The 127,492-nt window shown below is 41.3% G+C and overlaps 6 protein-coding genes and 1 long non-coding RNA gene across 7 annotated transcripts; 2 read left to right on the top strand and 5 right to left on the bottom strand.

Moving 5' to 3' along the window:
- Positions 1-48,687: 48,687 nt before the first annotated feature.
- Positions 48,688-80,169, bottom strand: LOC137191123 (forkhead box protein O6-like). The gene is made up of 2 exons (XM_067600959.1): positions 78,684-80,169; positions 48,688-52,864 (listed from the first exon to the last, which is right to left on the bottom strand). The coding sequence occupies exons 1-2, from the start codon at positions 79,170-79,172 to the stop codon at positions 51,134-51,136; spliced, it is 2,220 nt and encodes a 739-aa protein (XP_067457060.1). The 5' UTR covers positions 79,173-80,169; the 3' UTR covers positions 48,688-51,133.
- Positions 80,170-86,564: 6,395 nt separating this feature from the next.
- On the bottom strand, positions 86,565-89,462 carry med18 (mediator of RNA polymerase II transcription, subunit 18 homolog (yeast)). Its single transcript, XM_067600958.1, has 3 exons — positions 89,090-89,462; positions 88,828-88,914; positions 86,565-87,261 (listed from the first exon to the last, which is right to left on the bottom strand). Exons 2-3 carry the CDS (start codon positions 88,898-88,900, stop codon positions 86,705-86,707), a joined length of 630 nt encoding a protein of 209 aa, XP_067457059.1. The 5' UTR covers positions 88,901-88,914; positions 89,090-89,462; the 3' UTR covers positions 86,565-86,704.
- Positions 89,463-89,489: 27 nt separating this feature from the next.
- On the bottom strand, positions 89,490-95,076 carry LOC137191122 (uncharacterized). Its single transcript, XR_010930358.1, has 7 exons — positions 93,141-95,076; positions 92,698-92,997; positions 92,309-92,587; positions 92,007-92,231; positions 91,807-91,923; positions 91,600-91,640; positions 89,490-91,513 (listed from the first exon to the last, which is right to left on the bottom strand). It is a non-coding gene; the product is annotated as an uncharacterized lncRNA (long non-coding RNA).
- Positions 95,077-95,202: 126 nt separating this feature from the next.
- Positions 95,203-105,611, top strand: cyp4t8 (cytochrome P450, family 4, subfamily T, polypeptide 8). Its single transcript, XM_067600955.1, has 12 exons — positions 95,203-95,519; positions 96,007-96,151; positions 96,294-96,338; positions 96,431-96,558; positions 96,767-96,891; positions 97,029-97,183; positions 97,353-97,459; positions 99,563-99,753; positions 99,849-99,982; positions 100,619-100,683; positions 101,110-101,192; positions 103,797-105,611. The coding sequence occupies exons 1-12, from the start codon at positions 95,328-95,330 to the stop codon at positions 103,972-103,974; spliced, it is 1,548 nt and encodes a 515-aa protein (XP_067457056.1). The 5' UTR covers positions 95,203-95,327; the 3' UTR covers positions 103,975-105,611.
- On the bottom strand, positions 104,864-110,198 carry ppp1r8b (protein phosphatase 1, regulatory subunit 8b). Its single transcript, XM_067600957.1, has 7 exons — positions 110,092-110,198; positions 109,503-109,563; positions 109,016-109,169; positions 108,243-108,460; positions 107,728-107,872; positions 107,376-107,440; positions 104,864-107,074 (listed from the first exon to the last, which is right to left on the bottom strand). The coding sequence occupies exons 1-7, from the start codon at positions 110,142-110,144 to the stop codon at positions 106,721-106,723; spliced, it is 1,050 nt and encodes a 349-aa protein (XP_067457058.1). The 5' UTR covers positions 110,145-110,198; the 3' UTR covers positions 104,864-106,720.
- A 2,181-nt stretch (positions 110,199-112,379) lies between these two features.
- On the top strand, positions 112,380-118,430 carry themis2 (thymocyte selection associated family member 2). Its single transcript, XM_067600953.1, has 6 exons — positions 112,380-112,555; positions 113,437-113,577; positions 113,662-114,087; positions 114,729-115,942; positions 116,144-116,258; positions 116,820-118,430. Exons 1-6 carry the CDS (start codon positions 112,453-112,455, stop codon positions 116,930-116,932), a joined length of 2,112 nt encoding a protein of 703 aa, XP_067457054.1. The 5' UTR covers positions 112,380-112,452; the 3' UTR covers positions 116,933-118,430.
- A 5-nt stretch (positions 118,431-118,435) lies between these two features.
- rpa2 (replication protein A2) lies at positions 118,436-126,122 on the bottom strand. Its single transcript, XM_067600954.1, has 9 exons — positions 125,963-126,122; positions 125,646-125,740; positions 124,786-124,887; positions 123,845-123,958; positions 123,013-123,087; positions 122,718-122,834; positions 120,324-120,461; positions 119,720-119,814; positions 118,436-118,967 (listed from the first exon to the last, which is right to left on the bottom strand). The coding sequence occupies exons 1-9, from the start codon at positions 125,973-125,975 to the stop codon at positions 118,880-118,882; spliced, it is 837 nt and encodes a 278-aa protein (XP_067457055.1). The 5' UTR covers positions 125,976-126,122; the 3' UTR covers positions 118,436-118,879.
- Between the last annotated feature and the right edge of the window lie 1,370 nt (positions 126,123-127,492).

Here is a 127,492-nt window from a genome sequence, read left to right as displayed (position 1 = left end):
TCACTGCATGGAGACACATAAAAAGGCATCCAAGTGTGTATGACCCAGGGCTAGTAGGAATATGTGTAAAATTATTGCATGTTTAAATTTTCTTTTATTTCTCTTTTTTTTCCTTTTTTTCTCATTTGTTCTGTTTCATTTAATTTGTCATTCTTTTTACATTTCTTTTACACAACAACATAAGCTGGACTACACAAGGAAGGCCCTCTCACTCACTCTCTCTCTCTGTTTTTCTCTCTCCTCTCTCCCTCTGTAGAATACTTTACAGGCCCAAACCACCCTGCGGTTAAAGAAAAAAGAAAAAAAAAAAAAAACACACTGGGTGCAAAATGATCCCAGCCCTGTAAAATTAGAAAAGGGGAGGAAGAAAAATGAGCGCACCCAATGTAGCATGTGAACTAATGATGGGTTGGTGGGGTGGTGTTGGTTTCGGCGGAGGAGGCCGGCGATACCATGTGATGCAATCATCACCTTTCGTCCAGTGTATGGTTAAAGTGGGCCGCGCCCCGGCAGTTTGCGGTGTGCCCACAGGGTCATGCCGGGGCACGTGTGTGGGTGCTCAGCCGATGGAGGCAGGATGGGGCTGGAACAGGGTGGAGAGGAGTCAGGAGGATGATAAGGAGAAGAAGAATAAGGGGGGTGGAGGGTGGAGGATTGATTGAGGTGAGTGTGAGTGTGGGTGAGACAAGGAGAGCTGAGAAAGAGACGGACTGACAGATGAAACGAGGGAGGAAATGGAAGGAGCCGATATGCACATAAACACACGTGTCTGGACACACACACATGCACACACACTCACAACCACTCCAAGTCACCCTATTATTATCATTATGCAAGTGTGACTGCAAATGGTCCCCCTGAGCAACAACAGGACTGAGCAATGAGCCCATAAACAGATATGTGTAGCAGTGTTGGCATTTTTGATGAGGCAGCAGCAGCACACACGCATTCACACACATATACACGCACACACACACACACACACACACACACACACACACACACACACTCCTCTTTCCCTTCGACCTCTGCTCTCCGAGGGAAGGCAGTGCTAGCACACAGCCTGCCGTGGGGACTGAGCGACAGTGTGCCCAGCTGCATGCCAACTGCGCCCGCGGGCTGCCCTAACCCCAAGGGAGCAAACAGCCTCTATGCTCTCTATATCACTATCTCTCCCTTTCCTTCTCTTGTCCTCCCTCTCAGCCTCTCTCTGTCCCTCTCCATCACCCAATCGTTAATCCTTACTCTTTCTCCTGCTGCTCTGTCTCTCTTCCCCCCCCCCCCTCTCCATCCTTCTTTCTGTCTCACTCTTGCTGCCAGTCCTAGAGAGTGACTGACAAGCTGTGAATTGCTCTGAGGCTATACCCAGATAAAAGGCAAGGAATGCACATAAGTACACACACACGCGCACACACACACACACACTTCACTGGGAATCACATCTACTGTCACATAGATAGACACAAGTCCTGCCATTCCCATGTTGGTGAGAGCAATACACAATCTCTTTGTCCAGTCCCCCCCACCCCCCCACCTGATGCCAGTGTGCTCGGTCACTCACTGTAATGGTACCCAGCATCAATCTGTGTGTGTGTGTGTGTGTGCATGTGTGTGTGTGTGGAGGGGGGAAGGGGAGAGCGTGGGTGTGAGACTGAGCCAGAAACAGACAGGGAAAAAGAGAGGGACAGATTGAGAAAGAGAGTGTGCATGTGTGCATGATGTGCATATGTGCATTTGTGTGTGTGTGTGAGAGGAAGAGATATTGCGTCTCACAGTGTGTGGTGTCAGGTCTGGCTGTGTGAGCTGACACTGATTACAGTCTTCACAGCTCACTCCCATCACAGGGAACTATAGCCATGGCCAAAGCCCTATATTTCAAAAAGTTGCAACACTGTGCAGGATCCAGAATTGCTTTCGTGCCTCCAGCAGCTCGGCCGTCGGCTTCCCAGAACGAAATTTAGAAGCCATACCGTCCAACTGCTCGGTATAAAAATAGAAAGGAAAAAAAAAGAACGTGTTCAGACCTAATGACCTATCTGAATTACACGATATAATGACAGAGCCTTAATTTCACTACATTTTGGTGCCATTTCTAAAGAGATGTATTTGACAGTCCACTAAAAAATTTCCATCACTTAGGGCTGGATATTTTACCTAAATACTTTTCTGGTACTGAACAAAATGTATCCGTAGAATTGATTCAGTATCATATTTACTTATGTTTTGTTTAATAGTTCCTCATTTAAATTTACAATTTGCCAAATTTAGACTTAGACATTGAACATTTGAGGACTTTTCTTAAATGAAAAAAGGAGTATTGAAGAAAAACACGTCCTTATTTCTAGGTATAAAAAGGTTTTGGTATTGTATTAATAACATTTCAAACAGCACCCAACCTTACCTCCACGCTAATCTTATAAAATGGCCTATACTGTACATATGGTTAGTGTGTATTTATGTATATAGCTGGAGCACTACTACAAAAACCACCCATCCCAACAGTTTTCTATGCAAAACAGTTCTGGCCTGCTCTTGTTGAGACACATGCTCCTGTCTTTTGTGCCAAATGATAGGCCATAGTGCGGAGTGTATAATTATTGTAACAAGCCTTCTCTCTACACACCAATGACAAGGAAGCATTGAGAAAAACAAACAGTGACACTGATGACTGATGCCTACTCTTAGATGCTCACATTTAAAGGCTATCAAACCATGAGACTCCTTTCTCTGTGTGGACCATTTCTTTTTCTTTTTTTTTTCTCCTTTCTTTTCATGTGCTCTCTCTTTTCAGTGTCATTGACTGCTTTATGCCAGATATAAAAAGCAATGCATGGCCAACGAAGTGCATAATGGGCAGATTTGACTAACGTGTCAGTGCAGAGGAGTGAAAAAGAGGAGGCAGCGAGGGAGGGGGAGGCACAGCGAGAGGGGGCAGAGGGAGGGGGAGGAGGAAGCGTGAGGCAGGTGAGAGAATGCGGGAGATAGACAGATTGAAGGGGATGAAAAAGGAGAAAAAAGGAGGGGATGAGAGACAGTTAGAAGCAGAGGGGTGGTGACCTGTGCCCCATCCTACAACAGAGGTAGTCGCCCTGGCATCTGCAGACACAGCGGGCATCAGCTGACATGCTACATGACTCGCAGGCTGTGACTGAAGTAGATTGGACCAGCACATTCATGCTGAGTCGTGGTGGAGAGACTCCGCTGTCAGATAAAGTGACTCTCTGTCAAATGAAAACAGATGATAAACTGAGTGGACATCCAGTCTGAATCAGTCTGTATCACGACTGAAGCAACTATAAGCCAAATCCAGGCAGCCGCTGCGGTGAATTGGGACCGACTTTGAGTTAAAACCTGCGCAGGCTCCACTCAAGATCGAACAGAACAAGTATTGAGAGTCCAACCATGCATCACCCTCTCAACCTCACTCACCAAGATTCGATTGAAGCTGACGTGACCGACGCTGCGGACCCCATTGAGAATCTTCGCTCTGAGCCTAATTCTCCACTCTGTCATGTGAATCACGTACACCATGAGCATAGTTGACTCCAGCTGATGTGTGCTGACATGTAAGTGCCCATAGTGCGAATGTTAAATCCGGCACCGTGCTTCCTTCATCCATGTGTAAACTCCATGCTGTGTATGTGTATAGTGCATTAATGCCTACTGGAGATGATGCAACAGAGGTCAAGCGTTGTCCATAGCTAACTACTGGCCTCCGTATAATGTAATGAATGCATTAGTTACATCATCATGTCAGAGTCTTCATAATGTCTCCAAAAGATCAACATACTGTAAACGCCGTAGGCTTACATTACAGTTTATGTCAAGATGTTATAGCAGCGTATGCTAGAAATAACTGATTCTAAATTTATATGGTCATTTGGCATTGACTGCCATCACAGATCATCTTTTATTACATCCTCCTATCGCCTGCTTAAGAAATATTTGTGAAGGCTCAGTATAGTAAAAGCTGACAGGCTTCGCAAAAGTGTCATAAAAGATTTTAATTTCCTACTTCTACAGGTGAAAATATACTCATTCAGGAAAAAAAAGGACAATGAATCATCCTCCGAGTCAAAAGGTGTCTTGAGGGTGGGGAAAGAAGTTGGTCATAATAGTGTAGGGCTAAATATAAAGAGGAAGTAGTCACTGAGACAAGAGATCAATAAAAAGGCTGAAGAACATAAGATATTGCATTTACAGGTAACACACAGGTAGCTGCATCTCCCAGTGTGTGTTTAATACCAAATGCAAGAGTTGAACTCAAGGTAAAGGAAGTGTTGGATCATATCTGTCTTGCAAGGAACTTGGAGCTCCTCCTATTTTCTCACTTTTGCACACCTGCTGCAGAAAGTGGCGTTGACTGTCTAATTGCCAGTTTGAGTGCCATGAAAACTTTTTACACTTTTTCCCACTTTCAGACTGTCTGAAGAGCATGTATGATGGAATGAAGTATGTGCAAAGTCTTGTCAAATGATGCATGCATATAAAAGCCAACACCTATGCTATTAGCCGGGTATATCTGATGACATCTGAGATCAGGTGAACGGGATAATATCCTGAATGATTACATTTTGTTCTTTTATGGATGAATTTATTTAGTCAAACACCAGTGTTCAATACTGCTGCAACATCACAATTTTCCAAATTCTAGCTTGTGTTGATGTGTCATCATCATGGATTGGCCTATACGATAAAAATAATACATCTGAATTTGTAAACCGAGCGGCATTCCCCTTTCACTGCTGATAAACCGTTGTGGTCTTGATTGGCTCCAGATGTTGGCTTTTTTAGCCTTGTTGTCGTTTTCATTGGGTGGCCACTGCACTGCATGAACACATAGTGGAAGAATACTGGTTTGTGGGCAGACAGACGCAGGTGTATGCTGTAGTGGTGCAGTCCTGGTCCCCACCCCCCAGCCCTCTGCTGTTTAATGACTGTGGTACAGCCCTCCACTGTGGCTTTGCCCCACCCCTCCTGCCTTTCTGAGCTTTTGAAATGTGCCAGCCAGATGTTCGGGGCTTACACCTGTAGGAGACACAGTCTTTGACATGGTCTCTGTGGATCTGTGCTGAACACACACACACACACACACACACACACACACACACACACACACACACACACACTCATACACACGCACACACATAAAAGCACATATGCATGGATGTGCACATGAATCCAGATGTACATACGTCCATGTGCCCAGCAGAAGTGCGTGCTCACAGATATGCCAACAGATGGATCGGCAGACACGAGCCAACATGTAGACATACAGGCAGACAGAATCACTCACACGCACAGCTCCATCTTTAACCCCTCATTTATCACTGTTCACTCACCCACAGCTTGGTTTCAACGTGAATTTCTGGTGGGGTAGCGGGGCATCCAGTTTATGTCACCCTGGTGCTATACACCTCTCTCCCACGTCTCACCCTCCATCCACCTCCTTTACTCTTTCGATATTGTGTGCCATTACGCTTCAGCGTTTTGTAACTGGAGACTGTCTGTCTGGCTGGTGTAAGCTAATGGAGAAGAGCAAGTGTATGGAGAGGCTATAAGAGAGACAGTCTTCCTTCCTCGCATGCTGCTGTCAGAAAGCATACGGGCCTGATTAACGACAACAGCCACAATAGCTCTTTATGCATTCTCTCCTCACTGCTGGCCTGCTGCCAACTCACCCTCGGGGAAGGAGAGGTATACACGGTGTTGAGAGATTGTGTGCGTGTGTGACAGAGAGAGTGAGAGAGAAAGAGAGAGGAAGGTGAGGTATGTAATATGTTCTGATTTGGGGTGAGTGTGTGTGTGTGTGAAAGGTAGGTGCAAGGGGGAGCATCCAAAAAGTGCTAAGGAGAACAACCAGATGCTAAATCCAATTCACAACTCTCCGAATCGCCAATCCTTTCTTGTGAAATAAAATAAAAAAATAAAGAGGTACTTATAGAGGCTTTTTTACATCCATAATATCTATAAAACAACTCGCATAATGACCTAAATGTAACCCTTGTTCTAAACATTAAAACTAGTCAGGACTGTTGTATCAAATATAATTGGGAGTTGGATGAAAATAGCCCTAAAACTTTATATCTATTTTAGGTTGTGTTTTGGGTCTATAGTCTCAGCAGATGCTGAGTACTTGTGGGTGAGTGTTTGCGTGTGTGCGCGTGCATGTGTGTGCATGTGCAACTGTGTGTGTGTGGCTAGCTAGCAGCTATCTCCCCTCGCTCCTAACACAGAAAGGTTGAGAAGAGCCATCTTTCATCTCCTCTGCATCATCACAGCGTCTGCATTATTAATGGCCCTGATTACTGTAATCAAAAATTCTTATTTATTTGGAGGAGTCGGTGGAAGGGGAGGAGGCAGCGAGGCCTGGGCTTCTCTCTCCAGACAAAAAACCTTTGGTCTCCAGCTTTAATTTTTCAGAAATAGAGATGCCGCAGTGCCCTATCTTCCCCAAGTTCGGAGCTAAGCTAGTTAGGCGCACATAAACATGCAAATACTGAGGCACAGACGTTCAAACTTTTTCTTTCTCAGTCTTTGAGCATCACATACACTCATGTACACATACTCACAGTTGCTTGCACTCATGCACTCAAATGCACGCACACACATACGTAGAAGTAACTGTCAATAAGAGCATCTTAACGAAGACAATCATCTAGACCTCCAGACAGACAAAGAAATAAAAAGCAGAACGCACTCATCCCTGCCTTTCATCTGGTTTTTGAGCTTCTTTTCCACCTCCTTCAATAAAGTATGTCTGTCTCCTTGCCTTCCTTATTCTCCTCCTCCTCCCTTGCTTCCTCCACCATCCACTCCACCCTGTCTAATCTTTCCAGGCACTGCCATTTGCATGCAAATAGTCCATTACCCAGTGGCAGGGAGACACAGCCAGGAGCTCACTACTAGGTAATCAAGGACAAAAGAAGTGCAGGAGAAATGTGAGAAAAGAAGGGGAGAAAAGAGAGAAAGACAGAGTGGAGTGAGAGAGTGCAGTGAAAGATCACAGGTGAATTAACATTGAGAAAGAAAAGGCACAAAGCGACTTGGCAGAATGAAGGGAAGAAAGAAGGAGTAGTGAGGCAAGGAGAGGAGAAATTCTGTGAAACTGGCAGAGAGGTGACGTGTTTGAAGCGGTGATTGGAGGGAAGAATCTTTGTAATGTACAAGTTACAAGTTAAGTTGAAGACTGGAATGAGCGGAGTGCAGCTTTGAGTGTAAGAAGGATCAAAGAACACTTTATTGAAGCTTGTCAGGCTGTCAATCTACTGGAGGTTTATGAAATAAAAGAGTGTTACCCAGAAGTACGCATGCAAGGGAAAAGGTTTCTCCCTGCATGTTTTGTCTGCATTTTAAAGAACAGCTTGCAACAAATAGCTTGTCACTGGGGCACTGACCATAAAAGGGCACATTTGTAGCATTTGAAAGAGGTACATTTCAAAAGAATTAAAGGCATACCTTGACATTTTGAATATATTTGGTTATTTTTTTTCGTCAGTAGATATTTGTCACATTGAGGAACATTCGTTCCGCAGTTTTTGTAAATACTCTTCACATTGTTAGCATTCCTCACAACAATTCCTGCTTTAACGGTGTGTTTTGAGGACTGTGAAGGAAAAAAGGAGAAATATTTTTTTCCACATTGTGACAAGTGGTGAAGAAAATGGCAATTTAAAATGCAAATGTCAAATACTGTCGGTGCATCTCTTTAAAGAACAAATCTGTCACTTGAGGTGCCTCTAATCCTGTCTCTATAAACTATATACTGGACCAATAAACTGCATACAATAAGGACTTCAGTACGGGGATACAAGTAGTGCTGAAATGATTAGTCAATTAATCGATTAGTTGAACAACAGAAAATCAATTGACAACAATTTTGATAATTGATTAATTCTTTGTTATTTGTTGTTCTTGTGTCATTAATCAAGTGAACATACCAAACATTCACTGGTTTCTTTGTTTTAAATGTGTTTTTCTCTGGTTCATGGAATTGTAAATTGATTATTTATCTTTCTTGGACTGTGAGTCAGACAAAACAAGCAATTTGAGGATGCCGTCTTGGGTTCTGGGAAACTGTGATGGCTGTTTCTCACAATTTTGTGACATTTTATAGACTAAATGACTAAACTATTGATCAGCAAGGCTAAATGCTAACGTCAGCATGCCAACATGTTCACAATGGCAATTCTATCAAGCAGGTATAATTTTTATCATGTTCACCATCTTATTTTAGTGTGTTAGCATGCCAGTTCGTACTAATTAACACTAAACACAATGTACAGCTGAGGATGATGGGTATTGCAAGTATTTGGTATACGTACCAAATTTTGTGCCAATCCGTTGCATAGATGTTGAGATTTCCCCAGATAAGTTGGTAATGCTTGATGAAAAGACAAGGGATCACCAAAGTCAATAGGATACATCCACTGAGAAGCAGATATGTCAAAAATTTCCTGGCGATCCACTCAATGGTTGTTTAGGTATTTCAGTCTGCACCAAAGTGGTGGGCCGACAGATCAACATTGCCATCCATTGATCCACACCACAAGCGTAGCTAAAAATCCATGTATTCACATGGTCCAGTGTCTCAAATGTGAGGAATTGCTGCTTTTCTTTTGTTTTTATCACTGTAAATTGAGTGTCATTCAGTCTTGGACTGTTAGTCTGACAAAACAAGCAATCTGAGGACAATCTTGGGTTCTAAGAAATTGTAGTGGCCAAGTTTGTAACATTTTATAGACTACATGACTGGACTATTAATCAAAAAATATAACTGGCAGATTAATCGATATTGAAAATAATTGGGTAGTTGCAGCTCTATATACAAGGCAACATTTTAATTCCCATTAAAACACATTATTCTACATTAATACAAGACGTTTTCCCACCAAACAGCTCCTTCTGAGTGGTGACCAACTATTACTTAGCATTGCAGACAGAAAATAAGATTGCGATGATGATAATCCCAGTGAAATAATTAAAAAGTTGTGGATTTCACTCTGCTGTCCATCCTTCTGCATAACCTGCATAACCTTCTACGCAACCTCTCGAGGTGCTTGTTCCACTTTCAAATGTGAGTATCAACCAAAACCTTGTCTCACATTCAGTGCATCCCTCCTTCTCTCTCTTCCCAATGATAGATGCTTGAGGAAGCTAAACTTCTTCTTATGGGAGAAGAAGAAGTGCATGAACGTCAAAGGAAATGAGCCCCCCACCGCCGCCACCACCTACAACCCCTTCCTGTCCTACCCCCCCTCCCGCCTCCACTCTGCGAAGCGGTTGATTGCGGCCCGTTTGATGTCCTAAACGCGGCGTGCTAAGATTTGCTCTCTGTTCCTCGCCGAGCCCGTTTGAAGCTCTGCATGAGCGACACACATTTTCAACGTTACACTCTGCTAAAACGGGCAATTATTTTTTTTCCCCCCTTTTTTTTTTATGTTCGGCTTTGGAATCGCAGCGCATAAGGAGGTGGAGAGAGAGACAGGGAGCGATGACTTGCACCCACACATTCCTCTAACTAAGATGTAAATATGCATGGTGCAAAGACCTTTCTTCCAAGACAGGCGCTTTACTGTTTCCTAAACTTTTTTTTCTTTTTTCTGTCACAAGCATTACTGAAATTACACCTCCTGTAGATATCACCAGCATGCACCTATTAAGACCCATATATTACTGTCAGTAGTGCTTGGTTGAACCTGCCTCAACCACTTCTCAGCATCTCTAAGCACTTTCATAAGCCTCCTCTGTCGGTCGTGGGAATATAAAAGAGTCCTCCGTGATACAAGTTGCTGTAAAGGGGTTTATTCATTGTACGAAGCACTACTGAAGCCGCCTCAGGCTTGCTTCTGTCTACACCCACTACAGGAGCTCCAAGACAGTGGCTTGGAAAAAAACGCTCTAGCCTTGGACCTGCTCCTCACCCACCCACTCATCTCTATGTGAAGCAAGGTCACCACTTATGTAGGTTTATCATTTTACAGACTTGCATTTGACACACAGTTGATCCACTGCTACAGAGCTCTCTCAGACCGTGATATCTGCTTGGTTTCAGGTTTGGCTTGGTGCGCCGTGGCACACTGGTAACATGTGCAAACACATACACACACTCATACGTACACATCCAAGCGTACATACACAATGAGACACACTCTTCTCTCAGAGCTTGGCCTGTGCCCAGCGTTGCACTCCCCTTTTATGACCCTTGCTTTATGGTTTATTTAAAAAGTAACAGTCCCTTTATAGGTCATTAAAGCAGAAATAAAAGACAGCAGACAGCCTGCAGTGGGGAGAGGAGCGAGCAGACGCCAGCCAGATTGGCTTGAAACACACACATATCTACACACGCGCACACACACACGCACAAATTCAAGCAATGCAAGGGTGCATCCAAGGCTAAGGGTTGTGACCCTCCTGGTGAGAGTTGGTGGCTGCACATCATCATTTTACACATCATTACCCTGGTCGAATATTGTGCCATGAGTGTAGGGACAAACAAACCCATGTACTGTATAAATGTACACATACAGCCGTACATAGAGAAATTATTTGCACTTTTTTTGGGATAGATGAATAAATAGGATAATACATACAAATGCACACCGAATGCAAACATGCAAATACACACATATATCCAGAGGCTGCTCACAGCAGACATGCAATTTTATCATTTTGGGCTCTCACTCACTCTCCTCTCCTTTCTATTTGATTCTCTCTCCCTCCCTCTCTCTGCCTCCCCCTCTCTCTCTCTCACACACACACACACACACACTCACCCTCTTCTCATTCACACACACTTTGACCTGTGCGTGGTGGCAAAATGGGCATGATTAACTGTACAGAAATGTCAGCCGAGAATAATGGCTGAAATGTAATTACTGAACGAATGTGGTCCACCGAGAGACGAGCAAGACAGAGAGGAAAGGAGAGGAGAGACAAATAAAACATTACTGTATCCATTGAGTGTATTGATGATGATGTGTGCGTGTTTCTTAGTCAGAAAAATACAATACATGAGAAAATTTTGGGGAAAATGTTTGCATCATTCAGGAATAAATACATTTATGTGAGCATAAATAAAAACAGCAACATTTAAAATGTGTTTTTATTTGCACACACACACACGCACACACACACACAGAGACTGGTGTTCTGTGTGCTTTCAAACAAGCATGCACATATGTTCAAATGACTTATGGTAAACTGCTCCATACATCCAATCAACTAAATGATTGATTGTGACTCTACAGTGCCATTAGAATTACATGTATGTCTCTCTGGCATCGTTAATCTTAATGCATATCTTCAGTGAAATACATATATAATAAAGAGATTTGCTACTTAAATTATGAACTACAGTGCATTTATGACAACAAGAGGCATGAATAAGTGTGTTCGTATGTTATGTGTTAGTTCTGCTTCAGAAATCTTTGTGACTATAAATACATCTTTATCTCGTTTAGTGTAATGTCCTTGGACTGATGTGTGAAGAATGGTGGTGTGTATACTTGTGTAATTGTGTATGAGACGAAGACAGGGGAAGAAACAGTGACAGTGAGTGGGTGTGTTACATGTTACATGCTGTACAGCATGTCTACATTTGTGATAAAGAGAGAGAAAGACAGAAATAGGTTCACGTTAGAGAGGATTTATTAGAGTTTTGTTTGTGGAGCTCCAGACTGCGACTGAGACTGAGTCATTTTTTAGAGACAGGGCTCCTCATGAAAAAAGTGTTAGTCTGGAGCCCTGGCATACATTGATGTGTAATGTGTGAGATTTGTGGTGTGTGTGTGTGTGTGTCATCACATGCGCATATGGGCCATTTTGAAATCGTTTGCTTTCAGGAACAGGGTTGCAGCAGCCCTTTTCCCTCCTTCTCGCTTTCTATCAGATCATCTCTCTCTCATCTAAGCGACCATAGAGAGAGAAAGAGAGAGAGCGAGAGAGAGAGAGAGAGAGAGGGCACAGAGAGCGAGGTCATAGTCTTATTAGTGATAATGAGAGAGAGCCACTCTGCCAATTTACATCCGTAATCTGATATTAGCTCCTGCCACCCGCACTAAGGGAGCACATACGCACACAGATGTAGACAGGCGTGCGCACATTTGCAGGCAGACACAGAAGCACACACACACTCACAAATTTGAAATTAGTTATTCATATTCATGAAAAAGAGCATAACTGCTTTTGGGTGAAAACTATGGCGGCTCCTACGGACAAAGGAAATACGCTCTGAATCCAGAAATATCGGAACGCATACAAGACAGAGAGTAGTGGCTAAGACATGTTAGTAATGCTAACTAACTAGCTAGTTCTCATCACCTCACATATTCTATTTATGCTTGTACTTTCACTCTTGTGTGTGGTTTAGTATTTGGAACAGATTTGAGGTGCATTTTCTTTACTTTACATTTGTGATTTCATTCCCTCATGCTTTCTGTCCTTTTGCCCCATCATAGACTGCAAATCTACCAATGGTTTTAAGTAAATAAGCCTTGTTTTTAGCTTGATTCGTTCAACTGAAAATATGAAAATCACCAAAATTAGGATGCACACATTCATGAAAAACATCACATGCACAGTAACGTCATGCAAAATATCACACACACACACACACAAACTCATCACAACATATAGATCAACCTCTGCATCTGTTTCTATATCAAGAGACTAATGGTTCCAGGAAATGGACGGATGAATGAAAAGCAAGATACTCTCGGGCAAACACTGAAGAACTTGGTTGAGCAGGATAAGTCCTGGCAACATGTTCATGAATATTCCATCCACACCGGAAAAGCAAATCTCAATCACTCGCAATCCCTTGTGTTTCAATTAGATCCAAACCACCCAGAATCAGCTAATTGTCATAAGCACTTAAGCATGTATGGCAGGATCCCTACCATCAATCCACGGGCTAGAATATGTATTATAACTATGAGGGTGACAGAGCATTATGCAAGCTAGAGGGGGAATCTTTTAGCTGTAACATCACACACTTTAGCATACTGTCATGTATAGCAACCCTCTGAAATCACTTGCCTCCACTACAGGCTGTGGTTCTACATACCCACATCATTTCAATAGAACTTTTATCATCCAGTAATGCCTAGCAGCCTGGTTAAGAGTGCCATATGGATCTAGAAGCTACACTGCACAGCATTATCGACATCTTGCTCAAATCAAATCTACTCATTTCCTGAGCCTTAAAAGCTTATTTTACTTAATGCAAATCAAGTAGAATTATGATGTCACATAACTGTCACATAACTGTGCAGGTATCCATAGTATGTTATCCAACATACTGTCACTTGTTTGTAGTTCTTCAAATAAGTGCAAATGAAGCAACAAATATACAATTCAATTATGACTCAGTAAAGACTAAATCAGTTTTATTGAAGAAAGGTATCGGGGCAAGTCCACGGCTTTTAAATGCAGATAGCAAGCAATTAACACCCAGTATGCGTAATGTATGTAAGAGCTGCTTGCCATTTTAATGCTTGGTTGATGTTGTTAAAATTATATGTAGCCATTTCACAATATTTTAAAGGAAAATGTATTCTGGTGTCTGATTTGTTTTTTAATGTATTCATTTTTAACAGCAGTCAGTGTGGGAGATATAATGTTATGGAATCAAACACATTTTTATTCATACATGTGTAAATGGTTCTGTTTTAAGTTCAATAGATTTGTGGATATCAGGCACCTTAATATGTTTCTGCTTGCATGTTACTTGAACGAGGAAGCCTGTAGGCCCATCAGTTTGGTGCCTCTGGTGTGATAAAAACTTAATTGCCCTGAAGAATCCAAAATCCTTGACTTCCAAGTGAGCTGCTCAACAACAAAGAATTTTACAATCTGACTTTCAAAGATGTCATCTTGGAATCTTTTTAAATATAAAAGTTGTTTGTTGATCCGAAAGCATCTGCGGTGTGAGAATTCTCTATTCCTCTGAGAATGTGATGGTATCTGTACGTCTTCTGCACAAGGGTGTGTTAGCAATAACTAACTCCAAAAAGGACAAAGGAGTGAGTGATGGCTTTTACTATGTTGTCACAAACAGGAGTTGCCTTGGTATATTTTTAAGAGCACATTTTTTTTCCATCAACCCTGCCCTCGACTAGTCCTTTTGTACCTTGTGTAGGGTTTTTTTTGTTAATATTATGTACAGTACTTATATGATTAATTTGCTTTTTTGCACTATTCAATCTCCAGTCTTCAAAACTTAACCTACGTTTCCACAATTGTCTTTATTTCCTCGATCCTGTTTCAAGCTTTTTTTTTTTTTTTTTGTCTTTATTCGATAACGAGCAGCTGAGAAGCGACAGGAAACAAGAGGAAAGAAAAAGGGATAATGACATGCAAAAAGGTCCCCAGCTGCAATCGAACTGGGGGCATTGCAATCACAGTGTATGGTATACGTCTTAACCACTAGGCGACTACAACTCCCCAAGAAATATGAGCTTTTTAAGTGATGCTGCCATGGAGTGCAATGGATGCGTTTTTATTCTCCTGACTTAAGAAAACCCTTTCATCCAAAAGAGCTCATATCTTGGAAGTATTCCAACCTCCCGTCAGCTTTCATCTCATTACATTTATTTTGGACCATATGTAAATATGATATATGTGGATAAAGATGTCTTAGTCATCCGTCAGCATGCTGAGTCAGAGTCTGGCTCCAAATTTGGATATCCATCATGTAAGAGAGAAAAACACATTAATTGGATTTAAAACAAATATGGGAGAGTTTGAGGGATGGTACGTAACTTATAGACTCTTGCTTGACAAAAAAGCAACAACCGGCTGAACTTTTGTTGTTTTAATTGCATACAAAAACTTCAAGCAGGGATTTTTTTCTCTGACATGGATGTTACATTTTCGAATAGAAATCTCAGAAACCTTATGGCCTTCAGCTTTCCCTCTTATTGGTTATAATATGACCTCAAAATCTGTCTTAATCTACCACTCTCCTTTCTGCAGCTTCCTTTTAGCATTAACCTTAGCTGCATTAACCTTACTTAGCGCCTAAACCTTCTTACTTTCCAGTAAGACAGTGTGGAGAAAAATGCAGGCAGCCTGAGTATTCTGCCGGTATGTGCACTGCATTTTCTGTTTGACTGAGAGTGACTTCTACTTCTCCCTTTCAATATTGCGTATGCCGTCTCCCCTGCACACTGCCAATGTACTGTACCACACACTCTTTCTCACCAATTACCTGCCTGTATCTCTCCGTCTGTGTTGTGTGATTGAGAGAGGGTGTGAGAGGAAGAGAAAGTGAGGATGTGTCTATATGCGTGTGTGTTTATTTGTGTGTGCAAGCAGCATACCTGCATATGGGAGTGCGTGTGTGTGTATGTGTGTGTGTGTGTGTGTGTGTGTGTGTGCAAGAATGTGTGTCCGCGTCTCATTCTTCTGCCTCTGTTTCCCCTCCGGATCTCATGTATAATTTATGGAACCTCTCATGAATATGCTAATTAGCCGGCGTGCAGGGAGAGGTGAGAGGGCTTCCCCTGTTCTATTCTTACATTCGTCTGATGAGAGAGAGGGAAAGAGAGAGGGATGAAAAACAGAGAGAGAGAGAGAGGGAGATGGGGGAGAAACTGGGAAAGTGTGTGTTACTGCAGTACAGGAAAGGGAATAAGTGAAAAAAGGGGAAAAGACGAAGGGCAGGGAAGGAAAACGCTCGAAGGAGAGAGTGTGGAAATACATTTATGAAATCCTGGGCGTTCGACAAATAAGCATTGTGGCAATATGGACGGTGGTGAGCCCATGTTGTGCTATATTGTGTTGGAGACAAATGAATCACCCATGCTGAGGGGACGTGGAGAGGCGAGATTGGAAGAGGTAGTGAGAGAAATGGGTAGATGAGAGGGAAAAAAAGGGAGAAATAGTTGTCATTGTTCCATCAGCATTTCAGTCGTGTTTTTGAAAGGCTAGACAGGCAGGCAAATAGGACCGTTATTCCAGTTTCAATTGCTTCTCCCATAAATAGATGATAGGTGCCAAGTTTCTGAAAAACACCCTTCTAGTTCTAGACAAAGGCAAAGGAGGGTGACGCAAGCTCCTAGCACTAATCAGATAAATTGCAGTGGGAAAGGGGTAGAAGGTAGAGAGATTAATCCAATAGCTAACAAACTAGCAAACTAAACATCAAACGCTTCATCTTCAAAGTTGCGTAACATGAAAAACCTTTTAAACCACATCAAAACCTTCACAGACAGCTGAGGGAAGATCTCACTCTCCTCTCTTCTCTCTCTCTTTCTCTTGAACTCTCTGTCAGTCTATCTGCCACCCTCTCTCTTTCTCTCTCCCTCTTTTTGTCTCACACTCTCAGCCTCTCGCTCTCTCTCTCACCCCTGTGTTTCCTTCTCTTCTTCTTCTCTCTCTTCTACTATCTGCCCTCTGGAGTTCAATCATGAGGAGTGAGTCTCATGTGAAATAGTGCGTAACATGCAACGATTGCATGTGTGTTTGTACATGCATGCCAGTGTGTGCGCAATGTTTGCATGAATGCGTACAGTTAGCGGATGTATGTGTATGTGTCTTTGAGGGAGTTCATGAGTGTGTGTTTGCATGTGTGTGTATGTGTGTGTGTGTTGTCTTTCCTCCTGGCACCCTCTGGGTAGAGAGAGCATTCCAGCGGGCAGCTGATGATTCAGCATCTGTCGCCCTGCTTATGTAAGAGAGCAGACACAGCCTGGATGGCTGACTGACTTGATGAATGGATGAGTTACTGACTGACTGACTGACTGACTCAGTGAACAAACTGCCTGATTTACTAACTCACAGACTGACTTAACAAACTGCCTGATTTACTATCTCACAGACTGACTTAACAAACTGACTGACATGACTGACTGATTACTGGAACAGGAACAGACCTTAACTTCACACAAAGACTAAACACCCCACTTCTAACAACCTACTTCCAACCAACAAACTACAGTACAACCAACCTCCAACCAACATACTGATTTTTTTGGTCTTTAAAGGCAGAAAGGATCTCATATTGAACAAGAAAGTAAGTAAAGATTGGAAAATAAGTTGACTTAGGGTGTTTTCAAACCTATGGATTGTTTGCTCTGGTCTGAATCAGTGGATGGGTTGGCAAACTTGTTGTGTTTTCCCCTTGGTTCAGTTTCTTTTCACACATGAAAAAATGAAAGCTAAGTGAGAATGAATGAATGAGCGATAATGTAACCACACAAAGAAGGTCCTAAAGAAGGTGCCAAAATATCAAGGAGGCAACATACTTTGTCACTACTCCAGGATGGACCTTGATTCATTATCCGGCCAGCTGCTAGCAACTGTTGTTTTCGCTCATCCTCTGTTCCCACCATAGACCAACCAACCCAGAATTCATTTGAGACCACACTGAGACCACTTCCTTTAAATCCAATATGGTTGTTGAGGTTGACAACCAAGTACAATTGCTGTGTTCAGATCTGCCCAAACGAATCATATCAAGGGGAAAAACGAACCAGAGTCCAATTCAACCAGACTAAGCAATGCAGGCCTGAAAACACCCTTAAAGTCCAAAATCCAGCATGAACAGCCACCCATCAACAATTTGCACTGACCGAGACTTGGACGGTAAAGCTGTGCAGAGAGCAGCCAGAGGAGAACTTCACAAGCTGCAGGTGAACTTCAGGTGACACTGCACGGAAATCCGATGATCTGAAAACCATCTCCCTAATGGCAGACACAGCATTATTTTACAATTTGCTTCTGGCCAGTTTTTTTTTTTTAAATTGAACTTAAAAAACCATTGCATGATGTCCGAATTCTGGTCTTGAAATAAAAACATTTAAAATAATCTTAATGCGAACAACAGGCAGAAACTGGATCAAAATTGAAACAGTGAATGTCCTTAAATGCCACACTGTATTTTATTATATCTAACTGTTAACCTAAATTGGCTTCAGACTGGAATGGACCAACTTTGTACAACTAGTCTTTTCGGTTTAACTGACTATCTAACTGACTCACCGGTTTTACGACTTGCTGACCAACTAGTTAGTCATTCTCCTGACATGATATTTGGCTAACTGACTCACCTGGCTAACTGGCTGGCTGACTGAAGTTGGAGTCAAACTGGAGCAGGTTAGATGACTGATAGGTATGCTGGCTGCCTGTATGGCTGGATGCCTGACGGAAAAGCTGGATGTCTGATTAAACGTCTGACTGGCTTGCTGCCTGGCTGGCTGGAGTCAGACGAGCAAGAGAGTGAGAGAGAGAGAGAGGGAGAGAGAGAGAAAAGAGGACGGGAGCACAGAGGCAAACCAGAGTTCATTACAGTAAACTTGGAGAGGCAGTGGTGACAGGCTGAGAGAGAGTGCAGAGACGGGGAGAAATTGAGAGTGACATGAATACTCTGAGCCTCCATGCAAATAGATGCAGTTACCTAGATGGCCTGCTCCTTATATAGACACAATGGAATAGAATCACAAACACATACACGCACACACACAATGGAGAGTAGCTGTAAAACACACATAGAGACACACACAAAGACTTTCACAACACAGGTGCACATGTACACTGTGTGTAAAGCTTGTTTCTCCAGCTGAAGGTTGTTGGTGGCCGGGAGTACAGAGGACAAACTGGACAGAGGTGGAGGGTATGGCAGTTCGCATGCATGCATGTGTTTGTATAAGAGACTGAGAAGACAGAAAGATCCACAAGAAATGAAGGAAAATGAAAAGCAGGGTTGGTGTTCAGCAGTGTGACCTTCAGTGTCGGGCTGTGGGGAGGATCAACCTCAGGGAGACAGGGGCGGCTTGGCAAAGTCACTCCTACACAGGGCTCACTGGCAGACGGGGTCAGGCCAAACAAGCACACACCCACAGGAACAGCTCACACCCAAAGCCAGCCTGTAGCAGACACTCAGCCAATAGATATGAGGTGCAATAACACCCAATGTGAGTGGGTTCCTCTCATGGTTTTAAAAAGAGAATACACCTTTAACAACACATGCACACATGTACACATTGAGCTCTCTAATTCACACATCTCACTTTAGTGGCCACAGACAGAGGGAGGAGGAGGACTGGAAGGAGAAGAGGAGGAGGAGGGAGTTACAGCGGTAGCAAGAGAGAAAGAGAGAGAGAGAGAGAGAGAGAGAAAGCGCAAGAGAGGTGTCGCCTCTTCTCACTGATCCCTTATGCTAAGAGGGATTTGCATACATTTTTAATCAAAGCAAATTAGATCATAACCAAATTAAATCACGCTTTCCAGCCGCCCCGTTCTCTGTCTGCCTCCTGTTCCATCCACCCACCTATTCCTCATCATTTAATTATAGTCACTAATAAGTATGGTTAGACAAAAAAAAAAAAAACCTCTGCAAAGATATGGAGCTAATTGTCAAAAAATATATGTTGAGTGTGTTGTTGTGGTTCTTAAATGTTATCCATCAATCTTGTAAGAATGTGAACATGGTGGAAACTGGATTTAAACATACAGTAGGTAAAACTAACTTTACATTGGCTGCAGGTTTACGTGGGTCTTGACAGCATTCGGTGGCTTTGCTACTGTTACTGTCAAACATGTACTGACAAATACATAGCAATAAATCAAATGAAAACACATACACACAGACAAGAAAACATGCACGATGGCTGACAAAACAGTCACCCACCATAGAAACTAGACACCTCCTCCTACATTCCTCTCCACACTCTATGCTGCTAAACAGATTGGTATCGGCCCCCATCGCTAGCTATTGCCCATTACACAATGACTTCCTACTGTTGTCCGATAACTCAATCACAACACTATTATAGGCAATCATCATGAGGTCCACCTCTTCACTGGCCCAAACATATTTTGTCACAAACACAATTTGTCACGATTTCATCCCTGGCGAACAATAAATCCTGTATGTCCTCGCACACAAATTAAATTGCACGTGCATGTGCCAATACACACATGTACACCTGCACATGCCCACCAATACACCCACACGTACACAAATGTGCATATTTAAGAGTATTCTGCCTCTTTCTTTCTCTGTCACACACATGCACACCGGCACACAAAGGTGCCTGCAGGCCTATTTGTGATGCAGACTCCCATGTCCCAGTAAATGATATTAAAAGTCATATCATGAATAAATCAGCAGGCAGGGTCCTAACGTCTCCTCTATGACACATTCACATACAGTAGACAGTAGAGGGAGAGGGCGAGAGAGAGGGGACAAAGATGCCATCACGTAGAGCACACACAGGAACACACACACACACTGAATGAACTTGCACAGTAAACACACACACGCATGCATGTATGCATGCACCCCTGCACAAATTTTATGCATGAAAAGTGTCCATACTTCTGTATTAGCTTGTGATAGCACATTCTTTTGAATTTCCCCCTCAATTTTGCAGTTATATATTTTTTTATTTCAAATTTAATAACTTACATATTTCCTACAGTACATGTACAACAATCTTATAGAACTTTGACTAATTAAGGGGAAATTTGATACATTACCATTTTATTGACAGGTTTCATTTGAAATGTGATTAATGTAACAGTCATTAAAACAGGTAACCCACTGAGACTAATCATTTCTTTTTCAAGGCAAAAACATAGACCGCAAATTAACAAAGTACAACAACATGCAAAACAAAAAATACAATTTAAGCTGCATGAAAGAGAGCAATTTAAAATGTTGTATGTACTTGTTGCACTTGGCGGTAGTCCAGTATGAAATAGGTTCATATGAGACAAGCCTATTTAAATCTTCAGTTAACAAAGGAAGGTCGGCTCTTTGTTGAGCTTGCCATATGATTCTTCAACTCAGGTTAAACTCACCTGGAGAGCAGATCCTGCTGCTTTGAGCCATTAGCCTGGATGAAGCAGAGCTCATGGAGGCACTTTTGGCACATTTCAGTTCTGACCTGAGGGTGAAATATGAGAACCAAATCCTGAGGCTACAAACAGTAATTTCCACAGTATATTTAAAAGAGCACAAACACGTAGGAGGCCTTGTAGATTAAAAAAGCATGCTTAAATTGAAGAATTTTAGATCTGAGCATACACAGAAAGCACTGACTTTAATGCTTAAAGGTGTGTGATTAGCAAGATGGGGGTTTTTCTCTTAACATCTAGAAGCAGTTGTAAAAAAACTACAGAGACAAAATGCGGCTCTATGTCATAGAAATGTTTAGTACACATTTTACAAAATTTTAGACTTGCATGTATCCGTGTCTTCACTGATTATAATCTGACTGTGGTGAGGTGGTGCCACGAGCAATTTGCTAGCATGCTAGAGGCCAACTAGCATGCCTCACATTCAAAGTTAAAGCAACAGTGAGCCTATTATATTCTGTTCTCTGTATAGTCTGATAAACAGCTAAAAAGACAAATGAGAGTAGTGTTGGATGTTTAGGATTTGATGAATGTGAAGCTGTGTTGCATCAACAATTAAAGTTAGCTAGTTTGCTTTTGTATGTAACGCTAGCTATATCAAAATCTACCTACCTGTCAACAAATATTATGCCAACTTTGCATACATGTTCAAGTTCAAGTTCAAGAAGTTGACTTGTACTTTTGGTTTTTGGACAAAGCAAACCAGTTGCACAACACATGGTGGGTAGTTCAGGAGGGCCTGCGAGTATGGAGTATTCCCAGCAAATACACAGTCAGGCCCACTCTGCCTTTAACAGATTGAAATTTGAAGTAGCTTGACAAATTAGTTGATTAATCAATTAGTCTATTGAGAGAAACTATTTTAGATTTTTCAAACACGAATGCCAAACATCGCCCATAGTTCCAGCTTCATAAAAGTGAACATTTGCTGCTGTTCTTTGTTGTAAGTGATCATAAACTAAATATCTTTGGGTTTTGGACTGTTGATCAGACAAATCAAGCCATTTGAAGAACATCACCTTCAGCATCAATAATGAAGATAATTGAATCAAAGCTTGGACATATTGTAATATGCAAGTCAGTCTCAGACACTTTGCAGCTCATATACAGAAAGGATCATGGAGGTGTTAAAGTCCAGATGAAACGGCATTTCGACAGTATCTAACTTCCATATCGTGACGTATTTCCCAGTGAAACAGGATAGACAGGTGGGACATAACGTTGGGAGGAATTTGATTTGAACGTTGAAAAGTTGAAGCTTGATTGATGGGTGGATGTCATCATATTATTGGTTGAAACTGGTTGGTTCAAGCCTATGTAAGCACACATCATATTTTGTTTTACAGGAGGAAAACATGTTTGGATTTTGATATAAGAATACAAATAAATTGATTTTTTTTTTGTATTTTTTTGGCATATATTGTTAAATATATGCACAATATGACCAGGGGTGTGATCTAAAAGGGTTAAAAAGGCATTTTCTATTTCATCTTGACTTAAAGAGCCATGAGGACATTAGGAGGTTGAGAATGTTTGTATAAATTAAGATAATTCACTAGCATTAAAAAAAATGGTGACCAAGTTATTTTTAGCTGCATAAGAAAACCATGACTTGTTCCTAAAATAGTTCTGATTTCATCTTTAATTTCAGCAGGTGCTGAATATGAAGGCTGTTGAAAGAACAAAGAAATGCATTCCTCTGTTATAATTACTAAATACTTTTAAGATTTAGTAGATGCAGTTGCAGGTTGTTTGTATTAACCATAAGTTAATCAGCTTTTGTGGACAATTAGGTAGATTTTGCAGGAAAAAGAGGTTTTTAAGACAATTCAGAATTTGCTGTGCAGCCCGTTGCAAGGCTTGTGGGTCTAGTTCATCAGAACATATTGTGTATTGTGGAAAGTTCAGACACCTCATACTCCCCTTGTATGCAATATGTTGCTTCATGTGCTATATGGTCCTATTTCCATGCCCCTAAGTGCATCCAGTGTGTGCAACAGGGGTCAAACGATGAGCATCTGAACACTTCTCTAACTCTGGCATTTTGTTGCTGCATAGCACTTGATCATTCATCATTCAATCAATTGTTATTTAGGTTACTTTCATTCATTAATTTGTTTTACTCACACCTTTGGTTTCAACTTGTGCCTTATATTTTCTTTCTTTAGAAAATGCTGTTTGTTTATTCCATCAGTATCATAATGTGTTGTGAAAGTACAACTCATTCTAGGTCAATTTCTATGTGTTAACAGTTCGAGAATCTTGCAGCAAATATCTGAGAGGTAAGAGCTAAGGAATGTTTGTATGTGTGTGTGTGTGTGTGTGTGTGTGTGTTGGGGGGGGGACTCAAAGAGAGGGGAGTTGGCTGATGGGCAAAGGCATGCTGCCTGCAGGTTCAATCTGCCCGCGAGTCAGGCATCAAACTTTCACATCCATACATCAATAATTCAGTGCCCTGCATTGTCAGAGTGTTAGCATGCCACAGTGGCAGACGACAAACCTGGGTGAGGAGGCAGAAGGAGATTGGAGGACAGGAGAGGGAGGAAGAAAGAAGTAAAGAACCAGTGAAGAAAGATGATTTGAGAGATGGAGGAAGAGACTGTGGCCCATATGAAAGAAGATAAAAGGGAGGTGGGAGGGCTAAGAGAGGGGTCTGGGGTCTACAGAGTGGAGCAAAGTGGAGGGCTCTTAGAGTGGCTTTTTGTAAGTATACAGAACTTAATTTTGGTGGTAAGAAATCATAGCTGCAACTATGTCCTACTCAAATTTACCAAAATGTAAATTACACAAATATTTGGATATGTATTATTTTACGTCATTCATCATAACATTTTATTTCATTGGTTTGACTGACTGGTTTTATTCATTATTCCACGGTCTATGTCTTAAGAACATGGGGAGCATGATTCATATAATATACAGTATGTGAGAAGTATGATCTGTCCTGGTAGATTCAAAACATTAGTGTTACATACAGTATGTGAGGTCAGTCCACAAACAGTCAAATGTTCCGCATCATAAACTGACTTAGCTGACTTAGTTTTAATTTTAATCTGACATTGGATCGATTTATTTTAAATACATTGCTACATGAAATGATCCCTTTCATGTACTGATACCCTGTCTGAAGTCCAGAAAACTGGGTTACATGTATACATGGCTGAGAACTTGTCATTGTCCAGGAAAATCATGTTTCTCTAATCCCCTACACCGATTCTGGAAAACGGTTTTCTCATTTATATGGGGCTTAAGGAAGGGTGGGAATCTGTCATGAGGGTAGCATGAACCTCTGTGTAACACCCCAGCAGTGAGGCTCCTTAGCTGCAGGTGAAAAGAATTAGATCTCTGTTTACATGTTGGCTGTTTGAACCTTTAGGTGTAAATAACAACATTTAATAAAGGCTGCGTTCCATTTTTCCAGGGCCTTGATAGCATCAAACAGGCCTTTTTCGCAGCTGACATTTTGACTTGTCATAGTAGGAAACGCACAGGTGTCACTAATAACATTAACAATGACTTTGGCCCTGTTTACACCTGGTATTAACTTCTGACGTACTTAACAGCGTTACTTAACAGCGTTAAGTACGTCTGTTTACACCTGACATTAACATGCGTCATCTTGAGTAACCACTTGTGATCGGTTCTCACTTGCCCGCTCTATATGCAAATAAACACGAACATCATTTCCGTTCGCAAAGACCAAATTCGTTCGTTATTAACCGCGAGAGAACCGGATTGTCGAGAGAGAGAGAGTGAGAGAGAGAGAGAGAGAGAGAGAGAGAGAGAGAGAGAGAGAGTTATATGCAGTGACCTCTCCATTGAGAGACGCTGTGCGCATTTACGCACGTGACACAGCAGCATAACTTCATTGATTATTTAAATCTCCGACACGCCGACAGCAGCGGTCAGGATCTAATGTTAATAATGTTTTGTTTTCTTCTACACATCCAATAGGTCAGCTGTTACACACACAGTCCAGGTTCATACTGTCTGTGGTAAAGCAGCCGCCATCCTGATAAATCCTGAGCTCATCATATCGAGCAGCACAGCAAAACTAAAAACTGTCGTTATCAACTTGACAGGAAAGAAGAAACCATCCAGCAACATTTAGCTTCTGACAAGCGAAAAACAAGCTAGTTTCTGGTTTTGGTTAAATTACTATCCTAACTGTCGATTTGAAGAGTGAAACCGGTTAGGGGAACGGGAAAAACAGGAAAAAACGGGAGGTGGATTACGTTTTTTAATTCACATGTTTTGTTCATCCTGTTATCAAACAAGTTGAATAGCTAAGGGCCCGGAGGCAGCAATGTAATTCCCTGCCAAGTCTGCCGGAAAATAGAGAACGTTGGTTGAGTATAGGCGGTCCTTCAATGTGGTCCAGGACTCATTGCGTTTACATTGCCAAATGAATGTGATCACATGCGGCCCAGACCACCTCCGAATGTGGTCTGAGTGATCGGATCTCAATCCGTCCTCAATGCGTCTTGGGTGCGTTTACACCTGTAGCCTATATAGAGCTGTCCACTTGTGATCGGATCGCCCGAGAGGGATGTTAATACCAGGTGTAAACAGGGCCTTTGTTCTATATAAGGATACGTTCACACTGCAAGCCTTAGTCCTCAATTCAGATTTATTGCCCAGATCCATTTTTTTTGTTTGGCTGTTTACAGTATTCTTTAAATGTGGCCAATATCCATGGCTGTGGGAAAATGATTTTAGTTAGGGGTTCAGGGGCGCTGACTATTTACACCCCCCACCCCCCAAACTTTTTTTGAGTTTATTGAATACCTGCAGCGATCCGCCTGCAGCAGAAACGATAAGTGCATCTCCCCATCAAGAGGGTCGCTGTGCGCATTTATGCACGAGGCACAGCAGCAACGTAACTTCATTGATTATTTAAATCTCCAGACATGGTAATTAATGTTCGGTGTTTTTCTACACATTGCAAAAGGGTCAGCTGTTACACATACAAAGTTCAAGTTCATGTAGCAAAATTGTTTGGAGTAAAGCAGCCGTCCTCCTGATAAATCCAGAGCTCCATCAACGCTGTCTAAAACTTTCATTTCAGCAGCTAAAAGTTTCATTCTGTTTCCCCTGGAGAGTTTCCTCTGTCTTGTCAAGTTTATAACTACAGTTTTTAGTTTTGTTGCTTAAACGTCCCACGATATTTGCTGCAGTGATATTACTGCCCGCACAGAAATGTTTAGGCTACAATTACTGAAAGCAGCCTCTAATCTTTAAAGTAAATCGTTAAAGAAAACACTCACATCAATTCAACACACAAGAAAGAAATCACCTGGAAAGCTTGCGCAGGTCAACATAATTTAAAAAGCAATAAAACCTACAGGGACCAGTAGAAGTGGAGCATAATGTCCACAGTAGGGATGTGCAGAGAGCCAAGTCTTTGTATTTGTGTCTATATTTGTTGAGGCAGCAAAATTATTCATATTTGTATTTGAATAAAAGTGGAAATAGGAGTAAAAATCCAGTTTTTGTTTTTAATATTCTTTTAATTTTATGATATTAAAGTATCTTTTGAGTGAGGTTGCCACACCAGGTTTCGAATTTGAGTCTCACAGATCATAGACGACTGCTCTGATTACAAGCTAAAACAAAGTGCATCGCAAATGTGTAGACAGACCCCTACTTATTTATACATCCATAACACACAGACAGCACAGCGTGTTACATCTTGGTAAGAACGTCATAGGTGATTCTTTCTTTGCAGTTTTCATTAATTGCCTATTTTTTGACAACCTAACTTTGTGGAAAGGAGATGGGGAACAACAGGTTATGGAGAGTCCCTTGAAAGCATTTTGCTTGTGTCAGTAGCTCAGCTTTACCTCTGGGGAACACCCCCAACTCCAGGAGTGATGTCCACATTAGGAAATGTGCATCATGTAGCAGGTGGATGTGACTCCCCTCATTGAGACCTGCTGATAGATGCAACAGCAGAGCAGAGGAGAGAGACTGAGATAACGATGTAACCGATGTGACCTGCACTGGTATTTGACATGTTTTTTTTTCTTCCCGAAAAAATATTTGTAAAAATTAATGTTCATAAAAAATCAACTATTTGTGCTTTGCCGAATAACATTTGTATTCGGGCCCACCCCTAGTCCACAGTTAGCAGCTGCTTTGCATTCAGAGTCTGTCAGGCTACCGGAGACTATTCTAACCAGCATGAGTCAACCGGGTCCATGAGCTGCATGTCTTATACCCAGTTCTTTCCCCCACTATATTTATGCACAGGGTCTATTTGTGCTGGACCAGCTCAACATAACAGAAAAAAATCAAATTTTGCAACAACACAAATGGGCCTATAGGTTGCCAGTCACCTGGAGGTGGGGGTACTGCACCTTGGGGCACCCTTACTTCCCATGGCCATACCAGATTCCAGTGTGAACTGGTCACAGTCATGAATTGACCCACATGTGCAAAAGAAAAAGAAAAAAGATGTCACACGCAGCACGCTGTCATACAGAAGTGAACATGGAGGCCACTGAAGTCAGCGTTTACCGTTTTATTTATAAGTTGATGTGCAGTGGAAGCCAGTGAATTTGTGAGCAGAAGTGTCACCCCAGATACTCATGAGGTCTAACACCTCACTGTCCCTCCACTGACTACCTCCGTCATAGCTGTCTTCCATGTTTGTGGTCACCGGAGCGACTCCCGCCAGTGCAGAATTATGACGAATGACGATCTAGAGTGATGTAAAAATCGCATGAATTCCAATATGACTGTTCAGACTAGTGTTGCATTGTGAAAAATCAGACCTGTATCTGATTTAGCACCACATATGAAGGTGGTCCAAATCAGAAAATAGAAGATCAGATTCCATGTGATTTGTGTTGTTCACACTGTTATGAAAAAACAGATCTGAATCACATATGAGCAAAAAAAAAAAAAAAAAAAAATCAGATTTTGGCTACTTTTGCTTGCAGTCTGAACGTAGCCTGAGTGTCCCAGTAAGCCAAGCTGACAGTGAGCCAGCATGCACAATATCATGACCCTGAAACTGGAGCACCTAAATACAATCCAGCCATCCTTACTTTCATTATTAACACTCTTTTTCCACTGACACATGTCACAATGACCAACAATTTCTCTCTGCAATTGTTTGGTCTGCATTAAGCTCCAATTGGTAACATTCACAACTGTTCAATTAAGTGAGTGATAGCACAAGGGTGCATTTGTATGGAATTTCAAAAAAAAAAATCAAGACATTATTAAAGTGCAAAATACTACACCAACACCAACACTTAATGTGTCGTGTTTACCCGCTGATAATAGTATTAAAAGCAACAGTATATCCAGATCTCAAGTATCCAGAGGAGAATAAGGTTAATTAACTAGCCTAGTAACTGTATGGTAGCTTGGCAGATGGAGTCGCTCAAGATAATTAGCTGATTTGATAAATTTTGTCTAATCATCCCCACTCTGCCACTGTGTTAAAGCAGATTCTATAAACACAATATATTCTCAGTGCCTTCCACCCTGAGTAGTTCAAAATAAATATGGTGAAAAGGTTAATAAGATATTCACCTGTGTAAGATTTGATACATCATATAAAGAGATAAAGAAAAATATTTTGGACAATAAGGGAAAAATGAACAGCGCATTGGAATATTTGAATTTAATCTATTCTACTCTTCTCATGCCTACATGGAGAATTCATAACATAAATACAAGAAAAAGGAAAGGTGACAAGGACAGACAACAGGCAAGAGAAATAGATACAGAGACAAAGAAGAGTAAATAAAAAGTTAATGGACACTAAGAAAGTACATTCACAGCAAGTACTCTCCTTTGTCCTTCTTTTGCTTTCTCACTCCTTCTCCCATGCCCTTATTGTATCCTGTAGCTTACTTCATTGATTTTTCTCACACTCACCTGTAAAGAAAAGTATAGCTGATTTGGACTCTCACAAATTATAATGTGACATTTGGTGGAAAATACATTGCAGATGCCGATGAAGGAGATAATGAGATTTAAAGGGGTTTAACACTGCTGGAGTGGGCCAGAATGGCTTTCCACCGCTCTTCAATTGACTGCATGGCTGACCCCGATGTCAGCTTATGTCACTTATCATCTTGAAAAGGGCAAATTGAGCAAGAGTATTCCATCGAAACTAAGATATCCCATTTTCAGACAGAATGAGCTCCCTCTCTGAGCTACACCCACTATTGTTCCTTGGAGTGACGCCAGGCTTTTCAGCTGATCATGCACAAATACACATGTACTCTCACAGTCAAGTGCATCTGCACACGAGAGCACACACACACACACACACACACACACACACACACACACACACACACACACACACACACACACACACACACACACACGCACAAAACGTGCACTCACGCAGAGGCACAATTTCCCACTTGTGTGTGAGCCAGCCATTGGAGAGAGCAGGGAGACGACTGACAACCAAGGCAAACTGCTGAGGGTAAGCAACATTCTCCAGGAACACTCGAAAGCTGGGACAGGAGGGAATGTACAGTGTGTGTATGTGTGTGTGTGTTTTGCCAGATAAATACAGATTTTCAGAATTCTAATAATTAATTTTACTCTTTTCAGATAAATGTTTAAAGATCCCCTCCAGACAAGTTTTATGACATACAAAAATATTCTGCTCTGAATAATAATTTGTGTCTAATATGTTTTTTCCATCCAAAAAAAAAAAAGTTCAGCTACCTTTTTAAAATCCTTTCTGTGACCTCTCTTACTTCTCCCTTATTGAAAAATCCAGAATCTATGAATATGCAAATATTTTTCATTTCAAAAGTTTAACTGCTGGATACAAGATGTCTCCTACTTTACTGAAAAGTCTGTTATCAGCATATGTGCAGTGGAGGCTTCAAGTTTCCACATCACACTTGTGTAAGTTGCCCACTTGACCACAATTGGCTCCAAGCTAGTTGTGATGTCACAAATTATGCTCACAGGCAATCAATCAATCAATAACTTTATTTATCCCCAGTGGGGCAATTGGTTATGCAGCAGTGGGATTCACACATTTAGCACACATGAAACACAGGGGCACATAAGTACAACACACAGACCAAAAAATATAAATGCACAGTAAAAATACTCAGCCAATTAAAAAGATAAAAAAACCAATAAGTTAAAACATATGCAAATGAATACCTTTCCCTCCTAGAGTTTAGGAGGGAGATGGCAGAGGGTTTAAAGGAGTGTTTGTATCTGCTGGTTTTAGCTAGTGGAAGTCTGAGGAGGGTACCAGATGGCAGAAACTGAAACTGTTGATGGAAAGGATGGAAACAATCAGACAGGGTGGATTCTGCTTTCTTATATAACAGTTTGTTGTAAAGATCCTGCCGAGTTTCCTGTGCAGTGCCAGTTATTTTGCTGCAGACATTAACTGCCTTATTGAGTACATTTTGGGTTTTACTTTGAGAGATTGATACCAGCAGATAAAGGAGAAAGTGAGCACACACTCCATAAAAGACCGATAAAACATTGTGATCAGGGTCCTTTCAACCTGGAAAGTTTCCTGAGACAAAAGAGACGCTGCTGGCTTCTCTTGTACACCATGTCAGTTTTATTCTCAAATGTCAGTTTATTGGCTAGTATAATTCCCAAATACTTGTAGGACTCCACTATTTCCATCCTCTGGCCATCAATCACTATACTGACAGGAGAAGGGTGAGAACATCTAAAATGACTACACATATCCTTAGTCTTGGACACATTCAGCACTAACAACGATTCATGACACCAATTTGATAGTCAACAACAGGACCATGGGAAATTCCCTTGCTGTTTAGCAGGCTCACTATGACTGCATCATCATCAGCAAACTTCAAGATGTGATGGTTTTCACACATGCTACGGCAGTCATTAGTATACAATACAGTATGTACAATAGAGGAAAGAGGAGGCATCCCGGGAGAGAGCCAGTGGATGTTACAGACAGCTCGGAGAAGTGATTTACTCTCACTCTTTGCATCTTGCACGTGAGGAAGTCTAGAAACAATATTGCCGTCCAAGCCAAACTTGTCTGTGAGCTTCTAGACTAGCAGAGGTGGCTGTATGGTGTTGAAGGCTGATGAAAAGTCCAAAAACGATAATCTTGCATGCTTGTTAGAGCTGTTGAAGTGCTCACACCTTTAATTCATATTTAAGGTGAGCACAGAGAAACTTTCCCCCTTCAGCAGGTGAATGTGAAAACAGCTTTCTAGTCTCAAACTCTGCAAACTCATTCTGCAAACATCCAACTGAAATAAAATAAACACATTTTTGAATGGAAGGGGACTTTAAATCAATCTGTAATATAAGATTATATCAAATTAATGTCAAAATAGCTGCTTCATTTGAATTAAATTCAATTTACTGAACAGAACGTATTTGATCTGAATGTAAGTTGACTGAAGGGGAATTAAGTGGAAAAATATAATGCAAGTGAGACCACAACATGACTAAAGACAAAAGTGAGAATGGAGAGAGACTAAGGGATTGAAAGAGAAAGAAAAAGAGTCGATATATAAGGTCATGATTCCCCAGTAAATGTGGTCTTGGTGTGGATCCCCTAAAAATAACCACAGTGGCTTTCATCTGTCCTCTACCCTTGGCCTTTAAACATCTCCTCTGCAGCTGCGGGGCAAGTTAGTGACCTCTCTGTCCTTGTGCTCTCTCTAAAGACGAACACACACACATGATAACATGTTCGTATAATTACACTTGTGAAGACCTTCACAGACTAACCTCTAACCTTAACCTCCACCCACTACACTGCACACATAACTGTAAAGCCAAGCACCCACTAGACCACTGACTCCGAACAGGTTTTCTGAATTCACGCATAGAGCCATTGTGGAGCCTCGTTGCTCACCTTACTGTAGAGTGACTGTGATTCCATTTAAGCGCTATACTGCGCTCATGACCTTCGTCATTCTGGTCAAAGGAAAGAAAAATATTCCATATTATAAGATGTCTGACTGGCAGTTCCACTCAAAAATGTATTTTGTTTATTGTTAGTTCAAGTTGATGTTTTTAGTTCAAGAGGATTTTTTTAACAAAGTAATTGAACTTATTTCGGAAAACCACATCAGATATACATTACTATTAAAAGCAGAGTATTTTCTTATGTCTTAAAAAATGTGGGAGGGGATCTTTCAGCTGAGGTTATCTTCATGAGTTGGTTGAAATAACCTCTCCAGCTGGCTTTTTGATGTGACCAGCTGACTCGATTACAAACGAGAATCTTGTAAAGGGGTAAATATAACTACATAAATGATATTGTGCTAAAAGACTGAGGCCAAAGCTGCATGTCCCAGACAAAAAGTCAGCTGCGGTCCGGCAAAAGTTGAGTTCACAAAGGGCTGAAGTCGGTTTGAACGTTGTACTAAACTAGCAGACTATCACCAACATTTTCAACAGAGAGAGCGATGTTTTTGACAATTCTGCATAGTTGTTAGTGACATTTCTTAATACTAATCTTCCAAAAAGATTTTTTTATTTATTATAATAGCTAAAAACCATTCACAGCAACTACAGTATGGTTAATTTATGAATAAGGTTAGGGAAAAGAGGGATGGTTACAGTTAAAAAGCCATGACATTTTGGTCTGTGACAGGAAACAAACACTAGTCTTGAAAGTCAGACTATCCACTGCCCTGAGCTCCACACCCTTTCCTTCTTTCCACCTAACTACAAAAAGGACAATCCATTGGCAATGAATTCTGCACATGCAAAATGATAGATTTGCAACCAAAACAATGTGGTGTATTGGGCTTTATTTGCCGTAGCATGTTTAGGTATGTGGACGGAAGTTGTCGACATTTTCACACAGCCTGGTCTGCCACCCACTAGTCACCTAAATTGGACAACAATGTTGTGAGAATTTTAAGTGCATCCTTCAGGTTTCCGGTTTACTTCTTCTTCTCCCATCGAATTCTTGCCCACCACAACTCCTCACCACCAAGATGCCCTCTCTTATGTGGACAGTGTTAAACAAGGAAACTAAATAAACCTAACTTCAACCTCAATCTAAATCTTGCACCAAAATAGTCCCTAAGTAAAGGGGAATTTTGGTTTTGAAGATTTTTCTCACGTTTCTCTCTCATGATACACTTTAAGTTGTTTTTTCCTTTGCTCATTTCTGTAATACAGTCCTACATATTCACTTGAGCTTCATCCCTCTCTGTACTCTCTCTCTCCGTTTCACACACAAGAAAGCACATTGACCGACTGGGCTGACCAATCGTGTCCATTGGACCATCCCTGATATACCTAGGGTGCAGCGGGGCATGCGCATGCCAACACGGCGTCTGCATGCAATCTTGATCTCGAGTCACTCAAGCAGGCAGACAGAGGACGTGAGGAACAGTGGAGAGGAGAGGGAGAGTGAAAGAGGGGGGGCCACCGCAGAGATCATCTATATTTCATAGACCTCTCAATTAGTGTCAGTGTTCACGGATGGGAGGTTGGGGAGCAGTCCCTGTCTACTTGGCCTGCTCGTCTGCTCATGCTTGGCCTGTACCATCGACCCCCTTACCTTCACCCTCCCCCTCCACCCCCCCTTCTCCCCAATACACAATAGGAGGGCTGATTTAGGTTCACTTCGGGCTCTTCAAACCATAATGAACGCGATGCCGTAGGGGATTCTCGACAGCAGTTTGATCTGATATAATTTCATAAATGTGATAACGGTGTTATTCTAAATGTGAGAACATGGAGAATAAATAAAAATCCCACGGGATGCCACACTCAAGTCAGATGTTAACATTTATCATGGTTTTCATGATGCACAGATGGCAAGGTAGGCATGTCATAAAACATTAAATGGTAGCAAATACTGTACGTGTAAAATTGCATCAAATATAACGATCCCAGATTAGCAACTCTGCCTGTTTACATATATTATTCATTTCAAATCTCATTATCTTCTGACTTGAGTGATGTGTGAATTTATAGCTCAAGGTACAAGAAGCTCCACATTTTTGGATGATAGAGTAGAGAATGGTCAAAATTACCTGGATTAGCACTCTTCCCCCTGTGCCACTATCTTTCTAAGTATATCTCCTGTGTGTCAACATTCCACCTACAGCTTTAGGAGGATAGTTACATAATTTCACTACCGGAGCCAGACAGCTCAGCTCATAGGCTCAATCCTATTAGATTCTATTCGAACATATTATATTATTCTACTGATTATCTGATTTATATTGACTGACAAAAAAAGTGGCAGCTTTAGGCTATAGTCTCATGCCGGCAAGCACAATAATACCTAAATTAATAGCGTTTTGTGCAAATACAATCATGTCTATGTGTCTTTTGAATTAAAGTGGTAACTGTAAGATCACATTTTACTGTAAGAAATAATAAAACTTTGGCTCAGTCAGACCTGAACTCCTCCAGTTAGGTTGGTTTCCACTGAGTTTGTAAACACAACAGGAACAAATATGATGGATTTTTTCTTAACCAAGGGTAGAGAAATTTGGGGTTAAAAAGAAGACCAGTTTTTAAAAAAATCTTTTATATAGAAATAGTTATGTTTAATTATTAGGTTGAGATTTATTACATTTATGCAAAAGCTTGGACATCGTTGAGTCTCAATATTGGGTTAGAGATTTTTCAGTTCAGGGTTTGGGCTGGGTGTAGCTCAGGTTAGAGTAAAGACCTGAAAGTACGTTTGCCATTGGTCATGGGATTTTCGTCATATTCATCCCAGTGGTCTCTTCCCATTGAGATGGGGCATTTCCCTTCTCAAGTTTAAACCTCAAGTAACTGGTTTGTGGTCTGACAGGGCCAAAGATGTGAACAAGAACAGCAAATAGAGAAAAAGTGAGAGAAACTCAAACTAATGGGTGTGTTTATAAATGTTTTGGAGCACAGAGTAACATATAGTATTTATTTCCCTATATATATGACTATATCATCATCTAGGTTTCTCTCTGCTGTCAGTCCACACTGCTGCATTTTGCAATGTCTGCTGGATTTTGTGCCTCTTATGGAAAAGGAGAGCTCCAAGTGATACAAGTGATAGTTTTCAGTATCAAGCTGTCATCATTATATGAATTATCATATCCAATTGATTACTCACCGAGGAGCAGACAGAAATCAGAAATTTGGATAAGGTGTTTATATTTCACAGTATCCTGGATGATCCAGCTAGTATATTTAGGTCTCAAAAAACTGGGAAAAGGATTTATGCAGGTTTCTAAAACCAGGATGTGATGTTTACATGTGCAAACACATAAATGGTATACTCCAAAATTCTGATCATTACTGAGATTTGAGTGTGCATGTTATGTTCAAAATATGGAAAAAGAAATAGATGAAAAAAGAGCACAGAAAGTAGGAGAAGAGCACATTTTCAGTTAAATGTGTATTCACACAAAGGACACATTTGACTTTAAGCATCAGGTTCTATCACTGTAAGCCCTGCTTTTTGCTGTCTACATGAGGAGAAGCCACTGTCGCTTTGCCTCTCCCTCTTTTTCTCCTTCTTAACCCAGCTGGAAGCTCCTGCTGCTAGGTTATAGCTTGTCTGATGCTCCCCTGTGGCTCATTTAACCAGGGAAGGCAGCAGAGGAGAGGAGAGGAGTAAATGAGGGTTTATCAATAGGGCAGACAACTCCAACCAGCCAATGGGAAGTATAACTGAATATAATATTGAAAGAGAGGAAAGGAAAAAGTGCTAGAGCCAGAACAAAGGGTGGAGAGAGGGAGACGACAGTTACATTTACATGCACAAAAAAACATGATGATTGAGAGAAATCAGGTTTTTAAGCTTCAGCAATGTAAACAGACTTATTTAACTGTTCAAGTTTAGTCAGACTTCAGATTTAATCACTTTGAATCCAAGGACACATCGCTATGAGTAATGATGTTTCCTTTTATCCTACTTAACTGCTGCACAAAGATACTTTCCCTGTCTTTCGTACACATGCACAGATGGAAAAATCACTGTTCAAAACCCAGTTGAGCATATGCATGGGCAAGAAATCAGCTTTCTCCAGCAGCAATTTAGCTGTGTCAACTATGTTTGTGAGAGTACTAGGATTTACTCTGTGGCCCAATTGGTGGCCCTGGGGGTTAAAGGTCAAATCTAAAGGCCGATAGTGATTGGTTCCCCTGAGGAAGGTCACAATACACATCTGGCCTGGAGCTCATCCAAGCATTTTCCTTCTCTCTTTCTCCGTCTCTCTCTTTCCACACACTGCAGGGTGACCTTGAGAATGTCTGGTGAATTTCTTGCTTTTTTTGTCCTACCATCCTTCTTTCAACTCACTGAACAATTACTGCTATAGGAATCTCAGGAATAAAGGAATTTCAACTTCTGCTAAGGGAAGAGACCAGCTGCTCTGGAGTATATACAGTATATGTGTGTAGGTGGTGTTAAACCTTAGTTCAGGGCCCCTTCCTCTTTTCTTGATGATCTAGGTAGGTAGCAGAAAGAGCTTCAATGTGCACTTTAGGGTATACCCTTGGCAAGGGTTACCATGGGAATTAGGGAGGAAGGCAAAGGTCAGAGGGCTGTGTATAGGGGTGTGTATTTGTGTGTTTAGGTGCTGCTGATGTAAGCATAAATATATTTGGTCAGGTAAAGGTATATTGAACAGGCTGATTCAGTTTGTTACTACTTGGGTATTATTTTTTATAGTTTTGGCCATCATTCCTATTGGTTATGATACCATTATACGCGGACAAGCTCTGTCAGGCAAGAAGTCAAGAGTCAGACAATCAGATGTAAACATGATTGGTTGTAAACAGGCCAACAGTTTAGCCAGATGGAAGAGAAAATAAGAATGAGCACACCCAAAATGTTGGACACAATCCTTCACTACACAGGAAAACTGTTTTCACTGACAAGATAAGTATGGCAGGTCAAGTTGAAGCAGGAAGCCAGTTTGTAAACTGTGATGGATGTTGTTCCTAATCTGGGGTTGGGAACCCCCAAGGCGACTCAAGAAAAAAACTAAGGGGGCACAAGGTGATTTATGGTACAAAAAAGAAAAACAACCGTAGCAGAACAAAGCACTGTACGGTTGGCCTCCTATTCACCCCAATGACAGCCAGGCATTTGGCCTGAACATTGGGAGCAATTTGGGGTTCAGTGTCTTGCTCAAGGACACTTGGACATGTGGATCAAACCACCAACCCTGCAATTAAATGATAATCTTGTATGTATGACTCTTTCAGAGAATTGAGTACTTGCCTTTTTCTCGTAAAATAGATGATAATTTCACATCTTCAGAGTCCCTATCATTCAAATGAAACAATCTGAGAAGGAAAAGTTGTGCACCAATCATTTCAACACAAAGGCAATATAAGCCACGATTTCAGGTCACAAGTAAACATTTCTTCATTGCAGGTCAAAAAGGTTGGGAACCACTAAAATTGACAATTTGGGTAAAAATTTACTGTTTACCCTTGTTGTCTCTTCCAAACCAAGTTTGCCTAACCTAGGGGTTCGTAAAAACATGTATGATCATTTGAAGGCTTGTTTATTTCCACTTCAACTTTTTTTTTATAACATTGTCACTATGTTTGTCTTGTAACTTGTTGTGTAAAATTGTAATATTACTGATTAGAAGGAAAGCCAAACTACTAAAATAAGCCCCAAGTTTTAATAGACCAAAATTATCCATTAATATCGCACACCTTTTTGGATATTTTCAATTTAACCAAGTCAGTATAGAACCATTTTGTGAAAAGTTTGTGTCTTCAAGTAATTTCTTTGTATTTCTGTACACAAGCACCAACGTGGGCATGCAGATGACATGGGTAGTTCATAAAAGTCACACTGTGGTTTGCGGTTATGGAAGAAAATAATCTGATTTGAGTGAAGGCCATTTGACTTTGCCGCACACCGAAGAGCACATCAGCTGACCCCCGTAAAGCCTAATGGACTGACAGAGCAGATAGCCTAACAGTGACTCATGCAAGTGAAACTGATCTAAGTGCGAATCCATCCCTCATGGCAATGTCACGGTGTAGGCCTACCTTCAGCACTGATTTGAAGCCAAACGCGGCACAGGCAGAAATGAGCCGCTGTGGCTGTGAGGCAACGGGAACACTGATCTGAGAGTAGTCTCAGAGGCCAGCTGAGGAGAGCTGCAGCTCTGGGCTCTGGTGAGTAGTGAGAAATTAATTAAGAGTGAAACAGCAGCAGGAGGGAAGATAGGAGGGAGGGCAGCAGAGGGACTGAAGGAGAGAAGGAGCATGAGAGAGAGAGAAGGAGCCTCTGGGAGTGGGCCTCCTGGAGGATCAAGACTATTATTGCTATTATCATTGTCTAATTTTCCCTCCTCTACTGCTCCCCCTCCTCCCCCTACCCATCTTTCTCATTTGCTCTTTATTCCCTCTCCCAGTTATGCCTCCTTCTCTCCCACCTTTCTTCATCTTTTTCCCTCCTTTCCTCTCTATCCTGGCCCTCAGAGTGAGGACAGGCTGCTAGCCAGCGGGTGCTGTAGAGGAGGGAAAGCAAGCGAGAGCCTAATGAGATGTCTATCGCCTCCGTCTAGACTGGACTGCTCCTCTCAGCACAGAAGCACCACCACCACCACCACCACAATGCACTGTACTACACACTGTACCCTGTCTGCATGCCGACTGCTGCTGGAATAGCGAGAGGCAAGGTTTGTGTGTGTGTGTATCTAGGAGGTGTGTAGAAGCAGTATGTGCTTCTAAAGTGGATGGCATGGGCAATGTGTGTGTGTCTGAGGGGTACACTGGCAGAGCTTGTTGTGAGGAATGATTGTGTGTTTTTGCACTCTTGTTTGTGCATATATATATATATTGTGCACAGACATTTCTGAGTGACAGTGTGTGCTACTGTCAGTGCTATATCTATAATTCGAGTGTGTGAAAAACTGGCCCTTGGGCAGACAATATTATGATGGATGCCCTCACACACACATACACCCTCCTCCACTGTGATTGCCTGTTAGGGCTCTACTCTCACAGGCTGACAAAAAAAAAAAATCTGCCCTCTAAATCCCACCATCATACGCACTCTGTTTGCAGAAGCCCCCTTTTTTATTTCCTGATAGGCAGGCCCATGGCAGAGCTCCACCACAGGGACCTCTACTAACACCAGGGGGACCTCTGTTGTTCTGTTGGGACCTCTCCACCGGCAAAGTCACCAGAAATACTCAGTTACACATGTTTCCCAGCATCCATCTACACTTCCCTCTCCATTGGCCCACTAAGCTGCCTTGATATTTTATAAATAGAAAACATACCGTCACCAATTCCACTAAAGTAGCATAATAAATACCTTTTGTATGTCTATTCTTTTTTGATGCCACGCAATTCTCCACCTTAACAAATCTTTTTTTTTTCTTTAACTGAGTCCTGAAAACCTTATTTTCCTTTAAAAAAGTAAAAGAAATCACAAGTGCAGTAAATATATTTTAACCAAATTTAACCAGTTTCCAAAAGAAATCTGCTTGTTTGGAAAATGTGTTTGAAATGAGTTTCTGTATCAGGAAACAAGAAACAATAAGGCCAGTTGAGTCTTGGATGACTGAAAATTGAATTTAGAGAGTTGATTTGCATTAGAGACAGGTTGAGATATTTTTACTGCACTGGCACAAATTTTCAGTTGTTTTGAAGAAGTAGTTTAACATCTAGAAATGCATGTATTTGTTCTTTTTTCTGAGAGTTAAATGAGAAAATCCATATCAATCTCATGTCAGGGTGTTAAGTATGGAGCTGGAGACAGGGCGTGTTTAACCCATAGCTTAGCATGAACACTGTAAAGAAGGGAAAGCACTCAATCTAGTCGTGTCCAAATTTGTTAAAAAAAATACATCTACCAACACATTCGAAGCTCACTAATCGACATGATGTGTCTCACTTGTTTAACCTGTAAATAACAGAAATGTAAAAGCAACATTTTGTGATTTGAGGGGGTGTTACTGTGTTGGAGCTTGTTTTTCATTAGCACAGGTTTTGGTTTTAGTCTCTATCCAGGCACAATTGTATCACACCTGGTAACTTCACTGTGACGACAAGACTTTGAGAAGCTGTGCACTCAGTTGTTGTTTGTGAATAAATAGTTCTAGCACGAACTCCCCATAAAACCATTTATGAGTTTTACATTTTTGTTTATGTACTAAACAAGAAAAAAATATGCAAGTCAAATAGCTGCAAAGGTGTTGATTCACTGTCTCCAGTCTTGATGCTAATCGAGGCTATTGATTCCAGCTTTGACATTAAAGGCTTTGAAAATATATTCCTTCCAAATAAGGACTGCAGGATGTTGCTTTTCATGCTCTGGAAACAGGCCCCACTACCCCAGACTGAAGGAAACACCATAACTTACTGGAAACACTGACCAGTACACACTTGGGCCAACATTTACTACTTTAGAGAGATTGCACTAACAGGGCAGGTATTATTAATCGCAAATAATATTAAACATACTGAAATATTGTGTGGCAGAACTGTATGTTTGGAGAAAAATCACTGTAAGAGAAGCTCCAAAAGTCCAAGAGTCGAGGAGCCGGGGAGAGCAGCAGGCGAGAGAAGTGTCAATCACAGCTGTCAATCAATGCCCACACGGCAGATATCAAAACCTACTATAAGCAGGGTGGGAAATTAACTTTTTACAATGTGAACATTTTCCAGCCACTGACAGATAAATGTTCAAATTCACCAGCCACTCAATAGTAAACCATTATTTGGTGTCTGAAATCTACTAGCCACTTTCATATTTTACCACCATTTGTCTGGTGACTGGTGCTAATTTCCTACCCTGACTGTAAGCCTTCAAATCTTATTAATGGAGCAATCATTTTCAAAATAACCACCAGCACACTTATTAGAGGGCCCAAATTTAGTGAGTGAGACCATAATGACTGGGTGAAAAACATTATTTACTTAGTATTTCTCGAGAGAAGTTGACACTTCTTGCATGGGAGTCAACTGGAGCCAGGGATTCTTGGAGCCAGCATCTAGAGGCCGTTGGCAGCATTGCACTTTCAGGAATTTCCATGCTGACTTCAGCCTCAAGCCGTGGTAGTTGCCACTTGAGTCCTACTTCAACACAAAAGTTTCTGCCAAAGTCAGAACAGTTTTGGTTCCTTCACACGAGAGAGACACAGGCATGAAATTGATATCGATCCTCTCATCTCACTCTAGGAAAAAGAAAAAAAAAGACACAACCCAACAACCCTACCAAAAAGTCCATTAAGGAGCCACTGAAGGGGCAGCTGTTAGCGGTTAGCCTAGCATGCTACTATGAAGGCAGTCAACTTCACATTGTTTGTCAGCTCAGTTCCCTGTGGGGGTGAGCTGTGAAAAGCTGGAGCTTGTCTCACTGTAGCAGCCTTTCTCTCACTCTCACTCTTTGTCTCTTTACATGGGTTTTATAATCAGAAGCTGTTGTGAGGCATCTCTTATGGTAACCTGCACACACACACACAAACACACGTATACACACACATTTACTTAAGTCACTTTTGGGGTATTTACATAGACTTACATTCATTTCCTGGATACTTACCCTAACTCTAACCATAACCGCTACTTGCCTAAACCTAACCCTTACCCTGACTCAAACTTAACCTAACCTTAACCTTATAACCATTGACCCAAAAATCAGCATTTTACCAATTGGGGATACAGCTTTTATGCCCAGTCGCATAAGCCGTCCTCAATCAACTGGTCTTCAGTCTGGTTTATGTCCCTGAAAGTGACTTAAGTCATACCCACACATACACACATACACTGTTCATTAAAGTGCATTCTGCAGAGGGCAAAGAAATGGAAGGGTAACGAGAGAGAGACAAATGAAAGGAAGCAGAGAGAGAGAGTGAAAGAGAGACAGAGAGCTTGTTAGCAGCCATGCTGAAAGTCTGCTCCAGTTATTCGGTTGAGTGAGAGGCACCGCCTTTTTTTTTTTTAAAGTCTTCCTCACTGTCTCTGTTTCATCCCCACGCCCTCCCTCCTGCTCTCTCCTCTCTGAGCCCCGTTGGTTCCAGGTGACAGGCTTACTGAGGGTCAAGCAAGACTGCACACTGGGTAACTCACCTCGCTCACATGAAAACACACACATTTACTGTCTCTCTATCTCTCTCTTAGACACACATATACACGATGTGCTCACACACTGGGCTTTCGACTGCAGGCCTCATTAACTACACTACAGTTGCCCCTGTTTTAGAGACACTCCTCAGCACGCTGTCTCTCTCTCTCACAGCCACACACACATTTAAGCTTTCTCTCTGTCTCACACACACAGTCAAAAGCACATATATTGTCCTTCAAGCTTTGTATTTCTCTTTGCCCACTTCACATCATTATATCTCTTTATCTGTTGCTCATACAGGCACAAGACCTGTGATCAAAAGGCTTATTGATTTAGTTTATTACAGATTTTTCACCAAAAAACTGTCAATTTTTGCAAAACCAAAAAAAAAAAACATGCATAAAAGGTGGCTGCTGAAGAGAGTGAAACATCACAAAAAACCCAAAGAGACAACAGGTGATGTACTGAACCAGACCAAAAATATGAGTGAATATTAAACCAGCCTTGAGAATCTCAGGAATCTATTTTATGCCTCTAACTGTCAAAATGCACTGAATGAAAACTTACACATCTGGTATGTTCTGTGATTTCTCGTTTTCATAGCTAAACCACATGAGTCTAAGCTGTAGGTGGTTTGTTATACGGCAAACAATCAATCCGAGCAGTAGAGCACATACAAGACTGATCTCATAGGGGACATAATGTAAATATGAACTGCATGTCTGTGTGGTTGCATATACTCATGTGTTTGTTAGCAAATGAGGATACTGTTTAAATTTTCTTCAGGTGGTGATATTTTTACACTTTAGAAAAGTCTATTTTTTTTGGAAATTAATCACTCATTTGGTCAATACTGAATGTAAAGAATACTTATTAATAACACAACCTACATTTCAAATGTCAACTAAAGCTTCTAAACCCACATTATCTTACTCTCCTATGTCATAAGATAAATTATTTTACCTGAATTCAACTCAGCAGTGCACTTTATGTAATTATGAGTAGATGTAGAGTAACTGTCAATAATAATAAGCACATTGAGTATATTTGTGTGTGTGTGTGTGTGTGTGTGTGTGTGTGTGTGTGTGTGTGTGTGTGTGTGTGTGTGTGTATGCCCATATGCCTGCATGATAACCAATGTTTAACGGACCTGAACAAACACAATGGAATGCGGTTTGATGTGTTGTGATATTTCGTTTTTTTCTTGACTTTTACTTGTCATGAACATGTTTTTATTGAGACTTGTTACATGTGTTACATGTCTTATTATACATGTTATGTTTTTGTTGTATGTGTGGACCCCAGGAAAAGTAGCTGCTACCTTAGCGGCAGCTAATGGGGATCCAAATAAAGAATAAGAATGTATCTGTGCCCCTTGGGATCCTGCATGGCCTCTGCACAAACAGCTCTTATCTCTTGCGATCGAGTCTGACGCTCCAAAGCTGCTGCCATCAGCCACAAACTCATTAATTACTCTTTAGTATCAAGCCGTAATTAGAGACACCAATCAGGACTCCCGCTCTGCCACCCCTCTACACCCACCCCTCCAGCCCCTATTAGCACTCCACACCATACTCTGTGTGCTAGTGAGCTAAGTTAGTTGCAACACATCAGCACAACACTGAGATGAGCTCCCCCCATGTGTGAGATTAGGCCAAGTGCAGTTTGATAGAAGCGGGAGAGGAGGGAGGGGTGGGTGAGGCAAGCTGAATGTGTGTTGGGAGAAAAATAAAGGAGGAAGAGAGGAGGGAAAGACAGAGGTAGCAAGGTGAGGGCGGGGAGAGATACAAGAAGGTGAGGCGATGTCGACACTCGGGATGAGCATTAATTTGACATTAATTGTGTCATCACCGCTTTAGGTCACCCCCTCCCCTTGTACACACATTTACCTCTTCTCTTCTCCCACTCCTGATGAGTGGATCAGAGGAGAAGGGAAAAGATCTGATTACATCTGTCTACACTGGAGGAGGGTGAAATGGGGACAAGAGGGAAGAGGCGGGAGGGTGGGGGTTTGGGTTCATTAAGGACAGTGATTGGTGTAATAACGTGCAAAAGATAGCAAGTAGGTCTATCTGTGGACTCGCAGTATCTACATGACACACCCACTTGGTTCGGTGTAAGCATGGGCGGTAAGATGGTTAGGGTTAGGGGTCAGGTTCAGTGTCATGTTATATGATGTTACGGTGACAACATCAAGGAGGAGGGGGTGTGTCATGTAGTAAAGTGGGCGTGACGTGCAGGTCTGCAAGACTGCAGAGGAGAGCAATAGATAGGAGGATTTCCTGGTTGGTCATTTTCTTTTAATCAGGAAGAAGTCGGTAGCCCTGGACAGTGGCGGGATGTCCAACTTGATTATGTAATCTATATATTTTTTAAACATTTTGAGATGAGATGATTTTGTAGAGATTATGTTTGGTTTTTTTTTTCTTTAGAAATAACTATTGACGACATAAGCTTTGAAAGAGCTTTGAATCAAAATTTACAGTTACCTTCATTGTTACTTTTGAGATCTGTTGATTACATTTCACAAAATACACAACATACTTCAAATTACAAAATGTCATGCCAGTAATGTTAGACTAAATTATCTAATAATGTTGGTTTGGTGAGCTTAATCAGATATTTTACCCTTCGTACACATTTCCTTCATGTTAATATATTTCATACCTACATTTACACTAAAGGATAGTGTAAATCTCTTATAGTATAGATCTCTTGGCTCTAAATCTTAGTTTTGAAAGTTATGTTACAGCTTGTGATGCTGCAGTGACCTCCTGTTTACATTGTTGATTATTATTGATTCGATGGGTGCACATTAGTAGCTAAGACATATCTCAGGTTCTAATGGTGCCACCAGATTTATTAAATTGTTATTATGAGAACTTAGGAAAGAAGTTGGTGATGGATTTACAAACAGCTGTTACATCCCAATCCTGGGGCAGATTTCATGAGGTCATATTGCTTCACAGTACATCTCAACCTGAAAGTGACTGTTGGGCATCTCTTGTGACTGATTTTTTTTAATGTATCCACAATTGATCACTGCTCAGAAAGTCCATCCATCCCCCACACCACACCCGCAGAGGTTAGTCAGAGCTGGTAGGTAACCTGGAGAATGTCTTTTTCAGGGACACTCCAGCAATGTGGATGCTTGGGTCTTAAACATTTGCCTTCTGGTTTAAAGCAGTTTTCTGCTCTCTAGGCTACACCTTACACCTTCAGCAGGACAATCTGTATTCTGTGTCCACTATTAATTTTTCTGCACTCCTGCTACATTGCTTCAGTGTATCATAGCTTGATTGGACTGGATGACAGAGAATTCCAATACAAGCCTTCAAGCAAATACAAAGCGTAAAGATATCATTGCACTGCAAAAAACATTAATTCAGAGATCTTTTATTTAGAATGATTAAATCAATTTTTTTCTTATTAAAGATAGATACTGTCATCAAGCTTATCTTTATCTTGGTGAGATAGCCAATCTAATTTTCAGCAACAGCCCACAAGAAATTGCATGGTTGATGCAGTGATATCCCAAAACATCTATTATCAGAAAGCTAGACGTTTTTTTTTTTGCTTATTTCAAGAATCACATCAGTCTTAACATTTCTGAATTGATAAAGTATGGGATTTTCATTTATTTATTTTTTTATTTTGAAATAGTTAAGACACAGTCTGTGATTCAAATACAAACAAAAAGAGTAGTCCAACAACCAAAATTCAAAGCACACGACTGGAAACTGATATCATTCCCAAATTGATTGACAGGTCTTTTAATACATGGACTAACACTAAGCAACAACTGAATCCAAGTTATTAATGTTTGCTGATGCGGTTAAGGTTTGTTTACATCGATGTGATGAAATTTAAGCTATCTGAAGTGATGCAAAGACTCCTCTGCGGTGTAGTTTATAGAGCCTCTCATGCCTTTCATGATTTGAGTTATCGGAATGATATATACAAAAATGTGATACCATTTTCCTTTTGGAACCATTAAGTCTTTAAATTTGGTTCTTCGTTGTAGAACACACACTAATTATTCGTAAATTAAGTTCACCCCAGTTGATTCAAAGAAATGTTTGTATCTGTCAATGAGGCCAATTGTGTTGTTGTCTTACTGTTGCTCAAGGGTCTGTGCACCAGACCCACTGCTTTTAAATCTGGTTTCAGCAAAAAAGACAAAAAAAGAGCACAATTCTAGCTAATCCTCTATTAGTGTATGTCATGAATGATTACTTGATGTCTCTAGATTATAATATCTCCCATAGACACCTGTCTGCCTCCAATACAAATATTGTTGTGATGAGATGTTCCAGATCTGGGCACCACACTGTCTCACAAAGTTTTTCATCAGTCCTCTACTCATTTTTAGTCAATGACATCATTTTAGGTATTACAAATTACTCTCTGGTGTTTGCATTTTCCATTCTAGTTGAATCTTTGATGGTTTAACACCTCACTAAGAAATGCAGTCTCAATCCCTTGATCCTGTCTCTAAAACTGCCCTTTATAACCATGCCTATAGTTCTGATAACTTTACAATTTCAAAATACTTTCAGAGCACAAAGACCACTCTTGGCCTTATTTTAGCAGAACACAAGTGCAGTGTTCATTTTTGAAATTCTTTTAATCTCACTGTGGCCTCCAATCCAACTTGTTGGCTTTAGTTTCTAAAATCCAAACTGTCATTCCCTAATTCAACAGTTTAGCCAGTAGGAGCCCTCTCTCTGTGGTCTATTGGTGTCTCTATGAGCTCTTTTTCCCATGTGGACTTGATGATGTCAGCACCTTTTGGCATCCTGAGGGTAATGAAGACAAGTTAAAAGAGGTGTGCAGTCTGTTTTTTTTCTACTAAAAGATATCATGTAGAATTGATTTTTAATTGATTGATTGATTGATTTTAATCATCTGTTTATGCATCTTTGGAGCTTAGTTACATCTTAAAAGTTACTTGAATTTGTGTAATGATTATAAACCAATTAAAGTAGCTTTTTTGTTTCCTTCTACATCATTCTTCTTGCTTATTTTTTTCAAATGGCTTTGAAACAATGCTTTGGAAAGTTGTCTACTAATAAAGATAGTAAAGATTATAAAGATGATTATTAAAGCTTATTTTCACAGTGGCTGCAACGGCTGAGAATAAGTCTTGGCATTTATTCTGAAGGTAGTACATCAAACTCCCCCCTTCTATATATGGGTGGGTTAATAATTTCTATGAACAATTGAATTTTGGAGATAGAGCATTTTTTCACTTTGCAGTTTGGCTGGAAAGTAAGAACTGCTGAATCCTCATAAGTACTCAAGGACATCTGTACCCTGGAGCCTTGCCTGGGTGGGTCTGTCTCTTAGCAGTGTCCCCAGCCAGCCTTTAGCTCCAAGGGCGGTCTCGACAGCAATATCACTGGGCCAAGTAAGGAAGGACCTGCTCCCAGATGCTTGAGTGGATGAATAATGACACTGTAACACAGCTTCTCTCACTCGCTGATAATGAGGAACAGAAGAGCAGACCCTCCCCGAGGCGCAGCACCTGGACTGGACTGCCTTCCTGTCTACCTCAACCTCTATCTCTCTCAGGAGAAAGGCAGGGAAGAGTGAGACTTTGGCCATACGCCAGACTCCTAGTCTCAGTTACACTCAATCACACTCAGTTTGGCCTAATTGTGAAATTATGAAACATCTTATAAAGTTACTGGACCGTATTTACGCTCATCAGACCCCCAAAAATGCTTACAAAAACACATTTTAATTGTGTGTTTTTGTGTCAGGCACTTTAGCTTTTAATATACGCTGCCTGCCTTCCTCCCTCCACACCTTTCCCTCCACTTCTCACTTCTCTCCCTGCAGAGAGGCTTTGCCAAGTGGAGTCAATTAAAACTGTACATCTAAGTGAGAAATGATTGTTTGAGCGTGTGCGTGTCGGTGCGTATGGTTTCATAACTGTGCCTCTTTGTGTAAATGTGTGAATTTCTGGTATTTTCAAATGTATGTGTGTGAATGTGCATGTGTGGTGTCTGTGTGTGTGTGTGTACATGTCTGAGTGAGTGTAGAGGCAGGGACTCCCCTGGGGCCTGGCAGTATGGCGCTGTAGCGCTGCACACTCCTCCTGTGAAAACGCCTCCAATGGGACCAGGACAGCTGTGGCCCAACCTATACCGCTTCATGGGCCATAACAAGCCTTATGACACACACACAGACACACACACACATGTATACACACCTATTACTCCAATCCCGGCAACTCCGTCTGGCTGTCTGGGTGCCTCCTTGTTTTGTCTGTCTGTCAGAAACTATCTCTCTCTCTCGCACACACACACACACACACACACATACAAACACATGTGCGTATACACACACACACACACACACCATTTCTCTCTTTCTTTCTCATGCAGTCTGAAACACAAGTGATGCTTCCAGACATATGTGAAGGCACTTTTTTCCCATTTTTCATTCATACAGCCCACTCCTCCTGCCGCCCACACAGCGACTTGGTGTCTTGGTCAAACACGGCTGCCAAGAGGGGTTGTCTGTATGTGTGAAAGGAGTTATGTTTTAAAAATGATACAAGCTGGGCAATAAAGAAATAAATTCACAAGCAACACACATTCATTCATCTTGGCAGCTACTGTATACAAGCACATGAGAGAAATAGCACTTGACAAGCACAAGTAAGCTTAGAGTCTCAGAGTCTCTGAATTGTAAGGAAAAGGTCACTGTGTGTTTTCATGAAAACAAATTTATCTTTATGGTCATAGTCACACAAATGCAACAATGAAGACAGTCTTTCTTTTAATTTCATTTATTTAACAGTCACCAGATGATGAGATACATTCTCTTAAAAAAGAAATAGACAACAAAACTGATATTCTTTTGAGATTTTAAAAACTATTATACAATATTCTTAATATATAGATTTTGTACAAAATAAAAGTCAGTAAAAGGGGCAAAGGGAGAGTGACATCTTAAAAAACAGAGAAAAAAAGAGGAAGGGATAGGAGTTGACTCAAACAACTACCACATTTAGGAGTGACAAAGACCAATCTCTTTCATAAATAAATATAGGAAAATTAGACATCATATATAGCTCTCTTTCCAATAGCAGGGCATTGCTAATGTCTGTAGCACAGGTTATAACATAACTGCTTTGTGAGGCCCATTTGCTTAGAAAATTCCACACATTTTCCACCAGAGATTAACTGGAACCAGTGCGGCTAAAAGCCCTGAAATAAAGGTATTTACCTCCGTAATGGGTCTGATAGTCTGTGCCGTGCTTGACCTTTGGCTGTAACAATAACCCCCACCCCACCCTTAACCCTCTTCTTTTCTTTTGTGTGCCGTACTTGGTACAGACAAAACACAGTGAGTCTCCTTGAGGGAACTAAAGAATAGGGGTGTCCTCTTTTTTTCTCTCCCAAGGCCAGTGAGAAACAAGCTTCAGACTCCCCCACTCACAAACATAGAGACAATTGAGCGGAGCACATGTGGGAGGGTGCACGGTATTGGAGCATAGGAAGGTCATACTGCACTACCAACATCATTTCACCATAGAATTCCATCCTCATACTATGGATATTTCAGCGCTGTCCTTGTTGGCCCTTAAAATTTCAACAATACAACAACAACTACAAGACAACAGAATAAACACACAAAAAGGGGGTGTGGATGGCTGTGGGGCTTTGCAACCCTGTTTGACATAGACTTATGCCACTCAGATTGGCTGATTGTTCTCTCCTTAAATCTCTCTCTTTGCACTGCTGAAGTATTTGAAGCTCAGGGTATAAGCACTGAAAACATGGGAACAAGGAAACACAAAATACAGACAATGAGGATGATTTACAATACAGATACACTACCTGTTTTCAGACACACACACCCAAACAGCATGGAAACTGAGGCTGGTGATTGATCCCACTGTAACAACAGACTTTTGTTCTATCCTTGTCTCCATCTTTTCCATTTGTACCCTCTGTGAGCAGGCAAGACGACAGTGACATTGGCCTCCTCAGAGCAGGACAGCAAGCAGAGTGACTTGGCGTTAATCACAGTTTTGTCTCACTTTCTTGGCACATTAAGTTGGAGAGGCAAGTGGCTGCCCGGACGGCCGGGGTGAGAGATGGGAGGACAACGCGTTAGATTCTCAATAATGACGCATCGCTGCCGCATCACTTTGGAGATTAAAAGCAAGATGCTGAATTTCAATCAAGCCACGTTAATGGCTCGGTGTGAGGAATGGTCACTTTGTCTCCACTGGCAGGCAGAGAGAGAGAGGGAGAGAGAGAGAGAGAGAAAAACTAGCACGAGAAGCCCAGGTGAGACAAAGTGATACAACATTTTAATTCACCAAATTGCATGCTAGCCAGTAATGATAGAATCCATTTAATGATGTAGCAACAATATTTTCTAACCAATGTCAAAAGGGCATTAACAAAATGTTACATACAAGAGAAAAGTCAAAGTGCCAAGGTCTAAATGCATGAAGCTGTAAATAACAGGACTGCTGATGTAAGATAATTGGATCTGATGAGCATTTGAATGTCATTATCATTATACTGGTTTCAGATCAGAAATCTATTTGAATACATTGCATATTAACCAGTTTCTGATTCAGGTTTAAATGAAATATATTTTATTCTGTTTTAAGTTGGTAAGGTGAATAATGAGGAACAGGCCATCTCTAAGATTTTGAGGTAACGCTGAATTAAAAAGAGAAGTTCCAACGACAATGCAACAAGGGATTTTTTTTGTAGAAAAAAAAGTCCTTACTGCTGACAATGACAGTCTTTGAGAAAAGGAGTCCAATTTTAATACACTGCCAAGATTACTTTATCAACACAGCTTGTGATTTCCTCATTTGTTCCTGTCAAGTACTGCAGCCACCTAGCAAAACATGCCAAGCTCTGCCTGAGCTGCTCTGTGAACGCATTGCACTGCGAGATGTGACCCACTTGCAATAAAGTGCATTGAGAGTTCAGTTGTTCTCATGGTAGATGAGAAGCGATGTTGGGCGAGCACAGCTGAGAGATTGTCATCACAGTATAGCTGATATGAGGAAAAACCTAATGTGACATGAACTAGATCTCTCGGGGGGAAGGGGATCAAAAGAGGAGGGGGTGAAAGAAGAATTGTCAAGACAACAAAGAAAGACAGGAGTGTTGGTCCTATAGTCTCTGTGTCAAGTCAGGAATGTCACAGTTGAGCACAGTGCTTTATGGGTAGGGTAGTTCTTTCTGAGGGCAGGGTGTGTTGTCCTACACTTCAGCCAGGAACCCAGCTCTGGTTGCTATGAGCTTGCTGTGGACCAGCCAGTCCGCTCATCCCCATTCCCATTCCCATGCCCACGGTCACACCCATGCCCATACCCATTCCAATGCCCACACCCTGAGCTAGGGAGCAGTCAAAGTTAAAGTCCATTTCCTCCCCAGAGTCCAAAATGTCATGGAGGAGGATGGACTCCATATCACAGTCCAAGCTACCATGGAACATGTCGATGTCCAAGTCAGCTGGTAGTCTCTCATGGGGGTGTGGTTGGTGATAGCCAAGGTAGTTGTTGTTACCGCTACCACCCCCCATCCCCTGGCCATGGTGGAACAGTCCATTTGCCATGCCTTGGTGTTGTGGGTCGGGGTAATGGTTGTGACGGGGGTGTGGGTGTGGAGCAGTGGCTACATGACAGGAGTCCTGGGGCATGCCAAGCATACCTGCTGGGTTTGGGGGCAGGGTGGTGGAGGCAGGGAGGTGAGCATGTGATGGGGGACTGTACAGGTAGGGAGCTTTGTGGTTGTAGGTCTGCAGCTGGTTGCTGTTGCCACGTGGGGTCAGGGCCGGAGCCCCGGGTGGTGTGTGGTTATGGCTCTGGCTGAGGTTGTGACCATTGTGAGTGAGGCTGTGAGGTGAGTTGTGATTGGTTACATTGTTGTGATTATGAGTAGGAGTATGGCTGTGAGTTCTGTTATGGCTATGGGCTGAGCTGTGACTAAGAGGTCCATTGTGGCTGTGGCTGTGGCCATTGTGGTGCCCAGGGTGGTGGGTGTGATGGTTGGAGCCTACTCCATTACAAGCTTGGCCCATCATGGGATGGCTCTCTCTCTCCTGCCCTAGCATCATGTCCTTGGCACAGTATTGCTGCCCAGCTGACCCCCCTGTTAGCAGACTCTGCAGGGCATTGGTGCTGGAATATGCCCGCATGGTTCCAGAAAAACTGGCTGGCTTGTTCTCCTGAATGGTCTGCATGGGCGAGTGGTGGCGCAGCATCCCCATGCCTGCTGCACCATACACACCTGCACCATAGGAGTTCTGCCCTTTCACTCCAGAGTTGTAGTGATAGACAGGGGTTTGGTGCTTATGTCTACCAACAGCAGGATGCTGCTGGTGTTGCTGCTGTGGGTGATGGTGATGATAACCATCCTCCATCAGCTGTTCATCAAGACTGATGGCACCTGTCAGGTTAGCCAGCTGAGGCAACTGCTCAAGGGGAGGACAACGATTCCCTGCCCCCATGGATGGAGAGCGGGCACTGGTCGGTGAGGGGTAGAGGTGGGGTGAGGTGGAACAGGACAGGCCTCCCTCCTCTGGTTCCTCTGGTTCTCCCTCAGCGAGGATGGGTGACAGACGCCCACTCAGGGTGGAGGCTGATGAACTGGCCCTGGAGTGGAGGTCTGTCCAGGCATCAAATTCTCCATCTGTCCCGGATGTACCTCCAGCACCTGGGAGGCCTTTACGTGGTGGGCTGCCATGGTCAGGGGAACCCTGGAGCCCCACCATGGCAGACCCAGCTCCTATCCCAGGACGCCCAACCCTCTTGCCCCTAACGCGGCCTTTACTCTTTAGATATTTGGTGCTGTTGTCCATGGAGACAGCTCGTCGGCGCGGGGCCTTGCCCATCTTCCCTCCATCTGGGTTCAGCATCCACCAGGAGCTCTTCCCTGTCCCTTCATTCTGCACCCGGATGAAACGCGTGTGGAGAGACAGGTTGTGACGGATGGAGTTCTGCAGAGAGATAAGAGAGACAGTGTGAGAGATCAAATGAAATTACACTATACTAACTCACACCACTTAATATTTGTACATTAACTGCCTCTTTTAGGTGAACACTTAAAATTACACTTAAAAAATTTGCATAAGATTCACATCAAATATTCCAGAGGAAAATAAGAATTCAAAAAAACCTAGTCACAACCACAGCTGTCAACACTGCTTATAAATCATTCAGTCTATACATGCTGAGTCATAGATAAATTGTGCCAAATTACCAGGTTGCTTCCATATCTATTATTAAATATACAAAACACACAGAGTTAGATACTCAACCCTCTATGCAATCAGTGTCAACCAAAGTCAGAGTCAGAAAATTGAGAGTGCATTTAAAAACACAAACACGTTCGAAGGACAGCTACAGCTGGCACGGAGAAAGACCCTGTCAGCCTCAACCAACCTGAAATGACCCGAGACTCTATCTTGAGACACTCTCCTTATGTACGTCAATCCTCCCACTTTCATTTCCATCAATCCATCTGTCCCCCTCTACTTCTCCTTTCAGCCAGGCTGATGTAAGCTGCTGTGGTCGGGCTTACTGTATGTTTGAAGTCAGTGCCAGTCTGGCTTAGTGCCAGCCCTGTCTCTTTCACTCTTGTAGCTTGAATGGGGGGATGTATCGCAAGATTGAGCCAGGAGCAAGGAAGGCTAATGGATGTATCCCACCCTCCAACATCTACCTTCACTGCCTATCTCCACTGCCCTCCCCTTTTCTGTCTTTATCACGATCCTTCTTTCTCTTTTGTCACTGAGTGCTACATATTTCTGACTGATACATTTCTGTCTTGATTTTTCCTTTTCCTTATTTCACACACTTCTGTGCTCACAACAGTCATTTTCCACTTCTGCTTTCAATCTCTATGCCTTCAATTATAGTGTGTCACCAATTACTTTCCCATTATCCTCCATGGCGGCATGTACAGTCACTGACTCAGTAATTCATAGGATATAGTTTTTTATTATGATTTACATCTCAAGGGTTGCTGAATGCTGAAAGTTCCTGATGTGCAACAGCGTCTGTCGTTGCAATTCCGCTCTTTGTTGTATGCAAGGCATTTTGACACTCAAGCAGGAAAATATCAAATCAAAAGCACCTCCTGTGGTTTAGGAATATACTGGTACAATAGATTGTTTCAGATTGAGGGGTACTCACACTTCCACCATCTCCATTATGTTGTGGATTATTTGTATTCACACTGAATTGCACGGCAGGGAAACAAATAAATCAAATTGTGGCGGAGAACACATAAAAGGGAGGCAACTGAATTCAGGTGATCTGTGAATGCCTCCTTGGGTTATCTTGCTGTGACACCTCCGGCATTGGGTAACCATGGCAACCGGGTAAACGTGCAACAGCAGAACTATATCATATTGTGGTGAGAGTCGAGAGAGAGAGAGAGAGAGATGGAGGGAGAGTGGGGGATGGGGAAAAGGATGCAAGAGGAGGCGGTTGTTTGATGCTGCTGCTCCAACACTAAACAGCCTTTCATCTCGGCAGTGCAGGTCCGCAGGGGATGCCCGCTCCCTGCTTCTGACGGCTTTTCAACGTGCCGCGCCAACTCCCTGTCTCACCCTGGCTGGATCATCCACCTATCATACCACTCCAAATCATCCCCATCAAGTCCTGTGCATGCCTGAATTAAAACATATGTAAGCTTTCATGCCATTCCACCAAGGCCGATTGTAAATGGGGCATCTTTCACAGAGCTGAACCACTTCATGCTGCAACTCTGTGTGACTTGTCTGATTCAAATCTCGATTTATCCCCATATGAGAGAAGAGCAGCCCCATTGAACTTGGAGGGATTTGTCATCATCCCAAACCCTCTTTATCTGATGAATCCACCTGCTAGAGAGATTTGAGAGATTTCGGACGGTGGCCAGTCATGGCATCATCATCATCATCGCTAGCTGCTGGCTTCCTGTCATGTAGTTTTCCACCACATGTTTTTCTTTGTCATCCTGTTAGTGTGTGTGTGTGTTTTAGAATCTAAGAATAGCGCAGGTTGTAGTCGGTTCCACTGTGGGTGTGGTTCTATCAGCCTTCTGTTCCCTGAGTCTGAGTCAGGGGCAATTTGGCCAGCCTATGGCCCTCACGCCCCCGAAACAGGCAGTCACTGCTAATCCCCCTCCATCCCCGAGTAATCCCAAACAATCCGTGGCTAATCCCAAGTTGATTCAGGGGCACTCCCAGCTGGGTGTCTCACATGGAGCCATGCCAGGTCACCATGGACGCAGCAGGCAGCCCAGATATGCTATGATCCAATAGTAATGCTGCATGTGGGGAGTTTGAGATGTGGGAAATAGGGATGCTATGAAGCTCGTATAGGACGGTGTGTTAAACCATTCCAAATGTTTGTGTTTGTATTTTAGCAGGTGATTTCTGAGGCAATGAGCTGATGTTAACCATATTTTTGATGCCTCCATCAAATCAACTACCTTTACTCTGTGTTTTGTCCTTGAGGGGTGGCTTTGCCACATTTTTACCCCTACGGGTTGAATAGAATAAAATTGAAAACTTTATTATGTATTAAATATTCATAAAATGGAAATTCTCTTTCAGCCCCCTGGCTTGCTGAGGCAGACGGATGAAGCCCACAGAAACATACAATGACAGAGAGGAACACACACATCACACGCCTGGGTCCAGGAAGCTACTTCCTATTCAAATCATACCCCTTTAATACAATGGGCCTTGTGGAAAGGTCTCTAAATAATGAATGAACCAGTGGCTGGGCTTATGCAGAGAGATGCACTGCCTGGTCCCATAATACTGAAAAGAACAGACAAAGTCATAAGTATTGGTGTGAGTTCTTTGTTCTGTCATCCGGGATATCTGCCCTGACCAACCAAACACAACTAAATCAGGTCAAAAGGGGTTAGTTTGGCCATAAAGTAAAAGAGGATAAGGGTAATAGTTTTCAGACCTATCAAAGCCAATTAAGGTGAACAAGACTCTCTTAGTTGAAAGAAAACAATCAGCTTGGGTTCAACTCTCATTAAGGCCTAAAAGTCCTGATAGCTGATTTAGATATTTAGACAACAGATACCAAGCCACAGGATAGGCTTGTCTGTCCTCAGATTAAAAGCTTAGGCTCTTTTGAAACAACTCTGACATGTTGACACTTCATTTTCCACAACACACAGGTGGCCCAAATTCCAACATCTTGTGTGATTCTGATCCGACAGATTATTTCTTAATATTTGTTGGTAAACTGAAACAGGTTCCTGGTATTCATCCATAATAATCTCCCTCAGAACCATTTATTCAGCTTTTAGAAAATTTTACAACACTAATCAATTGCTCTACTGTCCCCCCTCCAGTTCCATGCAAACTCAGTTTGATTCAGAGACTGCAGAGGCCTATTTAGTGCTGAGAATCAATGAAATTTAATGGCTATCAGTGTTGAGGCTTAGCACACATCAAAGCCTGACTAACTACACAATCCACCTGCAGTATGAGGCCAATATGGGTGCTCAATATGCCATATCCTCACTGTTAGCAGAAGAATGTCTAACCGCCATAGGCTTGTGAGTTAAGTAATTGTGCCCACTTGCCCGAATTGGCTTGGTTCCCAACACACCCCTTGCCATTCCTAAGATGTCAGTCAGACATTAGCATTGGGAGTAGATGTAGTATGGGGTTAGGGGTTGTTATGTTAGGCCCAGTGGTTCATCTGGGATAACCTGACTGGCATGGGGGCAGCTGTGCTGGGGGTGGAGGGGCAGGAGGAGGTGGAGGGACTTGGGGATAAGGGGTGGGAATATAGAGGTACAGCTAGGGGCCCCTCCACGCAACACAAAGGGGTGCCCTCAAAATGCCCCCCACTCGCTCCATCCCCCTCCCTTAGCCCTTCATCAGAACCCACTCATGGTTTTTCCCGCTCACACACCCACACACATGCTCCCACACACAGGGGCTAGGAAACAGGTCAAACGGTTTATAGGACCCATCTTGTGGCAAATGTGCACTCATTCAAACAGAACTGAGAGAGGAACTAAGGACTGTGAGTGGGGTCTGGGAAGCGGCAAAAAGAAACCACTCACCCGATTCAAACAACCTCAAGGGTGAAGCAGCGTGGTGCGCTTGCCCAGCTAAGAACACAGCAGCTGTTCTTGTAGTGGCACCGGGTAAAGCCGTTTGCCACACTCGACTGGTATTACCAAACCATTTCATGCAGAATAGAGCCATTATGTATTGTCAAAGGGTATCCCTCTATGGTGCACATTCATTTGATAAGCCTAAATCAAGGGGGAGTAACAGAAGCGCTAACTGTGTTTATTGTGATGCTGTTTTTGCCTGTGCAGAAGGCAGGAGGGATCAGGGGGAGGGGAGATTTCAACACAAGCAGTTTTGTTCAGCGCAGGAATGAGTTTTGTCAGCTAAGCCTGTCTCCAGGCTATTGGTGGAAATTAGCGCCGGCTAAATATTCGCTTTCCGTGATTGATGTCACGGCTCGCGTTGTCCCTTTGAAGGGAAATAAAGAATTTAGAACCATGTGGATTAATAGGGACAGGGTTGGGGGAATTTTATGTGTCTGAGGGGAACTTGAAGAAGGACTAAAGGGCCTAATGGCTGCACAGATATGGCACAATGGAGCTGAGCCGATAGGGTGTATCAAAGAGTGAGAGAAGACAAGTGAGACTATGACAGTGAGTACAAGAAAGAAAATTGGAAATTGTTTGTGTGTGTATGTGTGTGAGATAGAGAGCGAGGGAGAGTGAGTGTGCGAGAGAGAAAGAGAGAGATGTCGGCCTAGCTATTTGCCTGAGAAGCTCAGAGTCAGATGATTAAAATCCCTTTAGGAGGCTTCTTTAAGAGAGACAGATGGGCAGACAGGCCTGTTTTTGGAATGCAATCAAATTGAAAAGATTAAAAAGGAGTCTCTTTTATTAGGAGGTGAGAAACAGTTACTTCTCTGCCACATGCCATCATCGCCTCCACAGCAGTGGTCACGACTGCATTGGCATGCAAGGCACATTACAGCCCTTGTTGGGAAAGAAATAAACCTGGGATTAGGAATTGTATCTAACTTAGTATCACTGTGGGGTCTCCGACGATTGGCGGCATTTATAATATCTTGTTGAAAAACTACGCTCGACAGGAAAAAGTCAAAAACCTCAGCCTTTCATTTCTTATGGGTCATTAGAGAAAGGCTAAAGCAAGCCTGGGTGACTCAGAGACTTTTTGCCAATAGTTGTCCTATTACAGACAGAGCTTTCACTTGATCTCAACGCCAAATCTGAACAGGTACGATTCAAATGTGTATTCCCTAGGCTCCCATTGTACTTGAATAGACTGAGTTTGCACAGTAGAGTGATTCAAGCACTGTGAAAGGTGCGCTGTATTCGACCCCATTATTCTACAACACTGCAGGAGTACCATTTATGAAAAGGCTTAAAATGGAAAGCAAGTGTGTGGTAGTGTGTCTGGTGGCCTCAGATCAGGAAGTGGCTGTGGAGAGGGGTGTAATGGAGTTGGTGGGGGATTCCTGCCTGACTGTGCACTAATTGCAGCCAATGGCTGGCGACTCATCAGCCATGCCCACCCTGGCGCCAAAGGAGGGTTTGGCATCAGGGTGGCAGGGTGTGGGATAGAGAGGGGCCGCCACAGCTTTGGTGGGTAAAAATAGATGCTGACAGATTAGTAGAGCATCTGAGACCCGGATAGGGGATCGGAAAATCCGCTCACCTGATGCCAGGGACAGCTGAGTGGTTCCGGTGGGCGCAAAGGGGACACAATCTGGGCATCATGTCTGACACCCACGCACAAAATGGAGCCTCAGAATGGGTGTGGGCACATGAATATGCACGTGCCACAGAATAGTACGGGTGTGGTTTTTCCACTGGGACCTGCAAGGTAGGCAGACCTCACACCCTCCCACTGAGGATTCACACAACAGGTGCTTGGGCTTGGCCACCTGTGGGGCCGGCCGCCTGCTCGCACTTCACACCTCGTCTAGGGAGCAAACTAACATTTTCCACTGGGCTTGCCATGCTTTTGTTAAAGACCAACACGTTTCTGGAGAGGCTTTTATAGCTCTTTTTACAAGATCGGCAAGATTTGCGTGTGCGCAAGTCAATCTGCATTTATGTGAGCGCCTGTGTGTCTATATTTGTGTATCAGTCCATTTAATAGTCAACAGGCACAGTGTGGTTTTGATTATATTGAAACCTCCCTCTGCCATATACAAAGAAACTGTCGGCCAACAATGGAATCAATGCAGGCCCAGGCTTTTTTCACACTCTGCCTCCACATAATCTCATTCATAACAATGAGAATCTCATTTCCCACATTCTAAAGGTCAGTGCACACCTCTGATCACACTTTAATAAACATCATTCTCAGCGTTTAATTTAATTTCAGCAGAGCAGGAAACTCATAGGCAGCCATGCACATGGCATGCAAAATTCATTGGATCGTCCCTTTAATTGCTTCAATTTCACAGTACAGAGAAGAATGACCGCAATCACTCTGGAGAAAAAAATAATGCACAAATACACTAAAACACAGGCACACATCTGCAGAACACACATACACACATACACACACACACACACACGCCCAGACAGAGAGAAGATAAGTAGAGTCAGTCAAGTGCCAGTTTTTGTTACATTTTAATAAAATAAGCCTCACAATTTTTTTGGACCTGCACCAAGTAGTCCCTCCACATCTCTTTGTCATCACACATTTTAACTCTCACCTAAATTGGCAAACTGTACCAAACAAACACATATACACGCTCAAACAGAAACACACACACACACACACACACACCTATGCACACACTCACTCACACACGTACATTGAACACACATGCCAACATGACACAAAGCCTGGCACACCGGGCACACTCATTACCGCAATGCCAAGCTACCAGTTGCTAAGGAGACCTGTGGGAGAGGGAGGGTTCCTTGTTGTTGCCATAGCAGCCAGCTCGCTCCCTGCCAACTCTCTCCCTCAGGGAGAAACAAGGCAAGAGGTGGGGGGTGAAGTGGGTAGAGGTAGGGGGCAGCGGTTTAATAGGGCTATGAGGTGCAGAGGAACTTCATTAGCCATCAGTGTGCGCCGCACCAACCACTGCTCCCCATGAATACCTACCCACATGCAACACTTCAGCCTGCAGACTTCCACTTATTCACGCACAGCCCATAGACTCCCACTTGTTCGCACACCTATATGGAGAAGACGATTGAGAGTGGCATGCTTAAAATGAAAAGCACGGAGTTGGGGGGAGGTGTGTGTGTGTGTGTGTGGGGGGGGGGGTTGAATATATCTGCAGTGGGAGGGGTTGAGAGGGCAGAGGTGGGCGAAGAACTAAAAGAAGATGGGGGGACAAAGGAGAGTCTAAAGAGGGTCTTGAATGTGGGGGCCCGCTTGGAAGAGTGGTAGGGATCTGAATCACAGAAGCTTAGGTATAAGGCTGCATGGAGGGAGGCAATTCTCTCTGTAACCATGGCTCCCCCTAACCAACCTTGACCTTCAGCGACAGCCTTTATCCTTCAAACCATAGAATAGCACTGTACAACCATACATACATATACAGTATATTGTACATAAGCATTTTCAGTACGGAATGCAATTGTACAACAAAGTGCAATACAGCAACCATTCCTCCGTATAGCCTGTGAGGTTATTTTAGAATATGCTGCAAGCTGTTTTACCATTTGTGATTACATTTTTTCTCTTATGCCATGCACGCAAATTTGAAACAATTCTGTTGATGTGTTAAATGTTACTCAATTTGCATTTCCAGATTGTTTTCTAAAAGTTTACCATCCACGCTGAAATGTCAAAGCAAAAGAAAAACTGTTTTTTATTAGGGGCAACTTGGCTTTTGATTGACAGTTTTCCAGCCTTTTGCAAGCATGGCCACACTACCTCCTCTTCTCTTCCAAATCTCTCAGTGATTAAAAGTTTTATGTGTTAATTTAAATCAATAAAAATATATATATAGCTGATCACACAGTGTGGTTGGTTTCATCTCAGTGCAGCATCCCTGGAAATAGCATTGATCTTAGTTAGCAGTTGTCATTCATGACCATCAATCACAATTTGCAGATTTAGCTATTCACAGGTGTAAATTGAAGGGTAAATCAGAGGAACAATGGTTTTAAATGCGTCTATATTAATGTGTACATGACATCATATATAAGGATGAAATCAACAAGATGAGTAACTTCAGTGTCCAAATCACTCAGACTACCCTCACTAATTTTGATCAATCTGATATGATGATATGATAATGCATAGAGAATAAATGACGATGATGATGTGACTGCATTTTTAAAAGGCTTTATCCACATTGCAAGACCAGTACAGTATATATATATCTACTTTGCATAGCTTTCTTTTTTTAAATCTACTTTCAGTGCTCAAAGCCTTAGTGTAGATGGAAAGCCAAATGGTGAGGAAAATTAATTCATGTTAGTGCGGACATCCTGTGGACAGCCTCACAAACAAGGCAATCAAGGTGAGGAGAGCTCAACTCCTGTCGGGTCAAAGTGATTTCTGTATTCAGGAGCAGTGCTGCAAATACTGATAGCCTGATAACCCATGATACCCCTGGCTGCCTCAAATTCTCATATTTTAAGTGCCAGGATACAGTACAAACAAGGAAGATTTGGTCTGAATGAACCCTGTTATACAGTGAAGAACAACACCCACCACCCACTACACCTCTCCACCCCCGACTCAAGCTTGACCGATTCAATTCAAGCTCATAAGAGGGACAAGGAGAGAAAGTGAAGAATCTAGAGAGCAAGACACTCCTGTCCAACTGAAAGGAATGAGGAGATGATCCCCTTCTCTCTCCATTTCCTGAAACAAAAAGAGCCCAATTAAGTCAGTTTGAGTTAGGGTCGAGTGTGTGTGCATGTGTATGTGGGGGGGACGGTGGAGGCAAAAATGTGTATTAATGTGTATGCAATAAATGGAAATAGGGGGAAACATACTTTAAGTTGTGAAGACTGTCTGAGAGGGGCAGAGGGGGGAGGAGGAGGAGAAAGGTTTGTTGGGGTTGGGCGAGAGAGGGAGGGGGGAAGCTCTCCCTCTCGTTGTTCTCTCTTTCTCTCTCTCTAGCCTAACAGGGCCAAACTTGCTCTCAGCTCCTCGACGGGAGATGCTGAAATATTAATCGCCACGCTCCAGCCGCAGACTAGTGAACACAATCGCTTCAAACTCCCACCCTAATGAGTGTGTTCATGAATGGCTAATGTGCACAGATGGGGGGCTGATGACTGGATAGATCGCAACGGGGAGGTGAGGGAGGGAGGGAGGGAGGGATGTAGGGAAGGGGGAAAGTGAAATTTCGGCGGGGCGTGGTAGTAGTGGTGGGGGTGGTTGTAAGGGGGTGCAGAGGCATGCCATGACCTTTTAAGAGCCTCCTGAAAACTTAATTAAGACTAACCCTGCGATACTCTTTCTTTCTTTTACTCCCTCTCCCACACACACACACACTCACAGTCTCGCTCATGCTCGCATGCCTGCACAGACACACACACACACACACACATAAAAAAAAAAATTCTATGATCCCTTCTCCCTCCTCTGAGTGCATGCCGATTGTTTACCCCCTTGCCCTTTGCACTCATACCCCGCTGAGCTGATGTACAAAAGATTTCAGGGGATAAAACTTCAAAATGACTCACGCAGGCTTTTTATGAACACGACAGTTTCTTCATCGTGTTAACGCACATACGCATCCTGAGATAAACAAAAACACGAGTAGACATTAAAACTGCAGAAGCAGGTATGTCTTTCCTCACCCCCTACATGGATACATCTCAGAAAGAAGGTGGAACAAATCCAGAGGGCTCTGAAGAGCAAGGTGAAGAGCTCTTTCACCTTAAATGCCATTTACTTCCACAGTGAAGTTTAACAGTTACATCTCACTGATGGGGTGAATCCTAACTCACTTGCATCACAGGGAGTGTAGGCCAAAGCACCCTCTCAACCAGAGGTTGTTCTTCAGGAATGTTAAAGCTTCACATGCATAGTTTATGGCTGAATCTAACCTGTTCTTTCGCCCCTGAGATGCTTTTTACTTCAGAATACCTCCATCTTCATCATTGACTGGTCTCCTCATCATCATTTTAAGTTGGCTCATGTATTCATTGACGTCAGAAACATTATTGAGATACCATGTGGAGAGTAACAGAAATGCGGGTTAACGCGTCTTCCCAGGACTCTCTATTACCATAGAGGCCACCTACGGATTAAGTGAACCCAGCGTGCGGACGCATACGCAGACACACACACACAGACAGGCACACACACACACACACACATGCACCGACATGCATACACTCTCAGCATCTAATTAGAGGAGTGAGATGCTGTGACCTAATTCCTAACCTCTCCTCTGCAGTCAGGACCGGGGCCTTGGCTTGGATCGGTTGGATTAAGGCGGGAAAATGGAAGGTAGCTCACAGTATGGGAATGGAAAATGATGGGACGAGGTTTTTTTTGGTATGAAAAATGATGATGTATGGAGGAAACCATAAGAGTAAGTCATATTTCAAATTAATATTTACCAACCATAAACAGAAGGCTTCCTAATAAGATACCATGTTTGGCTGTATGTAGGCAACCTTTTCCTGTGTTTTCAGAGACTAGTAATGCTTCCACTTTAAATCAACATGTCAGACAAAACCTAAAAATGTTCATACTAAACATAAATTGCAAATTGATTGTGTACCTGTTGGCTATTAAAACTTTTACCATCAATTTGACAAGATGAGATGAGAAGATTGATAACACTCACTCTATACTTGTCTGGTAAATATAAGGCTACAGCCAGCATCCGGTTAGCTTAGCTTAGCAGAAAGACTGGAAACAGGTTATGTCCCTGACTATTTCTTGGCTGGGAGAAGCGACTTTCTGAAGTCTCTGGCAACCAGAATCAATCAATCAAACACAATTTGTTTTTACACGTCAGTTTGTGTACTGATTTAACAAACAAGATACAACATGTTAATTACTGAGCTTTAGAGGTGCTGGTAGGCAGATTCTGTCACCTTTGAAAAAGCGAGGTTAGCTTTTACCCCCATTTTCCAGTCATTATGCTAAGCTAAGCTAACCAGCTACTTGCTGTAGCTTTATATTTTCTGGACACACAGGAGAATGGTGTTGACCTTCTCACCTAACTCTCGTCAAGAAAGCGAATAAGCATATTTCCCAAAATGTCAACTAATCGCTAAAAACACAAGCTACAGCTGTCACTCTAACTGTTGCTAACTAGCTAGTTTGTGCCAGGTTGCCATCTGACAACACTGAAATGAAGCAGTTCCATAAAATGAAAATCAAGTGGGACAAGAGTAATTTTTTGCAGGTGCAAGTTCATTTACATTTTCAAGAAGTGGGGGTTTACATCCAACATCAGCTTCTGGACAAGTCTGGTTCGTCATCTTCTCAGTTTGGCTATATGGGACCACTGTAATCAAGATCAGCCAAAAGCAATACTTTTGCTAAAAAAATATCAAAAAAGAGATGGTACTACTACCAAAAAATTCTTCTTCTTACCTACAGATGCCATGTCAATAAGATACTTCCATGCATTTGTGCCACAACAATAGACAATAACTTTAAAAAATGACCTGTGAGTAGACAAAGAATTGGTGATGCTCAATGCACTTGAAGGGGTTCAAGCGAAATCCACAATTTCACTCTGATGCCAACAGTATACTTCAATTAATTTATCACTGTGGACTAAAGTAGTAGGCCACTATTTCTATACAAACCATTTTGCTTAAATAGTGAACAGTACTTAAATTCTACATCCTCTCACAATCTTCATTACGTTCGCTTTTGCATATTGATTTGTCATCATGCTCACAGGCCAAAAGAGAGACTGGTAGCATTATTAACGAGCTAGCTGTACCCTGTGATCACCTAAATGCCGCCTGTCTTTCCATCACATGAAAATTCCTGAAGACAGATGCAGCTGGATGGAGGCATATTTACAGTAAGTGCCTGACTGTGAGCACCACTGAGGGGTTCTGTGTGAGCAGAGAGTGTGATGGTCACACACAAATACACATCTGTCAGCAGCTTTGCATGAGCTGATACATGTATGTAAGAAAGTGCTACACCTCTGTATGTTGTGTATGTGTGTGTGTGTGTGTGTGTGTGTGTGTCACAGCACTCCTGGATGGGGGCTGCAGCGTTTCCGCCTGAGTGCGACTGTCAGTGGGCATCACTCAGCCCGGCAGTGTGGCAGGACGCGAGGATCATTAGTGGAGATGGAGAGAGCAAGAGAGGGAGCAGAATGGAGGAGAGTAAAGGAGAAAAGGGGAGAGAGGGGCAGTGACTGTGTGAGTCGGGCAGCGCGTCTTAATATCCGTCTTGAGAGCATTACACACACGGCAGTGCACTTTCCTCTCAGTCACGCAATCGCCCCACCGCAAAGACCCCAGCGTGGCCCCCTCCTCTGTCATTTTCTCCCCTCTGTCACTCTCCCTCCCTCCATCCATCTTACCCCTTTCACCCTGCATCTCTGATTGACCCTCTCTGTCCCTCCCCATATCTCTCATGCTGTGCCCTCACTTAAGCACAGTGCGTTGCAGCTTTTCATTTCCCCAGCTCCAGATTTATCCATCCTACTTTCCTTCTTCACTTACATCTTTCCATTTCAGCCCATTGCTCCCATTTTCCTCCACTCTGCATCGCACAGCCGATCTTCTCCTTGCACTAAGCATCATTGCTACTTGACCTGCTCTTAACCGCAGCAAGGTGAAACAACTGTTCTACACATGTGAGACATAAGCTCTTTTCACTTCTTTTCCCTTCACTCCTCATTCCATCCCAGCACTACATCCCCTGCAGTTGTTCGTGCCAGCCTTTCACCCCTTCACCCATCAGCTTATTCATTTGTACATTTGCTCATCAGCCCATCCATTAATCTGACACTTTGGTGTCTGCATGCTTCATGTCCACAGTCGTTCATCCACCTCTCTCTCTATCACTCACTCACTCTCTTTAGTCAGAGCGATCCCTCTGATCTCCCTCTATCCCTCCAGGTCTGTGACCTGAGCTGAGATGCCCTCTGCTGAATACCAGAATCAACATGCCTGACATTTAACAAACAGAACGGGCTCTACAAAGCTAGCTGTGTTAGCACAAGTGCTAATTCTCCCCTAGTTTGCTTACTCAGTGGGTTTCCAGGTTCAGGATCCATCTGTTTGCTTTACTGTCATTGCATTTATTATACACAGATTAGGTCTAGTCTGTAATACATTTGTCCCAGTGAAACATTTGTGAGCTTGGTTCTGGCACCTGCTGTGAGTGTAGTTTAGCATTATGGCATACCGATGACAAAAGTGCAGTGATATCATGAAGTTAAGTGACGCAATCTGGCCAGATACCTTTTCTGTTGAAAGACTGAAGGTTTTGGATGCCATGGAGTCAGAAATAAAACTGGCATGTGAGCATTTGCACAGGGAACATGTGACCAACCAGGTGCAATAGACGACAGTGTTACAGCTGCAAGGCAATTAATTGATAAGTCAATTAGTTGATCAAGAGAAAATTAGTTGAAAACAATTTTAACAATTGATTATTATAAAATGCCAAACATTGGCAAGTTCCAGCTTCTCCAATGTGAGTATTTGCATCTGTAGTTTATGTCATACAATTACAAATCAGTTGAGTTTTAGGTACACTAGGAGCATCGCTGAATGGCAATGTTGGACCACTTTGGTCCATCCGACCGAAATATCTCTAACTCATCATTGGAGGAATTGCCATGAAATTTTGTACAGATGCTCACGGTCCCCAGAGGATGAATCCTACTGACTTTGATGATCCCTTAACTTTTCTTTAATTTGACCACTACTTTGGGTTTATGATCAGCCAATCTAATGACATATCCATAAGCCTCAGCTGTATTTTGTGTCTAAAACTAGTTGTTAGCATGCTAACATGCTTAACTAAGACATTATACCTGCCAAACATCAGCATTTTAGCATTGTCACTGTGAACATGTTAGCATGCTGACATTAGCGTTTTAGCTCAAAGCACCATTGTGCCTAAGTACAGCCTTATAGAGTTACAAGCATTGCTGTGTGTGTTGTTAAATCAAATTAAGGCAAAAATAAATTCTGATAAAATAACCCATTTAAAAAACACATTGGTATTTGTAAGCTAACAATGGTCATTTGGACATTGAATAGACAAAACAGTTCATTTATAATTGTTATTAAAAAAGATTAATCAAAAATAAAACTAAATCTTAAATGTACTTCCATGAGGGGATTGGGTTATTTTAATGTGATTAACAATATTTATGACCAAACAAAGCTCACAACCATGTAAATCCCTAACACATATCCATTCAACAGTTCCAACTCACATCACTGCCAGGTAATGTCACAATCTCATCCCTCTCTGCCCTCTGTCATTCCTCTCATGCTCACACAAAGATACATTCCTCATGGCAAACATCAACATTTTGCTAAGCATCTCTCTCCCTCTCTCTCCCTCACGCACACACACAAACTCCCTCGCATTAGTACAACCTTTTCCTAATCACTATTCCAGACACACATAGACAGCCCCAGAAATACACAAACACACTCACTTTCTCTCACACACACACACATACACAGCCTTGACCCCGGCAGCATCCCTTCGGCTCCTCTCTTGCACCTCCTTGCCACTCATCTGGATCTCTCCCCGGCCAGTCTTTGGGCATGGATCACTTGTAAGGATTTGAGAAAAGACTTCGCTAAGCTGATTGCTAAAGGGGAGGGGGCAAATTACCGTTGCACAACTGCGTAAAAACCTTCTTGGGTCATGATTTGCCTTATGTAATAGATTGTGTGTGTGTGTGTGTGTGTGTGTGTGTGTTCCCGAAATACCACTCCCCCCGCAGCCCCTACCCCACACCATTTACCCATTTTGCACTAATTGAGGGATCTTTTTTCGGAAGCTGTTATTGCATGCATTTAATTATTTATTTTGACAGGAAGCAATCTGGTGGCTAGTGAAGAGATCGTGAATGTGTGTGTGTGAGTGAGAAAGTGAGAGGGAGGGAGGGTGGGAGGGAGGGAGAGACGGAGCGAGACTAGGTCAGTGTAGCTTTTTTGGGTAAATGTGTGTGAGGGCAGAGCTACCGAGCTAACTGTACTCTATGTCTGTGGGGCTTTGCATGTATGAACAGTATAAGAAATTGTGTGTGCATGTGTCTATGTGTGTGTGTGTGTGTGTGTGTTGCATCCCAGAGTGCATGGCTTTCTGAGTGCAATGGGAGTGCACTAATGGACGCACACTTGAGCTGAAGTGTGCAGAGTGTAGCTGAAGTGCAGCCAAGTCTGGCTTCCAGTCCTGCTTGGAAGCCCTATAATCTACTCTCCACTATTCTAGCTCTCTTTCTCTCGCTCTCCATTTTCCTCACTTCCCTCTCCGTGTCTTTCTATCTCTGTCTGTCTATCAATTTAATATTTTCATCCCCTCTTCATTGACTGAGCCAGCCAGCCGGCCAGCCCCCGTCTCCCCATTCTCTACTTATTAAATCTCTTTATCCTGGTTCTGAGAATGAAGACATGCGGATCAGCGTCATTGCTGGCTGGCTGTGGACTTTCCTTTCTTCTTGGTCCCCCTCTCCCTGCTGTGCAGTGGGGAGAATGAATTAAGGGAAGACGACATGCAACCACCAGTAGTCTTGACCTTTATCAAGCTCCAGTGCCTAAGGCGGGGTGAATGAGACATTAAGAAAATGACTGAGAATTATTAACCCCTACTTACTTATACACACACACAGATATTTAACACACAATCTGGTCTGAACAATGGCTCAGATGCCTTTCTCCTTGGACAGCACTTTTCTGACAGTTAAGGATAAGCTGAAACCAAATGATCAAATTGGGAATAACACTTATGCATTCTGTGTCACGTCACTTAAGAAAGAAAAGAATGGGAAGACCGGCCCGGCTTGCCAGCTCAAATTGTTTAACTGTGATTGATCCCTTGTCGAGCTCCAGCTTCCCAGCACTCCTGCGAATGCCAAGTCCTGTTGAGAATTGATGCTTCATTATAAAGCAACCACACAGGTTCTTCAAATGATGCATCAACCTCTTAGAGAAAGCTGGACCTGTGGGCCAGATGTTAACCCTGACGGCCGCAGTCCCAGCCAAGCTGTACTTCTAATGATATATCATTTCCCCGTCTCTCTCTTCTTCTTTCTTTCTCTTTTTTTTTGCCCGTGTGCACAACTGGCACATGTGCATGTGTGGCCATCCTTCTACTCCAGTCAATCAATGAGCAGAGACAATTCCCCGAGTGACATTTACGGAGAAGAAAGAGAGCCATTTATCACTTTAGTTTTGGGATAATAAAAGAATGACTGAATGAGCCAGTGTGTGTGTGTGTGTATGTGTGTGAGGGAGAGAGCAGGCGAGAGAGAGAGAGAGAGAGCTAAAGATGAAAAGGGGATTTCAAAAGCACATGAAAGGAGCAGGAGAAATGAGCGAGGGAAGAGGGAAATGAGTGATAAAAAGGCTACTTTGTGGGGAGGACTGAGAGTGTGAAATAGAACAAGTGAGGAGAGAAGAGAAGGCCGTGAGTGACTGACAGTGAAAAAGAGAGCACGAGAAAGAAGGGTAGGAGATGAAAAAAAAGCCTGGGGTACGGAAAGAAAAAAGGCAGAGAGACAGAGGAGAGGGGATAGAAAAAGACTCTCTGCACAGGGAGAAGGAGAAAGAGGGGGAAGAGGCAGAGATGAAAAGAGGGTCTGAGAGAAAGACAGAAAAGGGGAGAGGAAACAGTCGGGGACAGAGCGAGGCAGACGTGCTGGGTTCATTCAGGGCTATGAGCAGAATCGGCGTTCAGACCTCACACGGTCAGCATACTAAATACCGGACCCAGTGTCCTGACCCAGATTCATGCCACTGACATACAAATCCAATTGGGAAGGGAAGAATTATACCCCGCCACCCCCTACCCACTGCCTGACCATACCTCCCCTCAAAAACACCCCCCTCCACCCCCACCCCCACCCCCCACCCCAGCTGGTCTCACAGTCACCTCATAACCCAACAACCTCCCCTAAATCCTGTAACCTCCCCACACACATGTTGGCTCCCACACAGATTGACTCACACATGGGTTGCCTTACAGATATACATGCCCAGACACACCCACACATGTTCAGCGATTTCTTTCCAAGGCAGTTTCCTCTTTTCAGCTCAGGTAAGCCGACATTACAGCTCAGCAGGGTCCAAGGCTGGTTCCTCACCAGCCGCTACCCGAGGTGACCTCTGTAGCCACGTCCATCAGCCACAGATGCGTGGTTCAGCCGCAGCATATCCACCAACCATTAGCATAACAAGCATCTTTCTTGAACATAACTCTTGCTACCCCTCCTCTCCGCTGCCCTCCTTTTTCTGCCCACCTGCTCCGATCAGTCAACGTTAACTACATTTCCCTTTGTGAGGCGGCTCCCTCCATCACTCGCCGGGACCGCCAAGCTCAGGTAAACTGATCGACGGCCCTTATACGCTGTCCTTTCCCCTCCCACAATCCTCTAGCTCGTGACAGGGGCTTGATGGACAGGCTGAGAGGTGCAAGAGACCCAGCACGTGGCTGCCAGGAAAAGGTCCGGAGATGGAGCATTGTGAAATAGACCGTTTAGCTCGGCATACATCATCCCTTTCTCAGGGACAGACACGGCAATATGCGTGCACGTAAACACACACATTTACACACATGCACATGCACACGACCATCAATCGCTTGCATACAAGAAGAAATATCCAACGCAGAGAAAAATTGAATTAGGAAATATGGGCACTGTGATTTGTGGGAGAGAGAAATACAGCTTGGAGCACATTTCATCTTATAGCGAGAGCAAAGAGGAAGAAGCATCTGTGTTGTTTATCTAAAGCCCCCATCTAGTTACAATGGCTTGATTTGAAATATTCATATACATGTATGACAAGATCAGGCCCATTATGTTGCTCTCTTGGCGGGGCTTCACTGAATGGACTGAATGGAAACCCATCAGTCAGAGTAAATTATGAAGACAAGATACATTTCATAAGCCTATAGATGGGCATGAAGAGGAGCATTATTGTAGCCTGATATCAGTCATGGCAACACACGTTCTATAGTGTCATCAGTATGATAATATGCTATAGGCTATTTCAAGGATAAACCCGCCATTATAATACTTCACAAAGCATATAACCAAAGAAAAACACATTAGGCTTTGTGTAGTGTGCATCATAAGGCATTATATGACTTGTGTTTGAGATGGATCTGTAAGTAAACAAATGATACTTCAATCATAATGAACCATAAATCATACAGCCTACTAGGGCTGCAACAAATGATTATTTTCTTTATTAGTTAATCTGTCACTTATGTATGATTAATCATTATGTTTTATTTAGTCTATAAAATGTCAGAAAACTTTGAAGGAGCCCAAAATGACATCTTGAAATGGCTTTTGTCTGAACAACAGTCCAAAATGCAAAGATATTCAATTTATAAGGATATGAAAACAGAGAAAAGCAGCAAAATTTCATATTGCTGGAAACAGCATATGTTTGGCATTTATCCCTGATACATGACTGAAACGATAAATGATAATCAAAATTGTTGATGATTGATTATCTGCTGTTGATCAACTTATTCTTTCAGCTCTACAACCTACCACAACATCCTGCAGATTGCATCTTTGTTGGCCAACAAAAGGAAACATTCCTTAGCAATGCCCAAACAGTGCACATCTTTAAGTACAAATAAAAATAGCTTGTTCATAGTACATTACGGCTATTAAGGTGTACGCTAATATGGAGTAGGCTAGCCTGAGGCCATCTCTCTGTGATAGGGGGTGAGTACTAGAGACGGAGCAGAACATAGTGGAGTAGAGCAGGCCCTGTAGTGGTAAAGAAAGAGACAGAGAGAGTCGACCCAGCATGACTACCGCCTGCCTGAGTGGAGCAGCCTGCCTGCAATTAAGGTGGAATCAGGGAGAAATCTGCGCTGCCTTGATAATGAGCCTCGTCTGAATTATTAACGAGAGCTGTTCCCTTGGGACCCGGGCTCCCACTGAGCCCATCAACCCCCCCCAACACACCCAAATGCACACACACACAGATACACACATTCATTCACACAAGGAGAAAGGAGAGAAATACATGCATTACACTAAGAAGCACACACACACGCACACATACATGATGACAATCACACATTATGCACATTGACACAGATGAGCAACAAGCATGCCGCTACACACGGAGACTGAAATTTCCAGCACCACAAGGGCTAACACATATTATTCACACGCTGAAGTGAATATCCAAAGCTATTTGCGACATTTTTAATACAAACAACATTTCTCTGGAACAAAATAACATCAGATTGGAACTGACAGACTTTTCTATGTCTTTGAATAAGCTACTTCATCATGGCATTTGATTGAATATGAAGAATGCCTTTTGATGTGTGAATCCTGTCCATTCAACCTACTCCACTGATCAAGCCTGTGTAATAACAATTGGCATCTTCTTAACCACATTACATTTGGAGACAGCATACTGAGGTATTTCATTTTTGAGATATGAGCTAGTTATTAGACGATGAGTCATTTATTGCGAATTAGTCATTTTGGAAAGTATTTATGGTCATTAATGAAAAATACTTTATTCTAGGAGTAATACTACTATTGAGACATCTGTGGGTCCTCCCTGTATTCTGGTTCAGCAAACCTTCTAAACTAGCAGAATATAAGCATTTTTTATTAGTCTCACTGCAAGTCACAGGGACAAACTGCATCCTATTTTTACTGGTGTCAATAGTGTTGCTGGAGGGCAACGGAGCAGGAACACAGTGACTTTTATTCCTATTTTATTGAACTGTGGATGTTGTGAGTATATGCCCAGAGTGTGTCCAGCAGCACTAGCATGGCATATAGACCCCGCAACAGAAGAAGACCTCTCTCTGTTCCCTCCCCTCCTCCCCAATTTCATAACCCATTCCCTGGAAATAAAAAGAGATGTGTTCTAATCATCCAGCACTGGTGTAACACTCAAGGCTGCCACCCAACCCCCCCCCCCCGTCTCCCCAACCTCCTCACATCAAATCTCCATGACATCAAACTTCACACACAGCCTCAGAGAGAAACACACACCACATTCTGTTCCTGCAGCTGTAAACGGTTTTGCCAAAAAATCCGCGGGCGCTTACCAAACAGAGCCACGCCTTCCATATGAGCCAATCGCCGCGAGTCAGACAGGTTTCAAAACAAATCAGACAGCAAAACAGCACCACAGAAAGTCGCTTCCGCTCTCTGTCAGCCCCCTCCTCTCCCAAAAAAAATTGGTTTACCCCACCCAAGAACAGAGTGTTCCTCCATGGGTGGTTTGAAGAGGCACAAGTGTGTTGTGTGTTTCGTGCAAATGTGTGTGCCTGAGCTAGAGGCAATAGTGGAAACCATCACCCTAAATAGTGCAATGGGAAAAGAATGACAATTTCTCTATGCCTCACTATGCTTCTTCAGTTTAGGAGAAAAATGAACTGAGAAGTGTATTTAATATTCTGAGAAATGTCACCAAACTGCTGTAAAAAAAAAAAAAAAAAAAAAAAAAAAGAAAGAAAATGCAGAGCCATGGGTAATAGGCTTGGTAAGAAATGCTTCAACAGCTGAAGTTCAGTTCAGCTGAGAAGAACATCCAAATTAGTTCAACCCTGTCGAATTGAGAACTTGACAATCTCATCCCCTTGTATTCTGCTCCAAAAGACCCACTAGCTGAGAGTCGTCGAGCTGGGGAAAATCCAGCATTGTTATCCTATTATCTCTGAGATAATGTGAGATATGAGATTTCCCTTAGATAAGAGGAGGCACGCTGCTTAAGGCAGTATAGATCACTGGCAGGAGACTGCTAAAGCTCAAAATCCTGACGCCATAGCTCCTCCGAGAAATACTCCTTACCTCAATTGGCCCTTGTGACAAAAACCACTAAGACAGAAAGAATGTATAGAATGTCTAATGGATAGATAGATGGAAGGAGAGAAACAGAAAAGCAGAGAGATAAAAGAGATAACATGGCTGTCTGCTAGATGGAGTGATAAGAGAGAGCGAAGTAATATCAAAGGCAAAATTATATTGTTTTTCATATTACTGTCTCCTGATTGCTGTCTCCCATATTTGAATGCGTGCCCATGCTTTGGTAATTTGCATGTACATTAATCATTTTCAGTGAGAAATGAACTGCCACGGCTGCCTGAAGGCTGCAGGGGGAAAAGGCAGTGAGAACGGGCTTCTTGGCATCAGACGCCCGGCTCAACCTGAATATACTGCCTGAACCCAACCTGGCTCCGGCTGCAGGAGCCAAGGGGAGATGTAAGGTGCTCATAATCCTACACCATAAATCTGTCCAGCATGCATCATATGCTCTCATTTTGCGAATGTGTGTGTGTGTGTGTGTGTGTGTGAGTGTGTGTCTGTCTGTCGCACTCTCAAATTACTCTGCTCCCCTGAGCCAAGACGGAGGATAAAATATGAATCAGCTGAAGTCTAGGATAGTTTCCAGTCTCTCCAGACTCCCCGACCATCATCAAAAGGCACAAGCATGCACGTACGCATTCCTGTACCCGCACAGCAGACACATGCACGCCACTCTACACACTCTGAAAGTTTCAAGTCTCTCCACTTCATGCTAAGCTCCTGTCAAACACACTCTCTGCTGCACATTTGACATTCATATCCTTCATATTTGCCAAGTGTCTCTCTGCTGCAGCTGCCTGTGCATAGTGACAGGATTACGAGAGTCTGTCTATCTCTTTACCTATAAATCAATTAGATAAAGCGATATGATCCAGCCCTGTTATAAATACTACTGCCTGTGGAGACAGGGGTTATGTGCCTTTACAGAAGATAAGACTACACAGTCTTTCTCTTCATCTTTTCACATACAGGTGGTCTTTCCTTTTCACCGCCCTCCAGTAACTGTCAAAATCTTGTCACATTTCTCTCTCTTTTTTTTGAGCTTCTCATTTGTCTGATTTCTGCCACTAAAGGAAACCCCATGACCCCTTAACCTGCTAGCCCCTGCACAGACCACCACCTAAAGACACTTTAAAAACAGTCTAGTCGTTCTGGATTAAAGTGTCTGGGTGACTGCCTGGCACCCTTACCGACCTGCTGTGCAATCCCCTGGCATCTCACTAGAAAAACCCCTGCGCTGCAAACACAGACAGGGGGGAAACTACATGTAGGCAGGCTGAAACATACACAATATGGATGCACTGTAGCAGCAATTGCATGTACCCAAAATATAACGTGAGGGTATCTTAGATGCATTCATTACACACTATTTATTTACATGATTAAATATTTTTTGCATCCAGGCTGACATAAACACTAAAGCAACCCCCTCCCCCAAAGCATAACAATGGCATTATCTTCTGACACCCTTGAAGTTAATGAACTTCTGGGCGCCTACAGGGCAATCCCCATACCGAGTTCCCTGTAAACCCCACCATTAGAGGCATTAGGAAGTCAGGAGCTAGACTATGCACCATTCTCCGCAGTGACACGCTGTCAGACCAATCAGCGGCCCCAAACACACACGCCTATAGAAGTAGACAGCCCCTCCCCCTGTTCTTGCCCCCACAAAGACACACATACACACATACACACACAACACTACCAACCCTGACGCTTTGTTGCAATTGACATGTGCTTCTCCCATGCACAAATGCAGTATGCGTCCACATGCGCCTGTGGATGCTCGCACTCAGATATAATCAGCCATAAAGACATAAAACATAACCATGCACACAGGGCTTCAGAATCAGTCTCTAACTTCAGTTTAGAATCCTGCAAATTTCTGGGTCGGAAAATAAAGGCCAATGAAGTTACAGCTAATCTATGCTGCGGTAGTGACTTGCACCCCGGTGGAAAGTGTAAGAGGGTTCACAAGTGCACAATTCTCCGTAACCTCCCTCCAGTAAGGAGATGATTAGGAAGCCATGACCTCAGAATACTGCAGCCTTCCTAGAAGTCAGAAGCCATTAGGTATTTATAGGAGCTTAATGGTACTGTCTAGGTGTACTGGCTGTCTAGTACTCATGATCGAGCCAGCTTCACATCCTTTCCCATACGAGTCATGGCAGCATGACTTACAACACACAATCTCTGTTTGAAGATTATTTTCCTAGAGCCGCTACATATTGTCCAGGTTTGATAAACTGTCTAAAGAGGTTCCTTTTCTTTTAGTTGGTCATCCCCCGCCCACCACCACCACCACCACCACCACCAAGTCCCCCCCCAACCCCCCCAGCCTGCCTGCCTCCTACGCAGACAGCCAACCTATAGCACTTAATTTCATTTCGTTTCATCAGCAGCTTACCAACAATTCTTTTATATATTTTTTATTTCCCTTCCACAACAGAAAAAAGCAGGCTGCTTTGCATCAAATGCTTTGCTCGCAGATGATATTGTTGATTGAGTTGAAAATGTAGAGGATGATACGAGTAGTGTTTTCCAACTCACAAATGCTGCTGTCAAATATAATTGCCTGATATGATTGTAAAATTACATGGATGGAAGTGCACCTGTTTTGTGTGCTTGTGAGGGGAGGGAGGTGGGGTAGGATGATTTCAGGACCTGGGTTGGTGGACTGAATCTGAACATGTGACTTTATGCTAACCTTGTCAAACTTGCTCTTAGAAGCTGAGTTTACACATGCAATTCTATCATTAATCTCTTGTCCACACCCTCTTTATTCCATGACAATCTTAATGAAATAATATGCATGTAAATGTCTTGTCATGCACTGAAAAAAATGGCTTGCCACAGTATGCAAAAATTAAGATTTAATGATCATACTCCTAATAAAAAAACTCTATAGGGCTTCATTATGTATTCAAAACCCTGCTAATTCAAATGGGATTCTTATTTAATGACCCAAGTTTACTGAAAAAGTTGAAAACAGTTATTGCAAAGGCCAAGCTAGGCAGTTGCATCATGCATTAAAGCTCTACTGTAAATACATGTATGCTGTTGAGGAGTGATTTTTCCATTTGCTGTTTGTTTGATTCCTGTATATAAGCTACACATGTGTCCCAAGTGTGTTTACATTACCACATTGTCTCAGCCGAAACCAGGTCAGCCCTGTTACTGACATTATGGCTGCCTGCTTTAAACGACTTACCTAATCCCCCGTCATTACCTGGAATGGGCCCCATGTCTCGCCTGTGGCCTGAAATAGCCCAGGACCTCAGACTGCCACTGTCAAACCCCCTAATTTGCAGTTTCATAAATAGCAGACTGAGACTTGGGCGCTCAAGATAAAGTGGCCCTGTGGTTTAAGAAGTTACCTCTTGTTGCGAGTGCAGGGCCTAATGGAACTAAGTCTACCTGGAGACACACCTTAGCACAGTTCACTTTAATGGGACAGGCTTAAGGTGTCAGTCAGGTGCTTGTGATTAAGCCTGAGGCCAACAGAGGAGACGTAAGTCTAAGTGGTGACAGAGTTTATGTTATGCAACAGCAACACAACAAGTTTTGACAACAGACTGAGTCCTCAGAAAGACTCAAATATGAATGCAAGTTGTTGGACACATGCCATTACTTAGGTCTTTGATTGTAATTGATGATGCGAATGACACACCCAGATAGTTCTGGATGAGTAGGAATTATGTGACAATGCCAACTCCGTATTTCTTCCTATAAGTATTTAATGGGATGAATTTAGCAGTAAATAAATGTTCAATAATGAGCTTATACAGGGAAAGAGATATGGCTAGCCAATGTGAAGTCATTTCTAAATCCTGTTCAGTAACAGTAGTAGTAAAAACATATCATACAAACCCAGATATCATGTCATTCACAGGAACCTTAAGAGTCTAGGGCAAGATTCTGAAGACTGGTATGGCACCCACAAAGAACTATTATACTGTACAGCCTCTACCTTCTCACACATGGCCGGGGAAATGGTAGTCTATATTCAGATGCAAAACTTAACATCTAGTCTCAAGGTCTGAGCTCGGAAAGGTGAACAACCAGGACAAGCACTGCTGCCCTGCTGATCTCCCTGCCCCTTCTCCCTGTCCTCAGATGGCCATAATGAATAGCAACAAGATGACGCTGGGACCAGAGGCTGATAACATGGGCAGATGTCCAGGAGGTTACTCTAGGCTCTCAGCCAGACAGGCAGTGGTTGGTGGACTGTGGTCAGTTGTGAGCAACCTTCTGAATATTTACATTGTGGACAGCTGATCTGTGATCTCCTACAAATGTGTCTGTGTTGATTCTTGGATTAAAAAAAAAAAAAAAAAAAGATAAGTGGAGGGAAATGTGTAGTGCATACTTTCATAGAAATACATGGAACACTTTCTTCTATTTATCTGCCACATTTATTCGCAGCAGATATGGACATAAATCATTAACCACTGTGTTTCTGCTCCTGGTGAAGGGATTTCATGCACTACTACGGACGCTGTTGCCCATCATGAGCTACTCTCTGCAGATGGGATGAGCAGAGCCTTGTTACACACACAGCGAGTGACTCCACTCCAGTCTATTATATTCTGCCATCAATGATCTATTAGAATGACTGACGGCAGTAATGAACTAAGACAAGATAACGCATGGCACCATTCATGCGTAACCGACACGGAATCCCAGGGTGACATGTGTATGGCACGAGGGGTGAAAGAATCATAATGGCTTAGTGAATAGGAATAATACTCAATATTATCACCAGACACTCTGTGATTAACACGTCAAACCCCATCACGCTGGCATGTATATTTTATTCCTTACCTTCCAGCCAGCTGAGCTATTACTGTCGCCCTTATCCTTGAAATAGGGCACATAACGGACCATCCAGTCGTATATCTGTGACAGCGTGAGTCTCTTTTCTGGGCTGCTCTCAATGGCGCGGGTAATGAGATCCGCGTAGGACTGGTTACCCCACGCGTTCCGCCGCGAGGATTTGGCTTTGCGCAGCGGTCCGGTCACATCGAGCGCCGCGCCAGCCAGGCATGGGTGCGTCGCGCCTGTGGGTGTCGGGGCGCCGGCTGGATGCTTCAGCTCTCCCGGCGTTCCGCCTACGAGCCCTGCTCTGCAAGCCGGGACGTCCTCCGGTTCCACCTTGATGTTGGCCAGTGGAAGACCCCCGCTGACCTCGTGTCCACCGGGGAAATCCTCCGGGCAAGGTAGCGGCCAGGTGCATGAGCGAGGCCGGCTTTGCGGCTCGAAATCCGAATCAACCTGATGAGCGTCTAATTCGTCGTCCTCCATCATCAACATTTACCCTTCAGTTGAAACGGAATAAATCAAATGAAGAGCAAGGGAGGGAAATACCTCCACGATTCCCGTATCCCACTGTCTTCAATATCACTTCACGTTGAAATCGCCTTGTAACACGGCTATTAAGCTTACAGTCTAAATCAATAAGAGGGAATTCAGCGGAGTAGAAGGATCATGATGAACACAAGCAAAAATCACAGCATCGCGTGTAAAGATAAGAGAAGTAATAAAAGTAATAGTAATTTTTCGTCCATTTTACCTGGAGTAAAATATCAAATGGTGATTAAAATGCTTCTCATTTAACAGTCCACATCACCCCAAGACAGTCAATCTCAAACGCGTGTCAGAGCCAGTCATAGGGCGCTTTTCAATCCAGTTGCAGCAACAGATGATATTTCAGATAAGGAGCATATTTGCAAGGCATCGTCGATAAATCCTCCAGAAGACAACGGGAAGAATGGGAAAAGAGAGGGAAAATCACCAGGGCGATAATGCGTGATTACCGTGAATTATTAAATCTTCCAGTCTGCACGGATTAAGCTGGCAGCGCCACATTCAAGTCCATTCAGCCTGAACAGCACAAAACTGTCTGCAATTATAATGAAGAGGCGTGCGCATGTGACGAATCGATAAATTCCCAGTCTGAGAAAAAAAATATAAAGGAAAAAATAGTCCAGCAATCAAATCTCGTATCCACTTGTCAGGATGATAAAATTGGCTTTTATCACACCTCCTCTTGCTCCCCTCTACCCCCCCTTGCCTTTTCTCACTCTCAGATCCCACACATGTTCGCATTTGCTTACAACTCGTTCCGTCGATGTGAACCGAGGATGACGCGCCGGCGCTGTAGTGGAGATGCTGCCAATTGGAGTGCGCTCACGAAATCAATACTCTCCGAACATGATTACAGCGAAATCCCGAACTCTCTCTCTCTCTCTCTCCCTCTCTCTCTCTCTCTCCTCTCTCTCTTTCTCTCCACCATCTCTGTTATGAACGGAGGGAGCAAAAGCCAAATTCTTAATCAAAACTCTGCATAATGATATTTCTGGCGGAGCGTCAGAAGGCGCTTTGTGTGCCAGTTTCCGCGTCCAGCCGTGATAAAACAAGACAATGTGAAAACTACACAAGGGAGAATTTCGACAAGAGTTTTTTCTTAAAATAAATAAATAAATAAATAAATAGAATAGAGTGACTGATAATTGCCTTTGTGCGTAACAGATTGTCCGAGGCACTGTGTGCAGTCCAAATGCCCTCCAGGGGAACTCATGGTGCGCAGGAGGTTTCACCTCTACTGATTATTTGCAGCTATACTCCAGTGAGTGTAATTTTCTATGCCGATTAGACAGATTTAGTTCAGATTAAGAGAGATTGGGTAACCCTAGATTTTAATCTGGGAGGAGCGAGGTGAAATGGGGCTTTTCGGAGGCCAGAATATAAAAAAAAATCATCTCTATTCCTCACTCCAACTAATGTGAGGAAAAATAAAACACTTGCACATCCTCTCGAATTGCATTGGCAAAGCCTCAACGCCAAAAGACCAGAGATGCTGCTCTGGTAGACACAGCCCTCAGACCCCTGTGCGTAATTCTGATACACTGACCGAGGGGGATTCCTCCCCTCCAACCCACCAGCCCCCTCCTAAAATCTGACAGCTGGGCGGGCACACAGTTACAGGTGCTCGAATCTCATTGGCTGTTTATTTCCCTTATACAAATTGGGTTGGAGGTCTCACACTGTACCTCATCATTTCTATCCATCCAGAAAAGATTTGCTGAGCACACAGGCTATTTTACTGTCTGCTTCACATTTTTATGCACACTCACACCTGTTATGTTGATGATTGCTATGGGGAGAATATTACTTATTCATGGACTTTTACAGTCAGCCTCTCATGCAGCTACAATTTCTGATAATGTTTGTTAGTTAGGCAGCCATTCCATATGAGCGTTTTATCCGCCCATGGGTGATCAGTGTGACCTATGGGGGCATTGCAGTCAAAATATTCAACAACCGAATGATAAAATGTCACTCAACCCAGAGGCGTACACTCAATGCAGAGACTGGGATCCTAAATTTTTCTAACTTTATAAGTGAGCATTCTACTCAACTCAATTTTTAGTCCAAATAAAACGTCCTCATATCTTTGAGTGACACATGCACAGTTCATGAGCACCATCAAAACAAGCTCCTGTGCAGCACACAGTGGCCGAAATTGTCTAGAGGACCCCACCCTCTCCATACTCAAAGTGTGCATGGACTGAAGCTGTACTTAAAAGTTACACAACATGGCCACATTGTGTGCACTCAGACATGACTGATGTTGAGAAATTTGTGTCAAAAATAGCATGCTTTAAGCACGGGAGGATGTGTCATGGAATGACTTCATGCCAAACAACAGTGGGATCACATGGTTAAATTGCCATGTTGCTAATTTTTGGGTTTGTGTAAAAACCCTCCATGTTTCCAAAGCACCATTGCACCTTTGATTTATGGGAATTTTTTTCATAATCACCTGGCCACTTCAATATGTCCCAAGTATAAACCAATGATGGACACAGACATGCCTTTCATAACTTCTTGTCTCTAACACAAGGTGCTGCTCATGATGCTCTACAGACTGGAGATTACATAATGTGTCTTGATTACACATTAAGTGAGAGAAAAGTAGTTGTGAACATCAAGAAGACGAATGACCAGACCCAGAGGCTCACAGGTGGTCTACATCTCAACAGAGACAAGAATTGGAGGGAGTGGAGGTAGACACGGAGGAAGGAGGAAGACCCAGGCAGCGCAAGTTTAAAAACTACGTATGTGATCAGTTGCTTCCAGGCTGGCTGCTACACTGTACACATACCAGACATTCCAGAGGCAGCGTGGCTGGCTTCAGGCTCTGTGTGGCTGATCCTGGAACAGCATGTTCTGCACAGCAGTAATCACCTCAGCCAGCCAAAAGCAAGGTAGAGCACCACAGCAACAACAAGGCAGAGCTTTGTGCCTGTCAAATTGCACCCATAAAAGGTGTTCTGGAATTTCATTCACATAAGGAAGAGGACACATTTTTCCACCCATTTCTGCAAGGCCTGTCTTCATTTCCTTGTCCCCGCCACTTCAGTCATCCCTCGCAACCTCATGATGTTGTGCAATTTATCCCTCGTCCCCATTCTGCCCGGTGGGATAAGGACGAGAGGAAGCCGGAGAAGCCACAAAAACACCCTCGGGAGATCGATGCCTGTCTGGGAAAACACCTCCCTTGGTTCCCCTTCCCTCTCAGCAAACAACCCATACTCTTCAACAAGCATATGGGCTCCCAATGACACAGGAAGGAGAGGGCTCAAATCCAAGTATTGGGAGCGTCCTGGAGTAGGCGAAGCTGGATTTCACCCCTTTGTGGCACTGGCCCAAAGTAGGCTGACTTAAAGACTTCCTGCCCCAAGCAAAAACCAGCTTTTCAGCGGCATCTTAGCATCTGCACTGCCAACTATGAACATTATGTTCAGAGGCAGCAAAGACAATTGGTGCCAAGAGTTTTAATTAAGACTGTGTTGTGGAATCGAGAGTAGAGGCATGTGGAGGTAATGGCTTCGCTCCTCATTTCAGAGGTCTAACAAAATATGATTAACTAACACTATCTGCCTTAGCCAATTAATTATATTTAACAGTTAAAGACCCATAACTACCAAATGGCCCAAAGAGGAAAATGAATGTACGCTGCTATCATACCCAAATGTGCAGCTAGCATAATTGTATTATAATACAATAAACTAATGATGTCAGAGACATTTTAAAGACTGTAGGGACAAGTGGACAGTGAAGCTATGTTGCAGCACTTCATATCAAGATGAGTAGATGACATGGTACAAACTGCCACAAGACTGTAATATGTTTTAACTACTTCAACAGGTGTGTACAGAATAATCATATAAGTCAGTTATCAAGAATAAAAGCTAAGCCTTTCGTGGTTCCAGTTTATCCACTGTAAATATTTGTTGATTTTCTCTTTTATATCATAGTTAACTGAATACCTTTAATTTTTGGACTGACGGTTAGAAAAAAACAAGCAATTTGAAGAGGGCTCCATGTGCGATTGACATTTAGACTAATCTGAAAAAAAGATTCATCAATAATTAAAATACTTACATTAAAATTAGCAGCGCCCTACATGTCCCACAATTTATTACAAAAACAATACCAAAAGGAGAATTTTGATGATCGCTCACACACTGTAACCCTAACCCCCAATGAATCCACATTCATAGACTTACTAAGATTTCTGCATGTATATGTTGGGAGAGGGTGTCACTCTTGTCTCACTTTCATTAAATAAACCATGCAGCATATCATATTGCCTCTGGCAATGAGTTAAATCCCTCACTTGTACAAGTCAGTGGTTGGCTACATCCACAATAGCCGAGTAGGCCTGATGCCAAGACACTGATTAGCCTAGCTCTGCCTCTGTTCTCCAGGCAATGTGGAGTGGAGGTGCAGTGGGAGTCCAGCTCATCACCAAAGAGCACTGTGCTAAACACAAGTTTAAGTGGAAGAAAGCCAGCAGACTGTAGAGTATCCATGCTGGACATATAAAGCCTTGGGCAAGGAGGCATCTGCCTCTTTAATACATAATTCACTCAGAGCTTGAAACATCATGCTTTAGTCCTTCTGGTTGTTGGAACATGAAACTGTCTCCATCAGATAATTCGGTCTCATTGACGATCAACGTAGTGTACCAGACAGGGAACTAAAAAATTAAGTTCAAATTGAGCACTAATGTATTTGCTTTAAAACCCCTCAAACAGTAATATATTAATGGGAGAAGAGAGGGAGAATTATGTTCAAAGGATGGCTTTCAAGGTGCACCAAATAAATGTGGAAGCACTGTCATCTCACCTTTCCACCTCAGCGAGCTTGTCCTCATCAGCCGTGATTTGCAGGTAGGTCAACATGTAGAGACAGCCATCTGCCCTCAAGCCCTCCCTTCAGACATGCACACGGTCACTTTACATCACAACCCCTGCAAAAGCATCTTCCTGTGGGGGTATTATTAGAAGCACTCATGTCTTATTGCCCACATTATTATCATAACTGACAGGATGTGCATTAGTTACTTCAGTCTCCGAAGCAGATTGGCCATAATGTTGACACACTGGTATACAGGCCATTTTTGAATTCAGCATGTAGAGTGAGGAACCTGAGGCAGCTGTAGTGCTTTCATCTGTAATAGTCCCAGCTCAAGTTCCCATGAAAGAGGCACTAATGGGTTAACAGTAGAAATGAGAGGGGAAGAGAGGGAAAATCAATGCTTTTGTTGGGGGGAAGAAAGAAAGGCTTTCACAGGTCTATGTATCATTAAGCAATTGAGAAAGCTAATTAGAGTGGGGGGAAAAGATGTGCAGATCTCACCGCTAATTATTTCCATGGCAACCACAGCTCCTGTGGATGATCTGAGGTACCATTCAGCCGGCTCCAATTAGACATCCAGTCCAATGAAGAGCAAGAGAGACCCCTAGTGGGATAAAATGAATATGTTCATGAGAGGCTATACAAAGCAACAAATCAATGAAAAAGAACTTTTTAAACATAGAATAACGATCACGTTAGATTTAAAAAATGAAGAAAATAAACAGGCCTTTGTGCAGCATTCAGTATACTCTGGAAACAGTTGCCACAGTTATCTCACCTTTGTTGAGACAACCATGTTTTTTAGGTGTTAATCCTACCTGAACATTATGACTTGTAACTGTTCCTTCACACCTGTGTACCTTATACGTCGGTCAGCCACAACATTAAAACCATCAGCCTAATATTGTGTAGGTCCCCCTCGTGCCACCAAAACAACTCTGACCCGTCGAGGCATGGCCTCTGAAGGTGTCCTCTGGTATCTTGCACCAAGATGTTAGCAGCAGATCCTGTAAGTCCTGTAAATTGTGAGGTGGGACCTCCATGGATCAGACTTGTTTTTTCAGCACATCCTACAGATGCTCAATCGGAGTGAGATCTGGGGAATATGGAGACCAAGGCAATACCTTCAACTCTTTGTTCCTCAAAATACTGAACAATTTTTGCAGCCTAGCAGGGCGCATTATTCTGTTGAAAGAAGCCACTGACATCAGGTAATACCGTTGCCATGAAGGGGTGAACCTGGTCTGCAATAATGTTTAGGTAGGTGGTACATGTTTGAGTAACATCAACATGAATGCCAGGACCCAAGGTTTCCCAGCAGTACACTGCCCAGAGCATCACACTGCCCCCGCCAGCTTGCCTTCTTCCAATAGTGCACCTGCTGCACCTCTTCTCCAGGTAAATGACGCACCAGCACCCAGCCGTGCACATGATATAAATAAAACGTGATTCATCAGACCAGGCCACCTTCTTCCATCGCTCAATGGTCCAGTTCTGATGCTCACATGCCCATTGAGGCCACTTTTGACAGTGGACAGGAGTCAGAATGGGCACTCGACTGGTCTGCAGCTATGCAGCCCCATATGCAGCAAGCAGCAATGCACTTTGTGTTCTGACACCTATCTACCATAGTTAGCATTAACTTTTTCAACAACTTGTGCTACAGTAGCTCTTCTGTGGGATTAGACCAAACAGGCAAGCCTTTGCGCTTTGGGCACCCATGACCCTATCGCCAGCTCACTGGTTGTCCTTCCTTCTGGTAGGTACTGACCACTGCATACCAGGAACAACCCACAAGACCTGCCGTTTTGGAGATGCTCTGACTAAGTCGTTTAGCCATCACAATTTGGCCCTTGTCAGAGTCGCTCAGATCATTACACTTGCCCATTTTTCCTGGTTCCAACACATCAGCTTCAAGAACTGACTGTTTAAATGCTGCCTAACATATCCTACCCTTCGACAGGTGCCATTGTAACAAGATAAACAATGTCATTCACTTTACCTTTCAGTGATTTTAATGTTGTGGCTGATTGGTGTAGAGGAAAACAAATCAATGTAATCTATCAAAAAATAATCAAAGAACATATTCAAGAACTTAAGTTTAAACTTAAATCAATTAAAGAACTTTAAATTCCAAGAGCCACTGCAAAAATGTGTTGTAAAACCTATTAATATTAATATGACAAGTGATAATCTAGTATAGATCTTTTTTTTTTTTGCCAACACATTTGTATAAAGGGGTTATTCTTTTAGTGCTTTTCACCCAATGCAAGCACTGGTTTTAACATGGGAAAACCCTTAAGAATACATACTGCAATTGTGAAAACTTAAATATACCAGGTATATGTTGAACCATTACTATATGGTTTAAATTTATGAGGGTAATAAGCATCTTATGTCAAAACTTCTATCAACTGGATTTAGTGGAAAGTAATGGAATGAAGTGATACCTTACAGTCATTGTAGAGAGCTCAGAAAACAAACTGACAAGGCGTGTAACTCTTAAGTCAAAGTTGTTCTGTATTTCATTTTAGATAACACGAGAATATTGTAAAAAAAACAAAAATACAAAACAAACAAGAGATCTAATGTGTCCATGGTAGCCAGAGGGAACTTCACCCTCTGAATTATGTCATTCAATGTCTCTGTTTGCTGGGGTCAATCTTCTCCAGGTGAACCAGGGGTTTGAGTTGCTCAGCAAAGCTACGCATATCCTCTGACACAGTGTCCTGGCCAGCGGGAGCCAACACACTCAGCTCCACTAAGTATGAAAGAGATAGACGTTCTGTGTTCTCCGTGTTCCCTGGTACCAGGATACGAGACAGTTTGGTAACCACAATTTTCATTGCACCTTTGCGGAATATATGTCCATTGGCAACAAACTCGTGGTCCATGCGGAAGCCCATCTCATTGAGGAACTCTGGCAGGCTGTGAGAGGCAGCCACGTCAACACAGTTGCGCACCAGGGCGTGGCGGCTCTTGTCTCCCACTTCAGGTTGGCCGAGGTAGCGTAGATGCCATGGAGCCGTGGGGTGGGAGAGGGAGCGGCGGGCACGCAGAATGAAAGGGTTGCCTTGTTGACCTTTCAGAAGATAAACCAGTTCATGATCTGTAAAGGTCTCAGGTTCCATGTTGTCACACAGACCTCGAAGTCGATGCAAGAGACTTTCCAGGGCCTGGTCTAACACACTGCCTGAAGTAATAAAGGGTAGAGAAACAGCCGCATAAATATAAACAATGTGGTGAGATGACTGCACAGTATATTTTATTTATTATTCCACAATAAGAACTGCTACATTACAAACACTGAGATTCCTTTAGTAAGGAAGATTAGACAGAAGGGAAACAGACATTTGTCACAAACATGGCAGATGTTCTTCTGGTTTGTCTGTTACGGTAAACGATCAGTTCTCACCAGTGCCAGCGCTAGGAAGTTAACAGTCTGTTGCCTCTGACTGTCTGTCAGTTTGTGCTGAAACTGTTATAAAGTGGTTCAACATTGTGGTCAGGCTGTAGTTTGAGGTGTTGTTGAATTTTACCACTTTATACTGGCTTTCAAACATTTCGTCCACCCCATTCACATCATGAGTGTAGACTATTCAGAAGATTTTTAGAGTGACATGTTGGACGGTGCATCATCAAAATGCTAAGTGAGGCAATATCTTTTAAAAGTATGGCTTTCATTCCTCCAAAAGACTTCTAGAGTCAGTATGACTGAAGTTGCTCTGGCAGCTTATGGTGTCCCAACACCTTATTAAAGGATAGGTTAAAAAATTTCCAAGTCTGTCTAAACAGTCAGATACCCAGATGAACACTGAAAGAGGTTTTTCTTGCTGTAATCATTCCTTATGCACATACTGGCTATTAAAAGATCCCCTTCAAAAGCATTTTCAATGTAAGTGATGGGGGCCAAAATCCAAAGTGTGTCAACACAGTCATTTTGTGCAAAAATGCATTTGGAAGTTTATCTGAAGCTTATATGAGACTTAAGCAGTCTGAGTTAGTCATATCAAGTGGATATCTGCCACATTTACAGTCTTTTTATCATCAAATTCCGTCTTGGTGTTTCCTCAGACAGTGTTTCCCTGTTGAGCTGTGGTGAAGTATAGTAACAAAAAGAGGGACTTTGGCACTAAAGAGACTGTAACGATGAAAGAGATATACTTAATTTGACTCATTTGGACAGTTGACACTTCATTTTAGGTTAAGATAAACTTTAAAATACATTTTGCACAGAAGGAGGCTTGTGGACTTTGTCCCACATCACTTACATTGTAAATACAGTATGAAGGGATCTTCTCATGGCCAGGATGTTCATTAGGGCACCTGACTATTGTTTTATCACAGACTTGAAAAACTGTGAACCCCTCCTTTAAAGCATTTTTTGTTGTTTTTTTTCTATAACTTGTCACCAATCTCTATACATAACATGGGACTATTCTCAATGGGAACACCATATTTTGCCATTTCCCTACTTTATGCATTATGACGATACAGAACATTGTGTACCTCAAAACATATAAATAAGAAATAATGATTTTGGATGTATGCTTACAGCATCTTCAACAACATACGTGTGCTGTTGAAGTTGTTGAAATCTTAGATATCACATCACTCATTGCACCACCAGCATTGTAAACATTGTTCCTATAGCATGCACTACGCAGCTGTACAGGCCATAATACTCTGAGGTAGTTCATGGCTTATTGAGATGTTCTATCTTCTGTCCTCAGCTGTCGATATTTGTGACGTAGCTCACCTTGCAACAGGTACTCCATCATATTGATTGTTCCCCCGGTGACAGGCATCACAGTAACAGGAGGAGCCTCCATCTCTGTCTTTGAATCTGGTGGGGAGGAAAATATAATTATACTAGTGGCGTGCATGAACCGTGAACATTTGACTGTATGCTTGTCAACTTCAGTTACAGTTGGTAACGTTAGCTAAATAAAGTCGGATAGCTGTAGGCTAGTCGTGGCTAACTGGCTAGCAACAGTGGTTAGCATAAGTCCCTGCGTTACCTGAGAAAACCACGTAGCACAAAAGGCAGCTGTTCACTTGCTGAGGAAAACCAGGTAAATGTTGTTGTGCTCGTCTTCGGTGGAGCCTCCACAGTAAAGGACCGATGATCAAGCAGGCCTCACTAGTCTGTTCAATCAATACATGGCTAGTAACGTTAGCTTCTCAGCTAACTAGCAGCTAACTATCATCGGTTAGCTGAAATGTAAGGTGCGTTAGTCAAGTTGCCGTGCTAAGCGTTTCAGTTTGTGATAGAGAGGCGATTCACAACGAAATACAGCCGAACAGCCCGGTTAGTAGTCAGAGTAAGGATGTGAATGAGGTTCTCCTCTTCTTCTTCTTTGAGGTTCAACGGCAGCTGGCTTCCATAGTGTTGCATTACTGCCATCTTGTGGATTTAGGTAACTATTACAGTTTCCGGATTGTCACATTTTCCATCAATCGTGTTCTCATCAGGAATCTGATCAAGCATCCTCCGCTCTGTCCACTAACACCACCCTCCAGTATGTTCTTCAATCCTGCTCCTGTTAGCCCTAATCTTTTCACTTCCTCCATCATCTTTCTCCCTGATATATATTATTATTGCAGCTGATGATCACATGTTCCACAGTTTCTGGTAATTGATAGTTGTTCACAAATACCTGTTGGATGCTTCCCTGCAGTATTAAGTGTGCTGTATAGATTGCTGTGTCCCGTTCTTAATCTAGTTATTATTACTTCCTCTTTTCTGTTTCCTCCCCTGTTTCTCACACTACCTGCTCTGTTGCCACACTATTGACATTTTTCTACACAATGCCCTTTCCCTCTGATTTTGAGAGTTTAATATGGATGTCTATGTTTCCTTTTCTAACTGCTTGTTTGGCTCGTTTGTCCACTCTTTCGTTACCCAGATTGCCTATGAGAGCATGAAACCCAAATGAATGTGACCTCATTGCATGTTTTATTAATCTTGAATGTATTGCAATTATTTTGAATAGTAAGTCCTGGCAATTACTGGACACATCCGACATAATACTGCATAGCGCAGAGACCAAATCACTACAGATTAGGACTTTGTTGGTCTGTTTTGTTCAATCTATTAAAAAAACCAATGAAGGCTTTCTCTTCCTCTGGCTTGATTCATAGAGTTTGGCAGTCAGCTTTGAGGCACATTACACAAACAGTAACAGTGAAATAACACCACAGTTTAAAAGAAATATCTCATTCAGAGTAGAGATCCTGCATACAAGAGTTTCCTCAAGTAGCTGGCTAAATGTATAGAAGTACATCACTAAAATGTACTTAACTATTAAAAGTTGTTATTATGTAACTGGATTATCATTAATAATGCATTTACATGTGAGCAATGGTGGAAGAATTCATATTAGGTTATTTTCAAAATAATAATAATAAAAGTATTAATTCCACACTAAAAATAAATGATTCCCATTACAAGTAAAAGTGCTGAATTCAAAATCTTACTTAAGTAAAAATGCATAAATACTCTTCGTACTGTTAAACTGATATTTAAACTTAAACTTGTATATTATTTTCTTTATTTTTGTTGAATACTGATCAACATGCAAGCAAGGTCAAGATGGGGCTGGTTTTAACTACTTCATATACTCTTGCATTGTTAAATCTATAAGAACAATCTTATTTTATAAGCTACTTATATGTTTTGTATGTAAAATCTGAATCTGCAAAATGATTTTAACTCCACTTCATCAAGTAAATGTATTGGTATAAAAGTATAGCCTAATATTTCCTCATAAAATTTAGTGGAGTAGAAGTATATAGTAACATAAAGTGGAAATATTCAAGTAAAGCACCTCAAAAAGTACATAGTTACTTTCCACCACTGTGCATAAGCAGCATTTTAATGTTGTAGTTGGTTTAGGTGCAGCTAATTCTAACTTTTTACACACAGTTGAGTAGTTAAAACTATGTTTGATCTGCAAAATAACTAGTAACCAGCTGTCAAATAAACATAGTGGAGTAAAAGTACAACATTTCCCCCTGAAATGTAGTTCAAATAGAAAATAGGCCAGCATTGCAAAAACTCAAAGTGCAAGAACCCCAAAAATGTCAGAAAAAAAATCAAAAGGATGTTCCCATGCTTGAAAGGGTAAAGAAAAAGTGGCTGCTGCTTGCACACTTATGGGTCACTTCATTAAGAAACTTCCTAATCAAAAACAACCAAATATTTCAAACTTTACCTTCAGATCCACATGGGTGACATCACAAACTTTTTTTTTTTTTTTTTTTTTTACATGAAACACAGGTTATTCTTAGAGTGATCAACTACTTAATCATATGGCAGGACCTTTTCTTTACACATTTATTTCACTATACACACAATCACTGTAAGTCATTTGATTGTTTGCTGTCTTTGCAGGTCTTCTGATGACAATTGATGAATAAACCACTGAAGTCTCCTCTTGCACCTGTAATCACAGGTAACAAATTATATTACCTAAAAGAAACAACACACGTCAGTTCATTGATGCATGGTAGACTGTCTAACACTTACCCTGTTACCCATGCCACAACCAGGAGAAGAAACAGATAAATCTTTAGAGACATAGAAAGAGAAAAAGACTCAGCAGGGACACATGAACTTGCATAGCGTGAGCCTCAAAAATCTACCCCTGCTTCTGACACACTTATAAAGAGCAGAAGACCACTGAACAAGCAATAAACAGGAAGTTTCAGTAAGACAAAGAGCTGCATATCCTACCTGCTTGCAATTTTCGTCTGAGGCAGCAAATTAAAAGTGCCACTAAAATAAGACATGCAATGCCTGCTGATGATCCGTAAATAGCTGGCGTCAGATATTCAGGCTCCGTATGAGTACCTGTAAAACCAAAAACATAAGAACTGATATTCCTTTGATTCAGTTCACAAACTCCTTAAAGAGAGATACAGCAAAACACCCACCTGTTGTTTTGTTTGAAGCGATTGATGGCTCATGGGTGCTGTTAACTGTACTGTATCCATCCAACATTTGCTTTGCATTGCAATTTAAAAACCCGTTTGGATCTACAAGCACAGATATAGTCACTGTGCCTGTCTCCACATTTGATGTGCTGTTTGGTTTGATGTCTTTGAATTCCATGTCACACATTACAACGCAAGAAACAGATGAATCCTCACTGTGCTGGACTGTTATGTCGCAAAAAAACAATTGTAAGTTAAACCGTTTAATATTGACATTAGATATGTGTGTGTTGTTTTCTCACCTGTGATTACACACAAGTTGATAGTAAGTAGCTTTTGTGTGTGTCCATCACATTTACTCGTCCAGCAGGTATATTTCCCAGCTTCTGCTCTTTTGACATTCACCATGTGTATAGTCTTGTTTGAAGTCACAAATTCTGTCTCCAGTCCTTGTAATGAGTTCTTGAGATTGGTTGTGTTGTTTGCTTTAAAAGTCCATTTTTTAACTTCACCTGGACATTCATGCATAAAACTGCTGCCTGCAGTAACGTAGAATGTCTTATAAGTTTCATTAATGATTTCTGAAGAAGAAAAAAAAAGATATTCTTTATTTGAATAGATGATGGGCAGGTTGGTACTTTAATTATTCAGTTTTAAGAGAACTAATCATAACAATAACAATGATTCTGACCTTTCTCCACACTGACGACTGTATACTTGCAGCTGTCATAACGAACTTCACAACAGTACAGGCCTTGATTATCCTCTGTAATAGAATTAATGACCAAGGAACCGTTGTCTGTAACAGTCATTTTGTTCCGCATGCTGTGCTGTTGGAGATGTACTCCTCCCTTTCCTTCAGAAAATATCTGGATTTCTTTACCATTTTCATCTTTCTTGTAAAACCATTTGAATAAGTTTGAATCACCTCTCTTATGTTGACAAGGTATCAAAGCTGAACATCCCAACAAGAACCGAAGGTGATGTGTGTCTGTTAAAACATCAGTTTCTGTTATACACCAATAGTAGCTTGAAAAATGAAAACTATGAATAAGTATTCACAGACAACAGCAACCTTCTCAAAATTGTATTTTAAAATACATAATAATATCAATGATTTAGTCAGTTACTTACTGTTTCCTGAGGTAAAAGCGGCTGAGTTACAAATAATCAGGAGAAAAATAAATCCTTTTTGCATCGTGGTAGTGACAGTTTTATCACTGAAGATATAAAGACAAAACTGAAACTGGTAGACACGTCCCCTCCGTTGATACGCTATATCTGATCATCAGAGCAAAGATCAGAGACTCTGTATCACATCAGAAGGTTTTAGATAAAGTGTAACAACTAAATTTTTGTTACATCGTCGGAAGTGGTCTAACAGCCAATGCAGAGGAAACTTAGCGTGGCTTTCACCCCCGCTCTTTTTCTGATGGTGTGACTTCACTTCACTTATAGCTTTAGTATAGGTGATCGACTGTACTTGCAGCTGTTTGTAAAAAGTCTAAATCTACTCCCTGAAGTTTATAAATCTATGAGATAATAAGTACATTATGTGAGTTAAAAAAAAAGGAATGAATTCCTCATCTGCCAAGCTTAAACTGGAATTTCTAAAAGATAGGTTGATAAGATTGATACAGAGAGTGCCAACGAGCACAATGTGTGGAAAGTTCAACAATGGAAAAATTTATATGACACGAAGAATATGAATCAGACGTGACTCACATTCGACTACTGGAGCTTTGGGCTTTTGTCAACTATAATGTGCAAGTGTGTGATTGTAACTGTAAAAGTCAGTGTTTCAGTGTGTGATGCTGTGAGTTTTTTTTCAGTCTTCAGTTTGTGGAAGTAAACTGTAGCATGTGGCTGAAACTTGTGAAAATACAGGAATGACACATAAACTCTGCAGAAAGTACCAGGGTCTTCTTTTTGTCAGTGCTTAGATGACTAAATATTGTTTACTTTTGTCCCTTCAATTGCTAGTAGGACTAACTGGAAGTAGAAGAAGTGTATAGCCTATTACAGTGAAAAGTGTAACTACAAAACTGGACAAACTAGGGTACATTAAAAGCACAAAATGTAAGATTTGGCCACCTGCTCCGAACAAATATTAACAAATATTTTTAAATGTATTTATTTATTCATTTTTATATTTAAACTGAAATTCTGACCAAATCCTACATAGTGCATCTGTAAACAAATCTATTATAATTATATTTTGTACAATATTGGCCATTGATTTGTTTAAAATATGATTAAACTTTATTGATTCCACACAAGGAAATTAATAGCCTACTCTGTATATGAGCACACATTATTTTCACCTTTCACACAGATTTCATATTATGTAATTATGTTTCTGCTGTTGGGTGTCTCTCCTATTTAGGTGATGCTTTCCAATACATAAATAAATAAATATATATATTCCTGTGAGGGCTGAGCCAAATTTTCAACTCTGTCAGCTCTTAAAATCCCCTAAAATATCTGCTGATGGAATATGATAATACATAAATTGTACTTTTTTAAAATATGCTGTATGTTTCTTATTTATTTTTATTTTATTAGTTAAAAACTGTTAATTACATATATCCTGAAAGGCTAAAATCATTATTATGATTGAATAGCTCTTCATAGTCTGTTGTTAGTAAGGATTTCATACTCCATACTCCACATCTTGGCAACTTGGTCATCATTAAGAAAGATATACTAACTTGCAATAATATGCATACATATCATTCATTACTATATATTTGAGCAGGCTGTATATACTGAACATAGACACCTTTTTTAACCATTCAAAATTTATTTCAGTACTCCTTTGCACTATTTGAATTTTGTTTACAGAAACAGTTTTAGCTGTATATAGATATTATATGTTGTTTTCCACTTGTTGATTCTATATTTATCTATTTTTTCACCCACTTGCTTGTACATAATAGTGATATGTTTATGTTGTGTATCTTTCTGGAGATAATAGTTGTGTGTAAGCACATTGAGAGCCACTAAACCGGATTCAAATTCCTTGTATGCGTAAACATACTTGGCCAAAAAAGCTGATTCTGACTCTGAACCTCCCCAGTCCTACATAGCCGTCCGTTAGACGATCGTTTGGTAAAGTCAAAAATCCGATATTTCCGTCAACACGTGAAGTCATCATTTTGATAGACAGTCCCGGTGCAGATTCTCCACCCATCAGGTTGCCAGCGATGATTATGTCATACCCCACTAACTTATTTGTGCGTTTGTCTCGCGCTTCAGTGCTCATCATCTAGTGCAACACTTCCCGTCGTTTCTCTCCCGCGAGACACAGGCAGCATCGGAATGGTGTTAGCTGAAGAGCTCGTGACATTTCAGTGGGGCTGGCCTCACATGCATCACTTGTTTGCCCTGCTTTGTCTTGTCGCCGTTGTCTACAAATTAAGCATCGCGTTTGGCAAAAGGAGGGATGTGTTTCGACATTTTGAACGTTTTTCAGGACCACCGGGACACTGGCTTTTGGGACATGTTTTGGAGGTAAGCCATGCATGAGTACTCGGTAACGTAGCAACCGCTTTGTGTAACCGTTACATAGTCCGCACAATACTTAATGTTTGTTAAGCTGCAGTCTACAGTATATGGGCGCTTTGTCGTGCAGTTGAAGTAAATTCGTCCAAGTGCAATTTTAAGATACTTTGAGTATATCCATTTATGAAATTGAAGTTATTTTAAACTCCACTACATTCATCTGACAGTTTCACTTAGAAGATTAATAAAACATGCAATAATCGTACGAGACTTAAAATATGGCAAGACTTGTAAATGACTCTTTTTACGTCGTGGTTTTGCTACTTTTTTTTTTTTTTTTTTTAAATCACTGCCCCTCTTGAGAGACTCGCAGTTGGTAAACATCACGATTTAAGCAAACAGCTCCTCCATGCCATTAATCAGTTACAAAGCATGCACGCAGGCTGCAGGGTTGATAGGTTTAGTCAAGTTGACACTGTTGTAATTTCCCTTTCAGTTTAAAGAAGATGGGACCGACTTGGATAAGATAGTAAAATGGGGACAGGAGTACCCTTATGCCTACCCACTGAGGTTTGGTCCATTAGTTTGTTTCCTCAACATTCACCATCCAGATTATGTGAAAACAGTACTGGCATCAACAGGTGTGTTTGAGCAATTGTTTTTATCTTTACTGTTACACTTTAAAATCAGTGTAACACATTCAGTGCTTCATAAAATGTCATTGGGTTTCATTTTTACAAAAGTCAACATAAGGCTATTTTCTATTTGTTTGTTACCTAACAGAGCCAAAAGATGATTTCGCGTATAAGTTTATTGAACCTTGGATTGGTAAGACATATTTTGCCTTTCACCTGCAACATCTGCATGGCTTATTATGATGTTGCTTTTCATGCACAATCACTGTCTGTTTCTGTCTTCAGGGGAAGGTTTACTGGTGTCAAAAGGTCAGAAGTGGTTTCGCCACAGAAGGCTATTGACCCCAGGCTTCCATTATGATGTTTTGAAGCCCTACGTAAAACTGATGTCAGATTCTGCTAAAACTATGTTGGTATGTAAATGACAGTTTATATGTGTTTAAATCACAATTCATAATAGGTAACTACAAAATAAAATGGTGAAGTAGTGATAAAAACATTTAGGCTGATACTTTCCACATGATATATTTGTGTCAGAGTTGGCTGAGCTAATGAGTGTGTTGTGTTGAGTTTTTTCCATCTCCTGCAGAGAGGTCACATCTGCTCTCTTATTGTTGCCAGGACAAATGGGAAAGTTATGCGAACACCAGCAACTCCTTTGAATTGTTTGAACACGTGAGCCTCATGACACTGGACAGCATCTTGAAATGTGCATTCAGCTACAACAGCAACTGTCAAACCGAGAGGTTAGTTTATGCAAACCTTCTTCCCACCATTCACAATTTCATGCTTACTGTATGTTTTCAGTTTCTGCGTCTTCTGTCTTAATTGTGAGTGGAAGAAATGTCATGTTTAATGGTGAAATGTTACATTGTCATTGCAGTGGAACAAATGCATATATCAAAGCAGTGTATGAGCTCAGTGATCTGATTAATCTGAGGTTCAGGACATTTCCATACCACAACGACCTAATTTTCTACCTCAGCCCACATGGCTTCAGATACAGGAAAGCATGCAGGGTGGCTCACAGTCATACAGGTAAAACAATCTGAACAACTGCCAAAATGTCAATAGTGCTTGATTTGATCAATTTGCCTTATAGTGTGCCCATACACTGAGCTTTCACTATAAATGGTTGATATTTTACACATTGCTATATTTCAAGAGTTAGTCTGCAAATACTCATCCATTATCTTGTCTGTTGAAGAGGAAGTCATAAGAAAGAGAAAAGAAGCACTAAAGGCAGAGAAGGAGCTGGACCGCATACAGGCCAAGAGAAACCTGGACTTCCTGGACATACTTCTCTTTGCAAGAGTATGTTATGTGATGTCCACTCCAACCCACTGATTTCACAAAATTACACATTCTGATATTCGGTCAATGTAATGACACTGGTACCAAACTGGTATACAAACCTCTAAGTGAGTAAATTGTACATGTATGAACTATCAAAACAAGAAGTTACAAAAAGCTTTAGAAAAAATAATTTTAAAATGATTAATGAGAATAACTATGTAAAAAACATTTAGAAAAAACAGCCCTAAAGTGGCAGACAGTCCAAAACAAACAGCAAACAAATGTACGGCCAACAAGGTACACAGCATTTTAAGGTCAGGGTAATTTGTTATTGTCTTCTAAAGGGTAAAAGTTTGATGTGCAGTCAGGGTTTAAAACACCACACTAACTGATAGGGACAACCACTCAAAATGTAGAGTAATAGAAAATGACAAACTAGACTAGAGACAATAAAAACAATGAGATAGATAAAGAATTAAGTACAATGATCTGAAAAACCTGAGATCATATTAGAGATTCGGTAGCATAAAGTGCAAATAACATGCAAGTGGCAAAAGCAAGCAGAGAGGGCTGCAAAGTATTATTGTGCATAAGCTATCCGATGCTCAGCATATCAATGACCACTGACACAAAGGCAACATTCAGGTTTTTGTCCTCTTACAAGGTACTCTTGAGCAGCGGCTTGAAGGCAAAAACTCCAGTTCTTAGGAGAGTGTTGGCCTTCTGCAAGTTTCTGCTTGCTGTAAACATTCCTGAGTTGGGCCTAATTCGCCACAACTTTGTATATAAGCTTGGACATGTTAAGGTTTTCATACTGAACAACAAGACAAAAAGATAAAACTGTTTCTGTAAAATGTCTGTTAAACAGGGTAAACATAACAGGACAAATATTAAAAAGCATATACACAGAAAGCAATAAATAAACAGAAAGCCAAACAGTAAGGCCAAAACAAAACAAAAGCAAGACAAAATTGGGATAAAGTTAAGACAAGACAAAAGACACCAAAAACACAGTAGAGAGAGGACAAAAAGACAATGAAAGACAAAAAGACGGTAAAAAGACAACATCACACAAAAGCAAGTCTATAAAAATGGGTTTTAAGAAGTGATTTAAAAGAACTGATTCTGTCACTGATTCTGCGAGTCTTATCTCCTCAGGCAGGTTGTTCCAAAGCTGAGGGGCCCTGATGGCAAAAGCAAAGTCACCTTTAGATTTAAGCCTCCACTTCAGAACAGCCAGAAGGCCCCACCTGAGGATCTAAGGCTGCTCATATGGGGTCAACATATCTGTTATGTAGCTTGGAGCCAGATCCAAATGTGCTTTAAAAGTGATCAGTAAAATCTTAAAGCCAGGATTGTGGTGATGTGATGTTGTCTGTTAAAACCAGTAAGAAGCCAAGCTGCCGCATTCTGAACTAGTTGGAGGTGAGAGAGTGACTTTTGGTTTATGCCAGAAAAGAGTTACAGTAGTCTAGTCTTGAAAAGATAAGTGCATGAATGACTTTTTCTAGGTCACTGTGTTTAAGTATTGTTTTAATTCTGGAGATGGTTTTTAGTTGAAGGAAGCAGGACTGGACAACTTTTTTTTTTTAATCTGTGGTTCAAAGTTTAGATTTTAGTCAATAAGTACTCCCCAAGTTTCTGGCAGCCGGCTTCACAGACAAGGGACCAAATTGTTGTCTTATATCCTCAACTCAATTTATGTCCTCTCCGCGATCCAAACGTGTTTGGTGTTGACTTGTCAGCTGCCGTTTCGTCCAGTGTTGTTATATCCCAGTTTGGGACGTCCACTTCCCTTGTCACTGCTAACTCCACCCTCTGAGGGAATAGACAGACATGTGTTACCTCCATGACTTCCAATACTCAACACCTGCCAGACTGCTGTATCTTTATTGTATATTTTACTGGCTTTTATTATGGTTTAATAGATAGATAGATAGATTAATACTTTATTTATACCAAAGGGAAATTTTAAAAAAGTGCCTCACAAAAAAGTTAAATATATAACAAATATAGTTGAATGAATATATTCTATTAGTTGTAATAGTTGTCACAGTAGTAACAAATAATACATTTATTTGTCATTTATTTTTCTATTTTTGTCTTTTATCTTAACATCAGGATGAGAAGCAGCAGGGTCTTTCAGATGACGATATACGAGCAGAAGTGGACACATTCATGTTTGAGGGCCATGACACCACAGCCAGTGGCATCTCCTTCATCCTCTACTGTCTAGCCTGCCACCCAGAACACCAGAAGATATGCAGGGAGGAGATCATTCAAGCCCTGGATGGCAAGGACACTATGGAATGGTTGGCTTACACATTGATAACGTTGCCATATGCAAGTCAGCAGCTGGTTTGTGTGACTTTAAGGCCCTCCACTTTACTGTGTCTGTCTTTTTCAGGGAGGATCTCAGTCAAATTCCATACACCACAATGTGCATAAAAGAATCCCTCCGTCTTTACCCTCCTGTGCCAGGAATGTCCAGAAAAACAACCAAACCCATGACCTTTTTTGATGGAAGGTCTTTGCCGGAAGGTCAGTGGTGTAGTTCTGTCTAATTATAAAAGGAATAAGTGACGATGTCACTGTTAATGTTTTTGGAAAGTTAAGATAGATAGAGAAGAGAGGACAGTGTTGCATACATAAGAACTTTTACCCTACTAGGAAAAAATATTAACCTCTATCTTCTATTGGTTTTGTTTTTCCATAATGGACCTATGGCCTTTGCACAACTTGCAGCACACATTAAACCTTTAACATGCAATTTTCTCCCCTTTGTTTCCACTCAAGTAGCTTTACGCTTGTTAAAATAATCTTATTCCACACTGTCGGTATCATGCTTTATATGTCAAATGGAAACATCAAACGGAAACATTCTTGATGTGCACCGACAAAACTTATCTCTGTTTGAATTTAATTAACTTATGTGGGTTTGAACTAAATTTGGCTGCACAGCATGAGTTTGTAATGACTGATCCACCAGTGTACAGATGCTTGTTAAGGGATAGCCAGAGCTTTATCATACAGTATGAGTGATAATGAGAGTCACCACGTAATATACAGTATAGTAGTTAAGTCTATTTGCACTCATTCCCTTTTTATGTATACCAAACAGAGTCTACAGTACCAGCACAAGCCTACATCAAAATCTTATTTTCTTTTTTTCCCTAGGTTGTTTTGTCGGAACAAGTGTGTATGGGATTCACAGGAATGCAGCTGTCTGGGAAAACCCTGATGTAAGTGAAGGTTTATTAGCTGGTGGTAGAGTGGAGCGTGTCACTACAGGGTGCTGATTTCATTCTGAGTAAATGAGTGTACACTCACTACATGGTGGACATAACAACACAATATTACAATTGATAACAAACCAGAGTTCTGCATCAATATGAAATGTGTCAAATAATGGAAGTGACATTGTTGACGATTAATTATGTCTCTTATAAGACTGGGCACCATTGGTGTATATATATATATATATATATATATATATATATATTTACATATATATAACGTGTGTGTGTGCTTGAATGAGCATGGACTTACTCAATTCTCCTTGGACAAATGAAGTATATAGAAACTGTCTGATTGTCTAGGTGCTTTACAACACAGAAACCTGCAGGATAATAACAACACACTGTTTTTTCCATCTTGTGTCACCATAGGTCTTTGACCCACTTCGTTTCCTACCAGAGAATTCTTCCAGAAGGTCACCACATGCGTTTGTGCCGTTCTCTGCTGGGCCAAGGTATGTCCACACCTGATACCGTGTGACTGTCACTCGGAACAAAGCAGGGGTGTTCTCAGTTTACAGTTACTCACTATTACTACTTATTAATCTAACAAAAGTCTACACTTTGTGGACATGTAAGCTAGCACCAGCCCATTTTTACCAACACAATAAAAAAAAAGAAAAGATAGGGTGAACTCAGTGTAACCCATGATCAATCCACTTATTAATATACATTATATGAGTCTTTACAGTGAATACTTTTGAGTTTTGGTTTGTTTGTTTTTTTTGTTTGTTTGTTTGTTTTTCTAATATTCAACCTACATCAGATCCAGACCTAATATTGGATTTAGGATTTTAGTAAGCAAGTTTTAGTCAGTTCAAAATGGTGATTGTGTCTTGAATCAGCTTGTTAATATGTTCAGTCTTGTAGTTGACAGTCATTCATGCTACTGTGCAAACACATTAAGACTAAGATGGATTTGTGTAATAAAATTACCCCTAATAATTTTCTATAAAGTTGAATAGTAAAAAAAACAGAGTGTATTGCGGTTTATGGACAACATATAAGAAACACCATACAATACTACAGCTGTGCAGGAAATATTTGGTGAAGCTTATTGCTTGTTCACCAGTTGCTCATGTGACAAAGAAAAAGTCTTTAAAAACTAAGCTTTGAGCTTCTTTTTTCACACGTTTCATTAGGGCCCGAGCACTGACAGTGCGAAGGCCCTATTGTAACTCAAGAAATTTTTCTCCTAACGTGCCTAAACGTGCACGAACAGTTGTTCAACTTTGCACATACATCAAAAGTGGCGAAAAATTCAATATTTTATGGGTCTCGCAAAATGGCTCGACAGCGCCCTCTAGAAAATTTGGAAAATTGAGCCCCTCAATACGGATTGTCGTAGAAGAACAAAATTCGGTATGCTTATGTATCATGACCAGACGCACCAAAAAGTCTCTTGGACACATACCCTAAGTCCAACACGAAGTCAGCCATTTTGGATCAAAGTTGCAATTTTGACGCCGATTTGGTCATTTCCAGCCCGCATACTTTAACAAACTCCTCCTAGAGATTTGACCTCAGCAACTTCAAAATCAGTCAGTATCATCTACAGGCCTTGGAGATGAAAAGTTATCAAAACGGTGAGTTTTCGACATTGCGAAGGGGGCGTGGCCGGGGGGTGAATTTCGATCCCTCGCCATGAAAATTGAAACAGCCATAACTCCGGCATACATGATCCTAAGAGATCCAAACCTTTTTTGCTTGAAAAGAGTCCCGCCCTGAACACATCCATGTGTCAATACTGGATCTGAATCATAGCGCCACCTATTGGCAACAGGAAGTATAATGTTTTACGCTTTGACGCCCTGTGGGTAGCATAGTGATTGGATCTACCTCAAATTTACTCAGAATAGTCTCAAGACCTTTGAGTTTGTATATTGACTTTTTGTTGAAAGGTGTTGCCATGATGACGTGGCGAATTTCGATGTCTCGCCATGAAATTTCAAAGCCCTATAACTTGACTCCACATGGTCTGATCTTTTCCAAATCTCATATGCTTGTCAAGAGTCCCGGCCTGAAGACACGTTCATATTTAGTGACAGTCATAGCGCCACCTTCTGGCAACAGGAAATATCATGCCTCATTCTTTGTTGTATTACTCCTAGGAAATTTGGCCGATGAACCTGAAATTGACTCAGCTAAGATGTAAGGCCTTGGTGATGCTACATTTAGCAAGTCATGACCCATAACCAAACACCGTTGCCATGGCGACACATCCTTCGCCATGAAATACGATGCTGTTTTTTAGGGGCAAGGGATGGGTCTACAGTCACGAAACTTGGCACACATGGCTGGAGTGACAACAGTTAAAATCCTGGATAGGTCATTTGCATAGGCGTGGCAATATGTCTCAACAGCACCCCCTTGAAAATTTCAAAATTGTAGCCCCACCTTCCAGATTAACGTAGAAAAATGAAATTCACGAGGCTTATTTATCATGTCAAGACGCACAAAAAAGTCTCTTGGAGCCATATTGTAAGTCCTACAGGAAGTCGGCCATCTTGAAAAAAGTGGTCATTTTTCACGTTTTTTTGGCCATTTCGCATACATGTCTACATACCAATATTCAGACAGTGATGCAAACTGGCTCCATAGCGCCCCCTACGACATTTCAATGCAGCAGCCCCAGCAGCAGGCAGAATAGTGGATTGAGGGAGTGACGTTAATCTCCTCTTGCACTGTCTGAAAACAGCCCAGGTCTGGGGACATCTACATGCCCGTGACAGAAGCCCTTCACCAGCGCCGCGCCCCGACGTACACAAGCTTGCAGCTTTAATTTGTTTCTATTATTTTCTATTTTATTTTGTTCACCTCCTCTTCATGCAAAAAAGGATGTGTGCAAGTGCAATTCTGATCATGTTGTTACTGACAGTTGGTGTCTTTGATCTCAAAACAACCCTTATTTTTTTGCCTCCGAGTGAAAATGACGAACATCTATGGTCCATCCGCTGCATGTCTCACTCTAATGACATGTTACTGTCCTCTTATGTTATTGCTCAAAAGCATTTCATTTATCATCATATCGGTATTATGTTTTATGTTTTCCTCTTCAGGAACTGCATTGGTCAGAACTTTGCCATGAATGAGATGAAAGCGGTGATAGCCCTGACACTGAAGAGATATCAGCTGATAGAGGACCCCACAAGGAAACCCAAGATAATTCCTAAACTGGTGCTTCGCTCACTCAATGGCATCTACATCAAGATCATACCTGTAGACCCTCAAATGTAAAGGGAAGTACTGGAAGCCTTATAATTTAGTAAGTCTGTGCACTGACATAGAGTCTAACAGATGATGATGAAGTGCAATATTTTAGTAATGTGAATGTAGTAAAGTAAGTTTTTGTGGGAAATTATTTGCTGAAAAAAGAAGCCATTTTATTTTAACACAACAATGTTTTTATCATACACTTTCTTTGTGAAATAGGAATACGACCTGTATTGTGGATGGATATTTACACCAAATTAGTTTATAATGAATATGAAAAGTTTGAAAAATAACATTTTCCTTTCTTTGTTTGTAAATGCATTATCTAAGATAATATATTTCGTACAGAACATGTACACAAATATACATGAAAATAAAGGATTAGTTGTGATGATGAAAGTCTTCAAATCTTCACCTTCGTCTCTGCTAGCTTTGCATACTAAGTCTTGCAGTACAAACGTGTCTTCATACTTCTTGTTCTTGTGGCTCTCACCTCTAGTAGTGGTTAATAGCTGAGCCACAACAAAAGGTATAGCTGAGCACATTTGACATTTAGCTTGCATTTTTTGTTAATTCATTTCTGTCAACAGTAGCCAAACATTAACAGTGTAATGCCGCTGTAATGATTGACGTCTGCTCCGTCAAAGTGATTCATCTGTGCCACATGAACTCATTTGAACCAGGTCTAAAGTCCTCGAAATGTTAATGTTTAACCCTAGAATAAAGTCTTAGGTAGTACGTAATACAATATGCTCTCAATAACATATTCGGCCTATGCTGCAATACTGTCTGCAAATAAGCCATCAAAGTGCTTTCACCGAGATTACTTTTCATTAGGTATAAATTTGGAATACAGGAAGTTCATATCAAAACCAAAGTGCAACATTTAATCACAGCTGAAAACACAGTAGAGTTATGAGTCAAAAGTAATTCATTTTTTATTTACAGTCATATGATTACAAAATCCACATGCCCACAAGGACAAAAAGTCACCAGCACAGTTTGTAAAAATGAAACACCTCGTCTTGTGATATCTGAACTTTTGCTAATTTAAAGATCCCATGAAATGACAACTTCCTGAAAAACAGGGAATCTTCAATGGTGGCCTTATGCTGTATCAGAGGATAAAAAAAAAGTTCAAACAATGAGGTCATCCTGCTTTTTTACCATAACTACTAGTCCATTGGTTTACACTAAGATAGATGCATTACCACAACCTGTTACAAAAGGAAATACAGAGGAGTGTGGTGGCCTTGTGCTTAAGATGCATACCATATGCTGTGACCGCAACGTCCGGTTCTCTTTGTTGCATGTCATTTGCTATCTGTCTTCTTTCATTTCCTCTATTGTCCTTTAAATAAAAGGCAAAAATGCCCTAAAATACTTTAAAAAAGGGAAATACAGAACATCACATTATGAAAGTAATGACACCATTTCATGGGACCTTTAAACTAGGAATACACTGTAAAGTTCCACCAGTTTATTACGTTTTACACGGCTAACTATGTTTTTCCTTCTACTGTGCACAAAGACACAGTTCCTATGTCAAGTCAGTTCAGGGCAAAAAAAATATTAACAATGTAATATATAAGCTGCACTGTACTCTGTTGCATGTGAAAGATGTTAACATGCTACATAACCATTAAAACATCCTAAATCCATACCTGTTTCTGTTTTAACTAACATTTTATTTTGCAGGAAAACTGGTATATTACTGAACTAGAATCCATTCCACTATATTCTGTTACTACGTGACAGCAGTCCAATCAATTGCCAAACATAGAAAACTGTAAAATCCTTGTATTTACAGTATACTGGTGCTGGGAAAATGGGCAACAAACCATCCATTATACTGGAAAAAGTCAAGGGACAAATGTGATCAACATAATGTTTGGACAGGGCAAATGGCTTTTATCCGCAAAAGAATGTAATGATATATAATAACTTGAAGCTTGCAGCAACACTTTCACGGGATGTTATATGCAGATTTTGGACATGTTTGGGGTTAAGGTTAGTTCAACAGGCCGTCAACAGTGGTACCTGCAAGTCCCCAGCCCTCAGTGAAATCTCTCTGACCTTTGTGCACAAGTCGCCATCTAGTGGCTAATGGGACAAATGCAAGACACTTCAGTTGATGGAATATATATAAAGAAAATGTTTGGGTGAGTAAAACAAAAACTTGATCACATTATCTCAAATAGGTTTTCCAAGTGTTAAAAAAACAGCCCTGTGTTTTGATAGAAACTTAATCAAGACATGACTTCATGTCTGGATTCTCTGACTTTTCGGACTTCTCACAGTAAAATATCTTATATAAAAGTACTTTTTGCCATTTGTTTAATAGCATTATCAAAATATTTAAGCAGTGAAAAAATGTTGAAACATGTTTAGTAGAAAAAAAAAATACAACTTTACATCCAACACATCAAAAACTCAATGACCCATATCCATGTAGCCAGTCACTCACAGACAAGCATAACTCACTGCCACTCTGAGGCTTAAATGTACTGACAAGTTTTGTGAATTTGTTAATTTTGCTTGCAATAAAAATGATTTAACTGGTTTCTGGCTGACTTATCAACTGCTGATTCAGTAATATAGATGATACCTTGTGACAGACTACAGGGAAATTGTGTGGTGCCTTTTTTGTGATGACAGTAAGTAACACAACCAAAACCAACCAAAAATAGTGAATAACACCACCTCCTCCAGGTCACAGTCCCTGATGTATCTGCTGGTAACCTGAAAGTCAGCAGTTTTGAGAAACAGGTTAGATGAGTAGTGAAGGGGTGGGTTTCTTGCCTGGCCAAGCCTCTTTGGCATACTTCTTTTTGCGTGGCTCGTTGTGGGTCTCTGGTAGGTAAGGGGCTGTGACAGGGGTGGGGTTGAGGGTGACAGGGGGCTGGGGAGCCTCTGGGGCCAGGTCCACTTCTGGTGCTGGGTTGGGGAAGGGCAGAGGAAGCCCTCCCTGCATAGCAGCACCTCCTGGAGCTCCTGTTGGCTGGTTCTCATGACTAGTGGGAGGCAAGTCCCCATAAAGACCACTGCTTAAGCTGTAGCCATGGATGCGTTTTGAAGTCAAGTCATCAAGACCCAGAGTGTTTTGGCCCTCTGATCTCCGTTTCTGCAGCACGGGTTAACAGAGTATTAACTTTGCAAGTCATACATTTAGCCCCTAACGTTACACATTTACTTTAATGACACATTTTACAATTGTGTGTTACACAATACTAGACAAGTAAGTTCACTAGTTATTTTTGGTTTCAGCAGATTACAGTCATTATGGGAATACTGGTAATATCTTAAGCATAGCACTGTTTAGGTTCTGAGTAACCAAACAACTCAACACACAGTTATACTTTGAAGCCTGTTAACTGAAATGTATTAACTGAATCAGACATTTTTATGACAAAACCAACACTTACCTTGATGGGGATGACAGCAGTCTGCACCATATTTCTAAAACGTCCTACCGAGGGGTCTATATCCTCTGTAAGTATGTAAAATACAAGTGTTACAATTCATTAAGTACATTTCAGGCTCGTCCCATGAAATGTAGAAATGCACATATCTGATTGGTGACATATCTTGATAAATACAGTATATATTTTCTTCATGACAGGAGACCTTTGTCTGCAAAACCCTTCCAATGAAATTAATTAATATGTCTACAAAGTCTTAAACATAACCATCTACCATTACTTTAGTTTGGCATTGTTTTTCACCAGACTACAATCGTATGTGTTTCGTCAATGCAACTTTCACTTTGATTTGTACCTGGGTTAATGATGCAATCCTCCTCATTGAAGGTAACTCTGGAGTTCCTCCGTTTCCTCTTAGGCCTCTGGATTTCCAGGTTGCCCTCCTCAATGGTCAGGAGGGAGATGCGCTTGTTGTGAGCTGTGTTGAACTCTGTCAGGTTCTAGAAAAACACAGACATCAAAAGAAAAACATATGTAATGCGGTATAATCAATATCAGGATATCACAACTTTATTGCATGATACTACACCAGACAGAGCAGGATAATTACAAGTAGTATCACAAACCTATGTGAAAAGCAAATATCACTAGTTGTTAATAATTAGACAATAGGTATAAATAGAACGTATAATCATAAATCTGTGCAGTGCTTATGTTAATATGTTCCTGAAATTTTGGACATTTACATTGTTACTACTTCTATAATCTACAATCTGTAAGGATGGGCCTGGCCTGCCACTTAGAACACCAGAAAACATTCATCTTTATGAACATTGTTACTGTTACTACCAAGAAACTATGTCAATGTACCTCCAGCTCTGTCTCTTCCTCTGGAAGCCCGAGCAGTCCTTTCAGCTCCTCATCTTCTCCTGTCTTGCTGTCTCCTGTGCCGGCGGTGCCTTGTGTTTGGGGTTTCTCTCTGATGGTGTAGGTCCGTGTTGAAGCCCCAAAAGATATTGTCGAGTCTATGGGCACCTGCTGAGGCTTGTGTGGTTCCAGACGGATGTGTCCAAGGAAAGTACCGTGTGCTAAAATGGTGACAATCAAATGACCAAAGGTACATATGTTGGGACAGTTCATTCGGTTTTCAGATGATTCATGTTTTATGGAATTGAGTATGATGCAGTCCTGGTGGCAATGCGTGTGTCGCTGTCACACTAAGTCTGTAAGATGGTGTAATAATAAACTGGGTCACAAAATCCGTGTCAGCACACAATGAGGTCAAATTTGTTTTTGTTTAGCAAATAAGTAATTCTCCTCTAACAGAGTGACTTTTTGTGGTGATGACATCTGAGTGCCTTCATCTTCACCATCCCTAAATGACTGTCCTCACTGACGGATGTGGTCTTCCCTACTATGAATCAATAATGCAAACAAGTAAACTTTGACAGCCTCAAATTAACAAAAACTTAAACTTAATGTGGTTTCCACTGATGACTAAAAGACAGACAGCAAAGTCAAAGCTTTTAAGTTAAAACCTACTAGTAGTGCTCACAATTGACATACTTATGTACAACCTTTACAGACACTGGTTCTGAATATAAAATTACTTAAATACAATTGTGATTCTGAGGATGTCTTACTGCTGTTGAGGTCTATGAGAAAGACCCTTTTCAGGTGTTTGTGGTAAACCAGGGCAGCATGGACACGTGAACATGACTGATGATCAATGGTGAAGTCACACCAATCTGGGTTCCTCCCAAACAGGTAGTACTTCTTTTCATCTATGATCAGTTTCTACAGGGAGAGACAGTTTCAGTGTGTTATCGTCATTAAAAGACTTGTGAAAAAGATGTGTAAACAGTCTGCAATATCTCTGTGCCTCTGAGCCATAACTCAACAGTGTTGCTTCCCACTGAAAAGCTTAAATCTCAGGGCTGATGCTGCTCTCGCACCGGTGGAAGCCATGCAGCCATAGAAAGCCCCAGTGTGCAACACATCTGGGACAAAGTGGACTGTCAGGCTCGTATCTGGTGCGATTCAACCATCTTAATTCACACGATATTTTGTGCTTTTGCACAGATGCATGCTTTAACACATGCTTAAGGAGACCGCCAAGCTTGCAGTTACCTCTATCAGTTTGTCTCCCTTCATCACATCTAGATGCAGCCCTGCGGGTGGTTTGCCTGCCCTGAAAAGCAAACACTTTGTTAACGATACACACAACAAAACAGTATGGATTCCGAGCATACATGTGAAGGTGATCAATACAGGCAATACATGATTATCCTGGTTTTATTTGTCTTCTCATGGTTAACGGTTTATTTATTAAAACGGGTGGCTCAACCTCCTGAAAACGTTTCCAGCAGTCGCCACATACTGCAAGAGCAAGATTGCTACCAAGAAAAACGCAAAGAAATATGAAATTGTCTTATTTATATCCCCGAAACTCTGTTGTTGTTAACTAACATCCCTAAAATTAAACTGCAAAGCGTCCTTCTGCTCAAACGACGCAACGATATTTCTAAATGAATGCCAACGTTAACGGGTTAGCCTGCTAGCTTGCTTAGATGCTAACGTTAGCTACAGTAACTGAAGCTACAAGATTCTCTCCGATTAGCGGTAAATTACATAAATGAGTGAACCTTGTTTTGTTCATCTGCATCTCATACTGCATCACAAACAAGCCTTATCAACTTTCGCATGTGCATTTTCTCACCATGTTGGACAATCAAAAGGAGGAGGACTCTCTTTGCTTGTTTTAGTCGCCATCTTGCCCGAGCTTTTCAAGGCCGAGGTGCATGTTGGGTAAAAGCCAGGTTGGGTTCTTGGGAGTTGGAGTTTTGCAATCCTGCAAATCACATCACATCAAATTTAGACTTAATTAGACATTTGATGATTATATATTATTATTTTGGTCTTAAAGGACGGCTTCACAATTTTTCTAGTCTGTCATAAAACAATAGTCAGGTGCCCAAATGAACACTGACATATGTTTTCTTGCCATAATCATTCTTCCTGTTCCTACTGGCCATCAGAAGATCCCTTCATAATGCTCTTACAATGTAAGTGATGGGGGGCAAAATCCACAAGCCTCCTTCTGTAGCTTTCAAAGCATTCAAATTAATCAAATCAAGTAGATATCTTACAGTCTTTTAAGTCCCTCTTTTTGTTACTATACTTCCACTGCAGCTCAACAGAGAAACACACAAAGGGAATTTGATGCTAAAAAAGACTGTAAATGTGGCAGATATCCACTTGATATGACTAACTCAGACAGCTGAGGTCTCATATAAGCCTCATAAATGCATTTTTGCACAAAATTATTGTGTGGACACACCTTCCCATTCACTTGAATGAGAAAATGTGTCCAAACTTTTGACTGATACTGTATATTGAAAGTGCTTTTGAAGGGGATCTTTTAATAGCCAGTATGACCAGGAAGAATAATTACAATGAACAAAACCTCTTTCAGTGTTCCTTTGGCCACCTAACTGTTGTAAGACAGACCTGAAAAACTGTGAACCTATCCTTTAATAAGGTGTTGGGACACCTCAACCTGCCAGAACAACTTCAGACATACTGTATAAGTCTCTGGAAGTCTTTTGGAGGAATGAACACCATTCTTTCAAAAGATATTGCCTCACATAGTGTTTTGATGATGCACTGTCCAACATGTCACTCTGAAATCTTGCAAATAGTCTACACTCATTGACATGAATGGGATGGACGAAATGTTTGAAAGTCAGTATAAAGTGGTAAAATTCAACAGCACCACAAACTACAGCCTGACCAAGTTATAATAGCTTCAGCACAAACAGACAGACAACTAAACCCACTAGGGGGCCTCAGACCCCAGATTTCTGACTTCAAATATGTGCTACAGAATCGTGGTTTGAAATGTATGTCTACGTGTTGTTATGGAGAGTAAGTGCTTTGAGAATCTGAACACCATAGGTCTCTCAGGGTCTACATCTATTGCAAGGTCTTCGCACCTAATAAGGTATTGTGGTTACTTGACTCTTTGTACAAAGACTTCACTCTTTCATTGCAAAGAGCAAGGATGAGTCAAAGGGTTCGGTCACACAAGGTAGCATCTGATAAGAAATTGAATTACCAAACTGGATTATGGAAAGGGGGGAAAACCTCTCAAGAGATTGAGCCAACAGATCAGGGTGATCTTAGTGATGCCATTGTAGGACACCTTTGGAAAGTGTTGTGGGTGACACAGAGACTGTGAGGGCCTGTCTCGTTATGTCACAGAGGTGGGAGGATGCTTAGTCTATTCTACAGGAAGTGAGGGTGTTGTCTTTATCTACCATTTGTCTGAGGTTCATTGAGTACAAAGAGGGAAAATTCCCTGTATGGAGAATGTGTCATGGACTTTAATAGGCACTAGAACCAGGAAATATTGGAAGAGAAGGACAGTACAGTGACTAAAATTACATTTCATATCAACTCAGCTAGAACCCATTCCTGGCTTAGCTGGGTGAAACATGTCTGTCCTTCCTGTCATGTATAAATCATTACTGTTGTGTTTTGGCATCAGTTCTGGGGCGAGATTTTCTATTAGATCATGTGTTATCAGTCCACAGTAGTTATGTGATACAGAAACATTGTGTTTGGCCAGACCACCAAGTTGTGCTTTAAATGCAGGTACATGATTAACAGGCTTTGATCTTACAGACCTTGTAACAAAATGTTTGCACAATGCAGTATTTGCAGTTCCCACGCTCACTCACGCACACGCAAGCACACACATGCAAATTTTCCTTATAAAGCTATGCTGTTAATCTCTGAATTTCTCAGTATATTTTTTGTTGCGTGATAGTAAATTAAGTGCTATAAATAAAATAAAAAATAACATACATTTTCTTCAAAACTTCACTGTATTACAAAGCTGATGTCATATCTCTTCACCTCGATCTGTGAATGCAAGCACTGTGCAAACTGCTCCTGTAACTTCCTCATTCAGTTCTGTGGTTTGTGACTGACAAAGCATCCCCCTTTTATGCTGCACTTGTCATTTATTGTCTGCCTTCATTTTTGAAAGCAGCACACTTATGCAGCAGCAGCAGAAATGGCAGGCACGACTGCTTTGCCACTTCAAGAATTCATTGCATCATTGGACAATACTTGTTTGCCAAAAATTCTACAAGTTTGCTCTGGAGTGTACTTTCAAGGTAGGCCTTCATTATATTCATTCATATGCGATTTGAAACTGTGAATGTAGATGAGGACGAAGCTTTGGATTGCTGAGGAGATTGCTACTAATCGTGATGTGCCTGTAGGCCATTAAATATAAAATATAAATATCTATTAAATTACAGAGGAATTTTTACATTTATGCAGGTACTGTACATAAATATTATAATTAATATAATCATTGTATAATTAAGTAAAAGTAGCAATAGAGCAGTGAAAAATACTCCTGTACTCAAAATCATACTTAAGTAAAAATATAGAAATATTATCAACTGAATGTGCTTAAAGTCTCAGTGGTATTCATTACACAGACAAATGGCCCTGTGAGAATTTGATTATAATATATAATTTTATTTTTATTATAATACAGTTTTTTATTATAATACAGTTTCACTTCATCAACACCACCGAGTGTGACCGGCCACAGGCCATTACACCACATCCACACCATCATGAACTGATAATGCTGCATTAATGTATCTATTTATTGTTTACATGTTTTTAGTTTTTTGCTTAACCCTGAATCAGATTGCGTATGGAGAAGGGCTAGTACCATTATAAGTGTATACTTCTTCCTACTGCTGTTCAGACATGTAATACTTATTTTTGTTGTTTATTTATGTTCATAAGACTTTATTTATTGAGAGTTTGCTGTATATCTTTACTGTTCATTTTATTTGTTATTCTTGTTTTGTTTTTATTTGTTACATGTTCGAAATAAACAAACAAACAAATTCAGATTACTGTCGCCAAATGAGACGGTGACCATTTTTCTGAGCTGTGAAGTTTTTGTTCATGACTGAGTTTCGATGTTGTTTCACTGTTCCTCTTTATCTTAAATTCTCACTTTCTGTTTCAGGGTCTATATATGAAATTTCTGGGAGTGAAGTGAGTTTTTCCACTGGAGATCTAGTAAAGGTCACTGGCATTGAACTCCTATCAGTTTGCTGTGAAGACATCAGCACCAATGAGAAGTTTGAGCTGCCTATCAGCCACACAGGTCGGTCTGAGCTGTGAACAACATTCTTGTAACAGCAACTATTTGTTTCGAAGCTGACCACTGATACTTGTTGCTGTTTCTCAGGCTTGTTCAAGGTTGTACCAGACGACATGCCGTACAGTACAATAGAGGAAATGCTGAGCCTGAGACCTGTGGGCCTTGAATCCTGCCTTCCCTTCACTTTTGCCAGCCACTCCAAGATGACCTTTGAAAATTTCACTCTGGGGGCCGGGAGAGCTTTGACTGTGCTCTCCATTCAGCGGCGTGAAGGGAAAGAGGATCAGGTGCGCTGCCATGTTCAAGGAAAAGAGGGAGCCTCAGCGGAAGTGTGTATCCCTCTTTCTTCCCGAGGGGAGTTCCATGAGTGTGAGAGCGAGGAGCGCTTCACTCTGCGGGAGATCATGTCCTCACCCTGTCTGCGCAGTCGAAAGTTTCGCTTCATCAACACAACCAAGTGTGACCAACCACTTATCCTCAGTCCAGTATACCAGGTCAACGCCATCATGAGCTGTGAGAATAACCTACTTTTTTCTTTTTTTTTAACTTTAAAGTTATCTTAATTCTTTTTTTGTTTGTAAATTACACTTGAATTTGTGTGTAAATTACAGTGGAATTTTTACATTTATGCAAGTACTTAAATATTAATATTTCAAGGCTTTACTTGAGTGTTTTCATTTTATGCTACTTTATAACTTACTACATTTGAGAGGCAAATATTGTCCTTAAACCTCTATATTTATTTCCTTGCTATTAAGATTAAGATTTAGATCTATTGCTTGATCTTAAACTCAAAAAACTCGAAATGATGAAAATGATGAATTCAAATATGATGCATCATTGTAGATTTCACAACCCAACAGTAAAAAAAGTAAATTAAAATCAACTTGGCCAACATCAATGTTTTAGTAAAAATATCTCAGTAATATTTCATTACTGTATTATAAAAAATGCTCTCAGGTATTTTTACGTGAGCGTGATTTTGAGTACAGGGGTATTTTTCACTGTTGTATTGCTACTTTTACTTAATAAGATTATCCAAATATTTTTCCCATAACTGATAAAATATACCGTACTCTGGTTTCAGTTAATTTTATATCACTGAGTGCCTCCACTACATTTTCTAATACTGTTTCTACCATTTTTTTATACAGTAAGGAAGAATGTGTTGAAGTTCCCATCCAGCTTAGAGGTGGATGTGATTGATGTCACAGACGTGTGTAAGGATGTAACTTTTGTGACGCCACTCAGTCTGACAGAGGTCCTTTCCCAGCCAGATGAATCCTTCCCTGCAGTAGTGGAAATACTGGAAGGCCCAGAGAGCCGCTCTCTGTTTAAGTGCAACTGGCTGCCGCAATTTAACAAAAATGAGAACCTCATTTTCCATAAGAAAGGAACCTCACCCATGATTTTGATATCCAGCTTGAAAAGTCGGAAGGCACAGCAGTTCTTCCTGGTATCTCAGCAATATGGTGGACGATTTCGGAGGCGGCCAAGAGAGTTTAATTCAGTGTATGAGCTGTATGTTGCTTTAGCCCAGGCACCAGATCTGAGGGTCACTGTAACAACGAACTGTGAGGAAGTTGAGGAGGAAGGTCTGCCTGGCCTCAGTGTTGGGGACCAGCTGGAGGTCGTTAGTTGCAAAATGGTTGAGTTGCCTTGTGGAAGCAGTAAGGGACAGAAGGAGTCCATCGAGGCTCTCTTTTGTCGGCGCCTCCAAGAGCTGGATGATGACGATGATGATGATGAGGAGGAGGAGGAGGAAGTAAATCAGGAGTGTGAGAAAGAGGAGATTTTCCTGCCTTTGTACATGCAGGGTCACTTTGTGGAGGTTATCACTGATACCAAGAAATACAGACTCAGGGACTTGGGTAAACAGTTTAAATTGCCACTGGATGTTAAAGTGGTGAGCCGTGATACTGAACTCGAGACTGATCCACTAGTTGGTTTTCCATGTCTCAGAATAGAGGGGGCTATGCTGGAGCCCACCATCCAGGCAAGCTTTCCAAACAGACCAGACCACTGTTTCGAGATCCCCACCCAGTGGCTCTCTCTGTCCGTCTGTTTCACCAAGGACCCCCTGCCATGGCCCAATGAACAACCCCCTATGTTCCACTTGGATACAGTTACTGAGGTCACAGACACGTTCTTATATGAATTTCGAAAACAGGGTAACTCAGATGCAGCTCCCCCACCTCGACCACCAAAGCGAAATCTGTCATCCTCAAAATCTTTGAAAAAAACATCAAAGAAAGTCTCATCGAAGGCAGACAAGCACAAACATCGATCAGACAAAAGCGTCCCAGCCAAAGAGTTGGGCGATTTGAATTTAAATAGCAAAAAAAGACCTCCAGCTCCCCCACCTCCGGTAAGTGTGGTCTTTCATGCATATAATAAATTTCCAAAAGCTATTTAAAATTTATTATGATCATCAGTTACCACAAAACACAAAACACACCGCAGACACATTTTCTCACAAAGTACATTTTAGTAAAGACAAAATGCTTCCACTTTTGTGGTAAAGAAGTCAAGTATGCAACAAAACTGAATGTTTCCCTTTACTTTGCAGGCTATCTTAGACGATGAACCACCACCAGTTGTACCCCGAAAGCACTTAGCGCCTGAAATGACAACTGGCAAGGCTCAGCCAAACACCTATGTGAAAATGGAAGACTCTAAAAAAGGTGAAGCTCTTTCTGCAAACTGTAACATGCAGGTTATGGCCATGTAGGCAACATTTAAATGAATAAGACGGTTTTCTATTTTTATTTTATTAATGTCAGCAAATCAGATGAGTGTGCAACCAACAATACTTCCTCACTTCCCTATCTGTTTGTTCCAACTGAAGATATAATAACAGAACACAAATTTGATTTGACACTGCAGTGTCACAGAAACATCAGTAATAACTTTTTGTAAAGCATATTAAAACAGGGGTAAATAATGCTTTTGTTTGGGACTATTTTCATTTGTGGCTTAATACACAGCTGGCACTCTAGTGAGTATTTACAGCCACAGGATGGTGGATTGACTCAAAATAGTGCCCAGCTATATCAAACTTTGTCTACGCACACAATACTTAGTTAGTAAGATCAATTCATTGTTGGTATTGATCTTTTCTTGGGATTTCCTGACAACAAGAAAGGAGAGAATATTGCTAGCCTTATGCTTGAACTTAAATACTGGATGTGAATGGGGACTCCATTATTACTATTTAATGAACTGTACCCCTCTTTTCCCCCCAGTGTCGCTGAGTGACGTTGCAGCAGATGTGGACAGTGACCATGACTATGAAATTGTGGATGACACTTTGGCAGCAATGATGAAGACAGCACAAGAGAATGTTTTGTTCTACTAAAAGGTATCACATATGGGCAGTGAGAGCTGAATGGGTGACTATGGTCACAGTCATATGGTCGTTTTTACCATATATATATATGTGACATTATTTTAGGACACTTCAGTGATAGCAAATGTGTGTAGCTTCCCCTTGTGTAACACATAAAACCTGTGCTTCTCATGTGGTCAGAGCAACTTTTCATTCCTCAACCATCCTCGTCAAGGTTGTGAGTGACTGGAGCTGTGACACATACAGTACACCACCCGCAAACCCTGACTGAACAAATAATACCTTTGCTGTTGGAATATGCTGCAGCACCATCATACTACACATTTTATTCAAACTTGTCAGGGGAGTGATTTAACCATGTGCTAGTTTCAAGGGCTGTAGCTTTGTATACAAAAAATTATATTGTGCAATAGTAAGCAATGCTTTACAGGAAATACAGTCCAATACACCACGAAAAGCTGTAAAAAGTTGCCAGAGTTAAATCAACTCCTCTTTGTCTAAACAAATACTCATTTATAAGCTTCACAGAGGTAGAAATTGGTTGCTTCATGTTGTGGTCATTAACTGCATGTTAGTGTGTCAACCTCCTACCATATATGTATACACAAACTCTAAACAGAAAGGGCTCAGATCAGTCCTCGCTGTGAGGTGACACTCTTAACCACAGAGATCACAAAATGGCAACTCTGTAGTTTCTCACTTGGTCATAGATTCTCTATTACTGTCAATCGTAGAGCTCTCCCAGCTGTCATAGAGAACTAATGGTCTGATTGTACAAAAAGGCACTGCAATATGTTTCGAATCCTGTTTTTGTAATCTCAGTGAAAAGACTATTGGGCAGACTTTTAATCACATACTGTGTAATGAAACCACTTTCCTGAAAGAAATGAATGTAAGTTTTACATTTGTGACTAATTGGCCAAACAATTTGAAAGACTTACTTAAAGTTAATTTTGTGTAACATTTCTACAACTTCAGTTACAAACATTATGTGGATTAATGTGTCTGCTGTTCAATTTTATACAAGAAAGACACGTATTGTCATAAAAAAGAAGCTGAAGAAAGCATCAGACTTATTTGGTATTTTCACATTTTGTTCAAACTTTACTGTGCGAACCAGTGGGACCTTATATACAGGCCTACATTTCTGCACCAAGCCCAATCAACTGAATTTGGTTGGTGGACTCAACCAAGTGAAGACAAATATTCTAAAGTGTGATCCAAACATAAAAGATGCAAGATTCAGTCTTGAATGTCATACCAAAAGGTCTGAATAGAGATGTAAATGAAGTATTTCTGTATTTTAAAAAAATTGCTTGTTTATCGTGGGGTTGTGTACTAGTAGAAATAATTGTCTTAAATTAAGGTTTAATGCAAATAAATTGTGGGAAAGGGCTTCAATAGTTTCCAAACCTAGTGTACATACAGTATATTATTAAGATGTCATTGTGTGTGAAAACTATTAATTAAAAATGTGATAAACTGTGAAATAAAAAGAGTAAAAGACCCAACTGTATTTTGTATAATCTTTATATTTTGGCAAAAGTAAGTTACATTGACAAAAATAAATTGAGTACTTATGTTTCAAATCTTTAAAATTACAAAATGCTTATCAATGAAGAGGGGGAAACACGAGAATAACTGCTAACAGTGTCTTCTTCAACAGCAACACCTCTGGGACTTGCAAAACAGCAGAAGCAACCAGGGATACAGGATGTGTAAACCCCATTGCCTTACCAAACCCAAACCACATGCTCTTCAGCTAACATCAAACACAGTACCTTTACATAGAAAGGCTCGTAGGACTTCACTGGGTCCTATTCTATTAAAGAGGCCAGACAGGTTGTGATATAGTTGATAGCTTTCAGTTATAAATTGTATAATAGTGACTACGTCTGCTTCAATTCAAAAGAATAACCCCACTGGGTTGAATTGACAAAAACTTGTTGAAAGGGTCTAGTCGTCATTGTCGGTTGATTTGTAGTGGTCTTCGTCGATGGTGGAAAAGATGTGACCCTCGTTGCTTAGGAATTCAACCGCTTGCCTGTTGGAGTACAAAGAGAAATATGAATAGTATTTTTGCAGCACTTTTGTTTAATAGAAACTTGGTGCAAAAACGTGTCAACTTTTATTATTTCGTCTGAGACTCAAAATTCAGCTATCTTTTATGAAGAGGAGTCAGGAATTCAAAACCAGGGCACCTTTAGTGTTTAATGTGGTCACAGGAACAGCTACAAGGTTACTAAAATTGACAATAGTTTGAGCCTTCCTGGTTTGTTTCACTGAGCAACACTGTTCTGCTGATCATGACAGCTGGTCATTCCGGTAACAGACAGTTTGCTTCAAGTTAGCGGCAATAAATGTGTTTGAGGCACCACTCTTTCATTCAACAGATTTTTTTTTTTTTTTTAAACCTCCCTAATACACAATCAGCAGTCAAGCCAGCAAGATGAACGAACTTGACTAACTTGTCACTGTGATCTGTAAAAGGGGAACAAAAATCTCAATTTAAATGTGTTGAGGATTGTATATCTCAGTTTTCACTTGTGAATTTGTGAAAAACTCCCCTTCTTCAGCTGAACAGACAACATTTTCATAAGAACAAAGTGCCAGTCACAAATTCAAAGTCAATGGACCATGTCCAAAACATCACTCCATGACACCCTTTATTCAGTCTTTCATGCTTTTCAGGTTAGGGAGAAGGTTTTCCATAGTTTTAAATAATTGACTTTACAGTCCCAATTACTACTTTAAAGTGCGTTTTCCCTTTAAAACTCAAAGCAGAACTTTTCTTACTTGATGACAGACAGACTCATGCCACTGAGTCTCTGCTTAAGGTCCTGAATGCTGATGCCCTGCTGGTCTGGGCAGCCCCTTATCAAACTCAGCACCTTATGAGAGGAACAATGGTAAGTTAATTAAAAACATGCATAATGTGTGAATAATGTGTGCAAATACAGAAGCAACCTTCAAAAGTCAACTTCTATTTTTGTCTTTGAGACGACAATGCTCACTTTTCTGAGAAGTTATTTTCATGTAAATGATAATTAAAGCAAGGCGGAAGGGGTGGGTGGGTGTTGTGAAACTGTGAGAATTTGAGGATGAACATAGTTCGCTGTACATATGACAGGCTTTTGACCATTTTTACTTGAAGTTAATGTTCTCATCTATGTTCATTTACAATTAGCAATCAGCTTACTTTAATCATGGCTGCAGCATATTGCTGTTCACAGAATACTGTTTAAATTGTTAATAACTGAAAAGTTAATATTTTGGAGGACATACTGGCTATTGTCTAACCATATGCCCACTGTGGTGACCTTTATACCCATAATGGAGTCAACTTTTCTCAACATTAGGTAATTGTAAAAAATCTAATATTAATATAATTTATTCTCACCTGATTCTGATTTGCACTTAATCCATTGTTAGTCATGTCATTAGCACCTGCATACCCCCCTCCCATCCCTCCTATGCTCCCCATTCCTGGCCGTGACATAGGTGTGACACTACTGCTCATTCCTCCTCCGGCACCCGACTGAAAGAGAAACAAAAAAACAAATTGCGTTAATGCATTTCCTATTAATAGCACATCATGATATCCCTAAACATAAATACTTTTAAATGTCATAACAATTGCAAATGTGATTATTGTATGCCAATTCAGGCACATTTTATTCCAATAAACTCAATGTGCTTCACTTTAAAGGAGTGTTCTTGACAAACCTCACAACCATCCCACTGGCTCAGACACACAAAAAAGTTTTCCGTTTCAGTTTGAATGTGGACATAGCTGTGACAAATCTTTGTTCCAGAAAACAGGAACAAGGTACAGTGCCCCGTACTTTTCCACATTTGGTCATGTTACAACCACAAATTAAAAAGGATTTCCTTGGGGTTGTGTGTAATGGAAAAACACAAAATAGTTGATAATTTTGGAGTGAGAGGGTGGAATATTACATGGAAATAAAAATCTGAAAAGTGTTGAGTGTGTATGTATTCACCCACTTTGCTGTGAAACCCCTAACTAAGATCAGGTGCAACCAATTGCCTTCACATAGTTAAATAGAGTCCACCTGTGGGCAATTTAATCTCACTATAAATACACCTGTTCCATGAAGGCCTCAGAGTTTGTTAGAGAACATTACTAAACAAACAGCATCATGAGGAGCAAGGAGCTTACCAAGCAAGTTAGAGATAAAGTTGTGGAGAAGTACAAAGCAGAGTTAAGTTATAAAAAAAAAATATCCCAAGCTTTGACTATCTCACGGAGCACCATTAAATCCATCGTTAGAAAATGGAAAGAATATGGCACAACAGCAAATCTATCAAGAGAAGGCCGTCCACTCCCATTTGGAGTTTGCCATCAAGCCATGTGGGAAACACAGCAAACATGTGGAAGAAGGTACTCTGGTCAGATGAGACCAAAGTTGAACTTTTTGGCCCTAGTGCAAAACGCTACGTGTGGCGGAAACCCAATACTGCACATCACCATGAGCACACCATCCATACAGTGAAACACGGTGGTAGCAGCATCATGCTGTGGGGATGCTTTTTGTCAGCAGGTACTGGGAAACTGGTCAGGATTGAGGGCAAGATGGATGGAGCCAAATACAGGGCAATTCTTGAAGAAAACCTGTTTCAGTCTGCAAGAGATATGAGACTGGGGCAGTCTTGCAGCAGGACAATAACCAAAAAATGTTAGTCTCAGGATGGCCCAGTCAAAGCCCAGACCTCAATCCACTTGAGGATCTCTGGCGAGACTCGAAAATTGCTGTTCACAGACGGTCTCCATCCAATCTGACTGAGCATAAGCTATTTTGCCAAGAAGAGGGGGCAAAAATTGCAGTCTCTGGATGTGCAAAGCTGGTAGTGACATTACCCCAAAAGACTTGCTGCTGTAATTGCAGCAAAAGGTGGTTCTACCAAGTACTGACTCGGGGGGGAGGAGGGGTGAATACTTGTGCATCCAGCAGATTTTTTTGTCTTAATTATTTTGTGTCACAGCAAAAAGTATTTTGGACTGTCAAAGCACTATGCATGTTCTGTTAATCAATCAATAAAAAAAATCAATTTGAATTCCAGGCTGTAACACTGGAAAATGTTGAAAAGTCCAAGAGGGGTGAATACTTATACAAGGCACTGTAGCTAAAAGCGCCTTCACCATATCTGGATCTTATTCTAAGTACAGATAGAAAAGCATCACCTGATGATCTGAGATTGCAAGTAGCATTTTGAAGTTGATTGCACTGGGAGCCAGTGATGTGATTGAAGTATTAATGTAATGTGTAATGTTCTGAATGAGCAACATCCTTCCTATTGCTTATGGGATAAAGTTGCCAATCAAATTTACTACATAATAGCAGCATGGCACATGCTGAAATCTGGGACAGTATACTGTCGTCAGGTAAAAATCAGGACTTACAAGTTACATGTATTTTTCCAGCATATTTGTATCAAAGTGATAGTATGTATTTGGACAAATGTGGGTTGTAAGCAAAAGTAGATAAGCCAGTTTTTTTAGTCCAGTTTTAACAGACAGCTATATGTCCTGTCTGAGTTACTCTTACAATAAACGTCCTATTCTCCATCTGTCAGAGGGAGCGACTGCTGACTGAATAACCGCATGCATTCATACTTGGTTAGGTTTTTCAATACCAATTTAAATAAGGCCTTTAACATCAATATTATTTATAGGAACTGATAGCTATCCTGACTTCCTTATTTTCTGTGTTTCCGATCATCAATAATAAAGGCTACTATGTTTTAAGCTCATGATTTCTCGGATTCTCACCATCGTCTGAGGTTTGCCGAGCGCCATATGTGCTTGGACAACCTCCAACATATGCGAGGTGATTTCATTCATGTCCTCCAGGGTCCTGACGCTGAATGCCACAACAGATCTGTGATTCTATGACAGGAAGACAAACACACACAGTTCATCTCAAAACATCAACAACATCCACACAACACATCAAACAAGCTTATACTGACCAGCATTTTATATTTGACAAGCCCATGTGCCCATGAAGCTATAGTCCTATTTGTTTCTGGGTATAATGGAGATGATTATAGGACAGTGAACTCACCTGAAAGGAGCGCAGATTGCCGGAGACTTTGACATACGTGCCTGGAGGCAGGACAGCACTGTCCACGCTGGGGTCCTACACAAACCAAAAACAAAGAATTGCTTAGCTGCTTGAGTTCTGTAAAGTCTCAATCTACTTATAAACATGGAATAAGTTTTCCATCTCGCTATCATTGCTTTATTTGCTAATTTTATGGGTTTATTTAATGCATATATTCCACATTTTACATTTATTGGACCTCATGAATAATACTTACGTTTGTCATCACTATTATATCTGTCATATGCATTATGTACCACTAATCAACTTCAGGCTAATTATAAACTGAGTATGAGAAGTAAAACTTGCTTCACCAGAAATAGTTCATGATGGTTTTTCTTGCAATCAAATGATCTCATGTCCGAAAAGATTGCATCTTCATAAATAGTTGATAGACATCAGTTGAACAGGAAATCACCAACAGGTGTTTATCTATCACATGTTCCTATTTCACACAAATGGTTAACACATCTAGAAAAAGTGCCTAAGACTGAACACAGCAGCAGAATATTCTTAAATTGTAAAACAGAAAGGACTGGACACTACTGTGTCTTCATCAGAGTCAGGGTGACCCTGACTCTAGTGTGAGTAGTGTTGAAACATTAGTCTGTTTGCACAATTAAAGGCTGCAAATTAATCATTGTGCTCTAGTCCCTTCTGTTTTTTGAAGTCTGCTGTCCTCAAACTGAGAACCACCTGGTTCAGCTGCTTTTTGTTGGAAGATGCATGGAGAACCCTGTTTCTACTAGTATTCTTAAACTGTGTTTGCGCAGGTAAAAGTACCCCCACTGACCTCTGTGTCCACCCATTGCTTTACGTCCATGGGAGCACCTGTCATGTCATCGACCTTGTACTGAATGTTGGTCATGGACTTGTCTGTGCTCCTGATGATACCCACAATGGTAACCTATGAAACAAAAGACAAATTGTGAAAGAGTGAGAGGAAGTTAAATGATTACACGTTCACACCATCTCTTGTGTTAGTGGATGTGGTATAAAACAATCAATAGGTTTTTTTCCCCTGAACACATTGCAAGTTCTGTGTTCTTTACACAGCAGTTGGAATGGTCAATTCCTCCTTCATTACTATTCTTAGTGATGCTACTGTTGAACAGGGGAAGAAGACAATGACTCATCTACTTCTATTTTGACTTAACAGAGAGGAACTTAATTGTGAGGTTATACATGGACATTTGAGCCACAAATCATTTAGTAAGACTCTGCATAGTTAGTTTAAAAAAAAAAGGTGCTTTACAGATTATGTGCAATTTAGTGCTAAAAGGAGCAGTAAATTAATCAGTTAGACAATTTTGTTAATTCATTTAAGTCAGTTCTCAAAAAAAAATGCTAAACATTTGCTGGTTCTGGCTTATCAAATTGGGACTTGCTATTTTTATGTTTATATCATTGTAAATTTAATATCTTTTGGTTTTAGACTATTGGTGGGACGAAACAAGAAATGTAATGTGACAGACATGATTCACCATTTTTTGACAAAAATAATTAGGAGATCAATTGATAATGTTCCATCTTCCTAATTGTGAATTTTTTTTTTTTTCCTTAGTCTTTTATGACAGTAAACTCAGTATCTTTGGGTTGTGGACTGTTGGTCTGGACAAAACAAGACATTTGAGGGCTTTGGGAAACAGTGATCAATATTTTTCACTTATCAATTAATAGATAATGAAAATAATTGTTAGTTTCAGCTCTTGTCACCACTCTGCCGCATTTTACCTGAGCAACTTCAACATCGCCGACTTTGAAGGCCTCATCAGCTTGGGAAGCAGACATCAGCTGAGACACCGTGCAGGGGATTATCTGTGTGGCACGTGTTCTCTGCAAAAACATACACACAGATTGACTGCTGTGGCTCACCATCCATCAGTCAGTATTTTCATCACCACAGAGAAACACTTGTACACATGTGTGAAGAGGAAAGAGTGGGTGAGCATTAGAAGCTCCCTTAATAATGCACTTACAATGTCCACAAGCCTCCTCCTGTGCAAAAATGTATTTAAAAGTTTATCTAGAGCTAATATGAAGCTTCAGCCATCCAAATGAGTCAAATCATGTAGATATCTTTTAATGTTGCAGTCTTTTTAGTGCCAAAGTCCCTCTTTTTGTTACTATACTTCCACCACAGCTCAACAGAGAAACACACAACGGGAATTTGATGTGAAAAAGACTGTAAATGTGGCAGATATCCACTTGATATGACTAGCTCAGACTGCTGAAGCCTCATAAGCTTCAGATAAACTTTTAAATGCATTTTTGCAGCAAATGCACAAATGTCTGTGTGGATACACTGTGGATTTTGGGCCCCATCACGTACATTGAAAGCACATTTGAAGGGGACCTTTTAATAGCCAATATGAACAGGGGGGATAATGACAGCAAGCAAAACCTCTTTCAGTGTTTATATGGGCACCTGACTGTTCTTTTAAGACAGACTCATCAAATTTTGAACCTATCCTCTAAAATGCAAATTAAGGGATGATTTGTTATGAGTTGTTCATCTGAATTTTATTGATCTATATGAGTTTTAAGTGTCCAGTGGACTGTGATGAAGCTGTAGAGTAGACTTCACTACAGACCCCTTTCTTCTCTCCTCCCTGGGATAAGGAAGGTGATGCAAAGCCTCCTGGGGACTGAGTGTAACCTCCACCCATACTGGACTCACTGTATCCTCCTGAAAAATACCAAGAGACAATGACAGCTGAGATAAATAACCGTTCAGTTGTTCCCCCCACTTTAAACAGCACTCTGCTTTACTAACCAACGTTAACCTTCAAGACACGACAGTAAACAAAGAACCAACTTAGTAATCCAGCTAACGTTAGCCACAGTCAGACAACGTAAACAAACCGAAATGACCACTTTAGGAATAAAACAGTTTGGATATTTAACTCACCCTGATTCCACATGTTGTAGGCACCTTGTATTTAAGTTAATAAAATCGCGTTTTTAATGTTATTATTGACACTGTGTAGCAGGGACAACAGGACAACAGGCGCACGCAGGTCTGCAGACTTCTTCCTTGTGTAGTCCCGCGCGCCAAACTAAACGTATGACGCATGCGTGAACCAGAAGTCCCGCGAAACCTACAGTCACATGGAGCTACCACTTACATTATTTTTCCCTGAGTTTTGCTTGTCAGACAGTCAATTCTCGCTGCATGCAAACAAATCCCGCCTCTTTCGATGAGATCGATGTGTCAAACGTTCAACTACGGTCCTAAAAGTACCTTTTGCGTCTATTTGTCCCAAACTTTGGTTCATATAACGAGTAAGGGGCGGTGCACAGCCTGGAAGGAAGGACTGCCTGGAAGGCAAAGCTCGGGGTTGTCTAAATTTTAAGGCTTTGCTGCCTTTATGGCTGTCAAAAGACACTACAAGTATTGACAACATGCATGCCTTTATCCAAAGCAGCTGCTTCGGTACACTGCAATTTTAAAGTTTCAAAATTAACAAAAACATTATTTTTTCTCAATCAGTGACCCCTAGGCTGCATATTGTGGCATATATTACATGAACGCAAGTTGTATTATTATACAGGTTGCATTATTATTAATTACACACTGCATATACTGTTTACACTATAGACATTTGCACATTTCTGGTCAACATTTCATTTCATTCTCTTCAATTTAAAATTTAAACCTGCAGCAGCTCCTCTCACAGAATATATTTTACAAGTTTTCTTGTAAATGTCTGTCTTTAAAAAAAAAAAAAGATTTAGGATTACTTAATTTTGTGTATATTTTGACTCTTATGCACCACAACACCAAGGCACATTCCTTGTATTTGCAAACCTACATCGCAAAAAATCTGGTTCTGATTCTGATATTGTATGTTATATTTATAAAATAACGATAGGCATAGTAGACGTTGAAATTCTAAAATGTCTACCTGCTGTATAAACACCTTACAGTCAGAAATATTTTGTCAGGAGAGCTATTTGTTTCCTGTAATAATTCAAGCAAATAATTCTAAGAAGTCGGTGGTCTCTGGAGAGGTAGGCCTATGCATTTACGAGAATTACCAGAAAGCAGCACGTTCACCTAAGACTTCTGCTTTTTTAACCCCAAGTGAGTTATACATAGCCTACAATGAATCATAATGAAACATTTTCATTTTCAATGTCACACGGCTGTAAAAATTAACACATCGATGAGAGAAATTAAAAACTTGCTGTTAACCATACCTCTGCTGTAAACTTAAAATATACCCACTGAGTTTATCTTTAGCCTACATAATAATAAGGTGTATCTGACACCTGTGGCACTATATAGTTATTATACTGTTTCAATCATATTAATTAGGGCCTGAGCCCAAAGGGCGAAGACCCTATTGTTTTTCGTTTGTTTCTTTATTATTCTTTATTAATACGCCACTTTAACTCTAAGTTTGACCCCCTAAAAATGCTCAAAAACTCACCAAAT

Source organism: Thunnus thynnus, chromosome 10 (assembly GCF_963924715.1).
Source record: "Thunnus thynnus chromosome 10, fThuThy2.1, whole genome shotgun sequence".
NCBI lineage: Eukaryota > Metazoa > Chordata > Actinopteri > Scombriformes > Scombridae > Thunnus > Thunnus thynnus.
The sequence above is the reverse complement of the archived record's forward strand: the minus strand, read 5'-3'. Positions and strand labels throughout refer to the sequence as shown.

Bases quoted from the DNA above. Each gene is read 5' to 3' on its own strand.
- cyp4t8 (XM_067600955.1), top strand. From the start codon at position 95,328: ATGGTGTTAGCTGAAGAGCTCGTGACATTTCAGTGGGGCTGGCCTCAC. The intron at 96,892-97,028 runs GTTAGTTTATGC...TTGTCATTGCAG, and splicing joins AGCAACTGTCAAACCGAGAG to TGGAACAAATGCATATATCA. The intron at 100,684-101,109 runs GTAAGTGAAGGT...GTGTCACCATAG, and splicing joins CTGTCTGGGAAAACCCTGAT to GTCTTTGACCCACTTCGTTT.
- med18 (XM_067600958.1), bottom strand. From the start codon at position 88,900: ATGGAGGCTCCTCCTGTTACTGTGATGCCTGTCACCGGGGGAACAATC. The intron at 87,262-88,827 runs GTGAGCTACGTC...TTATTACTTCAG, and splicing joins GATGGAGTACCTGTTGCAAG to GCAGTGTGTTAGACCAGGCC.
- LOC137191123 (XM_067600959.1), bottom strand. From the start codon at position 79,172: ATGTTGATGATGGAGGACGACGAATTAGACGCTCATCAGGTTGATTCG. The intron at 52,865-78,683 runs GTAAGGAATAAA...ATCTCTCTGCAG, and splicing joins ATAGCTCAGCTGGCTGGAAG to AACTCCATCCGTCACAACCT.
- ppp1r8b (XM_067600957.1), bottom strand. From the start codon at position 110,144: ATGGCGACTAAAACAAGCAAAGAGAGTCCTCCTCCTTTTGATTGTCCA. The intron at 109,564-110,091 runs GTGAGAAAATGC...TTTGCTTTTCAG, and splicing joins CCTTTTGATTGTCCAACATG to GGCAGGCAAACCACCCGCAG. The intron at 107,441-107,727 runs GTACAAATCAAA...ACATACTTACAG, and splicing joins GGATTGCATCATTAACCCAG to AGGATATAGACCCCTCGGTA.
- themis2 (XM_067600953.1), top strand. From the start codon at position 112,453: ATGGCAGGCACGACTGCTTTGCCACTTCAAGAATTCATTGCATCATTG. The intron at 112,556-113,436 runs GTAGGCCTTCAT...TTTCTGTTTCAG, and splicing joins CTCTGGAGTGTACTTTCAAG to GGTCTATATATGAAATTTCT. The intron at 114,088-114,728 runs GTGAGAATAACC...TTTTTTATACAG, and splicing joins GGTCAACGCCATCATGAGCT to TAAGGAAGAATGTGTTGAAG.
- rpa2 (XM_067600954.1), bottom strand. The intron at 119,815-120,323 runs GTGAGAATAAAT...TCCTCTCATAAG, and splicing joins TAAGTGCAAATCAGAATCAG to GTGCTGAGTTTGATAAGGGG. The intron at 118,968-119,719 runs GTAAGAAAAGTT...GTACTCCAACAG, and splicing joins ATGAGTCTGTCTGTCATCAA to GCAAGCGGTTGAATTCCTAA.